This window comes from Pinus tabuliformis, chromosome 5_2 (assembly GCF_031772625.1).
Source record: "Pinus tabuliformis cultivar Carrire ecotype Pingquan chromosome 5_2, CPIR1, whole genome shotgun sequence".
Taxonomy (NCBI): Eukaryota; Viridiplantae; Streptophyta; class Pinopsida; order Pinales; family Pinaceae; genus Pinus; species Pinus tabuliformis.
Window position 1 is genome coordinate 102,393,704 of NC_142306.1, and position 144,179 is coordinate 102,537,882.

The following is a 144,179-nucleotide window of genomic DNA, read 5'->3' on the forward strand; positions in this document are numbered from 1 at the left end:
ACATCTCTGATCATATCTATGAATGGAAACATCGACCTCGCCTTATCAAGTTTGATATACCTGATGAGTTGTTAACTAAATGGTTTACTAAATCATGCGTCAATAAAATTGGCAAGGACATAGCGATGGAAGGTTGAGTAACCAAAGATCAAGCCACTGCCCGTGCCCAATATTCAGATTTGGTGTATTCCCAATAAGGCACGTTATATGATCTCTTTCCTGATTCTCCGAGACCATCTATGGATTTAGCATCTTCTAAGCCTCTGGATGTACCACCTATTGATGGTATTATTGGATCAATGACTCAAACTTCCAATAAAGCTTCTTAAAAGAAAAAATCCATTTCGAATTGTCCATCCAATCCTCCTTCAAATCCCTCTCCAAATCCTAGTATAACCTCTGAGGTTAATGTCATTCAGTCTACCACAGCAGACAAAGCCTCTAAACGTGAAAAGAAGGGTAAAGGAAAAGAAAAATTTGATATCCCAAAAATAGGAAGTCATCTATTGATGATGCATATAAATGCAAGCACAAATATCCTTGCCTCATTTGTGAGGAAGATCACTATACCAAGGATTGTCCCTGTCGTGCGGAAGTTAGTCATTTGTTAAAAGGCATTCAAGTGACACTAGTTGTACTGAAAGAACCTTTCTCATCAAAGCAAACCCAATTGGTAGAACAACTGCAATCTTCTACATCTTTGGGTTCTCAGGTTTACATGAGTGGAACAATGCCTATTTCTGTTTCCACCCGGTCAAAAGACTATCAAACTCCTCAAAAACAGACTATGGAGAAAGAAGTCACTGATACACCTTCTACTTCTACTCCGCCCAGTTCCGGTCCTCTTCATATTGAAATACCTAGTAATGACTATGTTATCCAACCTCCTCCCAAGGGTGTTCTTCGGAAATCATCTTATAATCAGAATGCGCAAGCTTCCCAACATTACAATATTGTCTTCCTCCATAGAACTCATCCTGCGTTTAAGAGGAGGCGCTGCAGGACAGTCATCCTCAGCTAAGGCTTTTTCTTACAAGGATGCTGTCCATGCTAAGATTCCAAAGAAAACAGATCCACCTGCTCAAGCTCCTAAGCCTTTCCTGGTGGACAAACTGGAGGAAACCCCCTCCATAGAAATAAAGCATCCATCGCTGGATGAGCAAACCGAACATTTTAAGGACCATGGCCTTATATGCAGGTTTAATGGGCTATGGCCCCGCACAGCAGACCTTTACCAATGGATCCACTCTAACTGGACCAATAACTGCAAAGTTCTGTTATGCTCAAAAGGATTTTTTATCGTAGTGTTTGCCTTTGATACGGATTATCAAAAAGCCTTAACTGGTGGCCCATGGTTTTGGGGTACTGCTGGCTTATTCCTCACTCCTTGGTTCCAAGAGTTCGATCCATCCACAGCAGTCATCACCAAACTTCCCATCTGGGTCAGACTTCCAAACCTCCCAGCAAATCTTTGGCATTTTGCGGTACTTCAAGGTATCGGCAACACTCTAGGCAGCCTTTTGGACACAGACGTCTATAGAGGGGAAAAGGGCTTATACACTTATGCCAGGATATGTGTAGAAATAGACATCAGCAAAGGTCTCCCGGACCAGATCAATCTCAAAATAGGAGATTTCCACTGGACTCAGACTTTGGACTACGAGAACACAGCCTTTCGATGCCGCAACTGCCATCTTACAGGCCACCTTCAGAGTTCTTGTCCCACGATGCCAGCCCAAAAGAAGAAAGCCAACACTAAGCAGAAATCCAAAAGCTGGAAGCCTCATGATCCTCCTCCCATGGATGATTTTGATTTCAGCTCAGATGAGGCAGCAGCGCCGGAACCGGATCCGTCCTTGGCAGATCCAACAGTTGCGTCTGTCACACCAGCCTCTCAGAAAAGGAACCATGAAACCTCATCCTCGGACTCGGACAAGGAGACATCTCCGTCGGCGCATCTCAGCTTGCAAATCACGCCAGCTCAGCAAAACCCCCCTGCGTGGGTCAAAGTTGGCACAAAGAAAGGGAAAAAATGCAGAATAGTGGATTCCGCACATGATGGGTAGATTCCTCTGCTCTGTTCCTGCTCCTCTGTTCCTTCTGTTTCTTCTTGTTCAGCATTGTTCTCTACTCTTTCTCTCTTAGGAGCCGAGGTGGACAACCAATCCTTTCCGGCTGCCTTTGTTCTTGTTTCTCCTGGTTGTAATCCCGCATTGTACCATATGTTTTCTTAATAGAATTAGTTTTTACCGAGAAAAAAAAAAACATTACAATATTGTCGAAGATTTAGCTCAAGCGCCTTCGCTGATGTCTACCTTGGAAGTTCTCAAGAGTTTTCCATCGAATCGGAAAGCATTACTATCCGCTATAGGAGGAATTGACACTACTGATTTGAGTTTGATCACTTTTGACCTAGAAAATCATGTTCCTTGACTTCCCCATCAACTTTCGTTCTTAATCCAAGTCATTATAAAAGGGAAGACGATTCATCGGACTATGATTGATGAGGGTGATTCCACCTGCATCATGTTTGTTTCATGCTAGAAAGTTATTGGCTCTCCACCTCTCAACTAGTCTCTGAACACCTTAGAAGCCTTTTATGGCAGAGGATCTTGTCCTTACAGTATTCTCACAAGTCTTCCCATTATGTTGGAAGGGAAAATTTTCGAATTAGAAGTAGAAGTTGTTGATGCGAATTTGAATTATAACCTTCTACTTGGATGAAGTTGGACTCATGCTATGTTTTGTGTGGTTTCTTCTTTGTTCCGCATGCTCTATTTTCCTCATGAAGGGAAAATAGTCATTTTTTATCAACTAGCCTTTTTCTCTTCCGGTTCTTCGAATGACAACGAACCATATGTGGGAAATATCGACATTCCTTATGAGAGCATTGGAGCAGGTCTTTTTAAAGACTTTTCACTTATGGGAAATTTCTCCCTTCCACCTCCTCATGTCACTTTTTTCAACATGATCTCTACTTGTTACGATCCTTGGATTGTTCCTTCTCCCAATCAAGTTGATTCTTTTGGTGATGTTATGTCGCTCAGCCTAGTGGAACAAGCTTACCAAGTTGATGTTTTGGCTTCGGTGACTACTTCTGAAAGTCATACTACTCTTAGTATGCATCTAGATGGATACGCACAGTCTCCTTGGCTTGGTTCTTTGGATTCTCCAGATCCCTTAAACGAGACATTTCCCACTAACAAGAGTATCACCGAGGTTATGTCTCTTGAGGAAACTTCCTAGAATAATGCTCATCATCATTCCTTGTTTCTCCCGAGTCTTGGAGAGATTTCATCATGTCTGGATACCTTTTTTTCTTGTACACTTACCCATCTGCTTCAAACACCCATCTTGGTGCATGAAGTTTTATCTGTGGGAAACATTGGGGATATCACTACTACCATGCCCATTGACATTTCAGTTCAACCTAAATTTGTTAAAATCTTTCAACTAGGGGCATCTTTTCTCGTGATGAGATTAATATTTTCTTGCCTTGTTTTATGAGATCTTCTCACTGAATCTTTACCGTTCACCCATTATCGCAATGGGGCATTCATCATATGACTCGTAACCCTAACTCGCTGAGGGGGCATGGGGGCATTGTCATTTATATGTGTCATTCCACTATTTGGCTGAGACAATGCTTACACATCATGCCAACAGTAAAAATTTGGTTTTATTCTCTATTTATCGATTAACCGAGTCCGCAAATGGGCTCCATCTGAAGAAAAAAAATGGTGTTTTCTATGTAAATACTTATGTACATTAGTGTATTTTCATTAGCGTGCAGTATTGTTTTGGTGTGTTAGTTTTCTTTTGCAAGCCTTTTCCTCTGCTTACCTTGTCCTCTACTTGGTTTGCATATGTCATCCAACCATTATATCGGTTTTTCTCCAATAGCCCAATCATCGACCATGATTAGCTGCTGACGCAGCCATCCGAAAAACGTTCCAGGGAATGACATTTGTTGACTGCCCCCATGTCATGACATCAACTCCCCCCATTTGAGAAATTGTGGATCTCTGGGCGCTGGTGGATCCACTTCCAACCACTGATAGCAAAACAATGGCGCAATTTCCAAGATGAATGTCACTAGAATAGATCTAAAACCAAATTGTTTCAGATTCCCCCTCTTGCACTTGGTTAGTTAGCGCTTCATGCACACCAACAAACCTTCACACTAGTTGAAAACCGTGGGATTTAGGCACTCAATCGCATACTAGAAATGAGACTTTAACGCCTCATGAAATTCTTACGCCCCAACCATTTGGGCCATAGTGTGTAGGATTGTTCATAGTGGGAGGTTGGTAATAGTCTTTAGGTCAATCTTCCCATTGTTACCCTTTTTGGCTCCCTAACAATGTCTCGCAGTGATCATATTTGTGCTCTTCCCTCCAGTACGTGATCCAGATAACTGCACCCATTGTTCCTTTTTGGACAACCCAGTAATGAGGTAGATGTCAACGACCTCTATTTCGAGCTCTTGATCCCCGAACTTGAATAGTTGGTGATCTACATCCCACCAACTGATTAAGTACTACAATAACTCAGGTTGTTCTCTGATCTTGGGAAACATGAAGAAAATGAGTAATCCACATGCTCGTAGGGAAAAAATACAGTTTTCATCCTGCATAAACTGATGGTCTTCAGCTTCATGACCCCTCTCTTTCCATTCAATCACCATTTTGGACTGGTTGTTCTGCAAATCATGAACAAACCAACATTTCATGAGCATCCATGGAGAGAAAAATCAAGATTAACTATTTTTCATGGAATATTTTACTTCAAATTTTTTATCTCGATGCCAATGCATCTGTTTAGGAAAATTTTCATGCTAAAAGCCCCAGTGCCTAAATGACCTTAGGGTGAGCAACGTGAGTACAATGGGTGAAACCCACGTAGGTCACCCACGATGTAATTTTTTTGAAAATCTTCCTTGCAACCTACCCTATGAATGAAAATTCATAAATGACTACCAAAATGAAGGGAAAGGACAAATCTATTAGTTGTAACAAGTGGCTCAACAAATGGTGTCCCATATTGCTCATGCTCCTTGCCTGAAAATCGAGGTAAACTAAGGTAAAAATGCTCTCACAATTGAAAATTGGTAAAATGGTAAAAACGACTGAATTTTTGGCATATTTATAGTTTTTAAGTAATATTTTTACCAAATTAGGGCACATTTCACTCATTTTTTAATATTTTTCCTCAAAATCGGTAATGTGCATTTTCTTGTGTAGCGACATGCCATATGTTCTTGGTGAGAGTGATTTCTCTTGACTAATTCAACGAGTTTTATTTTATCACTTTTTCAAACTCGTAAAAAATAAACAAAAATGTGACCCCCCTAGATTCATCTTTAAGCTCTTTTCTGACTCTCGAAAAATAAAAAGATCATCGAGTACTTGTCATTTTGAACTCGTGAAAGTAAAATAAATGATGTCTACTCAGTATAAGTTTAACCCTTTTTCAAACTGAGATAAACTATTGTACGAAAAAGGAATACCTTAGTCGAACATGGCTAAGAGGTTCTCTTGCATACTGTTTTCTACCTTTTCGGGTTCAAGAGATGATTTACAAAAAGGGATCTTTGGAGTTTTATTTTTCACTTCTTTTTAAAACTATCTAAACATGAAAAAGATGTCGAGTTTCACCTCCATTAGACTCGTAAAACTTAAACGATGCAGGATTTGTCACCATGACGAGACCAAGTTCCTCCTTCCTAGGGCTCATAAAACTTACTAGGATGGATTCATTTGAAGGGTGAACTTATATGGCAAGCATATGCTATCCCCTTCAAGCTTACGATAAAAAATATATGGGGTAATCAATAGAAATGGTGGGGGGAAAAGTGAAAGCATTCATCTCTTGTATCCTATAAAGGAAGCATGTCTCTCTTGAACATGACACTCATCTATTACTTGTGTCAGCTTTGGGATATCCTCACTTGGTCACTTGCCTTCCTAGGTTTGGGGAATCCATTTTTCCTCTCATCTGATCACACCATTCTGTCATCATGACTTCTAATCTTATGTTGATTCAAATGCTGCCAAATTCCGGAGTCATGTCGTTGATATGTTCAAGAGAAGTCCTATATGCTATATTTTCCTGTGCACTGTCAGACTTTCTCCCACAGTCCTGGATCACACTTATCTACTCTACTACATTCCTTTTGTTTCGTGTCGATGATGTGGGGTTCATTATGGCCCTCCTTCGATGGATCACTTCCTCTCGACTTCAGCTCATTATCTGGGAAAATGATCTAGAAACTCCCTTCCAACACCTTAGAGCTTGCATGCCTCAATGGCAAGTTCTTCACATTTGACGACAGGTTTACATCATTGACCTTTGATCGGATGATTCCACAGGTTTTCAACTTCAGTTCCCCTATTCACAATTGTGGATTGTGTTGATTGTACCTTGAGAGGCATTGTCATTATTGGTGGTTTCTCTCATGCTTGTTAATGGTTTACATCATTGAACGGTAATTAGGTGGTTTTCTACCATGTTTGACTTTGAAACATCTATTCACATGTTAGAATTCGTACATTGATTGGGTCGAGACGAAGCGCAAGACCCTGGATTTTGTATAATAGAATCTAGGTTGAGTGGAATTATAAGTCATTCATGATTGTACACGTGTTTCCTCTTGAAGGATGGTTGTGACCATACCGTGGACCCACATTCATGATCCTTTCTATTAGGATGGCTACGACCATACTGAGGATCTTTGCACATGATCACTTTCATACGGATGGTTGCGTCCATACTGCGGATTCATGTATTATTAAATGCCTATTCCTATATTGTTAGGCATGATCATCAGAGATGTCAGATATGTATAAGTATATGTATACACTTGATTTGCAGGTCTCCTAACGGTCTTGTTCTAGTCCTTGCACTGAATTGTAAAGCATCTCAGATATCACTCCCTGTTCCACCTTCATGCTTTAGGGGGCATTTGTTACACAATATTTTGCGATATCTCCTATTCACTTCCTATGCCATATCCCAGAGTGACAAAACATTGACTACTATGAAGCATATCCATCATGATATACAGACCAAAGCCTCCCTGAAGAATCAAAGGAAAACTTCCCTGAATCCATTCTAGAGAAGGTTGCCTAAAAACCTAATATTTGGCATCAGTGAGTTTTTCTCCACTGCCTGCTCGTGCTGATGGCTGGTTGCTCAGTTATACACTCGCGCTTCCAGTGCAGGCTTTCATATTAAAGCTCATGTTGAACCTCTTCTAGCAGGCTCTCCCATACTAGAGGAGAAGCTTCCCTTACTAGAACCTTCAGGAACAATGAGATGGATATTGGTTGTAGTTGATATGGTTGAGCTCTCTCATTTGGGCCTCTTGATCTTATCTTCATGGGTTTACCCTTTGAGATCTGGACCTTCCTCCCTCTTTTTTAGATCCATAACTCCCTCTCCCTTCCTATAAATTCACTCCCTTGCATCCCCAAATGGTTTGTCATTTATTGTTGCATCCCATTGCCGAGATTATGCTTACATGCTACCCATTCTAGCTTGGAGAAGGAGTGCTTGAAGAGTATTTTCCTAGACTTGGGCATCCACCAAAAGGACGGCTCCAACATCAAGGCATAGGTTGTATGCTTCCCTTTTTAGTTTCTTAATATATAGATCTGATGTTCATTTTCCATAATTGTGTAAATGCTTATGCTATTAGATTAATGTTCCTTTATTTGTTAAGTAGTTTATGTTTGATGTATGTTATATATGCGCTCGTATCTTGCATAGTACTTTGATATTCCTTGCAGGTTTCCAGACGTGAAGAAAAACTAAGGAGCGAGGCCTGGAGCGAAATATTCAAAGCCATCTCTAAGGATTGAGCGATTAACATCAGAACAAGGTAGGTTCCACCTTCTTCCTGCATTTTTCAAGCATAAGCTAGGAAAGTGGGTATTAGATTGTTTGGTTTATTGCTAGACCCACTCATTGGGCTAGAGGGATCGCCTCTTATCGTAGAGGGGATTTTCCTTCACAATAAGGTGGTTTCTACCATGTTCAACTTCGACACATTGATTCACATGATTAGATCCGTACTTTGGTTGGAATGGGACAGAGATGAAGACCCTAGATATCATCTAATAAATCTAGGTTGTGTGGATTTATTTAGTATTCATGATTGTATACATATGATCCTTTCTAGTTGGATGGTTGCATCCATGCCGTGGATCCATACATATGATCCTTTCTAGTTAGATGGTTGTGTCCATGTCGTGGTTCCATACATATGATCCTAGTCGGATGGTTGCATCCATGCCGTGGATCCATACACATGATCCTTTCTAGTCGGATGGTTGCGCCCATGCAGTGGATCTGTGTATTGTTAAATACATACTTAGAGATCTCATGTATGTTGTATTATGTTTTATTTGGAGGTCTCTTGATGGTAGTTCTCCAAAGTCCTTGCCTTGACTTGTAAAGAACTTCAACCATCACTTCCTGTTCTAACTTCATGCATTAGGGAGCATCTGTTATACAGTTATTTGTCGCACTCCCTGTCTCATACCCTGAGCTGTCAAAATTTGCCCAAAATGTCACAAAGCAACAAAATATATCAATTAATTCACCATGAAAAACATTCATCAAAGCATCCCTGAAGAAAATAAGAAGAAATGCCTTGAAGTAATTCTGGAATAACTTGTAAAAAAACCCTATTTGCAAGCCTAACGCTACTTTTAGCAGGAAAACCCATGCTGGTATGCTTTGGAATAACTAGTGAATAACATTGGTAGTGCGACTTTAGATAGGAAAAACCACATTGATCCTCTTCAGGCAGTTTCTCCAAAAATGGAGCAGAAGCTTCTCTTACTAGAAGCCTCAAGAATGATGAGCTGGTTATTGTTGAATAAGGAGATGGTCAAGTTCTCCCTTTTTGAGTCTTCGATCCTACCTTTAGGGATCTTCCCCTTAATATTTGTACCTTCTTCCCTCTTTTTTGGATCCCTAACTCCCTCTCCTTCCCTATAAATTCATTCCCTTACACCCTCAAATGGTTAGTCAGACTAGATTGGTCATGTTGCTGCTAAATTGTGCCTAACTTCTTCCAATTTGTGAAGGATAAATGAGAGCTTGAGAAGTCTTGGCTTGGACTTGGAAACCCATCCCAAAGGAGGCTTCCAACATCAAGGCAATGGTTGTATGCTTCCCTCTTGTGTTTATTATTAATACAATGCATGTTTACTTTCCATAACCATCTAAATGACTACTTTCTTAGTATGATGCTTCTTGATTTTTCATATGGTTTACATTAGAATGCATATTCTATGTTTTTCCTTATTTGTCTTTGTTTGATCTCTCTTGTAGGTATTCATTCACAACAGGATAGTGAGGAGAGAGCTTAGAAGTGAGGAGATCGAGATCGACATCGAAAAGCAACCACATGGGAGTGAGGTAGGCCATATTTCCTCTCTCATGTCATTCTGATTTAAACTAGGAGAGTTTTGCATGTATTTGTTTCGGTTGTTACTAGATCCACTCATTGGAATAAAGGGATCGTTTCTATCTGTAGAAGGGATTGCGTAGATAACATGTATGCACATAATAATATGATAAGGCCAAGAGTGGAAGTTTTCACATGGGTCTTGTAATATAATAAGTTTGTAAAGGTCATAGGATACATATAAAGCATTCTAGACCTCCATACAATAAAATTTAATAAATTTTAAGGTGAAAACATTTGTGCACCATCGTGAATATGAGGGGGACATATGGTCCTAACACTCACTCACTTAAATCCAATGTACAGTTTTACCCAAGAATAGCATCATAATAGTAAACGTTCCATTGCGATGAATACACATAGAATTATATGGAAGGAAAATTCATTAGAACCTGTAAACTTAAACATAGAAGCCTAGAAAATGGGCGTTTTAAATAAAATTTAATTAAGAAAAAAGAATTGATTTCTATACATTCAATTTCTAACTAGCTGTGGTAAAAGTGTTGTTACGAGGGAGACGTTACATGCGCCACCCCTAGTTACCAAATTCAAATTGATCCAAATAATTCAAAAAATTATCAATACTTTCAATTCAAATGAATTATTGGTAAAATTCAATTTGTTCTTTAAAAAAAGAATGAAAATTTTATAGTAAAAGCTATTGTGTAGAAAACGAGATTCAATAGAAAACAATGTGGAAATAAACTTGGGATCACAAGGGAGATAGTTATTTAGCGCTCGACCAACATAGAGTCATGATAGAAATTCCAGTTTCCCTAGATATATGGAAGAAGAGAAAGGAGATTGTAGTTTCTAGCTTGAAAAACATGTTCCTAGCTTTTCATTGTTTTATGCAATGAACTATTCTTCCAACTTTTTTAGTGAAAGATTTTAGGTGTTGGTGATATTCTTCAACAAGTTCTCTCCCTTGAGTCAACCAGATCAAGTGAGATTGAAAGTGGAGTCATCTACATGAACTAGTATTAGGAATGAGAATCCAAGCGAAGAAAGCTAGGTTTAGTTCTCTAACCTTAATAGGGGCGTGATCAAAGAATTGGGAATAAAAAACCAATCAAATAAATCTAGGTCGGGTTGTCTAACCTTAATAGGGCCCTGATCAAATTATCCTTCTCAATCTATCTTAGTCTTAATTATATTCCCATAGAGAGGAATGAGAAAGGAAACATTCTATTTAGTTTATGTAATTAATCCCAATGTCCTAGCTCGAGGTTGAGTATCCCTCTATCCCAATCTTGTAATTGAAACTCACACTGTTGATAAGAACCTAGATCTAAACCATGAATCTAGAAAATACAAATAGAATAGAAGAAAGAGGGATCATGATAGATCCAAAATTTTCACAATTTTTTGTTGGATTGAAAAAAATTTCGTCAATTTTTTTGCATATCATATCGAATTCTAAATTTTTAAACTATGATTCTAGCTTTGAATAGGAAATCAAATTCTAAATTGTTTAACTATGATTCTAAATTTGACTAGAAGACCAAATTTTCTTGGGATTAGACCACTCATATTGTTTAGGATTAGGGCTCCAAAGGTGACCGCCCCTATACTTCCAAGCCTAAGGCAACTACCCACAACCACATTAGATGGGTTAACCAAGCTTCGAACCTCGGTGGGGCTCCAATATTAATTAGCAAACACTTTCTAGTGTGGTAACAATGTAGGGCCTAATAGACTAGCAAGAACTTTCCACTGTGACAAGTCCATTTTTTAACCTAAACCAATGGGTTAAACCACTCAAATTATTTTTTCAAAGAAACCACTCTATTGATGACCAAAAACTAAAGCGGGAATCCCAAACTCCGAAAGGAAACCTATCCTTCTAGGCTTACCATGAATATCCAAAAGTAAGTGCAGTCACCCATAGAAATTTGAATGCTTATGCTAATAACATTATAACCCAACGAAGGATGTTCCAATTGCGCCATACGATCAGATTGTGCGGGGATTGGCCACACAATTTTTTGTTGTCCATACACGACCATCAACAACGAGAATAGAGAAGGTTTCCCAACATCTTTTGTCCATTTACAAATAAAACCCTAAGGAAGACATTCAATGGAAGTTAATCCACATTTTTACACAAACAAATATTAATAATCTTCAGTATATGTATAATGATATTAAATGATAGTAATTGCTACAACCATGATCAAAGAGTACATAAACATTGTGACAAGAACAATACTTGTGTGATTCATTTCCCACTCTCTGATTTCAACTTCTTTCAAATCCAAACGTCGTGAGTTTTGTTATGCCCTATGTATATACCTATATTTATAGTTACAATAGTTTTTATCATATTAAGTACTATGTGTCAACAAAAATGAAGGATATAAACTAGTTTGAGTTGGGAAATTGTAATGCAATGAAAAAAATGCCCTAGTCTAACTAGGCCACAATTTCCCCTAGAAAACAATGGAAATTCCAGTACAATTTTGATAAAATCCAACAAACATTTTTTGGAAACCCCAGTTACAGTTTTCAAGCTTCAGGATTTGGGGTGTCGAGGAGTTCCTAATAGCGTTGAATCCATTTTCACTAAGATTCAAACAATCCTAGTATGGGATTTCTTTAAAAGTTTTTTTGTCATATTCTAGCGAGAATTTTGCAGTCTGGGCAAAATTGTGGCCTCAGTAGACAACGCCATTTTTTTTTATAGAAAATGATCATGTATTGATTTGGTTTAATGGATGCAACCTGGTCAAATGGTGGTGGAAAATCTTCCATAGTTTAATTGCAATTTTTTCCATTCATATAAATTCAAATCTTTGTACTTGAAAATACAAAACAAAGGAAAGAGAAATGTGCCTCTTGACTTGACTTGGAAAGAAAAGTTTGAAACATAAAATATGGAAAAAACAAAATCAAGAAAGAGAAACAAATTATAATTATGCAACTCCTAAAACAATTATCCAGAGAAGTGGGAATACTTCCATTAAAAATTCTTAAATAACAAGAGTTTTTCCCAGCATAGTTACCAGATTTGATTGAATTGGTAAAAAAAAACTCGTTAATATGTCAATGCTTTCAATTAAATTGATTTATTGATAAAATTCAATTCATCTTTTTAAGAAAATCTCAAAATTTGTTGTACGAAGCAGTGTCAGAAGAAGGTATGGGATCACCAGTAGGAAATAATTATTTATTGCTCAACCAATAGAGAGTTGTGATATAAACCCAATTCATATACATAGATTGAAAAAGGGAAAGAATATTATTGTTTATGTTAAACACACAATTGGAAAATGAATTATGTTCATTATTCACAAAGAATGTTGTACATCGTACATATAAATACGTAATGAAATCATTGGATTCCGCTTCTAGGTTTCTTGAACTCCAATAACTAATCTCGATAACGTACACTAACCCAAACTATAATCTTGATGATTAGGTGTCTAAAATTCCCCCTTTAATCCGAAGGGATGTATGAAAGTCCAAATATGTGAGCTAAAAATGCAAAATTGCATCTCAACCAAGAGCTAAATGTCTCTTGGAAATGGATTTCAAGGATCACCACAAACCAGAGATGGTAGTTTTAGTTTTTAAGAGAAAACCACAAACGATACCAAAATATGGGAGAACTCAGAGGTCTCAACCAACCATGGTTCAAAGATGACGACCAACTCTAGAACTATCATAGAAGTTCCTCAGACAGACCAACTTTGGAACTATCAAATCAGTGCCTAGAACAATTCCTATTTTGGCATCTTCTACTAGTGGATGTGCTCCTTCACAAATCTTAGCATGCCAAAAACATGCAAACATGCACATGGAGTATAATTATCATGGAGCATAAATCAAAACAACTATGTCTACAACTCTGAATATGATTTCTAAACTCGGATTTTAGGATGTAGCAGTACAACTCTAATTATCTCTGACTCGGGCTCGCTTGATAAATATTCAAACATGTAGCAGACTATCAATTCCATCAATTCCCCCCTTGTCAAATACAGGGTGAGAAGATGAATTACTCTTCACTGCAAGACTACTCAATACTCTCGAACATATCCTGAGGTATGACTTGTAAATATTCTTGGCAATTTTAGACCAATCCCAAGAAAAATCCATCCAAAATTAATTTTCTTTCTTATAGTAGTCTTATGCTTGAAACATTTGTTTGAATGATGATTCTTCTTTCACAAGGATGAAGATCATAACAATGATCTTTCTCATGTCCGACTCAACCACAATGTTGGCATCTGAAAATTTGTTGTGGGACAACATCATCGAGAAATCCAACACTACGAAACTGTATAGGCTTGGAAAAATCAAGAACATGAAAAAATACATCTTTATCATATCCAACACCAATTCTTTTTTTGATGTGCACAATTTCTTCCCAATGTATTATGAAGGTTTTGGGAAGTGCAGGTTGAATTTTCACATATGTATGCAAATGACCCTTGCATACCCTTGCCTTCTTGGAGCACTAAACATGACTTTCAACTGCGTCCAAAAATGCTCCATTATCATTTTCTAACTACTGATCAATCTATGAGTCATGCTCAAGTAGGTTGTTCTGAACAAAAATAGGTTCAAAATTACAACTCATCTTTAGTTCTCATAATTCATTCTTTTGTAATTGTGACTCTAACTCCAAAAACTCAATTTTTATTTGAGCATTTTGTAAACAATTTCAAATATTAGAAAGTGTGTCCTTGCTGATTTGGACATTGTTATGAACAATAGACATGATTAGAGTGTTTGAAATCTGTAACAAATCATCAAGTCTAGCCATTTTTACAATGAGAAAATTAAGGGTGTCGTGTTCAACCAAAAATGTACCCACTTACAATGAAAATTTAACAAGTAAGAGATGGACTCCAAAAGTCTTCAAAATGAATGCCTTCATAATAAATTTGAATGATGCGTTAATGGAAAAGAAACTTTTAAAACAAAATTTTCATCTTTTTATAAAACGACGGTGTAAGAAAGCAACATCTCTCAAGTGCGGACAGTCTAAACAATCTTCTTCCTTCAACAGATATACCTTGTTTTTATGCAGAAAATATCCTAGAAGCATCTAATACCCACTTTCTCTTCCACTTTCACTTACACCCACTTAAACAACTCTGCAAACAAAACCCTTCACCACAACTCTTGATGCATCGAGCGAAACTTTGTAGCACGATGTTTCAATGGAAATATTAAGTTGAATTTGAGAATAAAAACTTTCATGTGGTAGAATTTATTGTAAAACAAATATAAAATAAACCCTCAATTTGGAGACTTGCCTACAACTATACTACAACAAATTGTTAATGACATCGTCATACTCACCTTGTCGCTCCAATCTTCACCAAATGTGTTCACTATGAGGGTTTATTTCTTGTGGTCAGGCAAGAGGATGTTCAAGCCTTACAAGCTTTCGAAGCTCTTCTCCATTTGGGATACATCAAAACTCTAGCAGTTTTACTACTATAACTACAAGTTCTTCATAAAAACATGCCCCCAGTTTGGAATATATAAGACAGAATCTAATCGTTTACACAAAAACAGATTCCTTATGCCTTCTAGTCTTTCTACTATGGGGCACACAAATTTCATAGACAAGCATATGGAAATGTAACACGACAGAGATTCTTCAATGCTCAGCCACCTAGATAAGCATCGTGGATGGCATGATGATATTATGTCAGATCATAGAGTTGCACAGAGCCTCTTCCAAGATTCAAACTTACAGTAATTGCTTCCATGCTCTTCACAACATAACATAGCACATAGTGTTTACAACACAGCTCTTCGTAGGCACAACACAACTTCCTCAACAATCAGTCTACCAGAAAAGACTACTATTAATAAACATTCATACCCCTATCCCAGATGCGCAGAGTTAAGAATAACGTAGGCTTTAGTGTATTAGGAATAGTGCATTTTCCATATACTAGTCTTTTATCATGACCAATTTATGGACAAAATCAATTTTACAAATCCATCACAAAATGAAGTAGGATAAGCTCTCAAATTAAAGCCAATTAAGTAAAAAATTGATCCGAGCAACTGTAGGAATTTACAGGGTAAGTTCCTCAGACAGAACACCAAAGGACACCGCTCACAAACAGATCACAGATCAATACACCAGTGCTTTTGACGTGGTTAAAACCCTCAAATAGGGAAACAGTCCACGGCCTGAGCCAACGCGGCCACTTCAGGCAATTTATTAATAAAAGAATGAAAATTTACATAAGCTTCTCTCATGGACAGTTAACCTACAAATGACCCTCCATGCTCTTTAAATAGAGATCATGGACCAATCGGGTGTTAAGCCACGGATCAAGTGTCGGTAATACCAAGGAGAGAATGAACCGTCAGATCACTACATATCATGACCGTCAGATTGTAAGTTACAAAATGTACATAGTAAAGAAACACACTTTACCTAACTCTATACTAGACCAAGTTATACTTAACTATTTCCTATGTGTCGGAATATCCTAACATCCCCCCTTAAGAACAACTTGGGATAGGATTGAAGGATTTACAAATATGACACAATAGGAGAAGGAAGGAGGCACTAGAGCCTATCCCCCCTTAGTGACAACTTCCTGAACTCCAACCATAAATCAAAGTTTAGTGAACTTCGCCTCTGTGAGAGCCTTTGTAAAGATGTCTGCAACTTGATCATCTGTTGAACAATATTGCACTTCAAGAACATGGTCATGAATGAGCTTTCTGATGAAGTGCATGTGCAGTTCAATGTGTTTGTTGCGCTGATGTTGGACTGGATATTTGCATAGTTGAATGGCACTTTGATTATCACACCAAAGTGTAGTCGGATGCTGCTGCTGAAAGCCAAACTCTGACAGGATCTGACGAAGCCACAAGGCTTCCTTACTAGCTTCTACGGCACCACGATACACTGCTTCTGCTAAAGAAAGAGAAATGGCACCTTGTTCCTTGCAAGCCCATGTAATAGGTCCTGAACCAAGAGTGAACACATAACCTGCAGTAGACTTCCGATCATCAGGGTCACCAGCCCAATCGGAATCAGTGAAACCAACCAATAGAGGAGATGCTTCAACACTGTAATGAATCCCAAACTGAACTGTACCTCGAACATAACGAAGTATTCTTTTAGCTACTTTCCAATGACTTTCACGTGGGTTTTGCATAAACCGAGCAACAAGGCCAACAACAAAGGAAAGGTCAAGACGAGTATGGGTTAGATACAAAATTTTTCCTACAAGTTGACGATATAAGGTAGCATCAACTTCAGGAGAAGTACAAGTGACTGAAAGTTTGACTCCAGACTGAAAGGGAGAAGGGGCTGGCTTACAGTCTTCCATGTGAAAATGGCGTAGAATATCACATGCATACTTGGACTGGGAAAGGGAAATACCTTCCTTGGATTGCAAGACTTGAAGACCAAGAAAATAATGTAAGTGTCCTAAGTCTGTCATTTCAAACTTCCTTTTAAGGCTAGACTTCACATGGTTTATAAGGTTGGGATCACTACCAGTTAGGATAAGATCATCAACATAAAGAACAAGAATGATAAGAGACTTGCCCACTTTCTTGGTGTAGACAGTATTGTCAAAATGACACCTAGAAAAGCCATTTTCTAAAAGAAAGTTATCCATTTTGGCATACCAAGCTCGAGGAGCTTGCTTGAGACCATAAAGGGATTTCTTAAGCCGACATACAAGGCTCGAGTCTGTTTGTATAAAGCCAATAGGTTGTTCCATATAGATTTCTTCATGCAAGTCCCCATGCAAGAAGGCAGATTTAACATCCATCTGATGGACTTCCCATTTGAAAGAGGCAGCAAGGGAAAGAACAAGGTGGATAGAGTTCATTTTGGCAACAGGGGAGAAGGTTTTAGTGTAGTCAATGCCTTCAACTTGTGAAAAACCCTTAGCAACAAGACGAGCTTTATGTTTATCAACTTTCCCATCTGGTCCATACTTGGTTTTGTAAACCCATTTGCATCTAACAAGTTTTCGTCCCTTTGGTAGAGGAACAAGATCCCATGTATCATTTGCCAATAATGAATGATATTCTTCTTTCATAGCTGCTTTCCAATCTGGATGGCCTGAAGCTTCTGCAAAGGTGTCAGGATCATAATTCACTGAAGCTTGAGCCAGTAAAGAAGAGGCTCTATCAACTGAGAACGTGTACGTCGCTGATCTGTAGGATCACCGGCAAGATCACCTGCTGCATCCCGAGTAGCACGAACCCATTTTCGAAGCTGAGGAGATGAAGGAGGATCCTGAGAAGGTGGGGGAGGATTTTCATCCTCGCTTTCATCATATGAAGAAGAAATATTTTCAAAAGTAGAAGAGATAGGGAGAGGTGGCACATCCGCCGAACTAGGCTCGTAGGCCGATATATTTTCAGCAAACTTTACGTCTCTTCTAATGATAACATTTTTGGAATTAAGTAGAATAAGTCTATATCCTTTGACATCTTCAGAATATCCAACAAAGATACATTTTTCACTCTTAGGTTCTAAAGCTTTATGTTTCTCATCTGGAATATGGGCCAATGCTTCACTTCCAAAAACATGAAAGTGACTTACATCTGGTTTAATTGAGCTCCATGCTTCTTCTGGAGTGATATTCTTTAAAACCTTAGTAGGAGTGCGATTTATTATGTAATTTGCACAGTTAATTGCTTCTGCCCAATAATTAAGACTAAGTCCTTTAGATTGAAGCATACAATTAGCCATTTCCTTTAAGTTGCGATTCTTCCTTTCAGCTACACCATTTTGTTGTGGAATATATGGAATAGTTTGTTGCATTTGAATTCCATTCTCAATGCAAAAGTTGATGAATTTGTTGTTAACAAATTCTCCGCCATTATCAGATCTTAGCTTAAGAATTTGATGTCCAGATTGTTTTTCAACAAAGGCCTTAAAGGCCAAGAACATGTTAAATACTTCACTCTTGATTTTTAAGAAGTATACCCAAGTGCGTCTGGAGAAATCATCAATGAAAGTTAAGAAATACTTGTAGCCAGAGAATGAAACAACTGGAAGTGGACCACATAAATCACTATGCACGAGCTGTAAAGTGGCTGAGGCGTGCCAAGAGGCACGTTTTTCAAAACTATCCCGATGATGTTTTCCGAGTACACATCCGGAACAAACACCATCTCTGCAAGATACCATTGGAAGACCTGTCACCATATTTTCTTTACATAGATTCTGAAGAGAGCGATAGTTTAAGTGACCAAATCGCTCATGCCAAAGTTTGCTCACTTCATCATTATGAGCAACAAATACTGAGGGAATATTTGATGACCCAAAGTTGTGAAACTTATACAACCTTGTAGAATCATCAGAAATGCCAGTAGCTAAAATCTATCTAGGATCTCTTAGGTCCTTAATTACAACATCGTGAGGTGAAAATTCAACGATTTTACCTTCACCTGAATGAGTTATCTGATATACAGATAGAAGGTTGCAGGATAAGGTTGGAACACATAATACATAATTAAACTGGCCATTGTCTATATGAACAGTTCCAGTCCCTACAACACTAAGAGATCTATCATCACCAACATATATATTTTTGGTGTTACAATCATTTAAAGAAGAAAACATGGCTTTGTTTTTTGCCATGTGATAAGAGGCTCCAGAATCAATGAGCCACTCATGAGAATGAGAAGAAGAAGATACATTTAGTGCATAGCCAGACCGAGATGCTTGACAACCACATGCAGAAAGTGCCATTCCTGAAGATGAAGTTGAAGTTGAAGAGTGCTCCAAATGGATATTATGCTTCTTCATTGCTGCTTCCAAGGCTTCCATCTTCTTAAAGCATTTGGATTCTAAGTGGCCATCTCGATTACAAAAGTTGCAATGTCTATCAGTCTTCTTCCCTTTGTTTTTATTTGTCTTATCATTTTGTTGAAATGATTTTTCATTTTGAGGCTGAAATTGCTTAGGACCCTTATTTGGTTTAGGACCATTCCTTTTAGGATACAACTTCTTAGGATTCTTTGGATTTGGTTGCTGCTGGGCGGCTAACGCTTTCTTGGAAGAGTTTCCAAGATTAAGAAGACCAAGGTGTAAGAGTTTTTCTTGTTCTCTTATTAAAGAATCACAAAAAGAATCAAAGGAAGGGGACTTGTAGTCTTGTCCTTGAGAAATAAAGGCTTCTCTTGTAGAATGGAAGGTGGAAACAAACACAGAGTAGGCTGGTCCCAACTTAGTAAGAATGGAATAGATAAGGTTACTATCTTCTTTCTTAACCTTAAGACCTTCCAAGAGAAGTCTAAGGGTCTTGAACTTGGACAAAAAATCTTCAATGCAAGAAAAATTATTGGGGTCCAATGTAAGCAACTCATTTTCAAGTTGATGGGCTCTAAGTTCATTTTTTATTCCAAAAACTTTAGTAATCTGTTTCATTGCTTCTTCAAGAGTATCAAGTTCTGCAATATGGAATCTAAGATCTGGAGAAATAGACATTCCTATCAACCCTCGTGTTTGATCTTGCATATTTTCCCATTTAGCTGCCTTATCTTCATCTTTCAGTTTGGTTTCTTGGCCTGAGGCTATTCTGTAGAGACCTTTACTTCTAAGTAAATCCACAATGTAGGACCACCATTGGAAGTAGTTGGTGCTGTCAAGAATAACTTGGCATGGACTTTCCATTTTAACAGAAAACTGAAGCTATATATGCTGAAACTAGTGTTCCAATGGAAAGATCTCGAAAAATTAAGCTGGTTAAAAAAAAATGGTTCTGAAAACGGCTTCCGGATGAAGAAGTTATGGCTTTTTGAAGAAAATTTGATGAAGATGCCGACGAAGTGCGGTGATGTGCGGAAATGAAAAATTATGCCCCCACAAAAAGGAGACTTGAACTCAAGACCTCTACTCTCATAAATTAGCTTTGGACCAAGTGAGCTATACAAAAAGTTTGAGAGAGACGGGGGGGGTTGATGCTTTGGGTTGCATGCTTGCTTTGAGAAAGCTCTTTTTCCCTACAAAACAAAAAACACAAAACCCAACACGGACATAAAAAAAAAAACAAACCTTGCGGCTCAAAGTTAGCTTTAGCAGGAAACTAAATATTTTCCTCAATGTTTCTGATTTTCCGAGATCACACTAAGGCGCGGCGGAAAAGACCATATGCATGAGAAAAATCCTTCCTTTCTGTTTCTGATTTGCCCAGATCGTGGTTAAAACCCTCAAAGAGGGAAACAGTCCACGGCCTGAGCCAATGCGGCCACTTCAGGCAATTTATTAATAAAATAATGAAATTTTGCATAATCTTCTCTCATGGACGGTTAACCTACAAATGACCCTCCATGCTCTTTAAATAGAGATCATGGACCAATCGGGTGTTAAGCCACGGATCAAGTGTCGATAATACCAAGGAGAGAATGAACCGCCAGATCACTACATATCGTGACCGTCGGATTGTAAGTTACAAAATGTACATAGTAAAGAAACACACTTTACCTAACTCTATACTAGACCAAGTTATACTTAACTATTTCCTATGTGTCGGAATATCCTAACAGCAACTAAGTGTGAGAGTTTTACGATAGATACTATGTGCGTCACAAGAGAAAATTTGGCCACAAGTTTCTTAAGTTCGAACAACGTTTTTCCTTCCTTAGGTAACTAAGTGTGAAAAATAGACCAGTGCGATAGGTGTGGAGATGGGCGACATGATTAGAAAGATAGAGGAAGGATCGTGTGCATGCAGACCATGGAATTACCAAAAGTTGGTGAACGATGATGGTATATTAATATCAATAGTGTACTTCACTATAAAAATAGAAATGGACAAAGAATTCATGGATTTCAAATCATACTCATGAGCAGAATCATGAGTTAAGAATCATACTCATGAGCCAGATGTAATCCCAATAGAGTTCGGCCCTTTGGTCTAGTTGGGATACAATAGGCTAAGTGGATACTCATGAGCACAATCATATAGTATTGGAGTTTGTACTGAGCATAAAGGTTTCTTAACAACCTTTTTATTTTTATACCAGTGCAAGATAATAGCCTTCAACCCATTCTGCCCATTTCCTTGTGAAACAAACTGAAACTGAAACTATGGATTGTCCTATGCACTACTCGACAACTCTGACACTCATGAAGGCCACACAACTAGTGCCTCATTTTGTTTGATAGATCCTACTAACATTTTTCTGATACCACCATTAAACACAATTGGAAAATGAATTTTGTTGATTATTCACAAACAATGTTGTACACCGTACATATAAATACATAATGAAACCATTGGATTTAGTTTCCAGGTTTCTTGAACTCCAATCACTAATCTCCATAAGACACACTAACCCAAACTATAACCTTGAGGATTAGGTGTCTAACGGTTTCTTTCATGAACAACCACCTTCTTGGCATCAAATGGTTTCATATAATAAACCATTCCTCTAAAAGTTTTTTAGTGAAAGCTTTTATGTGTTGGCCAATTTCTTGGATAAGTGCTCTCTCTTAAGTCAACTGGGTCAAGTGAAATTGAAAGTGAGTCATCTACAAGAACTAGGAGTAGAGAATTAAAAACCAAGCCCAATCGAATTAGCTTTCTCAATCTATGTTAGTCTTAATTAAATTCTTTTGGAGAGGAAAGAGAAAGGTAAACTTCTATTCAGATTCTGTAATTAATCCCATGTTTTAGTTGGAGGTTGAGTATCCTTCTATCTAAATCTAGTGATGGGAACTTATATTTTTGACAAGAACAATATCTAAAACATGGATCCAAAAACTACAAATAGAATCGAGGCAAGAAGGATCACCATAGATTCAAAAATTTTGCAATTTTTTTTAATCGAAAAAAATTTATATCAATTTTGTTGCATATCATATCGAATTTGAAACTATATAAATATATTTCTAACTTCACTAGATAATTGAATTCTATTGGGAATAGACCACTCAAATTATTCATTTATTTTTGTATGAGGAAAGTCTCTAGCCTTGCCACCTATCACCAAAAAAAGCCGAGGGTCAAGTCAAAAGGACTACCCCTCTTAATGCCTACCCCTATATTAATGCAAGTGCATATAAACACCTTCAGCAAATTAATGAAATTTAAACACCTTAAACAAATTAATCAAATTTTAAACCTGAATGGATCCCAAAATTAATTAACAAATACATTATGATATGCGTCCAAAGAGAAGTACCATTGTCCATAAAAGCTGGATTACTTCACTAAAATATTAATTGCAAATATGCAATTCCCCAAAAGAGAAGTACAACTGACTGTAAAATGTAGTAGAATTGTCCATAAAAGTTGAAATACTTTGTTAAAAACATAGTATAGCAAGGTATGTCGACTATTTCACCTTACCCAAGTTTATCCACTATGTTTAATCAGGGGTCATTTACTATTTCAATATTATTTTGATAATATTTAGTCCTTTTTTTTTGGAAAATTGAGTTATGGTTGTCAAGCTTAAAAATCAAGTTGTCTTTAGTACAATTTTTTGGAAGTTTTTCCTATGGGTTTTTTAGGTCTAATTTCTCTAAAATCTAGTAGGAATTTATTGAAATCACAAGTTTGATGGGTAACCCCTGCACAATCCAAGTGCCCTAGGGGTTTTTCAGGCGCTAAATCCATATACAGAGTCAAAAAACCAGTTTAAATAACACAAAACAATGTTTCACCTCAATTTTTTATGCCCGATTCAAGGACCGGAAAGTCCAAAAAATCACACTAATGACAACTCCCTTAAAAATTTGGGTGCCCCGAAATCTTTGATGGTGCTGAATCAATTTCCACCATCAACGACATGAGTCAAGCACTCCCACTATGGACACGTATACCAATAGACAATACCATTATTAATTATAAATACACAATTCTAAAAAAACTATAGACACTTCCACCAATAAAAATTGAAATACTTCCACCAATAAAAGTTAAAATACCTCCGCTAAAAGTAGTGTTACCTAAGAGAGATGTTCCAATTAAACCCATGAATTGTGTTGTCATTGGGCACGCAAATTGTTGTGGTGCAAGACGAATCCCTCCATCTTGACCAAGTGACCGATTCTCATGGATTGGACCACTCAAATTGTTGTAATTAATATACAATTCTCTCAGTGAAGTGCAGGTGCCTACAAAGAAGGAATACTGTATCCCAACTAGACCAAAGGACCGAACTCTGTTGGGATTACATCCGGCAAATTGTTGCCTCCAACCTGCAACGTTTGGAGTGAAGTGCGTGCAGTTGCCTACAGAAGAAGGAATAGTTCCACTTAGCCTATTGTATCCCAACTAGACCAGAGAACTGAACTCTGTTGGGATTACATCCGGCAAATTGTTGCCTACAACACGCAACGTTTGGTGTGAAGCACAGTTACCAATAGGGAAAGTCGATCCATTGAAGTCGTGTACAATCACACAGTTCTTTTGGAATATAACCCGGTAGATGAGTGGAGCTGAGGTCTAGGATACCCAGAGCTTTGAGCTGGCCAAACTCGGTTGGAATTCGTCTAGTCAAAAAATCCCACGAAAGACTTGATGTTTGCAATAGAAAGAGGCTAACGAAGTTGGATATTTAATTAGGTCAGGTACTTGATTGAACTGCCCAAACTCGGGTGGAATTTTTCTAGTGAAAAAATCCCACGAAAGACTTAATGTACTCAATAGAGAGGCTAAAAAAGTTGGATATTTAATTAGGTCAGGTACTTGATTAGAATCCTTACAAAATTAGAGAAAATGAAGATAACAACACAGTCATCTAGTGAGTGTAGGTCAGGTGGTGAGAAGCTCTCTCCTGCCCATCTTCGTTCCAAGTTCAGATTATGACATGTTTGTATGTAAAGCTATCAAAGATGAAGATAACAATAGTCATCTAGTGACTGTAGGTCATGTGGTGGGAAGCTCTGTACATGTTTGTATGTAAAGCTATCAATGATGAAGATAACAATACAGTCATCTAGTGACTGTAGGTCATGTGCTGGGAAGCTCTGTCCTGCCCACTTCACTTCAGTTTCAAGTTCAGATTATGACATGTTTGTATGTAAAGTTATTATTTAGCTTGATTTTTGGAAATAACCAGTAGATGTTGTTGATTTGTGGAAATAGCAAATAAATGTTGTTCATAAACTTAACTATTATTTAGCTGCTTGTTCTTGAGAATAGCAAGCAGATATTGTTCATTCTTGAGAATAGCAAGTAAATGTTGTTCATTCTTGAAAATAGCAAGTAGATGCTGTTCATGAAGGTAGCTAATAAAAAAAATCAACTGTTATACTCTTGTCAAAACCCTTAAACTAAAGCTCTGGTAATAAACGCATGTAAAAATGGCACAGAAAAACTTCACTGAACTGTATCAGATTGGTACAGTGAACCACATACAAAATAAATGAAACATTGAGTTTCAACTATTGTACTCTTATCAAAACCCTTAAACTAAAGCTCTGGTAATAAACCCATGTAAAAATCGCACAGAGGAACTATCCTGAGCTGTATCAGACTACTCCCCAAAAGACTGCTATTTCCACGAAACAGCTTAAAATATCCCATGCTTCCAACGCTGAAGCCGATTACCAAACATTGTGAAGATTCAGCTTTAATATCCAAGAAGGAAACTGTAAATGTACACACATATCATAATCTGTCTGCTAAATTCTACCAAGCCCGGTGAAGGAAATTGTGGCTATCGATGGCCAGGGTTGCTTCACTTTGAAAGCAGTATGATGTGCCCTACACTGTATTTTAAAAACTCTGCTACGCCACTCAATAATTCACCATATCCATCCAATTAATTCCGATTAATGCTCCGCCCTCGACTTGTACTGTGCTAACGAAGCCTAAAATGATGGGCCATATATACCAGAGAAGGAAATAACTGAATCATGTTACCTTCCGCTGTATATGGATCCACGGAACTGACCAGTTTTAATCACGGAGGGGTTCCTTAGATAAATCTATTCGTAAATAAATTCTTTGATCAGTTTATCTTAATTTTATTTCTGAAGGACGTTCAACATGGAAATCACAAATCGTATCCCATTTATTACATTAATTTTGTACTTACCAGCTTCGACTTTTCCATATCAGCCCTCTTGCTGTTCTAGTGGCGGATACTTTAAATTTATATTTTTCCATTTGGGAGGGGAACGTCAGGCTAGCTGCTCCCATTTGGCAGCCGGCCAAAGGTAAATATCATTTCTAATTTCTCCATCTGTGCAGTCATTGACCGAAAAGTACAAGGTTGGGGAGCTTGATAAAAGCCACCCACCGAAAATTTATTGGAAAACAAAATCTGGTCATAGTTTTATCTTAAAATTTTGATTGGTCTGTTGAGTTTCCATAGAAGTTTTAGGAGTTGAAGAGATTTAGAATTGTGAACAAAGTTCTACCAGAGGATGACCTGTAAAACTTTAATTGAAACTATTGAGTTCCTGGAAAATTTGAAATTCTGAAGAGATTTAAAATTGTGTAAAACTTCTGGTTCACAATGAGAAACACTTAAAGAAATTTGAAGTTCTGGGTAGGTTTAGAATTGTATAAAACCTCTGGAACAAAGTTCTACCATAACGAAACTATGTCCAAAGCCAAATTTTTAACTGATCTTGAAGATAAAATTTTGCTAGTAAGAAATGTTTTTCAAAGTGGTAATTTTTTAATGAGAAGTAGTGTACAATGAAATTGATTGTTTTTTTCCCAAATTTTGATCAAATTTGCCCTCTTATAAAAAAATTATTTTGCACAATTATACAATTCTTTTGGAATAGAACCCTCTAGATTAGTAGGGCTGTACAGAGCAGAGCGGAGGAGACTACAGCTAAACGGATTAGAAGTGAGGTCTAGTATTTCCAGCACTTTCAGCTGCCCAAACTCGGGTGGAATTCTTCTGTCAAAAAATTCCACGAAATATTTAATGTCCGCAACAGAGAGAGGCTACCAATAGGCGGGGAAAATATAGGATTCAATCCGCAATAAAGTAGCATCATGGCAACCATTCTTTTCGTGTTTGGTCTGCACGAAATACCTGCACACGTTCTCTGAGTTTTCAGCGGTCCAGTTGGAAAGTGAACCATATGCATCGGATATGATGCTCTCCACGTCCCTTTTATGGCAACACGCGGCCATGAACAAGGAGAACAGAGAAGGTTTAACCACCATCTCCCGTCGATTCAAAAACAAAAGCGCGAGGAAGACGTTCAACGGAAGTTAATCGATCCTTCTGCAAATACAGATATTGAATCACAGTGAGTGGTTTTAAATGTATCGACTTTCTGCAAATACAGATATTGATAATCTGATGAATCACGGTGAGTGGTTTTAAATGTATCGATTTAAAACAATATGAATCACAAAAATGTGAATCAAATTCAAAATAATATGAATCAATTCAAAATATTAATTAATATACCTTATTAATTTATATACCTTGCTACGGCCATGATCACAGAGCACAGAGAACGATACTTCTGTGATTCATTTCCCACTCTCTGATTGCAACTTCCTTCATAAGCAAGGGGCTGTGACTTCCTTCATAAGCGAGGGGCTGTGACTTTTGTTATGCCCCATGTAAACACCTATATTTATAATTACAGCAGCAGTTGTCATATAAACTCCTCTGTGTGAACAAAACTAAAAGGATCTAAAGGTGAGTTGATTGGGGAATATGAAATGGAAAATTTGTCATTCAGAGAAAGAAGAAATGGCCTTGTATTCAATAGATTCAATGGCTGCAACCTGGTCAAAAGGCGGTGGAAAAGCCTCCAAAAGTTAATTGGAATTTTGTGCCATTCATATAAATTCAAATCTCCCTACTTTAAAAAAACAAAGCTGACAAGAAAGAAATTGTCATTCAGGGTAAAAAAACAAAGCTGACAAGAAAGAAATTGTCATTCAGGGAAAGAAGAAATGGCCGTGTATTGATTAGATTCAATGGCTGCAACCTGGTCAAAAGGCGGTGGAAAATCCTCCAAAAGTTAATTGGAATTTTGTGCCATTCATATAAATTCAAATGTCTGGAAAATCCTCCAAAAGTTAATTGGAATTTCGTGCCATTCATATAAATTCAAATCTCTGGAAAAAACAAAGCTGACAAGAAATGGGCGTCTTGGCTTGATTGGGAAAGTAACGTGTTGAACCGAAAAATCATTCAGAACTTTCTACTTAGAAAAACCGACACACACAGAGAAACGGGCACGGGGAGAAAAATGGACCTTTTGATTTTGACTTGGGCAAAAAAGGGAGAGTAGAAACTGAAAAATCTTTCACATATTCATTGAAATTCAATTCTGTATACACAGGAAGAAAAGAAAACAGAGAAAATAAACCTATTGATTTGAAACGTGAAAAAGAAAGCAGCAAAGGACCATCTGATTTTGACTGGGAAAAAAATTCCAGAAATTAATTGAAATTTGATCAATCAATAGAAATTTATTCCTGGAACTCTTGGAAAAACGGAACGGAGAAAGAAAAAAGAACTTATCGAGTGGGAAAGAGAGTGGGGAACCAAAAACAAATTTATAAAAATTAAATTCTAATATTAGAAAAAACAAAATCGATAAAGAGAAATGAGCCCCCAATAGTGATCAAATTTGAAGGTCTCTTTTTAATTTCATTTAGAAGTGTATATATTTATTTAACCCTTCAAAGATAAAAGGTTATAAAAAAAATTCACTTTTATTGAAAAGTATATATTAAAATAGTGCCATTCTAAATCTTTAAAATTTAAAGAGTAGCTTCAATAAAACATTATAAAATTTCAATATAACTAGTAAAAAAACAAAAAACAATCTCAAATTCCATTAAAAAAAAGGTAAACGTATGTTTCTTCTATTCATTCGATGATCTTCAAAAGTAATTGGACTTACATAATTGAAAATATAAATATATTTTCCCAATGGAAATGGATTTCTAGTTTTCATTTATTTCCATACATCATAAGTAACATTCCAATCTACCTCATTTAGAGCATGATGTGCAGATTCGATGATCTTCAAAAGTAATTGGACTTACATAATTGAAAATATAAATATATTTTCCCAATGGAAATGGATTTCTAGTTTTCATTTATTTCCATACATCATAAGTAACATTCCAATCTACCTCATTTAGAGCATGATGTGCAGTCAGAGATAGAAACATTAACATATCTAGTGTCTCCAATGAAAGTCTTTATCTATCATCATTTTTTATCTTGTTTAATTTTCAGAAGCCTCTTTCACACACTGATGTGGTTGTTGGGATAACAAGAATAGCTTGTCATAATTGCATCAAATATGGAAAGTCTTCAAACCATTCATGTTCATATACACATAGGTCTCATGCCATACATATGTTTTTTATGGTATGATTTACATATAGCACAAATAAATTCATTCATTTCACCCAAACATCTAGCAGTTTCCACAATAGATGATTCCCCAATAAAACATTTTCCCAAAAGAATACAATCATATAGTAGCCCCGAATATTTTCATCTTTGGAAAACTTTCGAACCTCAATGGATGTAAATGTACCATACCTGTGCTATCTGCAAATTCAAGGGTTCCTCTTTATGCTTTAACTGAAAAATACGACATATGCACTGCAACTACACCTAAAATACTTTCCAAATATCATTTACAAAGCATGCTAATAGAAACATCTAAAGTAGTTTCAATATATGTAATATCAACATGATCCTCTTTGAACTTTTGATTCAACTTATTTAATTCAACGAGCATGTTTGCAAGTATATGGATGCAAATTTGCACTTGAAATATTGTTGCCAACTCATACATTTTTTTCTCCCCTAACGCCCAATCCTAACAAATAATGCATGAGTTTAACAAGTCTTTCCATGACTTATCCTCTTGAGAGCCGCCTAATTTGATGAATTTGTAAGACCACTAACTTAGTGATTTGAAATATATACATTAGCTCTCTCAATTTTTCATGTCCTTTAGTTGATTTTCCAAGCCATGAATAAACTTTGTTTCAAATTTGTTAACATATTGCAACTCTAGAAAATGAGATGAAACCTCATTGATTGTCAATGCTTCCCTATGAAATATGCAATGGAAGGATGACAAGCAGTTGCATTCAGGGTATCTAGCCACAATGTTGATTTCCTCGGGCGTGGATTCTATGGTGCCCAGGATACATTGTGTGACCACAAAGGTTGTCATTACTTCAAGGAGTGTTGCATTAAAGAATCCATAGAACCAAAAACCAAATGTTAATGAAGATATGAGGAGGATAATGAAAAATACCTTATAGTCTAGCATCGAACGATAACTTCCTTCCGTGGATGATGGGTTGCAATTCAAATGAAAATGGAAAAAATGGATGCAGGGAAAGCGCACTCAAGGATAATCACAAAGGAGCGAGAGCACGTGCATAGTTGTTGATTGGTTATTCAATGTGATCTGTCACCCTGTGCTAGGTGTAATAGTACCATGACTGTTGCATGTCTTATTTTTGCAAGTTGCATCATGTTGGCGTAAGTTGGGGGCCTCAGGGAAACATCCCCAAATCATGACATCACTATTAAATTGTATGAGGTCATTTGGACTTTGACTGGTCTCTTCTACCAAACTATCACTAGTCAGAGTGATTTATGCACTAGTACAGACTCGAAATTATCGTAAACTTAAAAAAGTATTGACAAGTTATTAAAAATATTTCCCTTCTTTTGAAATTTAAAAATTTAATCTAACCTTTGTAATTGACGAGTGATTTTGATATTTTAAATTTTTTTCGAAGTGCAATTTTTTTTTAGCCCTTCTAGGAAGGGCCAGGAGCCTAAGGAAGGGCTAGGAAGGTGATCCAGGTGGATATTGGTGGCCACCTGCCAAGTCCACCTGGACCCCCACCATTGTCTTTCTCAGCACTTTCAGTTTCCTTAATTGTAGCACAGTTTACTATTTTTAGCAGTTTTTTCGGGTCCTGAACTTCCGGAGCCGTTTTGAAGCCCTAAACGACGTTTTTTTGGGAATCTGGGGCAACATGGGTCCGTGGACCCATGTTGCCTCCCGAAGTGGTAGTACTCGGATAGATCTTTCTAACGAGCTATTGTACGCGTCAAACGGAGATCATATGCCAAAGTTACGACCCCGGGAAGTTGATGTACCAATTTACCCCCAAACGGGGCCCACAGTTTGGCGTTTCATCTCCTAGGGTTAGGTTTTGGAATGTTAAGGGTTTTCCATTGTTTCTCAACAATAAATAGGCCTTCGAGCCTCATTGTAACACAGTTCAGAGGCATGTAGCCGTCACATCTCTTCTTAGAGATAAGCTACCATCGCCCTAGCTGGTTTATTTCCATTTCTGATTGTAAGCATATTTCAGTATTTTCCATTAATGAAATGAAGTATTATTTCCGATGCATCTTTGTGTATATGGTTATCTCTGTAATTTGCTGCGTTCCTGTTTAAATCCGGATCAGTGGTATCAGAGCGGTCTGCTTTTTCTCTGTTTTTCTTTGCATGTCCCCAACAAGGTCGGGATATAAGGAGTTAGGGCTTGAACTGGTTGAACCTTTGCAAGACCAGCCTCGCAAATCCCGACGGCCTCCCATGGCGGACGAGAAGAAAGACGAGGGGGCAGGAGATCCCATCAAAATCTTGCTCGAAGAAGCCCTCGAGCGACAACGGAACGCGATGATGGACAGCTTTGCCCAGATCCTTCAGCGGCTACCCAGAAGCGGCGCATCGACTTCCAGCAGCTACTCTGGAAGCGCCACACCCTTTAAGGTACAAGTTAATTTTGAAATCCCCATATTCGAGGGTCAGATAGACGCAGATGCCGTAGATAAATGGTTAAATCTGCTAGAAGGTTATTTTTCTGTTCATGAATTTTCGAGTCGGGAAAAGATTGTTTTTGCTCTTCTCAAAGCAGCCCCCCACGTCAAGGACTGGTGGGAAACCTACTGCGAGCAGAAGGATGAAAGTACTGGCTCACTATTCTCAGCCGCACCCACCTGGGATTCGTTCCGGGATGCCATCAAGGAGCAGTACTACCCTGTCGGAAGCTATGAGGATGAATACATAAAGTGGACCACGCTGCGGCAGGGAAGGGACCAAGACGTGCCGAAGTTCACCAATCTTTTCCATACCCTTCGCACAAAGTTGGGTATCAAGGATTCGGAGCAACATTTGATACTCAAATACCGTGGTTGCCTGCACAAGTACATCCAGGAAGAAATACAATTCCTAAACATCCCCTCGCTCGGCGCAGCATACCGATATGCCGTCAAGGTCGAGCAGAAGTTTAAACAAAAGAAGCGAGACTTTGGATCTGCGAATCCAAAGCAGGGGAAAGGTGCCCCTAAACCACAGAACAAAGGACAAAGCCAAGGCGGGACAGCCCAAGACAACCAGCCGAAGCTGCAAGCAAAGAACAGCGCCGCGAAGCCGAGAAAGGACACTGGAAAATGGTGCGAGTTCCATAAGAGCTCCACTCACAACACAAGTGAGTGTCGGGCCAAGCAGTCACTGGTGGCTGAGCTAAAGGTTTCAGAATCAGATGCATGTTCCAACTCTGAGTCAGAACCCGATAAGGGGTATGAAAAAGGGAAGCAGATCATTGATGCGGATCCCAGCGCCACTGTTGCTACCGCAAAGATCCAGAAAAATGAACCCGAAGATCCAGAGGAGGAGGAGCGTCTCTTCCACTCCCAGATGTGGGTAAAGGGCTCCCCGATACAGTTCATTGTTGATAGCGGGAGTCAAAAGAACCTCATTTCGGCAGAGGTCGTGAAGCGGTTGGGCTTACCGACCACAGCACATCCACAACCATACACCATTGGGTGGCTTCACCAAGGACGAGATCTTCGCGTGAGCCAGCAGTGTCGCCTTCCATACAACATCAAGCCCTTCACGGATGAGGTATTGTGTGACATTTCTCCCCTTGAAGTTTGTGATGTATTACTAGGACAACCATACTTGTGGAAGCGACATGCTGTGTATGAATCAAGGCCCCGTGCTGTTATTATTACATTGGGAAATAAGTTGTTCAGGATACCAGAGGTAGCACCACCTGCTGCCATCTCTTTGATTACTGCGAAACAATGCAGTAAGATCATTTCCAAAACCAGGAAATTTGTTTTCCTGATGATACGCCCTCAAGGAAAGAAGAAGACAGTGGCCGCGACCTCCAAACGGGGTCCCTCTGCACGACAACTACAGATGGACAAGGTTGTGGAGGAGTACGAGGACATCTTCACCTCCCCGGCAGGGGTTCCGCTGCACTGTCAAGTCAAGCACTCCATTGATCTGACCCCAGGTGCGCCGCTACCCAATGGACCAATTTATCGGCGCTCCGTTCTGGAGAACAATGAAATCAAGAGCCAGATTCAGGAGCTCCTGCAGAAAGGTCACATCCGTCCGAGTTCATCGCCCTGTGGGAGCCCGATCGTGTTGGTACAGAAGAAGGATGGGACGTGGAGACTCTGTATTGACTATCGGGCGCTGAACAAGATCACTGTCCGTAATAGGTACCCGATCCCGCGGATTGATGACCTCCTAGACCAACTAAAGGGGGCGAAATATTTCAGCAAGATCGATCTGAAGTCAGGATATCACCAGGTACCAATCGAACCCTCTGATGTGTGGAAGATTGCCTTCAAATCCAAGGAGGGCCTCTTCGAATGGTTGGTCATGCCTTTCGGATTGACGAATGCTCCTGCAACCTTTATGAGGCTAATGGATGACATCTTGCGGCCATTCACCAACTCCTTTGTAGTAGTATACTTGGATGACATTCTGATCTTCAGCCAGAGTTGGGAAGAGCACCTCCACCACATCCGACAGGTTCTCCAAACACTGCGGCAACACAAGCTATGTGCCAATTTGGAGAAATGCACTTTTGGCATGACCCAGGTTCAGTATCTGGGATACATCATTGATGAACAGGGGGTGCATGTCGATCCAGCCAAGATCCAAGTCATTCGGGATTGGCCCTCTCCAACCACTCTAACAGAGCTCCGCAGCTTTCTAGGTCTTGCCAACTTCTACCGCAGGTTTGTGTTGGGGTTTTCTCATATTTCTTGGCCCTTGAGTCAAGTCACCAAGGGCGGGGCGAAAGCAAAATTCTTTTGGTCTGAATCTCAACAGAAGGCATTCACGGAGTTGAAGGATCGCCTCTGCACGGCACCAGTGCTCGCGTTACCAGATTTACAACAACCATTTGAGGTCGAGACAGATGCCTCTGACTATGCTATTGGGGCAGTCCTTACTCAACATGGACATCCAGTGGCATATCACAGTGAAACACTTTCAGACATAGTCCGGAAGTACCCCACTTATGATAAAGAGATGTATTCCATTGTACAGGCCTGCCGACAATGGAAGCATTACATTTTGGGGAAGGAAACGGTCATCCACACAGACCATCGACCTCTGCAGTTCATACAGACCCAAGGGAAATTGCAGAATGATCGCCATCAGAAGTGGTCTACATACCTGCAACAGTTTCACTTGAATATCAAGTATAAAAAGGGCAACACCAATAATGTTGCAGATTGCCTCAGTCGACCACCGATCATGGCGCTAACCACCGTGCTCAACTCTTGTGGGCACGAGACTTCTGATTGGCCACTTCTCTACAAAAGCGACCCAGAATTCGGCCACACATACCAGACACTCTTGGAGGGTCGGCATGTTGCAGATTTTCACCTCCAGGATGCCTTATTATGCCACCTCGGTCACCTTTGTGTTCCTTCAAGCGAGCGTGCCAAGATGATTTGGGAAGCACACTACAGTCGGGCTGCTGGGCATTTCGGGGTCGAGAAAACAGTGGCAGTACTGCAAAATTATTTCTATTGGCCGAATCTTCGACAGGATGTTGGGAAGTACATCCGATCATGCACTGCCTGTGCCATTGCCAAACCGACCATTAAGAAGCACGGCCTCTATACCCCGTTGCCTACCCCTAGTCGACCGTGGGAATCCATCTCCATGGATTACATGTCAGGCCTTCCTTCCACTAAGCATGGGAATGACTGTGTTTTTGTGGTCGTCGACAGGTTCTCGAAGATGGCCATTATGGTGGCCTGCAAGAAGAATATCATAGCAGAAGCCACTGCTAAACTCTTCTTTGAACGAGTGTGGGTGCACTTTGGGATCCCACAGTCTATCATCTCAGATCGGGACAGTCGGTTTCTCAGCACATTTTGGTCCAGTCTCTGGTCAATGCTGGACACCAAACTCACGAAGTCCACAACCTTCCATCCTCAAACTGATGGCCAGACAGAGGTTGTCAATAGGATGATTGTGCACATTCTGCGCATGTATAACTCAAAGCATCCACGCACATGGGACGAGAGCCTTCCCTATGTTCAGCACAGCTACAACCGAGCTCTTCACAGCTCCACTGGCCATAGCCCTTTTCAGGTGGGTTTGGGATTCCAGCCACTATGCCCCATTGATGTGGCCATGCCCCTTGCAGCTACTCACATGAATTCAGCTCATGTCCAGTCCGAAACAGATAAGGCCACCAGCTTCATTGAGCGCATCCAACATATTCGCCAGCAGGTCCATGACATTCTTGAGAAATCAAATGCCAAGTACAAGCAGCGACATGATCAACACCGGGTGCCACACAAGTTTCAGGTGGGCGACAAAGTCTGGTTGCATTTGCAAAAGGAACGCCTTACTGGAGCCTATCGGAAATTGAGACCACTCCGATATGGTCCTTACACCATTACTAAGGCTATGGGAGACAATGCATTTGAGCTCAGCATTCCCCCATTCCTTGGCCTGCACCCAGTGTTCAATGTGGACTGCCTTCGGCCATACTTTCCACCATTGCTAGACACATCCGACATTGCAGAACAGCTCAAACCCACAGAATTAAATCCAGATTGCATGGAACAAGCTGCAACTGATCGGATCATGGACACACAGATCAAGAACACTCGCCAACAGAATATCCAACTGTATCGAGTTGTCAAAGCAGGCCAACTCCTTCAGCAGGGCAAGTGGCTCACTAGGGAACAAGTTCAGCAGAAGTTTCCTCATCTCATGGAGGAGCTCAACGCAATGGGGACCATTGCTTCCTAAGGGGGGAGGAATGATCCAGGTGGATATTGGTGGCCACCTGCCAAGTCCACCTGGACCCCCACCATTGTCTTTCTCAGCACTTTCAGTTTCCTTAATTGTAGCACAGTTTACTATTTTTAGCAGTTTTTTCGGGTCCTGAACTTCCGGAGCCGTTTTGAGGCCCTAAACGACGTTTTTTTGGGAATCTGGGGCAACATGGGTCCATGGACCGATGTTGCCTCCCAAAGTGGTAGTACTCGGATAGATCTTTCTAATGAGCTATTGTACGCGTCAAACGGAGATCATATGCCAAAGTTACGACCCCGGGAAGTTGATGTACCAATTTACCCCCAAACGGGTCCCACAGTTTGGCGTTTCATCTCCTAGGGTTAGGTTTTGGAATGTTAAGGGTTTTCCATTGTTTCTCAACAATAAATAGGACTTCGAGCCTCATTGTAACACAGTTCAGAGGCATGTAGCCATCACATCTCTTCTCAGAGATAAGCTACCATCGCCCTAGCTGGTTTATTTCCATTTTTGATTGTAAGCATATTTCAGTATTTTCCATTAATGAAATGAAGTATTATTTCCGATGCATCTTTGTGTATATGGTTATCTCTGTAATTTGTTGCGTTCCTGTTTAAATCCGGATCAGAAGGGTTCAATTTTGAATGTTGGCCCCCAACTAAAAAGACACCAGGATGGCAAAAAAGCGTTGAGACTAACAAATATTAATCACTGTGCAAAGTAATATAATAATCCCTACATATGATTATTATAATATTGTATAATATTTAATATTATCATTATAATAAGAGGATTACCCTTATATAAATTTTGTGTATGAAGAAAAACAACAGATATAAAATGATTGGAGTTCGAAAATTTTAATATAAAGTAATTTTAGAGAAAGTGGAAATAACCGCGTATTGACTTCATCAAGAAGTAACTGGGTAAAGAAAGTGGTGAAACCTTTTCATTGAAACAAGGAAAGCTGTGAAGCAGAAATCCCTGCCATAAATTATTGCGCCATATGTTTGAAAATCGAGGCAGTCAAGTGCAAACCAACACCTCTGGCATGGACAGAGCCCGGTTTTCTGCCTTCAAGCAACTGGTGTTTGCATCATTTATTGCACCCTCGGATACAATTTACAAATGTAAGCCATGCATGCAAACTAATATCCCAATATATTGGGAAAAACAATTATCACTAACCCACCATACCGTAATCGGAATCACTTATTGTATTTTTCAGCTTACTGTATTTTTCATCTTTTTCTGTATAGCTTATTGTATTTTTCAACTTACTGTATTTTTCAGCTTTTTCTTTAGATGAAAAAAAAGTGATAATTAATGTACCAAACAAAAAGGCAGAAATATGCCTTAGCAAACCTATTAGAATTACAAATAGTGATCCCTCAAACTGCATGGAATTGGACTTCGATTGGGAGCTTTCTTCGAATAAAATCCACACTTTGAAAGAGCCAGCTCAGTTTCCTCTGAACCAACTCCTCTCATGAACTAGTAACATGAAAATGGCAGGTCTGAATGATGATAAATTGTTGGAATTGGCTTCCGGTGCAAAATTTTAATGATGAAGTTTCTGCATTTTTACGCCGATATGCATCCCTCTTATTAGAATCGGCAACTTAATCATTTTCTTAATTAATCTTTTTGATCGGATGGCCTGAATTGAAAAATGCCAGTATATTCTCGTAGTCGTCACTAAATCAATGAATAAAATTCGCAACAGTAACTTTCTTGCATGTCTAGATCACATGTTTAAAACATACTCAAATTCATTTTTACAAAACATGATTAAAAAGGTATTGTGTCTCTTGTTGATAACCACATATGTAGGATTAAGAAAAAATGAAATAAAAAAATTAGTGTCAAACACCCGTCTTTGAAAGTGCCTTTGAAAGTGGTCTCTTTGCATTCTGAAACGTATGAATGTTCAAAATTCGAGTAATAAGGACACATTTTCATCCATTACAATGACGGTTGAAGCATTTATGCCCGACAATCATCCATAACCACGACAATGAGGTATGTAGGCATAAATTCAAGTAATAAGGACACGTTTTCATCCATTACAATGACGGTTGAAGCATTTATGCCTGACAATCATCAATAACCACGACAATGAGGTATGTAGGCATCGATTGATGAAACATTTCTTTAATTCAGTTAAGTACAGTCGAAATATGAAACGTTTTGCCTATTTGTATTCTCCTCCACCAGGGGTTTTGAGCTTTTAGTTACATTACAAAGGTTCAAACCTCATAGTAGGGTGCGATAGTACTCGTAGCTTAGAGAGAGTCGGGCTTTATCCACTATGGTGTGTTGCTCATGTGTAAATGTTTTAATTTTTAATTTAATTCAGCAAATCACATTGATTTTTAATTAATTCTGGAAATCCCATAAATTAACAACTTTTCCTCAATCCGACTTGCATCCTGCTCAAGAATGGCAAGGAGGAGGAAATTGGACTTTAGTGCCTCCAGTTTGTTTCCTGAATCCCTCTTCATATCTTTAGGTTTTGTTGATCTCTTGTTTTGAATATAGACAATATTGATCCATATTGATATACGTTGTATGTTATGCAAGAGGAAAACCTTGAGATCGGGGAAGTTATCAGGGTTTTAAGTGCCGAAGAAACCCTGAAATCCTGCAATCAACCCCATGTAACCTGAGGCTGCTTTAGAGAGATAATATACCAAACTGTGGACGGCAGGGAAACAACTTCTTCAGAGGAAAGAAACCAGTGGATAGCATGGAGTCAACTTCTGCAGGTTGCGACTACAGAATTGGGAAGATTATAGTTGTAACGACCCCTTCTATATGGAAAAGGAGCATAGTGCTGAAACAGTCTTGTCTGTGGAAGGGATAGGATAACATAGATTTAAGGGTTTTACTGATTTCTCTGTTTATTCAAACCTCTTTAAGGGTTTTCAATTATTGTAGCTAAATAAGTAATAGTTGACTGTAACAGGCTTTAAAATTTTATTCCAGATCTGTAACAACTCCTTTATTATCTTTTTTCTCAAGATTTCAAAACTAGATATATTAATGTTCAATACTTTGGATTTCTATGATTATGTTTTGCCTTGATATATTTTTTTAACTTTCAAAACTAGATGGTAGGTTCAATACTTGTAAATTTCTATCATTAAGTTTTGCATTATCACATTGTAAAATGATATAGAGTGAGCAAGCAAGCAAATGTATAGTGCATACCTATAAATTTTTCCAATTCTCTAGTGTAATATACAGTGCATTCCTTTAAATTTTTACTATATATTTTATAATTTTGTTTTCTTCGATTCGCGTGTTGTTCCCAAACAAAAGGAAAATACTCTTAATCATTCAGTACCTAGTGTTCTTGAAACGAAAATTTGATGTTATGATATTCTTGATATAGTATTGAAACCACCAACGGAAGTAGATTTCGTAATGGAGTAATCAAGCCCAAAAGTAATATTGTTAATATTATTATCAATGCATTTACTTTTGTTTTATTTGAGGTGAAAGTGAATAACTAATTTAATTTAATATAAATGAATTTTATTAATCTAAAAAAAATAAGTTTAGATAATCTTTTTTTTTTTATGATTTAAGTTGATTGATGAATAAATTTGTTGTAAAAAACAAAAATAAAATTTTGAAATAAGAAAATTTCTCATTCCTTATTTTTTATATTTAAATATTTGATTTTTACAAAACATTATTTACAAACAAGTTGTCAAATTTAAGAATTCTAAGGAATTAGTGGAATCATTTTAATGCAACTAGATATATTGAGCTTAGAGGTCTTTTCTAACCCATTATGGGCAATGGTATGGTGAATTAAGTGTCAACATGGGGGCTAAGTTAGCTCATTATGAAGTAATGGTATGATTGATTAAATGTTTGTCTATAAATATTAACATGAAGGCTAAGTTAAAAATATGATAAATGGTTAAAGGTTATGACCTTGTTTACAGAGGCTAGAGTCATTAGTTGCACTAAATGTTTAGAGAGTTTGAATAGTTTTTTAGTGGGGGAAATGGATCGCTGGTGGCCTAGCTTCATTGTGTGACAAGTTTCATGTGAAGGTCATAACCTCTGGTTATGCCGATAGGCGTCCCTCCTATTGGAATTCGGCACTTTAATCATTTTGTTAATTAATCTTTTTGATCTGATGGTGTAAATTGAAAGATGCCAGTATATTCTCATCGTAGCCACTCCATCAATGAATGAAATTGAAAGTGGTAACCTCCTTGCATATCTAAATCAAGTGTTTAAACCCTACTTAAATTAATTTTTTACCAAATGATCATTAAAAAATTATTGTGCCTCTTATTTATTTCCACATATGTAGGATTAAGAAAAAATGAAATAAAAAAATTAGTGTCAAACACCCGTCTTTGAAAGTGCCTTTGAAAGTGGTCTCTTTGCATTCTGAAACGTATGAAATCACAAGTTTGATGGGTAACCGGTGCACAATAGAAGTGCACAAGGGGTTTCTCATAACACAAATCAAGATTTCACCACAAAATTTTCCGCTAGATTCTGGCACCAGAAAATCTAAAAAGTCGCACTAAAGACAACTCCTTTACAATGTAGTTCTTATATTGAATCTCGTTTATGTTTATTATTATTGTTTTGTATTATTGCATTATTTACGTTTATAATATTGATGCCATGGATTTAGGGCTTAAGGGGTTTAAAATATTTAATATGACATATATTCTCTCATTTTCAAAACCAAACACTGTGAGCCTTGTCGGGTGTTGCATTATAATTGTCTTGCTTTCCGTTGGTAAAATATTAATTGCTAGGGTTTATTAATCATTTGGGTTTTTAATATTAGTTTGTTGGGTTTATTGATTCCTTGGGTTTATTGATTGCTTGAATTTATTAATCATTTGTAGTTCATTAAACCCCAATATTAAAGGTTTAATCCGTTAGGTTTATATTTTTTATCCTTTTAGTTTATTTATTCTTGGAGTTTATTATACTAAGAATATCTAAGGTTTATTGATCACTTTGGTTTATAATATTAATAATCATGCGAGTTTATCAATCTTTTGTGTTTAGAATATTAATTCCTAGGTTTTATTAATCTCTTGGGTTTTTAATATTGATCCTTGATTCTTGATCCCTTAGGTTTTTAATATTTATTCCTTGGGTTCACTAATTCCTTAGGTTTATAATATTAAACCATTGGTTTATTAGTTCCTTGAGTTTATAATATTAATAATCCCTTGGGTTTATCAATCCCTTGAGTTTAAAATTTTAATTCTTAGGGTTAATTAATCTCTTCTGTTTTTTATATTAGTTTGTTCAGTTTATTGATTCCTCAGGTTTATTATTAACTTGGGTTTATAATATCAATCATGGTCAACCATGATCAACCATAGCCAACCATGGTCAATCATGGTGAGATCTCGCATTATGACAAAAATTGTCATCATATAAAAATAATGGACAATCATGGACAATCATGGTCAACCATGGTGAGCCATGGTTGATGATGGTCAACCATGTTTTATAGAATAAAACATGGTCGACCATGGTCAATCATTCTAAAACATGTTTCAATGTCATGTTGTGACAAAGATTGTCTCCATATGAAAATCAACTATGATCAACCATGGTCCAACGTCACATTGTGACAAAAATTGTATCGATATGAAAATCAACCATGTCAACCATGGTCCAACATGGCATTGTCATAAGTATTGTCTCAATATTAAAATCAACCATGGTCAATCATGCTTATTTTAGTGTTTATAATATTTATCTTAGGGTTTATATACGTTGGGATTATAATATTAGTCCCTTGGGTTTAAGATTATTCTCTTGGGTTCATAATCCTTTGGGGTTTTAGTATTAATCCCTTGGATTTATTATTCCCTTGGGTGTATAATATCAATCTCTTGGGTTTATAATATTAATCATGGTCAACCATGGTCAATCATAGCCAACCATGTTCAACCATGGTCAAACCATATGGATATAGAAATCAACCATGGTCCAACATCGCGTTCTGACAAAGATTGTCTGGATATGAAAATAAATCATGGTCAACCATGGTTAACCATGGTCCAACATTGTGTTGTGAAAAGGATTGTCTCTATATGGAAATCAACCATGGTGTACCATGGTCAACCATGTTTATATTAGGGTTTATATACATTGGGTTTATATTTTTTATCCCCAGGGTTTATTATTCCCTTTTGTTTATAATATCAGTGCCTTGGGGTTTTTTTATCTAAGGGTTAACGTTCCTAGGATTTAATATTATTCTGTTAGGTTTATAGTTCTTGGATTTTTAGTATTAATCCCAATGGTTTGTTATTCCTTTTGATTTTTAGTATTAATCCCAATGGTTTTGTATTATTGCATTATTTACGTTTATAATATTGATGCCATGGATTTAGGGCTTAAGGGGTTTAAAATATTTAATATGACATATATTCTCTCATTTTCAAAACCAAACACCGTGAGCCTTGTTGAGTGTTGCATTATAATTTTCTTGCCTTGCGTTGGTAAAATATTAATTGTTAGGGTTTATTAATCGTTTGGGTTTCTAATATTAGTTTGTTGGGTTTATTGATTCCTTGGGTTTATTGATTGCTTGAATTTATTAATCATTTTATTTTATAATATTAATGCCTTGGGTTTATAATATTAATAATGCATTGGGTTTATTCATCCTTGTATTTATAATATTAATACTCCCTTCAATTTATAATAATAATAATCCCTTCGGTTTATTAAACCCCAATATTAAAGGTTTAATCCATTAGGTTTATATTTTTTATCCCTTTAGTTTATTTATTCTTGGAGTTTATTATACTAAGAATCTCTAAGGTTTATTGATCACTTTGGTTTATAATATTAATAATCATGTGAGTTTATCAATCTTTTGTGTTTAGAATATTAATTCCTAGGCTTTATTAATCTATTGGGATTTTAATATTGATCCTTGATCCCTTAGGTTTTTAATATTTATTCCTTGGTTTCACTAATTCCTTGGGTTTATAATATTAAACCATTGGTTTATTAGTTCCTTGAGTTTACAATATTAATAATCCCTTGGGTTTATTAATCCCTTGAGTTTAAAATTTTAATTCTTAGAGTTTATTAATCTCTTCTTTTTTCTATATTAGTTTGTTCGGTTTATTGATTCCTCGAGTTTATTATTAACTTGGGTTTATAATATCAATCATGGTCAACCATGGTTAACCATAACCAACCATGGTCAATCATGGTGAGATCTCGCATTATGACATAAATTGTCATCATATAAAAATAATGGACAATCATGGACAATCATGATCACCCATGGTGAGCCATGGTTGATGATGGTCAACCATGTTTTATAGAATAAAACATGGTCAACTAGAGTAAATCATTCTAAAACATGTTTCAACATCGAATTGTGACAAAGATTGTCTCCATATGAAAATCAACTATGATCAACCATGGCCCAACGTCACATTGTGACAAAAATTGCATCGATATGAAAATCAACCATGTCAACATGGTCCAACATGGCATTGTGATAAGTATTGTCTCAATATTAAAATCAACCATGGTCAATCATGCTTATTTTAGTGTTTATAATATTTATCTTAGGGTTTATATATGTTGGGGTTATAATATTAATCCCTTGGCCTTAAGATTATTCTCTTAGGTTCATAATCCTTTGGGGTTTTAGTATTAATCCCTTGGATTTATTATTCCCTTGGGTGTATAATATCAATCTCTTGGGTTTATAATATAATCATGGTTAACCATGGTGAATCATAGCCAACCATGTTCAACCATGTTCAAACCATATGGATATAGAAATCAACCATGGTCCAACATCATGTTCTGACAAAGATTATCTGGATATGAAAATAAATCATGGTCAACCATGGTTAACCATGGTCCAACGTTGCATTGTGACAAGGATTGTCTCTATATGGAAATCAACCATGGTCTACCATGGTCAACCATGTTTATATTAGGGTTTATAATATTTATGTTAGGGTTTATATACATTGGGTTTATAATTTTTATCCCTAGGGTTTATTATTCCCTTTCGTTTATAATATGAGTGCCTTGGGTTTTTTTATCTAAGGGTTCACATTCCTAGGATTTAATATTATTCTGTTAGGTTTATAGTTCTTGGATTTTTAGTATTAATCCCAATGGTTTGTTATTCCTTTGGGTCTAACATGGTGAAACATAGCCAACCATGGTCAACCATGCTCAAATGTCACTTTGCGACAAATATTGTCTAAATATGAAAATCAACAATGGCCAACCATGGTCAACCATGGTCCAACGTCACATTGTGACAAACAATTAATTATTATTATGTAAAAATGAATTAATTATTATTATTATTTAATTAATAAATATTATTATTATTATGATTATTTAATAATATTTTATTTAAAAATTATTATTATTATTATTTAACAATAATTAAATAATATTATTATTATTATTATTATAAAATAAAATAAGTAATTATTTACTTACATGGTGTAAAAAATGAATAATAAATTATGATTATAATTATTATTATATATTTCTCAATAGTCTATGTGGTATACATAGAAATGAAGCATTATTATTGTTAAACAACACTAATATTAATAATATGCCCCCCATTATTAATGATATATGTATTATTAATAATAATACAATATTAATATAAGGCAAAAAACTGAGCAGCGCACAGCAGGATGGAAAAACCAGGGTTTTAGACTATTTCATAGGCGTTCTCCATGGAAGGACGCAAAGGAGGGAGCTCCACTCCCTCCTACAAGCAGGCTATGGCCAACAGGGGAAAAAAACCAATGGAAAATGACAGAGAGCCTTCAGAAGGAAGGGAAAGAAACAGTGAAGAAGAACAAGAGGGAACTAAGTCAAGGGAGCATAATGATGCAAAGGAAAATGAGGAAGAAGACAAGGAGAAAGGAACAAAAGCCAAAGCACACATGGGACCATGCAAACTCAAAGCGGCGGTAACTCCCAGGGTCATTTTAAATGAGCCAATGCTGCAGGCGCACAGGGATCACATGCAAATTTATGCAATCATTTGTAAATTCATGGGTCTATGGCCCACTAAAAGAGCCTTACAAATGTGGATTAAATATCACTGGAAACCAAAAGGCAGCATTGACCTACATCTTGGGTCTAAGGGTTTTTTCACTGTTGTATTTGCAAACATTGAAGATAAGGATAGAGTGTTTGAAGGAGGGCCCTATGTTTATGCTACAATAGGCCTCTATATGCAACCCTCGATTATGAGTTTTGTTCCAGAACGTGAAACTTTTACATTGGTTCCGATTTGGGTAAGAATCTATTCTCTACCTCTTGATTATTGGCAAACAGAATCTGTAGCCACCATAGGAAATAAGTTAGGTCGATTTGTCAAAGTTTCTGAGGCCACTAGAAGGGGGAAGTGTACTTCCTTTGCTAGAATATGTGTGGAAATGGATCTCTCTGGAGCTCTGCCAGACGAGGTTATTTTGGAGGTTTTTGATGAAGAATGGATACAAACAGTAGATTATGAACATATCCCATTCAGATGTCGCAAATTTCACGAGCATGGACACCTGTTCAGAGAATTCCCTCTCAGTAAAATAGAGAACAAAAACAAAACTGAGACAATGAAGGATTCAGAAAGCTTCATCAAGGTGGAACATAAAGGAAAAGGAGGCAAAAGAGGACCAAAACCATGTAAATTAGCAGGGCAGCAAGCTAACCAGAACATGTTTCATGTCCTTGAAGTAGATGAAGGTTCCATAGAAATAGATCAGGCAAAGGAAGGAAGTCCAGTGGAGGAGGAGAGAGTAGAATAAAGGGAACAAATACAAGATAATAACAAATAGAAAGAATTTATGATGAATGATGCAAAACAGGAGATGGATCATGAAATGACCCAAAGTGAGATGGAAATGGAGGACCATGAGCTCCAAGAAATTCTTGAGAAAGAAAACCTAGGTTTGGAAGGTTTCTTGAATGAAGGAACCAAAGAAGGGTTAGACTCGTTACCCATAGAGGAGTTCAACAGAGTTCAGCAGCTATTTTTATGGAAAACCCAGACTAAAGGGGTGGACAGACAAAAACACAAATATAGGCAGCGCAACAAAGGAGTGAAAACAATGAAAAACACAGCGGGACTAGCACTCAGAAACCCAGGGAAGAAACAGGGCAGAAAAAAGAAGAATGAGCTACTGATGGAATGTGGAAAGATAATGATAGATTCAGGTAAGATGAAAGACCTATCCAGTTGATCCTTTACTAATCTTTAATAATGAAATTCACTTCTTGGAATATCAGGGGTCTAGGTAGTAAAAGGAAACAAAGATTACTGAATAATAGAATGAAATAAGCAGCTCCTGATATGATTTTCATCCAGGAAACTAAGTGTTCCATCTAGAAGATAAGAGATATCCATAGTAAATGGCTCAAAATATTTGAGTTTCTGGAAGTCAAAGCAGAGAATACAGCAGGAGGTATTCTCACTCTTTGGAATCCACAAAAAATTGGCTTAATAGATGCGGAGGCATCTGGGGATTATTTATCTATAGTCATTCAACCTGTGGGAGACAAGGATACCTACCTAGTAACAAATGTTTACGGCCCTCAAAGAATGGATGACAAACTCAGGCTTCTAAACTCTTGGAGAAAATTAGAGATAGACATGTAGGAATACCATGGATCCTGGGAGGTGATTTCAACATGATCAAATCACTTTAAAAAAAAAAGGGGGAACTAGAGTTCTAGGCAAAGATTCTTTGGCTTTTAAAACCTTTATTGATAAGATGAAGTTGGTGGACATTGTAACGAGTAATGGAATCTTTAGTTGGAACAATAAAAGAGGAGGAGAGTCTCAGGTGGCCTCTAAATTAGACAGATTCATAATCTCAGAGGATCTTGTGTTCAATGACAACGAAATGGTAGCAAGTATGCTCCCCTTTGGATGCTCAGATCATTGGCCGATACAACTGGAGGTTCAGGGAATTGGCACCCCCAGGAATAGACCTTTCTGATTTGAGAACATCTGGCTTACCCACCTAGACTTCATCAGCAACATAACCAAATGGTGGTCAAAATATTTAAACATTCAGGGCACCAGTATGTTCCTTCTTCAGAAAAGACTAAAACACATCAAGCTCTGGCTTAAAGACTGGAACAAGAATGAATTTGGTAACATCTTTGAAGAGAAAAAAATTATTGAAGGTAAAATGTAGGAACTCAACCAAGCCCTTGTTGCGGAGGGACATGACAAAGCCAGAAGTGATCAAGCCACCAAATATCATCAAAACTGGAAGAATTTATGCAAACAAGAGGAAATATTTTGGAGACAAAAATCCAAAGTTTAGTGGCTAAAAGAAGGTGAATGTAATACCAGATTTTTCCACAAATCCACCATAGCAAACAGAGCTCATAACAGAATTTCTTTGATCAAGGATGAAAGAGGAAATCTTCTCAATTCTCATGAAGAAATAGATGCAGTTCTAGTCCAGCACTTTCGAAACGTAGCAAAGGAAACCTGTTATGATAGAGAACTCCACATCCGGGACTTCACTAAACATATACCCAGGATGGTTTCCAGAGAGGATAATGCCAATCTTTATAGGCCAATGACTGAAGAGGAAGTTAGTGGAGTACTCAAAGAAATGCAGAATGGGAAGGCGCCAAGCCCAAATGGTTTCAATGTTGACTTCTTCAAAGCCTGCTAGAATATTGTCAAACAGGACATTCTGCAAGTGGTTGAGGATTCCAGAACAAACAAAACCATTTTGAAGGCTCTAAACACAACTTTTATAGCCTTGATCCCTAAACAGGAATTGGCTCAAACCCCTGATAGGTTTAGACCTATAGCTTTATGCAACGTGGTGTACAAGATAATATCTAAAGTTGTTGCTAATAGACTCAAACCCCTCCTTCCTTCACTAGTCTCGAGGGAACAATCTGGATATGTGGAGGGAAGGCAAATTCTTAATAACATTATTCAAGAACATGAAGTGGTTCATTCTCTTACTAGCAAAAGAAAGGCTGGAATGATCATGCAACTGGACATAGCCAAAGCTTATAATAAGTTGAACTGGATCTATATCAGGAAAGTTCTTACTGCTTTCGGGTTCGACCACAATTGGGTAAGATGGATCATGGCTTTGGTCACTTCTTCCAGTTTCTCAATTCTGGTCAATGGTTCTCCTTCAGATACTTTTATTCCTTCTAGAGGTCTTAGGCAGGGTGACCCTCTCTCACCCTTCCTCTTCATCCTCATGATGGAAGGACTGGGAAGGTCTATCAAGAATGCAAAAGAAGTTGGTAAAATCAAGGGTCTTCAACTCTCAGACAATGGACATGCCTCGACTCATCAACAATTTGTGGATGATACCATGCTGCAAGTAATCCCTACAGTCAAAGAAGCACTTTCTTATAAACAAATCCTCAGTGACTTTGCCATGGCTTTAGGTATGGAAGTAAATCTTTCCAAATCCAAAATCTTTTTCTTAAATACTAACATTGCTATTCAAAGGAACATATCTAGAATTCTGGGCTTTCAAAGGGATTCTCTCCCCTCAAATTATCTGGGACTTCCTCTAATGGCTAAACCGTTACACAAGAGCATCTGGGAGCCGACAATTAATAAATTACAAGACAAAACCAGGAAATGGACTATGAGATCTCTAAACTTGGCTGGCAGGTTGGTCCTCACAAAGGTCATACTACAATCAATCCCAGTCTTTATGCTTTCAGCTATCCCTACTCCTAAAGGAATCCTGCACCAAATGAGAAACATACAAAGAGACTTTTTATGGGGTAAAGGGGAAGATAAGAAGAAATGGGCCTTAGTTGCCTGGGAAAAAATATGTAAACCCAGAAACCATGGGGGTCTTGGATTGGATGATCTTGAGATTCTGAGCAAGGTTTTAAGGGCAATGTTATGGTGGTGATGGATCAAAGAACCAGAAGCACATTAGGCTATCCTCTAGAAAGAAAAATATGCAAGCTCTTGGCTAGATAATGACCACATAAGGATGGATGGTAATATAAGAGGATCATGAAATTGGAACAAAGCCTGGGAAAACAGAAGCATAATTCAAGATCATAGCTTCTAGGAAATTAGAGAGGGAGACTTAGCCTTATTCTGGGAGGATAGATTGCAACAAGAACCTATTTTGTTAAAGGAGGATTTGGAGGACCTCAAAGTAGAGACAGACACCAAGGAGCTCAAAAAAGTTAAGGATTTTTGGGATCAAAACAACAGTTTAGGGAAATGGAGAAACTGGAGAAACTTGATCTCAGAAATGACAGTCCCCTAAAATCCAAGGCTGAGAGACTAATGAAGATGTTAGAACAAAGGAAAGTTCTAGTTTCAAGGGGGCATGACCAACTGAGATGGGGCAAAAATAATGAGGGGACTTATAATCTCAAGGAAGCCAAACTCATACTCCTTGAACTAGATTCCCAAGCTCTAGACAGGATTTGGAAAAACCTATGGGAACTTCAGGGGTGGATGAAAATTAAACTTTTTATGTGGCTGGTACTGCACAGGAAAATTCTGACCTGGGATAACATTAGGAAAAGGGGTGTCCTGGGACCTTCTAGATGCTAGCTCTGTGAAGTTCAAGAGTAGACAATGGAGCACCTTCTCAACAACTGCATTTTTACCTCCAGATTATGGGATTTTTTCGCCTCTATCTTCCAACAATCTGATAGAGACATTGGAAGTATTTTTAATACCCTCACCAATTGGAGAAAGAAATTTTCGGATAATGAAGTTTTGAGTTCAGCTTGGGCTCTAACACCAAGCTTCATTATTTGGAATGTCTGGAAAGAAAGGAACAATAGAATCTTCAAGAATGCTAAGAAATCTCCCCAGTATCTCTATGATCTGATCCTAAAATAGATTAAGGAAACTGTTGGAACTGTTGTCTGAAATCTCCCTTCGAAACCCCCTTCTGCTACATAATGAGCTAAGAAATCTCCCCAGTATCTCTATGATCTGATCCTAAAACAGATTAAGGAAACTGTTGGCACTGTTGTCTGAAATCTCCCTACGAAACCCCCTTCTGCTACAGAATGGAGGATTCTCTGTAAGCTAGAGCTGCAGGGGCTTGTTCCTCAGGGCTTAGTTAGGAAAGCTTCAATTCTGGATCCTGAGCTAGATTTCTGGCATCCCCCCCCCCCAAGGGTTTTCTGAAATTCAACATTGATGGTGCTTCTAAAGGTAATCTGGGCATGGCCGGCCATGGAGGGGTGTTAAGGGATGATAATGGAAGGATTATGTTTATCTTCCATGGTCATTTAGGCAAAGCAACCAACAACATGGCGGAGCTGATGGCCATGGAACAATGTCTAGAGTTCCTAGTTCAGGAAAACCGCCAAAATACGATCATTGAAGCTGATTCTGAGTTAATCATTAACTCGGTCAAGAGAATAAGCTGGGGAACGAAATCGGAAAAGGCCTCAAGAAACTGGAGGCTGATCCAAGTCTTTCAACAGATTCATAGTCACCTACAGAGCCTGAGAACAATCAGTTTTTCACATGTGTGTAGAAAAGCTAATAAACTGGCAAATTTGCTGGCCAATCAAGGAGTGATCTGCACAGATAATAAAGTGGCAATGGACTGGCAAGAGCTCCCTCAAAACAGATTAAAAACAGAGTGTCAAAACCAAGCAAATGAAAATAAGACATTGTTCCGTGAAAGAGCCATGGAGGCGGGTACAACTGACCAACAATTGTTTGCTTAGAGGTTTTCTCTTAATCGAGTCTTTTGAGAGCGGCTTGCAGTGGTCAACAAGCGAATCCCAAGTTGTTATGTTCACTATAGGGTCTAGTTGTAACAACGAGGATGTTTTGGTTTTGAGGTTAACTGGAAGTATGGCGGATGCTTTAATGAACATCGGCTCAAGGAGGGTTGACACAACGAACGGTCGAAAGCCAGAGACCATCGGAGGCCGCGAAACCAAAAGCTTTTCTGGTTGGTTCACTTTACGTGACCTGAGTAGTTTTCCATGGATCGTGGCCCTCAAAGGTGAGAAGTAGTTTTTCCTTTTAGGGAGCGATTCCATCCAGTGTGCTCCACGTGGCGGTGGGGACAGGAGGAATACCGTCCTCATCGCATGCTAACATGCGCAAAGGTAGGCGGGTGTGATCACTGATATTAGTCTCAACCGTTGGATCATTCATAGTAGATCAATCGTTGGGAGTGATCGTGCATGTCTGCGAGTCCCAGTGGTAAACAACGAGCTCACTTTACCTCGAAGTTTTTTCAGTTGGCACACTTTACTGCAAAGCTTTTCAGGTAGGCTCACTCTACCACGACCTGAGCGGTTTTCTGGGGATCATGGCCCTCAAAGGCGGGAAGTGGTTTTTCCTTTTCGAGAGCGATTCCATTCAACATGCTCCACGTGGCGGTGGGGATGGGAGGAATACTGCCCTCATCGCACGCTAATGTGCGCGAAGGTAGGCGGGTGTGATATCAGTCTCAACCGTTGGATCATTCATAGCAGATCAACGAATGGGATTGATCATGCATGTCTGCGGGTCCTAGAGATAAACAGTGGGTTGCTTAACACAGAGAAATGGTCCATAGTCATTGGATCGATCGGACAGGTTCAACGGTTAAGATTAAAAGGGCAAGTTAGGATTTGGCGGGAAGCGGGTGTCCTTGACATCAAAAGACTTTTCACTTTGGCCATTGTGCCACAGGTTAAGAAGTCAGACGGATGCGATACCCTTATTTTATTGACACTTTTTGTTCTTTTCGGGTCCATTTCCCAATTCTTGTTTCATTCCTTTGTGAAATGTAAGGTATGGTTGTAGGGAGGGAGGCATGGGCTTTGATCTCAGTTTCAAGTTTTGATAGGGTCTCTCCATGGTCCACGACCATGCGGGATTATTTGTATTTTATGTACTCTATTTGATGATTAATGAATTTGAAGGTCCGACTCTTGCATTAGCAAAAAAAAAAAACAATATTAATATATATATTATTATTGTTAAACAACACTAATATTAATAATATAGCCCCCAATTATAATAATAATATTATTATCTGTTATTATTATTATTAATTAATATTACTGAGTTAATATTATTTTTATAATATTAATATAATAATCATGAATATATAAATATATAAGAATATGGTTGTTATAAAAATAATGGACAATCGTGGACAATCATGGTCAACCATGGTCAATCAGGCGTATTTTAGTGTATATAATATTTATCTTAGGGTTTATATACGTTGGGGTTATAATATTAGTCCCTTGGGTTTAAGATTATTCTCTTGGGTTCATAATCCTTTGGGATTGTCTCATTATTAAAATAAACTATGTTTATTTTAGTGCTTGTAATATTTATACTAGGGTTTAGCAATGTTGCGGTTATAATATTAGTCCCTTGGGTTTAATATTATCCCCTTGGCTTCATAATCCCTTGGGATTTTAGTATTGGGTTTATTTTTCCCTTCTGTTCGTAATATCAATCCCTTCGGTTTATTATTAACTTGGTTTTATAATATCAATCATGGTCAACCATGATCAACCATAACCAACCATGGTAAACCATGGTCAATCATGGTGAGATGTCGCATTATGACAAAAATTGTCTCCATATAAAAATGAAGGATAATCTTGGACAATCATGGTTGATGATGGTCAACCATGTTTTATATAATCAAACATGGTCAACCATGGTCAATCATGCTCAAACATGTTTGAACGTCGCGTTGTGACAAATATTGTCTCGATATGAAAATCAACAATCCCTTGGGGTTTTAGTATTAACCTTGGGTTTATTTTTCCCTTGTGTTCATAATATCAATCCCTTGGGTTTATTATTAACTTGGTTTTATAATATCAATCATGGTCAACCATGATCAACCATAACCAACCATGGTCAATCATTGTCGGATGTCGCATTATGACCAAAATTGTCTCGATATAAAATCAAGGACAATCTTGGACAGTCATGGTTGATGGTGGTAAACCATGTTTTATAGAATCAAACATGGTCAACCATGGTCAATCGTGGTCAAACATGTTTGAACATTGTGTTGTGACAAATATTGTGTCAATATGCAAATCAACCATGATCCACCATGGTCCAACGTCTCATTGTGACAAAGATTGTCTCGATATGAAAATGAAGCATGGTCAAACATGGTCCAACATGGAATTGTGATATGGATTGTCTCAATATGAAAATCAACCATGTCAAATCATGTTTATTTTAGTGTTTATAATATTTATCTTAGGGTTTATATACATTGGGTTTATAATATTAGTCCCTTGGGTTTAATATTATTCTCTTAGGTTCATAATCCCTTGGGGTTTTAGTATTAATCCCTTGGATTTGTTATTCCCTTGGGTTTATAATATCAATCCATTGAGTTTATAATATTAATCATGGTCAACCATGGTCAATCATAGCTAGTCATGTTCAACCATGGTCAAACCATATGGATATGGAAATTAACCATGATCAAACCATATGGATATGGAAATTAGCCATGGTCAACCATGGTCCAATGTTTCATTCTAACAAAGATTGTCTCGATATGAAAATCAATCATGGTCAACCATGGTCAACCATGGTTAACCATGGTCCAACATTGCATTGTGACAAGGATTGTCTCTATATAGAAATCAACCATGGTCAACCATGTTTATTTTAGGGTTTATAATATTCATGTTAGGGTTTATATACCTTGGGTTTATAATATCAATCCCTTGGGTTTATTGATCTAAGGGTTCATATTCCTAGGGTTTAATATTATTCAACAATGGTTGACCATAATCAACCATGTTCAACCATGGTCCGATGTCACATTGTGACAAGGATTGTCTCAATATGAAAATCATTCATGCTCAACCATGTTTATTTTAGTATTTTTAATCTTTATATTAGGGTTTTTATACCTTGGTTATATAATATTAGTCCCTTGGGTTTAATATTATTCACTTGGGTTCATAATCCCTTGGGTTTATTGTTCCTTTGGGTTTATAATATCAATCCATTGGGTTTATTATTCCCTTAGGTTTATAATATCAATCATGGTCAACCATTGTCAACCATGGTCAATCATGGGGTTTTAGTATTAATCCCTTGGGTTTATTATTCCCTTGGGTTCATAATATCAATCCCTTGGGTTTATTATTAACTTGGGTTTATAATATCAATCATGGTCAACCATGATCAACCATAACCAACCATGGTCAATCATGGTGAGATCTCACATTATGAAAAAAATTGTCATCATATAAAAATAATGGACAATCATGGACAATCATGGTCAACCATGGACAATCATGGTCAACCATGGTGAGCCATGGTTGATGATGGTAAACCATGTTTTATAGAATAAAACATGGTCAACCATGGTCAATCATTCTAAAACACGTTTCAACGTCATGTTGTGACAAAGATTCTTTCCATATGAAAATCAACTATGATCAACCATGGTCCAATGTCACATTATGATAAAAATTGTATCAACATGAAAATCAACCATGCCAACCATGGTCCAACATGGAATTGTGATAAGTATTTTCTCAATATTAAAATCAACCATGGCCAATCATGCTTATTTTAGTGTTTATAATATTTATCTTAGGGTTTATATACGTTGAACGTTGCGTTGTGACAAATATTGTGTCAATATGCAAATCAACGGATCCACCATGGTCCAATGTCTCATTGTGACAAAGATTGTGTTGAAAATGCAACAAGATGATGGAGCTTAGTGAAAAGAAGTCGCCTTCACCAAGTGGGCCCACAGGCTATTTTTGGCGCAAAGTCTATTTTTAGACATATGGATCATGGTCTATGAGTTGCAGGATGCTATTTGTGGATGATTGGTCATGTTGGTAAAAATAGATGGACTTCTATTTTTAGACATATGGGCGGAGTCTATTTTTAGACTACCAGTCTAAAAATAGAACAGTCGAATATTATTAGCTCTTAATAATATTTGGACTATAAACATTATCTTATCCTCTTGGAGCACTTCAGTTCGAGCTACGTATGTGGCACATGCAACTGCCAGAAGGAAATACACTTTTCTTATGGGTTAGTTGAGCTATTTCATGATGGACTTCAGTTAGAACTCAAGTGATTGAGTTTGGTGGAGTTGATTGAGGAGTTGATGGAGTTGTGTTCAGTTTGAATTAGTTGAACTAGTTGTATTTAGTCTAACTGCCAAATACACTAGTGATGAGTGATGTGAATTAATTATTAATTAATTCACTAATTATTAACTCATAAATCAACTAAAGAATACATCAGTTAACTCAATGCATGGATAGTTCAATGGAGACAGGTGTTAGAGGTGGAGACTACTATCAGTTGTGACTATAGTTGTGCATGAGATTTGCACAATCATTGATTGAGATTGCCAATGAGGATTGCACAATACAAGCCAAGGAAAACGAGCTTGGATCATTCCTATTCTCAGCTTGGATTGCGCAGTAGAGGCAGGCAAACAGTGGAGGAGATTTGAATCTGTGACTTGATTCAAATCTGAGCTAGTTTGTGTGTAGCAGGTGGAGATAGTACTGAGTACTTGTGAGGAGTATTGTACTATGTATTGTTTCATGTTCTCTATCATTATAATATACAGATAGTTGGGGGTTTTCAGCTGTATGCTTTCCCCAGTACATACTATGTTGATATGTGTGATTGATGTTTCAATGTGCACATGCAATTGTTTCTTAATTCTGCAAAATTGATAATCAACGTAGAGGAGGTTATGTATTATGCATGCATTCCACAAATAGTGTATAATCGGGATAATCTCTGTGAATAAGTGTTATATTATTCAAAATTTCTACATGGTATCAGAGCGGAGTTGATCATTAGATCTATTATTCAGAAAGTGATTACATTTTATTTCTTCAGGCAGAGTCTGTAATCGGGCCAGGTAGCCTCTGGATTCATCCTTCTTTTGGAAGGTGAGATATCCGGTGAATGCCCATACAGTCAATCTTTGTATGAGAAATACCATGTTCTCACGAATTTTAGATCAGAAGCAGTTGAGTTTTGAGCTGGTGGAATTCGAATTTGCAGCAATGTTTTCTTGGTGTCGAAGTTGAAATGTCTTTCAACGGATTGTGATTGGAGTATGCTCTTGAAGGCAGCTCGAATTATATTGCATGGAAAGACAGGATGGAGGCAGTGTTAGATGACAATGGGTTGAAGGAGTTCATAGAGGCTGAGGTCCCAATGCCTACTGATGCTGCTCACGTTGAGGCTTGGCAAAAGAAGACAACAAAGTGTCGAAGGATTCTGTTGGAGGGCGTGAAGGATCAAATTGTATCCAGCCTACATGGAAAGGCTTCTCCATACTTGATGTGGAAAGCGTTGACAGATATATTCCAAAGCAAGACCGACCAGAGGAAGTTGGCGCTCAAGGATAAACTCAGAAACATTAAGTGTGAGAAAGGAGATAGTATGCCCAAGTATCTCACGAAGTTCACTCAATGCCGGGATGAGATGGGAAGTGTGGGGTTGACTGTCGATGATGAGGGCTTGGTGAGATTGGCTCTCCTTGGTCTTCCGAAGAGCTGGCATTCCTATCAGGATTCTGTTAATGGTCGGGAGAAATTGCCAAGATGGGAGAGACTTTGGTCAGATCTTGTGCAAGAGGAGATCAGTCGGAATACCAGGGACGGATCTTCATCAAAGGCATCTGATGAAGAAAATTGTGCTTTGGCTGCCAAAGAAAAGAAGGGGAAGAACAAGAAAGCTTCTCATTCCGGTGCGAAAGGCAATAAGCAGGACATGTCCAAGGTGAAGTGCTTTCACTGTCACCATCACCGACATTATGCCATAAATTGTCCGCAGAAGAAGAAAAATAAGCAAGCTGTTGGATCTGCAGTGGGAGAGGCCTTAGCCTCGCAATTTGAGATGGATTTTTTGTTTATCGCATGCTTGGTATCAAGTGTGATGGGATCGGTATGGTTCTTGGACATTGGTGTGTCTTTTCACATGACAGGAGATCGAGATTTGTTTTCTGATCTGGATGAGAAAGATCTTGGAGTGCACATCGAGATGGGCGATGATGGTAGATACAGTGTGACCGATATCGGTACCATTTCCTTTGAGAGGGAGTCTGGTAAACCCTTCGTATTGAAGGAAGTGATGCATGTTCCAGGATTGAAGAAGAATCTTATCTCTGTGGCGATGTTAGAAGACAAGGGATATGATCTTGTTTTTAGCGAGGGAAAGGCTTTCCTGCGCAGTAAGACAACTGGAGTAACCCGGAAGATAGGGGTTTGAGTCAAGAACCTTTATCAATTGCATATAGATGGTTGCGCAACAATGGCATGCAAGGCAGAAGGATTTGTGAGCCAGGATGATGGCGAGCTGTGGCACAGGAGATTGGGCCACCTTCACCATGAAGCCTTGAAGATACTGCAGCAGATTTCTACTGGGCTTCCTAAAGGCACTCTTGCGCAGTCAGATCAGTGCAAGGGGTGTACTTTGGGAAAATTTGTGAAAGCCACCTTTCACGAGAAGGATAGTCATGCCACGACGATCCTTGAGAGAATTCACACAGACGTGTGTGGACCTTTCTCAGTAGCTTCGAAAGAAGCACAAGTACTACGTGATCTTTGTTGATGATTTCTCTCGAAAGTGCTAGATCTTCTTCATGCAGAAGAAGAGCGAGACATACTCGAAGTTCTGTGAGTTCAAAGCACTGGTCGAGAAGGAATCGGGGAAGAAGGTGAAGGCTCTTAGGAGCAAAAATGGTGGTGAATTCATCTCTGGCAAGTTCAAGGACTTCTGCAGTGTGGAAGGGATTTGAAGAGAGCTCACAGCTCCCCATAACCCACATCAGAACGGGGTTGCTGAGCGGAAGAACAAAATGATCGTGGGTGCTACACGGGTGATGTTGCCTGATCAGGGCTTACCACTTCGCTTGTGGGCGGAGGCATGCAATACTGCAGTATATGTGCAGAACCATTGTCCTCACAGGATACTTGGCATGAGTACACCTGAGGAGGCTTATTCTAGTAAGAGGCCTGATATTTCCCATTTGAGGATTTTTGGTTTCCTGTTTACATGCATGTGACGAAGGATGATAGGAAGAAGCTGGAGCCGACCGCAGAAGTTGGGATATTTGTGGGGTACGCTGATACGCCCCATAACTATCATGTGTATTTGTCAGATAGTCGCAAGACTGTTGTGCGATAGGATATCAAATTTTAGGAGGAGAAAGCCATGAGGCGTTCGCTTGAGAGGGAGCCACACTTGCATGCAGATGAGGAGCTATTAGTTCCTAAGGATGAGCTTCAGGATGTGGATCAGCCACAAGATGAAGTTCATGGAGTGGAAGAGAACACTCATGCAACACCAACCATCAGAGGGCAAAAGTGCACTACAAAAGCTGAGCGACTGACTCAAGATGGAGAGAAGGTTGTAGGACCACCTACAGGACAGCGCAGACAAAGACAGTCACCTGATCAGTACACTGGATACATGGCTCTTGTGATCAAATGTTTCGTGACTGAGCCATCCTCTTTCGAGGAAGCTGTGGAGGATCCTGCATGGGTAGATGCCATGGTGGAAGAGTATGATTCGATTGTCAGAAACAGTGCATGGGAGATTGTCCCAAGACTGGAGGGGAAATCAGTGGTGGGTTCAAGATGGATCTACAAAGTGAAGCAGGCAGTTGACGGGAGTGTGGAGAAGTACAAGGCAAGATTTGTTGCCCGAGTCTTCTCACAGATAGAGGGGATTGATTATGAGGAGACGTTTGCACCTGTCGCAAGGTATTCTTCCATACGGACGATTCTTTCTCTCTCAGTGTAGATGGGGTGGCACATTCATCAGATGGATGTGAAGACTGTGTTCCTAAACAGAGTCATTGAGGAGGAGGTGTACATAGAGCAGCCCAAAGGTTTCGAGATCTTCAGCAGCGAGTCGCATGTGTGCAGGCTCAAGAGAGCGATGTATGGGTTGAAACAAGCACCTCGTGCTTGGTACACACGGATAGACAGTTATTTCACCAGACTTGGGTTCTCCAAGAGTGAGGCGGATCCTAACCTATACCAGATTGTGGTGGAGGGTAAGTTTCTTATCATTGTACTTTATGTAGATGATTTTATTTTGACGGGAGATGAGCTGTTGATACTTTCATGCAAGGAGGATCTTGCTAGAGAGTTTGAGATGAAGGACTTGGGCCTCCTTCATTATTTCCTGGTATTGGAAATTTCGCAGCGCAGTGATGGACTATTTGTTTCTCAGGGTAAGTATGCTCGAGAGATACTGGAGAAGTTCAACATGCATGGCTACAAGCTTGTTGATACTCCTCTTCCTAGAGGTTGGAGGAAGGAGGATGCTACTTCAGCAGAGGTAGTGGATGCCACTGTTTATCGACAGTTGGTGGGGTCGCTTATGTATCTGGTCAATACATGACTCGATATATGCTATGCTGTTAACCAGCTTTCACAAGCTATGGTTAAGCCAACCAAGCTCTTCTGAAAGGTAGGCAAGCATGTATTGTGTTATCTCAGAGGCACATCGGGATATGGATTGTGGTACAGACAGGAGGATGGGGTGAAGCTATGTGGCTTCACGGATGCAGATTGGGCAGGGAGCCCAATGGACAGAAAGAGCACATCTGGAGGGATCTTCAGTATCGGGTCGATAGCAGTTTCTTGGTACAGCAGGAAACAGAGATCCGTGGCACTCATTTCAGCAGAGGCCGAGTATATGGCAACAAGTTTGGCTGCATGTGAGGCTATATGGATGAGGAAAATCCTGGTTGGGTTGTTCGAGTCACACTTGGAGCCTACTATGATATATTGTGATAACCAGAGTTGCATTAAACTCTTAGCTAATCCAATATTTCATGATAGATCCAAGCACATCGAGATCAGGTACCATCATATCAGAGATTGTGTGCAGCGGAGAATCATGTTACTTTCATACATTCCCACGGAGGATCAGGATGCTGATATCTTGATGAAAGCGCTCACCAGGATAAAATTCAAATACCACAGAGGCAGGATAGGGGTTGCAGATAATCCATATATTGTTGAGAGGGAGTGTTGAAAATGCAACAAGATGATGGAGCTTAGTGAAAAGAAGTCACCTTCACTAAGTGGGCCCGCAGGCTATTTTTGGCGCAAAGTCTATTTTTAGACATGTGGATCATGGTCTATGAGTTGCAGGATGCTATTTGTGGAGATTGGTCATGTTGGTAAAAATAGATGGACTTTTATTTTTAGACATATGGGCGGAATCTATTTTTAGACTGCCAATCTAAAAATAGAACAGTCGAATATTATTAGCTCTTAATAATATTTGGACTATAAACATTATCTTATCCTCTTGGAACACTTCAGTTCGAGCTACGGATGTGGCACATGCAACTGCCAGAAGGAAATACACTTTTCTTGAAGGTTAGCTGAGCTATTGCATGATGGACTTCAGTTAGAACTCAAGTGATTGAGTTTGGTGGAGTTGATTGAGGAGTTGATGGAATTGTGTTCAGTTTGACTTAGTTGAACTAGTTGTATTGAGTCCAACTGCCAAATACACTAGTGATGAGTGATTTGAATTAATTATTAATTAATTCACTAATTATTAACTCATAAATCAACTAAAGAATACATCAGTTAACTCAGTGCATGGACAGTTCAGTGGAGACAGGTGTTACAGGTGGAGACTACTATCAGTTGTGACTATAGCTGTGCAAGAGATTTGCACAATCATTGATTGAGATTTCCAATGAGGATTGCACAATACAAGCCAAGGAAAACGAGCTTGGATCATTCCTATTATCAACTTGGATTGCGCAGTAGAGGCAGGCAAACAGTGGAGGAGATTTGAACCTGTGACTTGATTCAGATCTGAGCTAGTTTGTGTGTAGCAGGTGGAGATAGTACTGAGTACTTGTGAGGAGTATTGTACTATGTATTGTTACATGTTCTCTATCATTATAATATACAGATAGTTGGGGGTTTTTAGCTGTATGTTTTCCCCAGTACATACTGTGTTGATATGTGTGATTGATGTTTCAATGTGCACATGCGGTTGTTTCTTAATTCCGCAAAATTGATGATCAACGTAGAGGAGGTTATGCATTATGCATGCATTCCGCAAATAGTGTATAATCAGGATAATCTCTGTGAATAAGTGTTATATTATTCAAAATTTCTACAGATTTTCTCGATATGAAAATGAAGCATGGTCAAACATGGTCCAATATGGAATTGTGATATGGATTGTCTCAATATGAAAATCAACCATGTCAAATCATGTTTATTTTAGTGTTTATAATATTTATCTTAGGGTTTATATACATTGGGTTTATAATATTAGTCCCTTGGCTTTAATATTATTCTCTTAGGTTCATAATCCCTTGGGGTTTTAGTATTAATCCCTTGGATTTGTTATTCCCTTGGGTTTATAATATCAATCCATTGAGTTTATAATATTAATCATGGTCAACCATGGTCAATCATAGCTAGTCATGTTCAACCATGGTCAAACCATATGGATATGGAAATTAGCCATGGTCAACCATGGTCCAATGTTTCATTCTAACAAAGATTGTCTCGATATGAAAATCAATCATGGTCAACCATGGTTAACCATGGTCCAACATTGCATTGTGACAAGGATTGTCTCTATATAGAAATCAACCATGGTCAACCATGTTTATTTTAGGGTTTATAATATTCATGTTAGGGTTTATATACCTTGGGTTTATAATTTTTATCCTTTAGGTTTATTATTCCCTTGGGTTTATAATATCAATCCCTTGGGTTTATTGATCTAAGGGTTCATATTCCTAGGGTTTAATATTATTCAACAATGGTCGACCATAATCAACCATGTTCAACCATGGTCTGATGTCACATTGTGACAAGGATTGTCTCAATATGAAAATCATTCATGCTCAACCATGTTTATTTTAGTATTTTTAATCTTTATATTAGGGTTTTTATACCTTGGTTATATAATGATGATGATGGTTAATGTCCGCTGAGACCAAACATTGGTCTATCGGACCTAAAGAAACAAATTATTTATTTTGATTTAAGATTTTATTCCTATGCTCAAAAAGCTTGGAGAGAAACCTCTCGAGCTCACTATAATTTTGACATTGTAAAAGGCTATGAAGGACGATATTGTAACAAAGATTGTGAAACTGAGATCTAATGTGGTTGTGCGTAGGGCACTCTAAGAGGAATTGGTTTTCATCCTCAATGTTCCTATTCTCACATATATGGCAGATCCTTTCCATCCATGGCGTTTTAGGAACTGCCCAACAACCTGTTTCACTATGGAGCTCATGAGAATTCATTCTAATCTTTGCTATATTAATTTTCTTCTTTAAGCTAGTTAAAATAGAGAGCTAGTTATAATATTAGCCCCTTGGATTTAATATTATTCGCTTGGTTTCATAATCCCTTGGGTTTATTGTTCCTTTGGGTTTATAATATCAATCCATTGGGTTTATTATTCCCTTAGGTTTATAATATCAATCATGGTCAACCATTGTCAACCATGGTCAATCATGGGGTTTTAGTATTAATCCCTTGGGTTTATTATTCCCTTGGGTTCATAATATCAATCCCTTGGGTTTATTATTAACTTGGGTTTATAATATCAATCATGGTCAACCATGATCAACCATAACCAACCATGGTCAATCATGGTGAGATCTCGCATTATGACAAAAATTGTCATCATATAAAAATAATGGACAATCATGGACAATCATGGTCAACCATGGTGAGCCATGGTTGATGATGGTAAACCATGTTTTATAGAATAAAACATGGTCAACCATGGTCAATCATTCTAAAACACGTTTCAACATCGCATTGTGACAAAGATTCTCTCCATATGAAAATCAACTATGATCAACCATGGTCCAACGTCACATTGTGACAAAAATTGTATCAACATGAAAATCAACCATGTCAACCATGGTCCAACATGGCATTGTGATAAGTATTGTCTCAATATTAAAATCAACCATGGTCAATCATGCTTATTTTAGTGTTTATAATATTTATCTTAGGGTTTATATATGTTGGGGGTTATAATATTAGTCCCTTGGGTTTAAGATTATTCTCTTGGGTTCATAATCCTTTGGAGTTTTAGTATTAATCCCTTGGATTTATTATTCCCTTGGGTTTATAATATTAATCATGGTCAACCATGGTCAATCATAGCCAACCATGCTCAACCATGGTCATACCATATGGATATAAGAATATGGTTGTTATAAAAATAATGGACAATCATGGACAATCATGGTCAACCATGGTCAATCATTCTAAAACATGTTTCAATGTCGCGTTGTGACAAAGATTGTCTCCATATGAAAATCAACTATGATCAACCATGGCCCAACGTCACATTGTGACAAAGATTGTCTTGATATGAAAATCAACTGTGTCAACCATGGTCCAACATGGAATTGTGATAAAGATTGTCTCAATATGAAAATCAACCATGGTCAATCATGCTTATTTTAGTGTTTATAATATTTATCTTAGGGTTTATATACATTGGGGTTATAATATTAGTCCCTTGGGTTTAAGATTATTCTCTTGGGTTCATAATCCTTTGGGATTGTCTCACTATGAAAATAAACTATGTTTATTTTAGTGCTTGTAATATTTATATTAGGGTTTAACAATGTTGCGGTTATAATATTAGTCCCTTGGGTTTAATATTATCCCCTTGGCTTCATAATCCCTTGGGGTTTTAGTATTAACCTTGGGTTTATTTTTCCCTTGTGTTTGTAATATCAATCCCTTAAGTTTATTATTAACTTGGTTTTATAATATCAATCATGGTCAACCATGATCAACCATAAGCAACCATGGAAAACCATGGTTGGTTAAAATATTTATATTTTATCAATAGTATGTGCCATAGATAGAAATGAAGCATTATTATTGTTAAACAACACTAATATTAATAATATAGCCTCCAATTATAATAATATAATATTATTATCTGTTATTATTATTAATTAATTAATATTACTAATATTATTATGAGTTAATATTATTATTATAATATTAATATAATAATCATGAATATATAAATATATAAGAATATGGTTGTTATTATTTATATAGTTATTAATAATCATAAATAATTGATCTTTCAAAAAATACAAATAATAAACCTTTTATCACAATTCTAATTACTATTGGATCATGATTGTTATTATGAGTTAATATTATTATAAGGATATAATAATAAATATATTATATTATTATAATAATAATACAATATAATTGTTATTATTATTATTATTATTATAATTTGATATTATTATTATAATAATATAATAATAATTATATTATTATATTATTATAATAATGTAATAATAATATAATATTATTATGGGTTATTATTATTATTATTAATTATTATTAACTATAATATATTATAGTTAATATATTATATTATTATTCTTATTCTTATTCTTATTATTAATATAATAACTATTACATTATTATAATAATTATTATTATATTATTATAATAATAATCTAATACTATTAACAATTATAATATAATAATCACTTTTGATTCAACAACATTAACAATACAATAGGAGTGGACGAGGGTTTCAGCAGACATGGCGAGCCTTGGATTGAATGTACAGAAAATTAATGGAGCAGCTGCGACAGGTACCAAGTCTCCTTTGTTAAGAGCACCGGGCCAAAAATAAGAGAGTTTCTTTCAAGATAAGAGCCAGCTAAGGCGGAGATCAAAACGGGGCCGGTCCTGATTTGAGCATGACCGTCAACGGCTTGCACAGGCCGAATCCCTTCGTGATTGGTTCAGGTCCTCCCGGAACGAATTATACCATCATGAAATGGGCCTTCGATGAAGGATGGGGGGCTGTCATTGTCAAAACGTGGGCCGTCTGCTACCTGTTGCCCGATCAGAGGGCCCGTAATGCCGTTGAAGAATCCAACGGAATGACCAAAATCTTGTTGTTAATGCAAAGTAATTGCTCGTCGGAGGTCAGGCAAAAGGCAGGGGATCTGCAGTCACTGAAAACCCCAGATCTGCCATGGATCATTCAGATTGGGCTCTCAATAGACAGATTGGCCAAGATCTTGTAGGTCTGACGCCCCGGATGGAAAATCGCCATGGAAGATCTGCTCTAGGAAGCACAAGAAGCCCTGGCACTGGGTCTAGGTACTTCTTTGACTCCTTTCAGATCCAAATTTCTCAGCCTACAGGCAGAACCATCCTGCAATGGGTCAGTTCTTCAGATCTGGTGCTGGATCTCAAACTGGATCTAGAACGGCGGATTGGGATCCCTTCAGGCCTTTAGAGACTTCTCTTTCAAGGTAAACAACTTGAAGACCTTCTTCCCCTCTCTTCTTACAACATTACCAGGAATAGCTCTTTGGTGATAACCCTTCGTCTGAGAGGAGGTGCAGCGGGACAATCATCCTCTGCTCGTCCCTTCTCATACAAAGATGCAATACACTCTGAGAACCCCAAACCCCCAGAGGCCCTTAAACCTAAACCCTTTTTGGTGGATAAGATAGAAGAAGTTCCCTTTGTTGAACTCACCCATGAAGATCTTGCAACCCAACTTCAAGAATTTGCAGAAAGAGCCATCATTTGCAGATTTAACGGACTATGGCCGTGATCTCAGGATCTCTATGCATGGATCCATGCAAACTGGACTCATCATTGTAAGGTTAGTTTCTGTTCAAAAGGTTACTTCATTGTCCTATTTGATAATAGTAAGCATTATGAAAAGGCCTTAGAAGAAGGCCCTTGGTTCATGGGAACTGCGGGGCTCTTCTTGACTCCTTAGTTACCAGATTTTGATCCAGCAACTGTAGTCATTACCAGAACACATGTATGGATCAGACTTCCAAACTTACCTGCCCACTTATGGCATACTCGTGTCTATAGAGCTATAGGAAACACCTTGGGCAGTTTCATAATGGGAGACTACTAGCGGGAATCCAAAGGTCCCTACTCATATGCCAGAATATGTGTGGAGTTAGATTTGAGCAAAGGACTTCCAGACCAAATCAATCTCAAGATAAACGACTTTGTCTAGTCCCAGACACTGGATTACGAAAATACTGCATTCCATTGCCGCCATTGCCACCAATTAGGGCATTTGCAAAACACCTGCCCATCTCGCCCGACAAAAAACAATAAGGATAACCTCTCCAAGCCCAAGTCCAAATGATGGGCTCCTTGCTCTCCACCTCCAGTCGTGGATTCTGATTCCTCCAGCTCTGAAGATGAAAGCAGCGATGCGGAAATGGATCCAGCCCCTCATCCTGTGGTCCCTTCCACCGATGGTCCGGCGCAGTCCTCCAACACAGCCACTGCTCAGAAACGCATACATTTGACCTCCTCCTCTGATTCAGAAAAGGAGGGCTCCCTTGTGGAGAACCCCAATCTTCAAGTGGTTATTGCTCATTCACCCCACGACGGTTGGGTCGAAGTCAAAAAAAGGAAAGGGAAAAAGCTTCGTGTTGAGGCTTCCACCCATTCTGGGTAGAAGTTAGTCTTCTTTTGCATCCAGCCATATGTTGTAGCTTCCTACTTGTTTCACTTCTTCTCCGGAACTGAGGTTGATAGTCCTATCATTTCCGATTGCCGGTTTTCTGTCTCTCTTGAATGTATCTTCTTGTACCATATTTTTGATTAATAGAATTAGTCCAATTCAGAAAAATTATAATATAATAATCACTATATTATAATATATTAATCATATAATAATATATATAAATATAGAAGAATATGGTTGCTATTATTTATATAATTATTAATAATGATAAATAGTTGGTGTCTAAAAAAATACACATAATAACTATTAATTCAGTTGATATAATCCTATCGGCGTATATCAACCATATTGGAAAATGTGGTTGCATTAGTATATATATTTCATATACACCTATCGGTGTATATCAACCACATTGGTAAATGTGGTTGTGCTAGTTTTATCTCTGGTCTATGTCATTATGCTATCACTACAGTTTGTGATTATTGATTACAAAAATCTTCACCAACAAGAAATCTAATGCTTAATACCGTGTAATCAGGACTTACACTTGGACATTTTCACTATATCATCCACTATCCGATGAAACATAAGCAAACATAATGCAGGTTTACCAATTTGAATTTTGACACTATAACCCACATATATAATAAAACCAAACCAAATCAAAAAATTTGAAAAAGATAAATACAATCCAATACAAAAATTAACAATAATCAGCGTATTTTAAATCAATGCTCTAGAAGGAATGTCCATATCCTAACAAAAATTCAATACCAAAAAACCATCTTGAACCATAAACGTAATACATAGATCCAAAATTCAATATACCACCAGAAATGTCAACATCTAAGCATAAATTCAATACCAATAAGAAGAGTAATGTTAAATTCCCAGCATCAAATCATTATCAAGAAATTCTAGCCAACCAGAAAATTAGCCAAATGTACAACATGCACATAACTTATTGTATTAATTGTATAACTTATTGTATTAATTGTATAGATTCAATACCAAAATGAAGAGTAATGTTAATTTCCGTACATCAAATCATTATCAAGAAATTCTAGCCCACCAGAAAATTAGCGAAATGTACAACATGCACATAACTTATTGTATTTTTTTTTTTTTTTGTAAACTGAGGCAGTACTCTATTAATAAAAGTAGAAGAAATTACATATTGCGGCAAGTCTCAACCCGCCCAAAAGGGAAACCGGGTGACCATCGAAGGTTTTTAACAGCCATCCAAAAAAAGTAGATAACCAGTCTATCTAACCAAGCAAAAATCCCATCTATTCTTACTACTGACAAACTGATTTTTCCTTGTAACATTAACATCTAATATAACATAGTCCAAAAAGAAATTGATAAACACCTCTTTGCAGCATTTCCATATCCTACTGGTTCACTGTCTTTGGCTGGGGCTCGCTCTCTGCCTTGACCTCCATTCCACATGCTTTAAACAGCTGCAGAATTTTGTCCAACTTCCTGTCTTGCATCATAAGAGTAATCTGTATATTCTTCAACTCCCTTTTGAGGGTGGGGATCCCTTGAGCCAATTCCACCATTTCCAGGGCCACTTGTTCCATAGCTTTGGCCATTAATCTCTTCATGCCCCAATATACATGTAGTGACTGCTTATATAAAGACATCCTACCTCTTGTGTGGCCCGGGTCAGGGATAAAGCACTCCCAATCATCCATTTCAGGCTCAGAGATTTCCTGGATGGCCTCTTCCTCTAATTGATCTATGATGCTTCTGATTTTCGGGTTGGTATCATGAAGATATGCTTCCTCTGCCTCCTGCAGTTTCTTCCTCATATCCCTCTTCCCTCTTTTCCTGCCACTGACCTCACTAGCTGATCCCTCCTCAAATCCAGATCTTTGAGTCCGACGTCCTCGACCCCGGCATCCTACAGGCCTCCCTCTACCTCTCTGTAAACCACTACCACGCAATCCCCTGCTCCTTCCACATCTTCCACCCGCTTCCTCTGCGTCAGCTTCCGAATCCTCATTCCTATCGCCACCCATTTCGTTGCTATGCTGCTTCCCCTTACCCACTTTACCTCCCGTAGACCGACATTGATCCTCCTCTAAAATATAGTCCCGTATATCAAACTCCTCCTCAGACTCGTCCGGGATGTCCAAGTAAATCCACTGAAAGGTATCCCCAACCGGGCTTTTTCCTTTCTTTTCGGCACTAATCCCCTTGCTGCGCATCCACCTACCTTCGCCCCTTTCTTGACTTGCTGCCATATTGCTTGCCTGCAACTGTATCACCTTCGTAGCTTTCCTCCTCCCTTTACTGCAATGAACTCCTGAGTTATTCCTTCTCTCCGCTCGACTATATGCAAGCACAAATGAATCCCTGCGCGGCCACCTTTCCTTCTTGAATTTGCATTGCTGCCCACCCTCTTCATTAATACACGTCGCACTTGCTTTATTATGATGTGAGACGTACACTACCTGTCTGACATTTCCATCACTCCTCCTCGGTTCTTTGTCCATTATCGTCCTTGGGAAGGTCATCTGTTCCATGATATAATCAAATTCACCTTCGATAACTATAAGTTTATATGCGCTCTTCTTCATACACCCTATTCCAGCATTAATTGTACTGTCTTTTCCCCTCCTATCCTTAATCAGGAGGCGGCTAATCTTCCCTTGCTTGCGCAGTAGCCTCATCATTATCTTGACTTAATATATTTTTTAACTCATTCCACCTTAACTCAGCCTGAAATGATGTCCAGCTACCGTCCATTATCCTGTTCGGCGCTCCACTTCCCCAATTGGCCAAGAGATTGGCTGCTTTATTCCCATTCCTCATAACATGCGTTATTATTATATATTCTATCATCCCTAGCAGCCCTTCTATATCCTGTATAATCCCTGTTGTCCGCCAGCTCTTCGCCACGTGATCCCATCTTTTGCCATCCCTTAATTTCTTGAGCATATCTATTGTAATCTGGGAATCACCTTCAATTTCGAGATTCCTATAACCGTTTCGGACTGCAATTCGGAGTCCATTATATACTGCCCATAATTCCGCTTCATTGTTTGTCATTTCCCCTCCCCATTCAGCATACGCCCACCGTGTAATACCTCTGCTGTCTCTGAATATACCTCCCCATCCTGCCTGTCCAGGGTTACCCTTCGATGCCCCATCGAAGTTCAATTTGATCCGATCATCACCTGGAAATCTAAAATGATTTGGACTTTGACTGCGAGATCTATTTTTCCTATCTGTATTGGGATATATCATCGTAAAATCAATATTCAATTTTGAAACTATTCGCTGTTCCTCCGGATTTAGCTTCCAATCGTCCTCGTCCCAAACTTCAGACAAAACCGTTTCTTTTATCGATCTACATATTGTATCCAAAATTCTTGATTCATGGCATCTCTTGTCTCAGAAGAGTCTTCGATTTCGTTCTTTCCACACTTCCCATATTACAAATCCAACCGCTAAATTCCATAGCCTCCTTACAACTTTACTTTGAAAATTCCCCTTTCCCCAGTGAATTATAGTATTCCGAAGACTATCTGGATCCCTGTTTGACTTACCAAAGAGTACCCTAAGTTCTTCCCAGAGACTCCGAGAATATATACATCGATTCAGTAGATGCTCCTGATTCTCTATCTCTTTATTACATAGGTAACATCTTGATGGTCCATTCATACCTCTTTTCTGAATATTTTCCCAAGTCAGAATTCTTCCTCAACACACCAACCATGCAAAATATGTTACTTTTGGCCACCATTTTGCTTCCCAAATCTTCTTCCAGTCTATTGGTTCTTTGTTCCTTTCCTCTTTGGTTTCCCAATAATAAGCTTCTTTAACTGTAAACATCCCCCGCATCGCTTTACCCCATCGTAGGATATCTTGACCCTCTCTTATCTTAATTTTCCTCGATTCAATTTCTCTAATATACATTTGCCCAGTCTCCAGATTTATCCTATCATCCCATTCCTGCGGCCTTTTCCACACTCTCCATGTATCATTTAATGCTTCTCTTCTCCAATAATCCCTCACATATTCCATTCCTGCTGTTTGCGCTATAAGTTGAATTTCATGGAGATATTGGTTCCTATTCAGCCTATCAAACTGTTGCCATCTTTCCTCCCAAAATCTTGCTGAACTTCCTTCGCGAATTTCCCAGAAGGCCAGGTTCCTAACGATATCCCTATTATTTCTTGCTAAATCCCATATTTGTGATCCTCGTGGATTCCCTTCTGTTCTTAGCCGCCCTTCAATGGTACCTGGCATATCATATTTTTGATTCCATATTCTTTTCCACACGTCAGTTCCCCCCTGTACCCATCTCCACCATAATTTCGCTCCCAGAACCTTGTTAACTATTTCCAGATCTCTAATCCCAAGGCCTCCTTCCTCTTTCCTCTTGATGATATTCTTCTAGGAAACCAGAGTCCATTTTTTCTGTTGCTGAGGTCCCCCCCAAAGAAATCTACCCATCATTTCTCGCAATCTAGAAAAGACGCCTTTTGGAGCAGCCATAAGGGATAACTGGTATATGGGAATAGATAATAATACCGATTTTAAAAGGATAACTCGACTTGCCATATTCAACATTCTGAATGACCAGCTAGCTAATCTTTTCCTGATCCTGTCTACCAAACTTTGCCAATTCTTAATGCGATTTGAGTTTATATCCAGTTGGATGCCCAAATACTTTGTAGGTAACTCTCCCTGCCTAAAGCCTAAAACTCGTGTTAAATGGGATTTGACCGCTTCAGGTGAATTAAAGATAAAGGTACAAGATTTATCATTATTGATCATCATACCTGAAGCGTTCATGAAAACTTCTAAGATATGCTTGAATCTCCTTACCTCTCTAAGCGACGCTTCTCCAAACAAAATCAGATCATCAACAAACTGTTGATGTGTAATGACTAGATTATTCCCCCACAATCGAAGGCCTTTGAGTCTTCTTTCACTTACTTCAGTTTTCAGTTTTCTACTTAATCCTTCCATAGCCAAGATGAATAAGAATGGCGAAATTGGGTCCCCCTGCCTAATGCCCCTGGTGGCATTAAATGTATCTGTAGGAATACCATTGACCAAAATTGAGAAATTCAGAGTAGAGATCATACTGATTATCCATGCTATCCACCTATGTTCAAATCCAAAAGCTCCCAAAACCTCACTGAGATACCTCCAGTTCAATCGATCATAGGCCTTAGACAAATACAACTTCATAAGCATCCCTTTCTTCTTCCTCACTTTTAAAGAATGTATAACTTCCTGAGAAACCACTATACCATCTAAGATTTGTCGACCTTCCACAAAACCAGTCTGTTCAGGCGCAATTAAAGTAGGTAGGAGAGGTTTCAACCTTTTTGCAATCAGGGTGGATATAATCTTGTAGATAACATTACACAAGGCTATGGGTTGAAAGCCCTGTGGTTCGTCCGAATTATTACTTTTAGGAATCAAGGTCAGGAAGGTTGAGTTAATACCTGGCCATATACGTTGTCTGATTCGTGATTCTTCCACCGCCTCTAATATCTCTGTTCCTATAAAGTGCCAGCTTGCCTGAAAAAATTCCACTGTATACCCATCTGGACCAGGAGCCTTGTTCCTACTCATATTCATAACTATTTCTTCTAATTCTTCCAAGGTTACAATCCGCATGAGTGCCCTGTTTTGATCCTCTGTTACTAGTCTTGGTATCTCCCTGCAGATATTAGTAATGGCTTCCTCTCTATCTCTTAGCTCTTCCGTTAAAATCCCTTTAAAGTAATCCACTAGAGTCTTTTCGATATCTGCCTGTTCTATCACTCTGTCTCCTGCTGCATTCTTAATTGAAAAAATTATATTCCTCTGTCTATGTTGGATCATAGCTTGATGGAAGAATTTGGTATTTCTTTCACCTTCCCTTAACCACCGTACCCTTGACTTTTGTCTCCACAAAATCTCCTCTTGTTTTCTTCTCTCCTCTAACTGACTGATAATTCTCCCTTCCTCCCTACTCTTCTCTTCGTCCCTGCCATCCAAAATTATTTGTTGCTGGATTACCTCCATTTCTCCTTCTAATTTCTGCTTAGCCTCCATAATGTTCCCAAATTCTTTCCTATTCCATTCTTTAATTCTTTGTTTGATTGCCTTCAGCTTCAATTGTATAGTATGCATTTTCCCTTTGCCCCTGATAGTGCATTGCTTCCACCAATCTTCTACTTTCCTTATAAATTGTGGATCTCTGAGCCAAAAGGATTCAAATCTAAAAGGTCTCTTCCCTTTGACCTGCTTAATATCAATATCTAACTGAATAGGCCAATGGTCAGATCCCAGAGTAGGGAGAATTTTAGCTTCAATGAACACATCCCGATTTAAAATTTGCTCCGAGAGCAGAAATCGATCCAGTCTAGACGCAATCTGATTCTGGCCTCCTCGTCTATTGTTCCAGGTATGTACTCCATTCGTTGTTTGAATATCTACTAGCCTCAGATCCCTAATCATATCGCTGAACTCCTCCATATTCGGATCATCTCTCCTTATTCCTCCTCTCTTTTCTCCTAGATTCCTAATCATATTAAAATCCCCTCCTATTATCCACGGGGTGTGCGGGATTAAACCTCTCAAAGTATGGAAATTCTTCAAAAAATCTTTCCTCTCTCTATAATTATGAGGCCCATATACCCCAGTAAACAAAATTCTTTCCCCCATCCCCACTAATCTAAACAGACCAGCAAGGATTCTAGGTAAAGTAAACCAGTGTTCAAAAATTACCTCTTCCGGGTTCCATAAAATAGCCAAGCCCCCTGCTGTCGCTATTGCATCTAGTGCCATAACCTCGTATCCTAACTTCAATTTCCTTACAATTTCTATCATCTGTTGGCTATCCACTTTCGTTTCCTGAATGACCATAATGCTTGGTTTTTCTTTCTTCACTCGTTCCTTCAAATATCTTTGTTTCCCTTGACTGTTAAGTCCTCTGATATTCCAGCTTAGAACAATCATTTAAAACTTTTTGGGGGTTTGTAGAAATACCTCTGAAAGAGGTATCACCCTTCCTGAATTTACTAAAGTCTCTCCCACAGCTTGGATTGATTCACTTAACGTTCTTCTCCCTTTTTTCCTTCCATTCTTACCTTGACTATCCCCTTTTGGACTTTGGGAGTCCTGATGGCCTTGATCTGACCTGTTTGCTAGAAGTTCTGCCTTCTTCTCCTTATATCTTTGAAAGGTTTCCTTATACAATTGTTTTTCTTTTTCTGGGATGAACCTTTCATCCAATTTTTTCCAGTCATTTAATAATCTCTTCATTATTTTTTCTTCCTCGTTACCCTCTTCTTTGACAATCTCTTTACCCTTCATGATTTGTTCTGTGATATCAGGTCGTACTCCTTCCTCCTCCTCCTTCTCTCTGCTTGGGCTCCTACTTTTCCTTTTTCCATCTTTTATAATTTCCATTGGAGCTGGCTCATTGATATCCCTTTCCTGTTCCATTGTAATTTGCTCATTAATCTCCTTATCCTGTTTTTCTGCTTCAACCTCTTCTTCTTGCGTTTGGAGAATGTTGAACTTGTTTTTATTCTCGAGTGATGCATTCCTTTCCTTGGGTTGCAGTTTTGAAGATCCCAGATTTGGTTTCCTTCTCCTCTGTACCTCTATGAATTCATTTACTTCACCTTCCACCCCTTCTCCTGCTCTGCTTTCCTCCTGCTTATCTTTCTCTACTTCCATTGTTCGAATTTGTGGACAATCCTTTACCAGATGTCCATATACATGACAACGTCTGCACCGAAACGGTATATGTTCATAATCAATGGGTTGCTGCCAAAGTTCATCATGATATTCAAGCTCAATAGATTCCGGTAAAGGGGCTGAGATATTCATGTATACACAGATCCTGGCATAGGAATTATATTTTCCCCTTTTCGTTGATTCTGCCACCTTCACAAAAGTACCAATCAAATTTCCAATTCCTTCCAATATTTCAGGGTCCCAAAATTCATCCGGAAGCCCAAATAAACGGACCCAAATCGGAGCTGCCATGATTTTCTCGTCATCAGGATTGTATCTATCTTCCCAATATCGTATAAACAAGCCTGCATTATTCATAAAGTGTGGTCCCTCCTCAAAAACCCTTTCCTTATCCTGTAAGTTTGCAAAGATGACTGTAAAGAATCCCTTTGCCCCCAATTTAAGATAGATATGTCCTCTTGGTTTCCATCGCTGTTGAATCCATCACGTAAGATCCCTTTCAGATGGCCAGTACCCTATGAATTTACAGATTAACGCGTGATCTCTCATATAACAACGGTAATCTTCCAGCTTATTATTTGGTATTACATACCTGGGCTTTTTCTGTGCCCTAGGAAGGCATTTATTCACCAATCTTGCTTGCCATTGGTTCCCCGGTACTGGCATTGCCTTACTTATCTCCGTCACCCTTCCGTTCCCACCTTCACTTCCAGAACTTCCGGCCATTACATCCCTATAGGAGGGGATCTCTCCCCTCCCCTGCCTTTCGCCCATTCCTTCGCTCAGTTCGTTAAACCCTCTATCTTTTGTCAATCTTATCTTAAAACTAGCAATTGTCTGAACAGAACCACGTGAATCTCCACAATAAAGAACGTGCCTCTCTCTGCTCCAGCACACTTGCTGGCTATTACGACACTACTCCTCTGCAATCATTCACTAAACCCCTGTGCAAAATTTTCGCTAACCCTAATTTTCTATACCTTATTGTATTAATAGTATGGATTATTGTACTAATAATTGATAAAAGGTTATAATAATTGTCAATAGACGTTCTTCTAATAGTATGGATTATTGTATTAATAAATAATAAAAGGTTATGATAATTGTTAATAGACGTTCTTCGTACGGTAGCAAGCGTTATATAATAGGTATTTTGTATTGTATTGTTTAGTTTAAATATAATAATTGATAAAAGGTTATAATAATTGTCAATAGATATACAAAATTAAGAAATGCTACATAGTAATTATTCAATGTTGTTTGGTTTAAATATAGCTAAATTAAAATATATGTTATTATTAAATATACTATTTTAAATATAATAATTGATAAAAAGTTATAATAATCATCAATAGATTGATGTTCTTGGTACGGTAGAATTAACAAGTGTTACATAGTAGTTACTCCATATTGTTTAGTTTAAATATAATAATTGATAAAAAGTTATAATAATCGTCAATAGACATATGGTAAAATTAAGAAGTGCTACATAGTACTTACTCCATATTGTTTAGTTTAAATATAGCTAAATTAAAATATATGTGATTGTTAAATATATTATTTTTATTATTAATTTGTACAATCCATTTAAACATTCATTAACTTTATAATAAGTATAAAATAAAAAAATCTAAAATGTATACTACTATAGCTACTATGTAGTATTAAAGATATTAAATTATATTAATTAATTTTCTTTTTATTATTATTTTAATTATTTGAAAATATATAGATTATAAATATATATAATTGATAGACCAGAGTTTGGTCTCAGTGGACGTTAACCATCATCATCATCATCAATATTTTATTAATTTTATAAATTAATATTTTTTAAACAGTAAAATATAAATAAAATTAACATATAGTGACATGGGTTCCCTGTTGGCCACATTTCTTCTATTAATTTGTGTCATTGCTTCAAATAGAACTACAACCTCCATTGTGGGTGGAGTCACGGTCATTGCTTCAAGCCAAAAATAAATAGAACTACAACCTCCACTATGGGTGGAGTCACAAACTCAAGATGCATCAGTAGTGCAACCTCCATAATTATTTTTCTCATGGTTGGAAGATGTTGCCGAATGGAACTGCAACTTTATCATGTTAGTGATTATATATATCATGATGATTATATATATCGCTAAATTATATTTATAATATTAAATTCATCCTTTAGTAGAATAAAAAATATTAATATTAAATTCATCCTTTAGTAGAGTAAAAAGTGTAGAATAAGAAGTATGAGTATACTACATAATAAGCCTTAGCTATATTAGTATATTACTTTATTATAAAATATTAATTTTATATTATAATTGCTAAGAAATATTAATATATATTTAATATATTAAAATTTAATTATTAAAAACCTCTCATATAAATGTGTTAAAATTTAATTATAATTTTAAACGAATAAAATAATTCTATTTAACATATTATTTCAAAAAAATAATTGAAGTTTCCATTTTTGGTTATGATGAATTGGTCTGCCTTTTCTTTTCATCATTGCTAACGCACCACCCTTGGCGAAATGTCACTATCATAACCTCCCTATTTACGCACTATTTCTTAATATATATAAAATAGGTGCTCGGATGTGAACGCCATGTGCTATTTTCATCACTAAAAATCAACTCCATTGTCGAAACGTGCCAACTTGAGAGATCTTGAAGTGCCTCTGCAGTCTGTGTAACATAACATAAATTTGAGGAACAATATGACGTGGACAAGTTAAAATCCGAGAAAAAGCATTTCTCATGGAATGGAATCCGAGGGTGCTGCAATTTTTTTTTATCCCAACCATTGCTCCATTGTACATATAAAATGATTTTAATAGAGTAATATAAGAATACAATTAATGATAAAAATTTTGTAACTTTAGTGTAAGTGTGTTGAAAAACCTACACAGATGAATCTAGTTAGTAAACGTTGAACACATAGCTTTGCGTAGCAAAAACATTAAAAAAATCCAAAGAACAAAAAAAATTATTGATTAACAAAAAATAGGTTACAATACTTATGATATACTACATGAAAATCAACTAATACACATCACTGGGTGAAGATCCCAAGATAATGTGCCATAGTGGTGATCAATGAGAGGACTCAACACCTACAGCAAGTTCCAGAGAGAACTAGCTAATTGCGGAGTGAAAGGAGGAGCAAATCAGGGATTAAATCATGCAGAAAGGATCTTGCATGTAGTCCCATGCATGCATGGACAGTGAAAGGCGCCAATCTGGTGAAGATTCCAATGTTGAAGCTTTGCATGTTAGTGAATGCTTTAACTAAGTGTCTGCATGTGCCAGTAATGAAGGTCTTAGGTGTTTAGTACCTCCAACATTTAGCTGGTTTATTGGTAAGATTTTTGTATTTCTGATTCATGAATTTGTGAGTAGAGCAATAACATGTTGGCTCTGATAGCCAATCAAATTGTAGAAAATTAAATTAAAATATTGTCAAAAAATATTAATTTCCAATGTGCAAAATAAAACCATGGAAAATTTACAAATATTTGTATTCAAACCTAAACTAATATAGATTTGACCACAAACTGAATGCAATATCCATGCCTACGACAATGATAATAAGGTGAGATGGTGATATTTATAGAAATCGAAAAATCAACAAATTGAACCTTTAAGGGATTCATCACAACTTAATTTGTTAAAGCTCAAGCGATAATGAAATCAGCACCAACCACATTAGTTACGTCCACAATGTTGAATCTGATAGCCAAAAATTAAATTAAAATATTGTTAAAAAATACAAATTATAGAAAATTAAATTAAAATATTGTCAAAAAAATATTAATTTACAATGTGCAAAATAAAACTATAGAAGATTTACAAATATTTTTACTCACACCTAAATTTATAGATTTGACTACAAATTGAATATAATATCCCATACCTACGACACTGAATGTAATATCCCATACATACTTACAATTTGACCACAAACTGAATGTAATATCCCACACCACAAACTAAATATAATATCCCACACCTACGACACTGAATGTAATATCCCATACCTACGACACAGAGATGTGATATTTATAATGCAATATCACATACCTACGACACGGATAATAAGGTGAGATGGTGATATTTATAGAAATAAAAAATCAACAAATTGAACCTTGAAGGCATTCATCACAACTTAATTGGTTAAAGCTCAAGCGATAATGAAATCCCAACTTAATTTGTTAAAGCTCACACATAATAAGGTGAGACGGTGTAAAGCTCAAGCGATAATGAAATCACAACTTAATTTGTTAAAGGTCACGGATAATAAGGTGAGATGGTGTAAAGCTCAAGCGATAATGAAATCACAACTTAATTTGTTAAAGCTCACGGATAATAAGGTGAGATGGTGATATCTTAGGAATAATAAGGTGAGATGGTGATATTTATAGAAATAAAAATTCAACAAATTGAACCTTAAAGGCATTCATCACAACTTAATTTGTTAAAGCTCAAGCGATAATAAAATTAGCACCGAGCTATATTGTGGATATTGCTGAAGCATTTATTAAAAACAATTTGTTTAATTTATTCTTAAGTCGCAAACAAAATTAGCACCGAGCTATATTGTGGATATTGCTGAAGCATTTATTAAAAACAATTTGTTTAATTTATTCTTAAGTCGCAAACAATGAAGGTAATTTTCCACGTAGATATAGTTGGAAGCTTTTATTAAAAACAATTTGTTTAATTTATTCTTTAAGTTGCAAAGAACGAAAATAATGAAATTACGTCCACATGAATATTGCTGAAGCTTTTACTAAAAACAATTTGTTTAATATGGAAAACATGTTTACTTAGCTTTTAATTTATGAAATCGAGAAACATGTTTACAAATAACAATGTTGACACCTAATCCGAAACGGATGGGTGAACTGGACAGTCATCAGGAAGATGAACTGATCCGTTGTATTTATGTATATAAATATGAGTTAGCTAATGAATAATAAGATCAGGTTTTCTCTCCCGCTCATTCTGGAGTTACCCTGGCCTGACATGGTATCAGAGCGCAGGTCCCAGATGGGATTCCTTGTAACTCCTCTGCCTGAAACGTCTGCCTGGCTATAACGCCTTTGTCATAAACGTTAATTTCTCTGCGCATATAGCGCTGCCACTGCTGAAGACTGCGCCCTCTGTCCTCAACGCCTCTGGCCTGACATGGTTCTCTGCCCTGACATTATCTGCCCTGACATTATCTGTCCTGACATGGTATCATTATCTGCGCATCAGTTTTGATTTCCCTGAGCGTTCTCCTTCTGTCCTGGGCCTGCACGGAAAGCCGACTTGTTGCAGAAACTTGTTTGGTATTATCGTTTGTATCTCAGACTATCAGAGAGCTCATTTTCCTTCTTTGGTGCTCCCTTATTCTGTATCTATGGCGGAAGCATTGTATGGAGTTGGCAAAATGAATGGGCGTAATCGATGCTGGGTATTACGCAGTTTTATGTGATAGTATTCGTATATTGAAATTTTGAAACAATCCATCATCGTTTATACGAGCCTCGTTATGGTATTGCGCAGTTTTATGCTGCCTGAGCGTTTGAATATACGTGTGTATCTGCTCCACATTTATTTCTCTTGTAAAATATACCTCTCCGCTCCTCCGCCTACTGCCACCATAATACTCTTTTCGCTGACACCAACCCGTAACTGCCACCATACTCTTCCTATCGAAGCAATCGTAGGCGCATTTAAAGAGCTGCTGTTAAATGGCCTGAAGGTTCACTCGACAATTCCCGGAGCTTAATATCGTTACCGAGTTCCTAATTTGCAGAAATCAATTTCTGAAGGTGAATCTTGTATTGGCTGGAAAGGTGCACCAGTTAAATAAGAATACGCACTTCAGAACTGGAAGGGAATTCGACTGTGCCGAGAGCTGTAACTATTCTCTGTAGCTGGGAAATCTTGTTTTGACCTTTGTGGCCATGTAGCTATCCTTTTCACCGCCACGAGATATATGCTTTGCTTCTTTCCATCCATTGTATGCTTTGGGTTTCAGCCCACAGTGTGGAATCAGACTTTTATTTTGTCTTTGTATTAAAAGCGAAGGGGCCACACTCGAGTCGATTGATTTAGTTATTGAGCTATCTTTCGAGGTTCAATTTTCTCTACGAATATTCACTTATTGACTCTGTAAGCATGCACATGTGCAGCTTCTTGGTTGACTATATTGTTAAATAGTTTGAATCAGTCAGAGTGTTTTAAATATCAAAGCATCTGTAGTATTACATGATACATTGAAGTGATGCCTTGCGCATTTTTTTTCAAAACAGTAGTATTGCAGTGATATGTACAATGAAATGCTGATGTTTTTTTAGAGGGATTTGAAGGCTGTAACGTAAGGATTTTTTATCAGCATAAGTATTTTTACAGAATGCATTCAATCATCTCTATGGTCGGAATAGTTCTCACTGGCAAGGAGAACTATTTTGAATGGTCTCGGATGGTAAAACACACCCTCATCTACAATGAGTTGTGGAAGGGAGTGTGTGTCGGAGAAGAAGACAAAGACCCTGTGCAGCCTACATCAGACAAAGAACTCGCCATTTGGGAAAACAAGAACAACAAAGCCTATGCATTGATCGCAGCATCTGTAAATGAAGAAGTAAGTCGTCATATTTCATCCTATTCCACTGCCTTTGAAGCTCTACAAAAGTTGAAAGAACTCTATGATACACATTCTGCACTTGAAGTTGTTCAGCTCATGATTAAACTCTTCACTCTTGAATTGAAAAATAATGATCCTCTTGCTCTTGCATCTGAAATAAAGTCTATAATGCATGATATTAAATCCACTAAGATTGAGCTGGATATCTCTCTTATTGCCTTTCTCAAAGCACTCTATCCTACCTACTCCAATTATCTTGAGTCTTTACAAGCAAATGGAAACCTTAAAGATATAACCTTTGACTCTCTTGTGAAAAGGTTTGCTGAAAGAGAGAAAGCCTTTGGAAAGAAAACAGTCCCTGAATCTTCTGAAGAGACTGTTTGCCTTGCTCATAAAGAAAAGCATCTTGCTCAAGATTCTACAAGAGGAAGAGGTGGACGAAGAGGAAGAGGAAGATACTTCAGAGGCAGGGGGGGCAAACATTCTCAAGCAGAAAAGGCAGATCTGCATTGCATTCGCTGCAAACGAAATGGATCACATGATGCTTCTACATGCAAGCTACCATGGGACAAGGTTGAGCAGAGAAGAAATCAGCAGAAAGGTAAAACTGATGACACAGACAAAGGTAAAGCACCTGAATCCGCTCACTATATTGAGGCACAATGTAACATTGGAGTAAATGAAGATTTGTTTAATGCTTCACTTGCTTCTTCGAAAAATGACTGGTTGCTTGATTTAGGAGCAACCTGTCATATGACTCATAGGAAAGAATTTTTTGAAGATTTCACTGACAATGTTGATGGAGCAGTATACTTTGCAGACCAGTCAAAAATCAAGCCATCAGGGCTTGGCACAATCAGGCTTAAACTGCCTGGTCTTCCAGATTTTCTTCTGGATCATGTTCTATATCTCCCACAGCTCAAGAGAAACTTGCTGTCTCTGGTCCACATCCGCCAGCAAGGTCACTCCATTCATATGTTTGATGGAAAGCTTGAGGTAAGAAAGGCATCTGACCATTCACTTGTCATGAGGGGTATAGAAGAAGAAAGACTTCTTAAACTGCAAGGAACCTCTGCTCATGCACAACATTTTTCATATATTTCTCATCATGAAGAAGGTACACTTCCATCAAGTTTATTATGGCATGCTAGATTTGGACATTTAAACTATGATAGTCTCCGCTTGTTGAAGAAAAATGGTGTTGCTGGTTTGCCTACAATTCCTAGAAAACATAAGCAACGTGATGCTTGCATTCTAGGAAAGCATAGCAAACAGTCTTTTCATGATTCACATTCAAAAGCACATAGGAAGCTTGAACTCATTCATTCAGATTTATGTGGTCCAATGCTTGTTTCTTCTGCAAATGGAAATAAATATATCATGACATTTATTGATGATTACACCAGAATGTGTTGGGTTTATTTATTGAAGAACAAATCTGATGCTTTTCAAACATTCAAGAATTTTCATAAATGGATTGAAAATGATGCACAATCTCATATTGGGTCTATTCGCACTGATAATGGAAAAGAATATACATCAAATGAATTTGAACACTATCTTCGCCAACATGGGATTAAACATCAAACAACTGTGCCTTATAATCCTCAACAGAATGGTGTAGCTGAAAGAATGAACAGAACAATTTTGAATATGGTACGATCCATGCTTTTCTTCAAAAATGTAAAGACAATGTTTTGGGCTGATGCTGTTCTATGTGCTGCATATATAAAGAATAGATGTCCATCTAGTGCTATAAGAAACAAGACTCCTTATGAATTGTGGTATGGACATGTTCCTTCGGTAAAACATCTCAGGATTTTTGGTTCCACCTGTTATGATTTAATACCAAAGGTACATAGAAACAAACTTGGTGCTAGAAGTCGTAAGTGTATCTTCCTGGGGTATTCAAACACATCTAAAGCATACCGCCTCTATGATGAAGTAAATAAAAAGTTTGTTTTATCTAGAGATGTCATTTTTCTTGAATCATCCAAATCTGACAGTGTTGTTGAGCGGCAACTTGATCGCTTGGATATATTCACAAAACCGAAATCATTTCAAGAGTTTGATAATCAGATTCCACATCTTGAAGGGGGGATTCCTATACTAGATCAACATGTGGAATCTTCTTCTGAAGAACAATCTCCCCTGCATGACACTCCAACAACGGATGATGCTTTAAGTGATGTAATTGATAGAATTGGGAGACTCAATCTTGATTCAGACCCAACTCAATCAACAGAGCAGCCTGGACCATTTCAGAAAGGTCCCCCAAAGTGGCTGACAAAGACACTTGAAAGTGTTCATCCTGATGAAATTGGAAAAACAGGAACCAGAAATACAAACCGACAAGATGGAGGTGATGTAGATAACTCTAATTCACCTGTTGATATGGATGTTACTTATGATTTTGAATTGAACTTGTCTACAGATTTTGAACCAACTTCCTTCAAAGAAGTTGCTTCTCATGATGAATGGAAAGAAGCGATGCAGAAGGAGTATGATGCCCTCATAAAGAATGACACTTGGAAGCTGGTTGATCCTCCACTTGGAACCAAACCAATTGGCTGCAAGTGGGTCTACAAGAACAAATACAAAGCTGATGGCTCACTTGACAAGCACAAAGCTAGGCTTGTGGCAAAAGGTTTTGCACAGAAGGAAGGGGTCAATTATGAGGAAACTTTTGCCCCCACAGCAAAATGGGCCACCATCCGGACACTCTTTGCACTAGCTGCTCAAAACGGTTGGAAAGTCCATCAAATGGATGTAAAAACTGCATTCTTGAATGGAGATCTAAAAGAGAATGTGTTTATGTCCCAGCCTGAAGGATTTGCTATGAAAGGACATGAACACAAAGTATGCAAACTTGTGAAGTCCTTGTATGGCCTCAAACAAGCACCACGAGCCTGGTATGAAAAACTAACTCAGCATCTTCTGAAACTCAACTTCAATCATTTTGATCTTGATGATGCAACTTTATTTGTCAAGAAATTTGGCAAAACAGTTGTATATCTTGTGGTATATGTAGATGATCTTTTAATGACAGGGAACAATGAAAGCTATATTGCATCCATAAAGAAAGAATTAGGAAAAAATTTTGAAATGACTGATTTGGGCTATGTTCATTACTATCTTGGCATTGAAGTAACCCAACATCCAAAGTCCATATTTCTTTCTCAAAAAATATACATTGGAGATTTTTTAAACAGATTTGGCATGACAGAGTGCAATCCCCTTTGTACTCCAATGGAACAAAACTTGAAGCTCACATCTATTGAAGGAAAGGAATTTGAGGATGCAACAAAGTATAGAGAGCTTGTAGGAAGTCTCATCTACCTCACTACTACCAGACCAGACATTTCATTTTTTGTTGGAATCCTCTCCAGGTTTATGCAAAAGCCTTGTGAGGGACATTGGTCTGCTGCAAAAAGAGTTCCAAGGTACTTGAAGGGAACTCAAGACCTTGGAATCAAGTATACACAGGTGGACGACTTCAACTTGATTGGATACTCTGATTCAGACTTCGATGGAGACAAAGAAACTGGGGTATCTACTTCAGGATATGCTATGAGTCTTGGATCAGGAGCTGTCTCCTGGAGATCACGCAAACAATCAGTACCAGCAGATTCCACAACAGAAGCAGAATATGTCGCAGCAGCTGAAGCAACAAAAGAAATTGTTTGGCTCAGGAAAATTCTTGAAGATTTGCAGGTAAAACAAATACAATCAACTCCACTCATGATTGATAACACATCTGCAATAAAGTTGGCCAAGAACCCAAAGTTCCATGATCGTACTAAGCACATCAATACTAAATATCATCTGATCCGACATCATGTTGAGGCCAAAACAATCCATCTCCGTCATTGTTCCACAAACGAGCAAATTGCAGACATCTTCACCAAAGCGCTTGGAAGAGAAAAGCTTGAAAGATTCAGAACGATGCTTGGACTCACCAACATCCCTTCAGATTAAGGGGGGGAATGTTGACACCTAATCCGAAACGGATGGGTGAACTGGACATTCATCAGGAAGATGAACTGATCCGTTGTATTTATGTATATAAATATGAGTTAGCTAATGAATAATAAGATCAGGTTTTCTCTCCCGCTCATTCTGGAGTTACCCTGGCCTGACAAACAATTTGTTTAATATGGAAAATATGTTTACTTAGCTTTTAATTTATGAAATCGATAAACATGTTTACAAATCATCTGTAATACAGCGACACGTGGTAGTTGCTACTTGTGAGTAGATAAAAAAGGCAGTTTCAAGTCCCCGCTCTGTCGTCTATCCTAGATTTAGCAACTCCCACCCCCCGCTATCTGCATTCATCACAATTTAATTTGTTAACGTCCCTAGAAGTTCTCATCTTTAATTAAGATTAGACGATCGTGGCTCCTGCTTTAATACCCTGATTATGTGAAGAGTTAAAAAAACGAATCCATGTACTAAACACAGATTCGTATGGGATGGCATTTGTCCTGGAGAAGGCATGCATGTATTTCACCAAGTAAATAACCGATGGCATGTGTTCGGAAGCGGAAAAGACAATCTGTGGATCATTGTGTAGCTTAAGAAAAATTGTGTAAGGTTATACTAACTGCTAGGTAGACGCTGCTGTGAGGGTTAATTAATAAGGTAGAGGGCCATGTTTATAAAAGTGTCAACATAATATTGAGTTTTTATTTTTGCAATTGTCCACTCTAGTTTCTATTTAGGTGATCAAGCTCAATAACTTAAGGCTTTAACTACGAATTAGCATTAAATATAAAATAATATCTTTTATATTTAAGATAGTGGAAATGGGACAAACCATGCATGTTGACACACTTCAATTTCAGGTGGAGCCAAATAATGTGATTACTGCGAGGGGATCTGGCACAAATTTTCCTTTAGTCTTTTCTTCCATTGGCTTTGCCTTTTCTTCCATTGGCTTTGCTGCTTTTTTAGACCAGAAACACGTTCGATAAAGCAGGCTCCGTACTAGCAACAACAAAGGCCTCTACCGAAGTTATCTGTTTCTCGGATATCATTCAATTCTTCTACATGTTTTAGAGGCTTGCCCAAACCTTCGGCCTCAGTATTTCATCCGCCTCATGGATATCATTCAATTTTTCTACCTGCTCCAAAGGCTTGGCCAAAGATCGGGCCTCAATATTTCATTTGATGTTGCAGATCTACTATGGGTCACCTTCATTGTTGAAAGAGTTGTGTGTAGTACGACACCAAATTGTATTCTGGCAGACCGTCTAGGGGATTCTTTTGCAGGCCACCCAGGGGATTATTTTGCCTCTTAAATGTGTTGGGGCTTGTCGACAGCTATAGAGAATTATAGGCCTGGAGGCGATTAGTCGATTTAGGATGACAGAGAAGGTTTCCAGGCTTTAGAAATTCGCGGCTGCAGGGGTTTGCCTAGATAAATTTTATCAACAGCGATTCTATATGCGGAAAAATTTAAAGAATCGTAAAACTGGAATGAAGGTTAAATGTCCAGAAAATAAGTTACCTCCAGCCATTGATAACGTTCTTGTTGCAAACCACAGTCCACTTGCTTCTTTACTGAAAAGAACGCTCCAGCGTCAATCCAAGCAAAAGAAAAGAATACAATACAGAAAGTCTGAAGGCACTTCCAAGCTCTGCTCTCTCAGCTAGATGGTGTAAAAAACTGAAGGGGATTGAGATACAAACTTGGGGACCAAACAGATAAATTTATAGCCAAGCTTCCATCAAGCTTCTGATGGCTATGTGTCAGGTGTTCCACATATCAAGGTAGAGAACATATCAAGGTAGAGAACTCCAGATGGAGTAATGGACCACTTCAGAAGCTCCCAACAAGAAAATTAATTAACTGCAGTTGATTTCCTTGATTTAAGGAAATTAAGGCAGTTGGTTTCCAGAAATTAAGAAAAGACAGATCAAGGTAGAGAACTCCAGATGGAGTAATGGACCACTTCAGAAGCTCCCAACAAGAAAATTAATTAGCTGCAGTTGATTTCCTTTCCTTAATTTAAGGAAATTACCTAGAAATTAAGAAAAGACTGCAGTTGGTAAAGAACTTAATGGAGCTTAACATGCCTAACGTTTTCTATGGTGAACTCTGTATAAAACTTTTAAATCCATTCTGCCCTTGACCAAACCTGTCATCCCCAGGCATCTGCAAGTGACAAGAACAAGCTGAAACTTCCAAAATCACTCCATGGATGAACAGTGAGTTTTCCATGGTTTTATTAGACTTTTTTCTTTTTCGAAATTGTTGTATTGAATTTTTTAAGTGGCTGTATTGATATTTTTCTTGGATGTGTTGTTAGAGATTTACGGTTTTGAACTCGGAAAACCTGTTAGGTCATTATTCACTGTGTGGTTCTCAACCCTATTTATTTGTTGCGGTTTTGTATTGTTTTATTTTATGGTCCATCGTTCAATTCCAGTAGAGTTTTGGTTGTCAAAGTCATGTATCTCTTTCTGAAACAGAGCCAAAGCTTAAATGCTTTCAAGCTTTATTCAATTAAAACCCACTCTCTGTTGGGTTACTCTGGAATCTTTCGGCTAACGACCAACACATGAATTGGCCGAACCCTACCTTCTAGTATGCATGCTTCAGTTATCTACCGGATGCATGGCGTGGATGAGAAACTAGTAGGAGCAAGCATGCTATTGGTGAGGCATTCTCCAGTTGTTATTCGTCCATGCTCTTTCTTGCAGGAAATTGCAACCCCAGAACTTTTAATGCCTAATTTTGACTTTGTTCTTATTATCAACATTTCATTTGATTCTATTTCTCTGCAATATCCTCCAAAATTCTTCAGAGTTATCGTCACAGATATCGTCAAATGGTAGTGTAAACACTTTCATAGCAACAAACTTATCTGCGGAGAGGAAATTACTCTAGAACAAAGTAGAACAAAGCAGAGACGAAATTACTCTAGAACAAAGTAGAACAAAGCAAAATAAGAAGGGAATTGTTGTAACAAGACCTTTATAGCCCTGGCCCATTTACTTTAACCAGAAATACATGAAAATGTAATAATTTAGAACTAGCCCATTTACTTTAACCAGAAAAACGTGGAAGTATGATAATCAATTTCCATTTTATTCGGAAAACTTCATTAATTTTTCGCATTAAAATAGGTTTTACAACCACAGAATGACAACATGATGGTAGATGGTAAGTGAATGGAAGAAAACCTGGAGCTGAAGCTCTTCAAAAATCTCAGAAATAGGGTAGGTTTTTTTTTAAATATGTTATAAAAGCTTTGCAATATTTTTTTAAAATATGGATTGAATCAATAACAAATGGCTTTTGATTTTCTAAGATTATTGTTACCTGTGTGCTCCCTGCCGGATGCCCAAAATGAAATCCAACGCTATTGTTACCACCTGTGCGCAATTTCATATGTGCTCCGTGCTACCACCTGTGCACAATTTTGTATGTGCTCCGTGCAAGGGATGCCCAAAGCCTAAAATGAAATCCACGGGAAAGGGATGCCTAGATTGCCTAGAACGAGCGCAAGGGAGGCCAAAATCCCTTGCCCGGCAAATGAAATCCAGGGAAAAGGATCCCTAGAACAAGGCCAGGGGATGCCCAGAATGAAATGCAGGGGATGAGGATTCTTAATAAGAATATTAATAATAGAATAGATTTCTACGGAGGGGAAAACACACTCGGGAGCGTGCAAAGTGTTTATACACTGGTGAGATATGTGTACATTGGTGAGCCATGTGTAAACATGTCACCCTTCTATCTACACAAAAGATATCCTCCTGAAAGATATCTTCCGGTAACTTTAGCATACAATGTTATTAACTAACGCTAGCATTAGTTAATCGACACTGAAACTTTTTAAATTAATTGAAATTTATCTTAAGTTTTCTCGTATTTTGCTTGCTTCGACATGAGGGAAAATAAGACCTCTAAATTCTTTATTGGTTAAAATAGCTGCAGGAGGAAGCTCGTAGATTGACAACAAAGCTCTTTATAAGGTTAAAACATTAGGTTAAATAACTTAGTTTGTGTTGGTTTTCATGCGAAATAATGTAAAAGAGGCTCAATCGATTACAATAGTCCCTACGGCCTCGAAGGCGGAGGGACTAATAAGGAAGATGCTGCAATTTTATGTCATTTGTTTAGCTTCAATTCTACAGACTTGGATACAACAAATTAGAAGGAGAAATAACACTGCACTTCACTTAGTAAAAGAGAGTGGAAAAGAGAGTGTGTACAGGAATATTTTCATTTGAAATTTTTTAAAGATGGAATGAAAATGAGTGGCAAAAGAACGAGTTTTGCTTAATAATTCACATGAAAAAAATTATTTAGTCATAATTGTTTTAGAGGATTAAACTATTTATTCTATAGTCATAAATTTTTTTAAATATTTCATAAGAAATTTTAAATATTTCATATGAGTAATTATTAATTATAAATTAGGTATTGGCATCATTATAATATTATATATTAGCTATTCATATTATGCAACTAATAAAACTTATATATATATATCTATCTATCTATATATATATATATATATATATATATATTGATTGGAAATTTGAATTTTGTTGTTTGTGTGGTATAGAGTAAGAGCTTATTTTTGAGCTCAAGGGTTTTTGATATCATTTAGGGTTCAAGGCTGAAGGGTCAAAAGCCTTGCACCTTTTTGCTATTCTCTAAAAGGTTGTATACTCAGATATCTAAACTCTATTTCCCATCGTTAATTTTTTTTAGGGCTATATTTTTCTTTACTTTGATAATTGCATTTCATTATTTCCATATTTAAATTCACCCCATGGCATCACATCATTATTCAGTGACATATGCAACTATGTACAAAGAACAATATCATCATCAATGTAGTGGAACATAAAGGAACAATAGAAAAAAAACATTCACACATAGAGACACTAGGATTGGTTAGAGACCAAGGCAAAACCCATCATGGGGAAAACCCTTTCAAATTCTTCTTCTTATTAGATTGTCATTAAATGATTTAGCAAAGAGAGAGTAAAATGATCCATATCTTTAACCATAAACCTATCCGAAAAAATCAACTAAATAATATCCATGAGATGAACCCAACCATGCCAATAATCAAAACCCTGATTTAGGAGTCTATAATCAATTGTCATTATGTCCGGTCAATTGTCAAACTATGCGGTCAACTAGCGAAAACTTTGGTCGAATGAAAAATCAAACTTTAGATTCCAGTCGCATTGAGGAAGAGACATGCATGTGACTAAGAGCTTCCAATCACTACCCCGAGCCAGCAAACCTGCAACTACAACAAAAAATTTCCTTTCACAAGCCTGTCACTATGACCCAAAACCCTAGAATCATGTGTGAGATTTGGACCCTATAATCTCAGAGTTATGCCAACCAATTTCCACAAAGTTGCCTCAGACCTGTGCAAGCCAAAACAAGGAATAGAATAGAAGAATGTATTATGATGATGTTCAGATGACCTTGATGTCATATGTATATATAGCCTTCCAAGTGTGCCTAATTTTCTTTAGGACCAACCTGATCAAATGTGCACGTGGGATTTAATTAAAAAATACACTTTCCCTTATCCAAATTGAGTGCTTCAATAGTCAAAATTCAAAATTGGTCATCTTGAAAAGAGGAATCATTTCCTATGATTGAAATTTGTCACTGAGATGCCAAATTAACACTCCCTCTCACCTAGGGAGAAATTCCAATTGCATCATATAATCATAAAAAATATCTTATCATCAAATCATATATGATCTCAAGCATCTCATCATCAAATTTCGTCATTACTCATCTCTTTCTTATTCTTGTTAGGAAATTATATATTACAGAGCAATAGAACACATAAAATATTGCAGAAATATAAACATAGAAAAGGCATAAAACAAGAGAGACACAGATATACGTGGTTCACCCAGTTTGGGCTACATCCACGAAGAAACAACCAATCCTTCTTTTATTATATTATCCAGCAAACTGAAGAGATACAACCTACAGTAGATCCGTTGTAACACCCTCTTCACTCTCAATCTCCTCTCTCTTCCTCACTCAGAATACAAATATAGATAGACGCAATACAATTCCCTCATATATAGTGAGGGGTTGCCTTTTAGGGAAAAAAACCCTAAATTAAACATAACTTCTACCGTCAGATCATCCGCCTAATGAACGGCCCAAATTGACTAGAAATTACTAGACTTTTACAAGGCAATTTTACATCTATTTTTAGCTTCGGGGGCGCTTCCCCCGCGGGGAGGACAAGTCCCCCACCCCCCCCCCCCCCCCCCGCGTGAAGGGGTGTACAATCTTCCTAGGGTACACATCTGGCTGAAACCTTTGAATACAGAAGATAATCAGGCTCCACACCCAACAATTCCCACTTATCTCTTGATTGTCCCTGCTCATACACTGAATATTCTTGAATATGAAAGAAGAATAGTTTGATATCAGAGAGGAGCTCATTCTACAACTCTTTATTCATCGGGGATTCACTCCTACCACATGGAATCTCTATCAGTGGGGATCCCAATGCTACTACATGGGAAACATTAGCAGGGAGTCAATTCTATGACCCGCATCAATATTGGAGAGCCTAGCTCAATCTAGACAACATTAGGGAGTACATCTCAACTTGAAATCACGTCGAGGAGCTTAGTCTCAACCCGAAACTGAATATGTGAGCATATCTCAACCCAAAAATCACATCGAGGAGCACATCTAAACCCGGAATATCATGGGGGAGATAAACATCTACAACCCCATATCGAGCAATATGTGATATAGGGGAGCATATCTCAAACCATCCTATCTCCCACTGATCTTCCCAAAAATTACCCTCAAGAGTCACATTGTAGAACACATGCATCAAAATTAGCTTGGGTTGTACACCCCCAAGTACACTCTCAACCCGTTGGCCAGACGGGTAGCAGTATTCCCAACAAGCCCAGCTTGTAGGTATGATTCCAACTGGGGCATACTCTGCATAGACCAAGATAAGGGAGCTAACATTTCCAACCTTATGGGTGAAAAATAGGGGAGAAACATCTATGACCCTATTATCCAAAAATACCTCAACCTAGGAGCCCTCCATCTCAATTCCTCAACCTGGGAGCTCAAATACGGGGGAAGATTTGTCTCAATGTTCTGGATCTGCCTTGCTCTTTGTAGATTAGAAACATAATTTATTGTGCTCATATATGGTAATCATCATGTCTCAATAGCAGTCTCATTTTCATGCAGGACATCAAATCAAATATCGTATTAGAACAAAAATATATATATCACAAAAATTATACCATATTCATCCTTCCTCTCATGGAGGCAACAACCACAAGCCTAAGCTTGTCTTATACAACAACACCATTTGAATATATCTCAGGATTCTCTGCCAATCAGATCCCACTCAGTATTGCCTCAATGTATCCCCTTCTTCAACCTAACTCATAGCTAGCCATGCAAGTCATAATCGTACTCAACCTCGGTCTTGCTTGATGCTATGGAATTTTCATCAAAATATCATGGAAGATATCATACTAAACCAACACCTAGATGTTCTCATCTTATCGACAACGATCCCAAGCAAAATCAGTACATGCATGTAGTTCCATATCATAGGAAGGATACCTCAAACCAAAACTTGATTGTCCCATGCAAATATCTTGAAGATTGTTTAACGAAAACTCAATGTATATGAAGTGACTTATTCATGGATTAACTCAGGTTGTTCTATGCAAAACATATGCATATGTATTGGTGTTCACACGAAACATCAATGATTCAATCAATTGTTCATTTCCAAGTCAGGTTCAGTAAAATCTCTTCATAACTTCTTGAAATTCAATCGGAGTGTCCACAGATTTGCATTTCCATTTTCCAGCAACCCTTCAGTAGCTTCACAATATATATTTTTATTTTCCCAACTTCAAAAGATAATTCATCATTCCACGATTCTTAATTTTTAACTTCAGAGGCCATCTCTCTCTTACTTTGATCATTAGAGGCTCATTACCTCTCAAGAATAAAACCAAAATCAAAGTCATACCTTGGACCACTTTTGAAGTAGATGTTTGGATGGGCACATCTTCCTCACTTCACTAGATGACTGTCAATACAGACATACTAAGCTCGGGAAGCTTGCTTCATATAATTGTTTTTGCGAACACAACACTTGACCAAACCAATATGTTAAGAATTACACAAATCAATATTGTGCAATCAAATCAACTAAGTCAGCTTCTGAAGCTTTAGATTCCAAATCAAAGTTAATATCAAAGTCATAAAAATTTATGCTAGTATCATCATGACAAATTCTTTGGACAAGTTACAACATACTTTTATCTACCTAGTACTATCTAATCAAAATTTATCAAGCCATCCTTATGATCATAACATCAATCATTTTTGTCACTAAATAAGTTTCATCCATTTATCATACTAAATCACAACTGTATATACTTTAACTAGTGAGCTAATGCTAATGAAGCCAATACAAATCATTATTGAATACCAATATTAGTCCCTAAAAATCACTATGCCCACATAGCAATGTAATGAACCACATACAAAATAAACGAAACATAGAGTTTCAACTATCGCACAGAGGAAGTATCCTGAGTTGTATCCTACTACTACCCAAAAGAGTGTTATTTCCATGAAACAACCTAAAACATCCCATGATTCCAACACTGGTGTCGATTACCAAACATTGTGAATATTTAGCTCTAATATCAAAGAAGGAAACTGTAAATGTACACACACATCATAATCTGTCTGCTAAATTCTACCAAGCCCAATGAAGGAAATTGTGGCTATTGATGGCCAGGGTTGCTTCACTTTGAAAGTAGTATGATGTGCCCTACACTGTATTTTAAAAACTCTGCCACGCCACTCAATAATTCACAATATCCATCCAGTTAATTCTGATTAATACTCGGACCTCAATTTGTACTATGCTAACGAAGCCTAAACTGATGGGCCATATATACCAAAGAAAGAAATAACTGAATCATGTTATATGGATCCACAGAACTGACCAGTTTTAGTCATGGAGGGGTTCCTAAGATAAATCTATTCGTAAATAAATAATTTGAACAATTTATCTTAATTTTATTTGTGAAGGACATTCAACATAGAAATGACAAATTGTATCCCAATTATTACATTAATTTTGTACTTAAAAGCTTTGACTTTTCCATCTCAGCCCTCTTGTTGTTCTAGTGCCGAATACTTTAAATTTATATTTTTCCATTTGGTAGGTGGGGTAACGTCAGCCTAGCTGCTCCCATTTGGCAATCAGCCAAAGGTAAATATCATTTCTAGTTTCTCCATCTGTGTAATCATTAACCGAAAAAATATAAGGTTGGGGAGCTTGATAACATCCACCCACCCAAAATTTATTGGAAAACAAAGTCTAGTCATAGTTTTACCTTAAAATTTTGATTGATCTATTGAGTTTCCATAGAAGTTTGAGGATTTGACTAGATTTAGAATTGTGAGCAAAGTTCTACCAGAGGAAGACCTGTAAAACTTTAATTGAAACTATTTAGTTCCAGGAAAATTTGAAATTCTGAAGAGATTTAAAATTGTATAAAACTTCTGGTTTACAATGAGAAACACTTAAAGAAATTTGAAGTTCTGGGTAGATTTAGAATTGTATAAAACCTCTGGAACAAAGTTCTACCATAACGAAACTATGTCCAAAGCCAATTTTTTAACTGATGTTGAAGATAAATTTTTGTTAGTAAGAAATTTTTTTCAAAGTAGTAATTTTTTTAATGAGAAGTAGTGTATAATGAAATTGATTGTTTTTCCCCAAATTTTGATCAAATTTTCCCTCTTAAAAACAAAATATTATGCACAATTATACAATTCTTAAAAACAAAATATTTTGCACAATTATACAATTCTTTTGGAATAGAACCCTCTAGATGAGTAGGGCTGTATAGAGAAAAGCGGTGTAGTATTTCCAGCGCTTTCAATTGTCCAAACTCGGGTGGAATTCTTCTTGTCAAAAAATTCCAGGAAATCTTTAATGTCCACAACAGAGAGAGGCTACCAATAGGCGGGGAAAATATAAGATTCAATCCGTAATAAAGTAGCATCATGGCAACCTTGATAGAACATAGAGTAGCTCAAAAAAACATTAACAGAGGCATCATAATGTAAAACAGTGTGAGAGACAACACAATTTCAATAGACAGAGAGAAAACAAACAAATAATTCTGGAGAACAGAAATCACTTCATATTACTCAACACCTGGGCCTTGGCTTTGGCTTTGCTTGCACTCCTTGGCCAAAGAAATTACAAATTTATAGAGGCTGAAGGAGGATCTAGAATCTAGCATGTGTTTTAGATGAATATCTAGAAACTAATGGCGGTGTAGTAGGTTCGACGCGAGTGTGGTGATGACGGCTGGGATGTTAAACTATGAAGGAGTTGGTGTTGGCATTAGCACAGTGTGTGTCGGTTTGGCTTCACACTTAACATTCTCCCACTTGAAGCCAAATAAGAGTCATGATTCAAGCCACACCAGGTCCTATCATGCCTATACATAACTCATGTTTATTTCTTGGTAGAAGCTTAGTGAGCATATTAATAAGGTTCCTATCTGTATGGATTTTTTCCAAGGATAATTGTTCTTCCTCCAACACATGCTGGATCCAATGGTACCTGAAGTCAATGTGCTTGGTTTTTGAGTGAAATGTTGGGTTTTTCTCCAAGTGAATGACACCCTGACTATCACAATATAGCACATACTTGTCCTACTTTATTCCTATCTCTTCTAAGAATTGTTGCATCCACAACATCTCTTTACAAGCTTTTGTTGCGACTATGTACTCTACTTCTGTTGTGGAGAGAGATACTATTATTTATAGCCTTGACACCCAAGATACTACTGCACCTGCAAATGTATACAAATAACCTGTAGTGAACTTTCTGGTGTCCATATCTCCAGCCATATCTGCATCTGTAAATCCTTCAAGCACAATTTCATTATGACCAAAACATAAACAATAATGACTAGTACCCTTGAGATGCCTCAAAATCTATTTTACTGCTTGCCAATGTTGTTTCACTAGATTGGCAAGGAACCTACTCACTACTCCCACTGAATATGTAATGTCTGGTCGTGTGAATACCATGGCACACATCAAGCTGCCAACTGATGAAGCATAAGGAATCATGCTCATCTCTTCCTTCTCCTTGTCATCACTAGGACATAATTCAGTACTCAGCTTGAAGTGGACTGCAAGGGGTGTACCAACTCGCTTGGCATCCTTCATATTAAGACTGTCAAGCACCTTCTTGATATATTTTTCTTGTGACAACCACAACATTTTTTTTTTCCTGTCACGCATAATCTGCATGCCCAATATTTGTTGTGCTAGTCCCAAATCCTTCATTGCAAATTTTCTACCCAAATATTTCTTCAACCTATTGATCTTATTCTTATTGTTGGGTTGTGTTATATTCTTTCCACAACTAACCCACGTAGTGAACCGGGGGGTTAGAGGGGGGGTGGGTAGCCCCCCTCTACAGGGTCCGGGGCAGTGCCCGGGGAAATTTTTTTTTGGACCCTATATTAGGTTGAGTGAACCTACCTATGGTTTTTCGGGTCTATGGTTTTGGACACGATGGTTTTCGGTCCATGGTATTGGATGCTTCGGCATGTATAAATATGTATTGTAATATTGAAAGGAATAAAATGAAAAATCAAGCTGGTAGTCCCGGTTTTGGGATCCAGGGGAAATCTCTGTGTATATGTGTTTTATGTGTTCTGCTCTCGCATTATTTATTTTCTATGTTTTTAGAATTCGTATGCAGGTAATTTCTGTATAGGGTTAAAACCTACATTTGGTATCAAAGTTGTTTTGGCTTCAAGGAGACACCTTTGTTGCTGAGGGGTTTCGCTTGGGCTTGTGGTAGACCCTGTTCAGTGGGAGATCTGCGAGATCGATTCTGGTGGTGAAAGAAGATGGCGAGCAGTGGAAAGATAGAGATCAAGAAGTTCAATGGTCAGAGTTTTGAGTTGTGGAAACTCAAGATGGAGGATCTGTTGGTGGATAAAGATCAGTGGATCGCAGTAGATCCAGGTACTAAACCAACGGGAGTGACTGATGAAGAATGGAAGAAGTTGGATCGAAAGGCAAAGAGCACAATACGATTGTGTGTCTCAGATTTAGTATTGCTGAATGTATCAGGGGAGGCTACGGCGAAGGCTTTATGGGATAAGTTAGGGACTTTGTACCAATCTAAGTCTCTGGTGAATAAATTGTTCCTGTGGAAAACGTTGTATAACCTGAGGATAAAAGATGGAGACTCGGTGACAGAGCACATGAATGCGTTTAATACTGTGGTAAGTCAGTTATCATCTATTGATATTAAAATTTTAGATGAAGATAAGTGCATCAGTTTGTTGTGTTCTCTACCAGATTCGTGGGATAGTCTGGTTATTGCAATAGGTAGCAATGCAACTGCTTTGCAGTTTGATGAAATAGTCTCAGCCTTGCTGACGGAGGAGATGAGACGGAAAAATATGGAGAGCCAGAATCGTGATGCCTTGTCTATACGAGGACGGTCCTAGAATAGAAACAAAAATAAGTCATCGAGTGGGAGATCTAAATCTAGAGGGAGATCTAAATCTCCAGGAAAACCTATAAAGGTGGTGTGCTAGAAATGCGGAAAGGAAGGGCACTTCAAAAGGGACTGTAAATCTAAAGCTCCTGATAAAGGAAAAGGATCTGATGATGCTCCTTCTGCAGAGGCGAAAACCACCTCAGATGAAGGTGGGGATGTGTACTTGGCTTCTTCAAGTACACATGTAGATCATGAGGCATGGTTGATTGACTCAGGTGCATCCTTTCACTTCACTCCCCACAGAGAGTGGTTCTACGAGTATGAGAAATACGATGGTGGTGATGTCTTCTTAGGAGATGATAGGAAGGCTAGAATCATTGGTCGTGGAAAAGTAAAGTTGAAGTTGCAAGGTGGAAGGGTTAGAACACTTCCAGATGTTCTGCATATTCCTGCATTGGCCAGAAATCTGATTTCTGTAAGAAAGTTGGATGATGCAGGTGTAAAAACAGTGTTCGAGAAGGATACCTGCAAGATGGTTCAGGGAGCACTGGTATTGATGCGGGGAGTTCGGACTGGAACTCTGTGCAAGCTGCAAGGTAGCACTGTTGTTGATGGGTGCAACAGTTCTGTGGTTCCTGAAAGTGGAGCTGAAAATCTAGTGCTCTCTGGAGAGAATACAATGTTATGGCATCAAAGGCTTGGACATATTGGAGAGAAGGGCCTTCGAATACTTCACGGTAAAGGTATGGTAGAAGGTATGAGTAATAGCTCTCTGGATTTTGATTTCTATGAAAATTGTGTATATGGGAAGCAGAATCGGTTGAGTTTCCCCTCTGGTGCTAAGAGGGTGAAACAGATATTAGAGCTTGTGCACAGTGATGTGTTTGGACCTGTGAAGGTTCCATCACTGGGTAAGTCTGTGTACTATGTATCATTTATAGATGACTTCTCAAGGAATACATGGATATATTTCCTTAAGAAGAAATCTGAAGTCTTTGACAGGTTTAAAGAATTTAAGGCTCTCGTGGAAAATCAGACAGAGAAGAAGATAAAGGTTCTGAGGACAGATAATGGTGGAGAGTTTTGCAGCAAGGAATTTGAAGAATTCTATAAGAAGTGTGGTATAGCACGACAGAAGACTACTCCATATACACCTTAGCAAAATGGAGTCGCAGAAAGAATGAACAAGACGTTGATGGAAAGGGCAAGAAGCATGCTCAGTGGTGCCGGGTTAGGACAGGAATTCTGCCCAGAGGCGGTGGAGACTGCATGTTACTTGGTCAACAGGTCACCTTCATCAGTGTTGGAGGATAAGACTCCACAAGAAGTATGGACTGGTAAGAAACCCTCTCTTTCACATCTGAGGGTATTTGGATGTGATGCTTATGTACATGTTCCAAAGGAGAAACGAACCAAGTTGGATAGTAAATCTGAAAAGTGCATCTTTATTGGGTATAAGGATGGTTTAAAGGGTTATAAGCTTTGGGACCCAGTCACACGGAATGTTGTGTACAACCAAGATGTGGTGTTCAGAGAGGTAAAAGATGTTATTAAACACGAAGTCCAACCAAAGGAACCTGAGAAGATAGAGTTTGAGCTAAAGGAGGAAGAATCAAACTCTGCAGCAGAGGAGGAATCACAAGATGAAGAGCCACAAACTCCGGCTGTGAGAAGATCAGTTCGAGAAAGAAGGAAGCCAGAAAGGTATAGTCCTTCTACTTTCTGTTCAAATTTTGCTTTGTCTATTACTGATGATGATCCCAGAACTGTGAAGGAAGCAGTAGATTCAGAGGATGGAAAACTCTGGAAAGAGGCCATGGTTGATGAAATGGCATCTTTGCACAAAAATGAGGCTTGGGATCTGGTGGAGTTGCCGACTGGAAGGAAACCCATTGGCAGCAAATGGGTGTTCAAAAAGAAGACAAATGCAGAAGGGAAGGTGGAGAAATACAAAGCTCGGTTGGTAGCAAAAGGTTATTCCCAGGTGCGGGAATTGATTTTGGTGATATTTTTTCTCCTGTTACCAAGGTAACTTCTATTAGGTTACTTTTATCTGTTGTTGCTACTTTTGATTTTGAGGTAGAATAGATGGATGTGAAAACATCATTTCTTCACAGGGATTTGGAAGAGGAAATCTACATGAAGCAACCTGAAGGCTTTGTGGTGAAGGGTAAGAAAGAACTGGTATGCAAGTTAAAGAAGTCTCTGTATGGGTTAAAACAATCACCAAGGATGTGGTATCAGAAATTTGATACATTTATACGGGGACTTGGCTTCACCAGAAGCAAAGCAGATCATTGTGTGTATTTTAAATTAATTGGTGACTGTGTTATTTATCTGGTCTTGTATGTGGATGATATGTTGCTGGTTGGAAATGACAAAGAAATTATCTAGGATTTGAAAACCCAATTGTCCTCCAAAGTTGACATGAAAGATCTTGGTGCTGCTAACTATATTTTGGGCATGGAAATTAAAAGAGATAGGGCAAAGAGGAAGCTCTGGTTAAACCAGAGGAAGTATGTCGAGACAATACTGCAGAGGTTTAATATGCAGGATAGTAAACCAGTGAAGGTTCCTATTCTTGTAGGTGTGAGGCTATCTGTTGAACAGTGTCCCAAGACACAAGAAGAGGAAGAGGACATGCCCCGTGTTCCATATGCGAGTGCAGTCGGTAGCCTGATGTATGTAATGGTCTGTACTAGACCAGACATTGCACATGCAATGGGAGTATTGAGCAGGTTTATGTCAAAACCAGGGAAGGAGCACTGGACAGCAGTGAAGCAGGTTTTCAGGTATTTGCGTGGCACTAGTGATTATGGTTTGTGCTACCAAGGAAGACCAGGATTGGACAGAGTGTTGGATATTCATGGCTTTGTTGATGCAGACTGGGCTGGAGATCTAGATCAGAGAAGATCTACAAGTGGGTATGTGTTTAAACTATTTGGAGGTGCAGTCAGTTGGATGAGTAAGAAACAATCTGTAGTGGCACTATCAACTACAGAGGCAGAATACATGGCAGCCACTCATGCAAGCAAGGAAGCAGTTTGGTTGCAGAGATTGTGTTCAAGTATGGGGTTAGTACAGGGAGCTATAAGAATAGACTGTGATAGCCAAAGTGCAATTTTCTTGGCAAAGAACCCTGCTTATCATTCAAAGACAAAGCAAATTGATGTTCAGTATCACTTTGTGAGGGATATGATAGAAGACAAAAAGGTGTTGCTAGTAAAGGTGGACACTTTGAAGAATACTGCAGATGCATTGACAAAATCTGTGAGCTCTGAGAAGTTCTCTTGGTGTAGAGAAACAATGGGCATTTCAGGGCTGGAAAAATGACTAAGCTCTCCTGTGGCCCCGTGTGGAAAGAAAACAACAAGTGGGAGATTGTTGGGTTGTGTTATATTCTTTCCACAACTAACCCACGTAGTGAACCGGGGGGTTAGAGGGGGGGCAGAGCCCCCCCTTTGTTGCGCCAATTGCACAGTGGGGAGGTCACAGGGGGGGCGACAGCCCCCCCTGTCCGGGGGGTTTGAGGGGGGCGGGTAGCCCCCCTCTACGGGGTCTGGGGTAGCGCCCCGAGAAAATTTTTTTGGGACCCTATATTAGGTTGGGCGAACCTACCTATGGTTTTTTGGTCCATGGTTTTGGACGCGATGGTTTTCGGTCCATGGTATTGGATGCTTCAGCATGTATAAATATGTATTGTAACATTGAAAGGAATATAATGAAAAATCAAGCTGGTAGTCCCAGTTTTGGGATCCAGGGGAAAATCTCTATGTATATGTGTTTTATGTGTTCTGCTCTCGCATTATTTATTTTCTATGTTTTTAGAATTCGTATGCAGGTAATTTCTATACGGGGTTAAAATCTACGCTTATCATGCCCAACAATCAACATGTCATCCATATATAACAATAATATGATATACTTTCCTTGATCATACCTCTTGATATAAACACAATGGTCGGCTTCTAACCTGTGAAAACCATGTTCCAACATGAATGAATCAAATTTCTTGTACCATTGTCGAGGTGCCTATTTCAACCCATAGAGACTCTTCTTCAACCTGCGAAGAAGATCTTCTTTGCTTTTTCTATGAAGCCTTCTGCTACTCCATATAAAATTCTTCCTCAAATTCACCATGAAGGAAAGTCATTTTTACATCTAACTGTTCACATTCTAAGTATAGAGCAGCAACAAGACCAAGAATGACTCTAATGGATGACATTTTAACAATAGGTGAGAAACTTTCAATGAAGTCAATACCTTCTTTTTGGGCAAATCCTTTCACCACCAACCTTGCTTTATACCTGTCCTTCTTTTTTTCACCTTCATGCTTAATCCTGTACACCCATTTGTTTTGTAGAGCCTTTCTACCTTTTGGGAGGTTTACTAATTCCCAAGCTTTATTTTCCAACAAAGAGTTCATTTCTTCTTCCATTGCTTTCCTCCATTCTTTACTGTGCTCAACTTTACAAGCTTCTTGAAAACAATTAGGCTCACCTTCATTAGTCAACAAAATATAGTTTGAAGGAGGATACATTTGTGAAGGATTATGAGGCCTAGAAGATCTGTGAACCAACTGTGGTGGTGCATTATCAAGTTGAATCTCCTGTAAAGGTTCCTGCAAGATTCCTTCTTCTTGTTGTTCATCACTTTCCACTTGTTGTTCTTCCTGCTCCTGAATTTGTTGTTCATTTTCTTACATTGGTGGGATGTTTTCCTGCTGCTCTTCAAACTTGTCAATAACTTTCTTGACCTCCAACTCACCTATAGTCCTCTTGAACATTTTGAACTCATTAAATATAATATCCCTTCTTCTAATAATTTTATGTTTGACTGGATCCCATAGATGATAACCAAATTCTTCATCCGCATATCCCAAAAAAATGCATTTCATAGATTTATCATCTAACTTAGTTCTATTTTCTTTGGGAATATGTACAAATGCTTCACATCCAAATATTTTCAAGTTAGCATAATTCAACTTCTTACCAGTCCAAACTTCCTCGGGGATACCGCCATCCAAGGTTGTAGTTGGAGATCTATTTATGAGGTAGCAAGCGGTCCTGACTGCTTCAACCCAAAAAAATTTCTCCAAACCATAATTGGACAACATACTTCACACCTTTTGCATAATGGCACCATTCATCCTTTAGGCGATACCATTTTGTTGAGGAGTACTATGCACAGTCTTCTCATTCTTTATGCCAAACCTATTACAATATTCCTTGAATGAATTCGAGAAATATTCTCCACCATTATCCGTTCTTAAACACTTGAGAAATTTGTTAGTTTCTCTTTCAACAACAACATGAAATTTTTGAAATATTCCAAACACTTCACTTTTACTTTTCATAGGATATGCCCAAACCTTCATGGATGCATCATCTATAAATGTTACAAAATATGATGCTCCTCCTAATGATTTGATGTTAACAAGCCCAAACACATCTGAGGTACCAATTCTAACACATTTTTCTTTCTACCATTGGCACCTCTAAGGAATGAAACCCTTCTTTGTCTACCATATATACAATGCTCACAAAGATCAATATTGTAGTATTTCAAACCTGGAAATAAATTTTTACCAACAAGGATTTTTAAGCCCTTCTCGCTCATGTGACCTAAGCGCTTATGCCACAGATCTGCTGAATTTCCTTCTTTTATGAAAACAACCAAATCTAATTTTCCTATCAGTGCCTTCAATGTGTATAATGTTCCTGTCTTGGGTCCTTTGGCCACGACCAATGCTCCTTTGCTAATTTTCTGGCCTCCTTTTCCAAAGCTTGTGGAATAGCCTTCATAATCCAGTTTTCCCATAGAGATCAAACTCATGTGTATTCATGGTACATGCCTGACCTATTTCAACAATATATCTTGTCCATCCTTCGTCTTGATCTAAACATCTCCCACTCCAACAATACTGCAAAAATGATTATTCCCCAAATGCACTCTACCATAATCACCAGGATTATATGCAACAAAACTATCTTTGCATGGGGTTACATGGTGAGATGCCCCAGAGTCAAGGATCCAATCAAAACTACTGCTAGATGTATATACACATGCATCCTCTATTGAAATAGTAAACAACACATCACCCTATATGGCTATGTTGGGTCCCTATAATACTAGTGATTACCCCATTACTATTGTAGTTATACCCCTTATTTATATTTTTGTGCCCCTATTACCCCCATGTTGTTATTTCTGTGCCCCATAGAATCCCTCTATTGTTATTTTTGTGGCTTTATATTATTATTGTTAGGTCAACTGGATTATATTGTGACTCCTTAGACTCCTATATATAGAAAGGAGGTTTTGTCATTTGTATCATCCAAGAATTGTTCATTTATGTAATGTAAAGGAGGTAGCCCCCTCGAAGAGGTTGAATTCTAAGGCGTTGATCTATCTTTTCTATCTTTTCTTGAGCTAGTTTCATAACATTTGGTATCAGAGCTTTGGATTCTAGGGTTTCGCTGCTCCAAACAGGTCATCGTGGCATTTTCGCTATAACTTTTTTTCTGTGATGTTTCGTAAGTCGCAAAAAAACCCATTTGAGAAGAAATCGCGCTGAACCTTGGGTCTGAATTTCAGAGCTTTTTGCGCGATATTTGCGGAGATATGATCTGAGGAAGTTGGTCTTTTTGCAGACTCCTGAATTACATTCAAAACAGGTGACCTGGGGAAAATCATCATAAAGTTCTCTCTGGGGATCGGATTGAAATTTCGTAAGAAGGTACAGAAAGAGGACGGACTGTAGTTTCTTGTATGTGTGTTTCAGATCCAAAGGTTGAAACAGTGACTCCGACACGTCGTACAAGTTCGCTCTGCTGAACTAGTCTAAAAGCAAGTCACTGTGGGAGATTTCACATAACGCTTCATTGGAGAATCCAATTTGGGTCAGACTTGTGGCATTGGAAAGAGGACGCAGAAGGCTACTACAAGTCTCAATTTCAGAACTAGATGATCCAAAATTACATGGATACATCAGAGGCAATATCGAGCTCCTACAAAGTGAAAAAAGGTGTGTAGATTTTCTTAAATTTTTACTTAAGCTTGGTTTGAAAATTTATTTTGAAGGAATTCAAAGGGCATAGTAGAGCATTATTATCGGTAACTGATTCCCCGAGGAAAGAAAATGCAAACACCTAGTAAGGAACCTGAAAGCTCTAGCATGACTCATGAAGAAGAGGAAGAAATGCAACATGATATATCAAAATTACAAGACCAAGTGCAACAACTATCCCTTGCACAAAAAGGAACAGAATCTAAGATGGATGGTTTAAAGAAAGATGTAGAAGCTAATATGGATGGTTTAAAGAAAGGTGTAGAAGCTAAGATGGACTGTTTAAATAAAGGTGTAGAAGCTAAGATGATTGACGTGGAAGCTAAGATGGATGATTTGAAGATAGATTTGAAGACAGACATGGACGAATTGAAGATAAATATGAATAAGTTGCAACAAGAAATGGTCCCTAAGGGTGAAAGGGTACTAAAGGAAACTCATGATGAGAACAAAAGAAATGTTAATCATGATTCCATAGATGCTAATGTTGGATCGAAGACTCACCATATTCCAAAAATCGATATGAGGAAGTTTGATGGCAAGGATCCCGCCACATGGGTATTACAGATGGAGCAATTCTTCGATCTCAATAATGTGCAAAACACACAAAAGGTAAGTATGGCAACTTTATATTTGGAACCAAATCAGTTTGTATGGTATCAATGGCTTTGCTCTCGTAAACCATTTATCACTTGGAAAATTTTTACGGAAGAATTGATAGCACATTATGAGGATACAAAAAGCAACACTTTTCTTAGCCAAATGATAAGTCTCAAACAAAAGGGTTCAATAATGGAGCACATTGAGGAGTTCCAAAAATTGAACATAAGGGTAAAAGATATTCCAGAGGATCATAGGATTGATGTGTTCATAGGGTCTTTAAAGGATAATATCCAACATGATGTTCGCATTTGGGAACCTGATTCATTAGAGAAGGCATTTAGGTTAGCAAGAAAAATGGAAAGCAAAATTATGGCAACCAGGAAGCATACCACTCACAACTATAAAGACGAAAGTATTGTTTCCCCTAGTCTTCCACAACCTATAAGGTTGACACCACAACAATTGGAAGAAAAAAGAGCAAAAGGCCTTTGTTACAATTATGATAGAAAATACACTAAAGGTCATAAGTGTGCTGAGAAGAAATTATTCTACATAGATTGTGAAGAGGAAGAAGAAAAGGAGCAAGAAAGGTCAAAAGAAGAGGATATACTCCAGGAACAAAGCCTAGATGAAGAACAAATAAATCCGACCATATCTTGTAATGCATTGGTGGGAATTACCACTCCTCAAACCATCAAGATAGAAGGACAAATCAAGAAGAAAAATGTAATAGTGTTGATTGATTCAGGAAGCACCCACAATTTTATTCATTGTAGGGTAGGAAAAGAATTGAATTGCTTCCTATATCCAGCACTAGAGTGTCAAGTGATGATTGCAAATGGAGTAACAATAAATTGCTCTGGAAGGTGCCATAATATCAAGCTATCCATGGGAGAATATGTATTGACTAGCCCAATGCTTTCCATTCCAATGGGAGGTGCTGATGTTGTACTAGGAGTCCAATGGCTACAATCCTTGGGTACAATAGCTTTTAATTTTCAAGAACTTTTCATCAAATTTTCTACAGAAGGAAAGGAAGTTGAATTAAGGGGTGTTGCAGGGAAACCAGGAAAGATAATCAGCTCTAATGGTATGACAAAGCTTCTAAAAAAGGAGAAAAGAGGTGTAATTCCACAATTATGTTCGCTAGATGTTTCCACATCGGAATCATCTATTTCTCCAGATCTCCAAAAAGTCCTGGACAATCATTCCAAGGTATTTGAGACTCCCAAAGGTCTCCCACCTATGCGTGATTGGTGGGCTCCAGTATTGTAGCAATAATGCTACAACTCTTGGAGCTTCCTATCTCTAATTTTATCAACCCGGTAGTTCGTACAAACTTGGAAGTGACGGTGCTGTATGCACAAGTACTAGCTCTTGTCGCAGCTGTCACTTGGTCAGCTGGCACAAGTCCGCTAGGGCTCAAGCCAACTTCTATATGCTCACAGAAGAAGCTTTATGAATGATGGATGAAAGCTAACTCAAAGGAGACTAATCTATTTGCAGAAAGAAACTGAAAGCCAACAAAGCATGAAAACCCTAGTAAACCCTAATTTGACTAGCTAGGCCCTTACAATGCAAAACTGTGAATGAAACTACTACCAATAATGCCATTACTTGCAGTGAGCTGAAATACATGCATCTAAGCTACTTGCATCTGAAAAGACATGTTTTTGTATTTTTTCATTAAGTGGTTGGGTTTATTGTGATGATGCTTTTGATTAGGGTTTGGTTGTGCAGGAGCGGTTTGAATGGAAGGAAAGCATGGGCAAGGTCAGGATGGCTAGGGGAGGTCCCAGAGGGTCTCTAGCATCAGTCCACAGAAGTCTACCACATTCGGATGCTCAGCAACCGAGTTTGCAAGCTTCTACAGGAAGTCTGCAGGGGATCCTACAGGAAACTCAGGGATTCTACAGGAAGTCTGTGCGATTCTACAGGATGTTCGATCGTGGGAGTTTTGGGAGATGGTGAAGTGATGGAGTGGTGTGGGAGGATAGGTGAGATGGATATGGAACTGGTGATGGCTCAGGAGCAGAGAATTCAGATGGAGAACGAGTGCATGCAGTGGGTTGATGGCTGGAAGGATGGGATCAACGAAAGGTTAAGTAAATGGAGCTATGTGAGTAGTGGAAGAGTTGGAAGGTAAACGAGCTGAACAGAGGTCGGTTGAGTGGCTTCAGGTGTGGTTGAAGAGAAGAGGAAGGTAATGGAATGGTGTGGAGCAGTGTAGATGAAACAAATTGTCTATGAATGTCACCAAAAACGAGAACTCTTTAACCTATGTTAACTGTGCTATTTTGAACGAATGAACAACAGTGCAATTTGTGAGAGAAACTCGTGCATGGAAGTAGAATGAAGAAGTAATGATCAAGACCAAAGTGCATGGATGGATCTATGACTAAAGTAACTGTTGCAGCTTGCATGGACGTGAGAAGAACTGCGTTTCTTTTTGGTGGTTGATATGGACTGCACCCCAATCCCTAAGCAGAGATGGCAGTGATCTCTAACAACCTTTTTCTGGAGCTCCAATGAATTATAACTATCCTCTTCTAACCCAAACAACTGGAAGCAAATTCACCATAAACTAATCCTATTCAATCTCATAAAAAAACTAAATCAGCAGACTGTAAATTCGAATTGCATGTCACAGTAAAGAAACGAAGTGCTAGAACGAAAGGCAACTAACATTACAACACCGAGGAGATCTATTGCTCTCAGGTTGGGCCCTAACCTGAGAGCTATAGCTCCCTTAGAAACTCAGAATGAGATCAAAATCTGCCTGCCTTTATTCATAACCAAAAATCTGATGTCATGCCAAAACTGGCTTACAAAAAGAACCAACACCGAGCTGTAGCTCGTACTTCCAAATTACCAGAGTAATGCAAAAGTTCAAAAAGCTTCTATCAAAGGCTACGGCCTCAGTATTTATGAAAAATGATGATCCAACAGGTTTCCTTGATTTGTGGAGCTCGGCTGTCCAACTGAAGGTTAAACTGCTGATCCTGTAGAACAGTTGTAACTGATGTTTCTGTAGAACGGTTGGCTGCCTCTAAGCTCGGTGGGGAGATTGGTTGGAGCTCGGAGCTATGGTGGGAATCACGAGGAAGGTCCCCAAGACTGTGGACATCCTCTCCTAAAAACCAGCAGTGCCACCATATTGTCTCCTTGTCTCCTTTCTCGTGGTCTTTGCTCCCTTTTAATGCCAAAAACCTGAAATCATCATGTATTAGTCATGTAGATAGAATGCCTACCCTTCTTCCTACAAACAACACGAATAAACCAAGAAATGAATGCATAAGCAATAAAAAATGAATGGTTTGAGCAAAGCAAGTAGGCCAAATGAGCCCAAATTGTACCAAAAATTGGGGCTCATCATCACCCCCCAGCTAAACTATTTGCTCATCCTTGAGCAACTTTGCTCTGGCTCCTCGTCTTTGGCCGAGAACTAGAGCCCGGAGCATGCTTTTCCTTTCCTGTTTTTGGCGGCCCTGCCTTTTCTGCCGAGGGTGGCGCTTCTTCCTTTCCTGTTTTTGGCGGCCCTACCTTTGCTGCACCTGGTGGTGACGAAGGTGGCGCTTCTTCCCCCTTTTCCATTTCCTTGAGCCGGGCTTCGGAAGGCGATTGGCCTATTTTTCGTGTCCAGGAAGTTGTTTTTGGGCTTCCCCTCTCGGGGGTGGCTGATGTTTTAGAGGGGGTTCTTGCACTGGGTGAAGTAGGGACATCCCCCAAGATGTTTTGGCTGCTGGGCGGAGGCTGTGGTTTGCCCGTGTTTATCCTCTTACTTCTCCTGGCTTCAGATGGTAGAGGGGTTTCCCTCTCTTTCTTCTCCTTCGGCTTTGGAGGTGTACTGAGGGCGGCCAGCGCCGCTGCTGCCTCCTTTTCGAGAATACCAGCCTTCTCCTTCTTGCGTTTTGCTCTCTCAGAGCTCCTTGTAGAGGGCCCCTCCTTTTCAGATTTCGGGCTTCCTGTAGAAGACCCTGCTTTGCCCACTTCCGGGCCTCATGTAGAAGATCCTTTCTTTCCCGATTTTGGGTTTCCTGTAGAAGACCCGGTTTTAGCCACTCTCGGGCTTCCTGTAGAAGACCCTTTCTCTGTCTTCAGGCTTCCTGTAGGAGCTTGTTTTTCAATGATTTTCGGGCTTCCTGTAGAAGCCTTTGTCTTTGTTTTCGGGCTTCCTGTAGAAGCCTGTTTCTGCTTTCCTGTAGACACAGGTGTCCCCACCTTTGCTTGCTTGTCTGCCTGAGTTTTGCTTTTTGCTTTGGTTGCAGGTGCTGTTGAGGTACTTGGGCTGACGTGGACCACCTCAGCTTTGTCCATTCTGCTCTTCATCCTCTTTTCTCTTGCTGACAAGATAGGTGTGCCACCTTTTTCTTTGTCCTCCTTTTCCTCATGCTTCTTCCTTTGTTCTTTCTTCTGTACTGTGGTCGGGGTCTTCTGGCCTTCTTCTCTCTGTCCCTCGGCCACTGCTTCTTGTTCCTCACTGCTGGAGGAACCCATTTCTTCGATCAACATTTTAATGTCTCCATCTTTTGTCGAATTCCAGAAGGATTCCCATGAGAAGGGAACCTTATATGAATGCAGCGCATCCTCCACAAGAAGCTTGATCAACCCATGGTGGGCTATCTGATCTGGTATGCCCTCTTTTAGCTTTGTGGCACACTCCATTAGAGACTGCAATAGAAAATAGGGGATGCTCAGTTTTTGTTCTACAGGAAGATCAATCCGGTGCCTCAATTCAGTGAGCAGCCGAAAGTGATATGCATACACGATGCTAAAACGACCTTCACAAGTGATATATTTCATGATTTGCAAACTGACTTCATTCCATGGTGGCAACAGACTCGTTCTTCGCACCCCATTTTTGTCCTCCGAGAATTCTTCCTCAGGTGGAAAGAATTCTTTCTTTGCCTGCTGGCTCAGCTTCCTTTCTTCCTTATCCCACGGCAAACCCATAGGAAGTTCTGTGATCCGACTGATATGTTGCGGGGTGAGCTTGAGGCTTAGACCTCTGAAGTTCACTGTGGCCAGTGTCTGGGATTTCGGCCTCAGAGCCTGCAAGAATTCTTCGGCCACTTCATCATCGTAACCTTGCAGCTTATCACAAAAAGACATCCATTGTGCTCGTGTGAAGAGCTCTACCACTGCCTGGTTTTCCCTTAATTTGGTTGAATCAGTGGGCTCCTGTCTTATAAACCCACCCGGCATGATGAACACGGTTGTCTTAACTAAAGGTGGCAATTGCGAAAGAGATTTGGTCTATTGAGACAGAGCATGCACATAATCCACAAAATTCAACACAGTCTAATTATACTGACATCCTGTAGAATGACAGTATAGGCACAGCAAACAACAATTTCACCGATATCTTTATGACCAGACTGTGGACGATGATCTTGCCACTCTTACTAACCAGTTGCATGAAGAGTTCAGGGTTACCTCTTTAATTGGCCACCTTTTTTTCGTGAGGCACCCGCTTCCCTGTAGAAGACTGCGTTCCTGTAGAGACTGCGTTCCTGTAGAAACTGTGTTCCTGTAGGAGCAGTGCGCAAATTTCGGGGAGGACTATAGTTGGCCTGCGCTTGAGGTGTGCTTCACCGGCGTTCTGGTAGCCAAAAGCTCGGCGTATCAAAGTGCAGAGGAGATCAGAATAGCCACTCGAGTTTGAAGTGGTGGTTGATAAATGCATGCGCATAATCTGGCCGATTAGATTTTGAATCGGTGCAATCCGTGGCGTGGGGGGTGAGCTGTCCCCGCCGGACCGTTGGGCGACGTCATCCATCATTCGCCTGCGTATTCACTTGCTGCCGCATCCATTCCCATAGATCTGCCGCCGCCTTTTTCTGTTAAACTTATGCTTCCGACGGGAGTGTTCTCACGTGCGTGCTGCTCATTCTCTTTGTCGTGGCCGCCACCCAAACATCCAATTATACCATAACTAGCCGACGTGGCCAGTCGACTGGCCATACGGCCGCTCAACCATTCACTTTGACACTGTGCAAACAATTCAAAGTAAAATTCATGCGATTTGATGGAAGGAAGGGTCGAGACACTTACCTGCGTGGCTGCACACGATTTTTCCAGTTTTTGGACGATGGTGAGTGGATCTACCTGCTGCATGCGAACTTACACAGACCCGGAGGCTCGTGGTTATAGGCTGCCGATGATGGAGTGGATGCTTTGGTTGCATGCGCCCGCGTTTCATTGCAGATGGCGGTGCTGTGAATGGTATCCACTCTAGCAGGTTGAACTGTTACAGGATTCCCGCGGGGTGTCTCGTAACAGTTCTTCCTCCTTGGGTGCATGCTGCACGACGGGGGATGTGGCCTTTCGATCACGCTCCCGGAGCTTCTGATGCCTGTGGTATGAGATCTCAGCACTTGTTTATCCTTGAAAATGGCTTTTCCCGCGAAAACTCATCGATCTGCTTTGTTGGTGCAGGGAACTTGGTTGCATGTCGACAAGGATGGTGGAGCAAGGTAACAGCAATGTGAAAGGGTGCCAACAGAGGCTTGCATGCGTCCAAACCGATCCGTAGTCGCTAGATCTCCTTTTAAGATGAATTCTGGGCCATCCCAAACTTCTACAGGAAGTTTCCTGTAGAACACAGAGCTTCCTGTAGAAAGTTCGGGCTTCCTATAGAAAGTCTGCACTTTCCTGTAGAAAATCTGCGTCTTCCTGTAGAAAGACTGCATCTTCCTGTAGAAAGACTGCATCTTCCTGTAGAGGACTCAAACCATGATAAAATTGCACATACCTTGAAAAAACATGGGTACCCTTGGAGGAGGTGCTGGTGAGGTCTCTTGACAGCATGATAAGGACCCTTGGCTTTGAGTTGAAGGCTTCCTCTCCTCCATAGAACATCTGCAACCTGCATGCAATTTTACCATATTTTGCTTATTGTTTTTTCTTTTTTTTTCTCTTTTTTTTTGAAAGATAACAGGGGCGCCTCAAAGAGGTTTTCACCCGTGCCATCTGCCCTGAGCGCCTCAGAGAGGTTTTCACTCAAGGATCTTTTTCAAACCTTTTTTTTTTTTTTTGAAAGACAATAGGGGCGCCTCAATGAGGTTTTCACCCCTACCACCTGCCTTGGGCGCCTCAGAGAGGTTTTCACCCAAGGATCTTTATTATTTCATTTTTTTTTTTTTTTTTCTTCAGGGTATGCCAAAAGCAGAGACAAAACCCTTCTCTATGAACAATACAGATTTCTCCATAGTTTTGATGAACTCTTGTCTTGAGAGAGGTCTCCTGTAGATCTTCAATCGATGCCCATTGACAAGCATGGGAATGGCTTCCTCATCAATGGTTCGAATAAGGACAGATCCATTGTCATGGCATTTTTCCACTGCATATGGTCCTAGCCATCTGGTTCTCAGCTTCCCTTTGAAATCTTTGTATCTCGAGTCATACAACAAAGCCCAATCTCCCGGCTAAAATTGCTTGTCATGGAGATGTTGGTCATGCCACACCTTTCTCTGAAGTTGAACCACTTCTGAGTGAAGGAGGGCCTGCATTCGGTGCTCATCCAAGCCATTCAGCTGCAATAGCCTTTCTTGTTGTGCATGGTTGAGATCTAGGTCCAGCTGAGCTGCCATCCTCAAAGTGTTGTATTCAAACTCAATGGACAGCAAAGCTTTCTTCCCATAGACCAGCTCATACGGTGTGAAGCCGGTGGTGGTCTTCCAAGTGGTGTTGTAAGCCCAGGTGGCTTCAACCAGGCGATCTGCCCAGTCCTTTCTGTTGCTGCTCACCACCTTAGTCAAGATCCCTTCTAATGCTCTATTGGTGACTTCCACCTGCCCATTTGCTTGAGGGTGATAAGGGGTGGAAGTCCTATGCTTGATCTTGTGATGAGCTAGTAGATCTTCAACCAGGTTGGAGGTGAACTGGCTCCCTTGATCGGTGACCAGCTCTCTTGGATAGCCAAACTTATAGAAGATGTTTTCTCTTAGGAACTCGGCCACCTTTTCTTCTGTTGCTACTTTGATTGCTTTGGTCTCTGCCCACTTTGTCAAATAGTCAGTACACACAATGATGTAAGACCTTTGCCTCGAAGAGGGGTTGATTGGGCCCACAAAGTCCATGCCCCATTTCTCAAATGGCTCAAGAGTCACTTGAGGTTGGAGAGGCATCTCATCCCTTTGGGTCGGTTTCCCCATTCTTTGTCATTGGTCACACTGACTGACATATCTTCTGACATCTTAATGAAGTGTGGGCCAATAGTAGCCTGCCTGCAGGATTTTGAAGGCAGTTCTCTTTGCTGCAAAATGTCCTCCACAAGGCCCATCATGACAAGTGAGGAGGATATCAAAGACTTCCTCCTCCCTTACACAACGCCTTAAGATCTGATCGGGGCTAAGCTTGAACAGATTGCCCCCGATCCAAGTAAATGAGGCACTTTTTCTGATGATTCTGCTCTTCTCTCTGGAAGATAGGTGCGGAGGGAACTGTGCTGAAACAAGATAGTTTGCTATATCAGCAAACCATGGAGAGAGTACTGAAATAGCAAACAGATGTTCATCGGGCATCTGGTCATCCACTGTTCCATCCTCATCTGCAGACAAATCCAATCTAGATAAAAAGTCAGCAACAACATTTTCTCTACCTGGTTTGTCAACAATGGTCAAATCAAACTGCTGCAATAAAAGTAACCATCTAATAATACGAGCATTCACATCTGGTTTATTCATTAAATATCTAATTGCAGCATGGTCAGTATGTACAAAGGTCTGGTAACCAGTAATATAATGTCGGAACTTGTTCAGTGCATGGACCACAGCCAAGAATTCTTTCTCGGTTACAATGTAATTCAGCTCAGCTTTGGACAAGTTTTTGCTAACAAAGTAAATGGCATATGGAAGTTTTTGCTCAACTTGTCCTAAAGCTGCACCTATGGCTTTGTTCGAGGCATCAGTGTGGATGTGGAAAGGTAGGGCCCAGTTTGGACCTCTCAGGATTGGGGCTGACACCAACTTGTCCTTCAATTCATTTAAAGCCCTCTGACAATCGTCAATCCAGTTAAACTCCACATCTTTTGCCAACAGGCCAAACAATGGCAAGGCTAGCTTGCTGAAATCTTTAATGAATCTCCGGTAGTATCCTGCTAATCCCAAGAAACTCCGGACATCCCTTACCTTTTGAGGAGGTGGAACCCTCTTGATGAGAGCAATTTTGTTAGGATCCACCTGCAACCCTTAGCAAGAAATGGTATGGCCTAGCACGGTCCCTTCAGTCATTAGGAATTCACATTTTTCAGGACTAAGGGACAAGTTCATCTTGGTGCATTTGGTTAGGACTTTTCCCAGGTTGGACAATGCTTCCTGGAAGTTGGCCCCATAAGGAGTAAAGTCATCCATATAGATTTCTACCGCATCATGGACCAGCTCCGAGAAGATGCTCAAGACAGCTCTCTGGAAGGTAGCAGGAGCACTGCATAGCCCAAAGGGAAGGACTCGGTAGGCAAAGGTACCCCAAGGACAAGTGAAGGTGGTCTTATCTTGGTCTTCCGGGCTGATTTGGATTTGGTTGTACCCGCTAAACCCATCCAGGAAAGAGAAGAACTTCTTTCCTGCCAGTCCATCCAACACTTGATCTATGAAAGGTAGAGGGAAATGGTCTTTCTTGGTAGCTTTGTTCAGTTCTCGGTAGTCCACACAGATTCTCCATTTCCCATTTTTCTTGGGAACCAACACTAGAGGGGACACCCATTCACTATCTGAGATGGGGTAGATGAACCCGGCATCCAACAGTTTTTGCAATTCTTCCTTGACAATGTCCTTAAGGGCTGGATTCATTCTCCTCTGGGGTTGCCTAACCGGTTTACAATCCTCTTTGATGTATATATGATGGGTACAGACCGAAGGATGGACTCCTCTCATTTCCTTATAGCTCCAAGCAAAAGCATCTAGGTGGTTGGCCAACAGACTACACAGCTCCTTTTCCTGGGAAGGAGATAGGGAGGAGCTGATCTTCAATGCTTTCTCAGGGCCAAACTCCACATTCTTGACTCTGGGAGTAACAGGGTTGGTTGTACAAAGGTCCACTAAGGTGCTAGCTTGGGCATCCTCCACCAATTCCTCTAAGGGTAGTGCACTGGAAGGTGGATTCTGGATCAAGGTCTCGATCAAGTCATCCTCGGTTGGGGGGTCTCTTCTAGTGGTATCTAAGGTGCACAGAGGTGCTGAGTACACCTCGTCTTCCTCTCCTTCTTCCAACCAGAGTGGTAAGTCATGCTCTAAGGAGGGTTGGGCAGGAGGGTATAGGACTAGCTGCTTGGACATGGGACCATTTTTGATGGTCATGTTCCCTTCACGACAACTTATGTAAGCATCTGCAGTAGCTAACCAAGGCCTTCCCAAAATGAGAGGATATCCAGTAAGCTTTGCCTTTGGTTGCAGAACCAGGAAGTCTGCAGGGTATTCCCAAGAGTCAATAGAGACCAAGACATCCTCCACAATCCCTTCGGGAGTCACGGTGGAGTGATCTGCTAATTGCAGTACTGTCAAGGTCTTCCTCAAGGAACCCTGAAGATTAAGTTTAAGCATGGTATCCCTGGTCATCACATTAATGGCAGCCCCCAGATCAATCAAGGTGTGAGGTATAATGGTGCCATTGATGTGAACATCTACTACAGGACTTCCAGGATCTAGGTATTTTGGGCAGATGACTTGTCCTAACATAAGGTCAGACAGTTGTCCTATGACATTGATAGTTGAAGCATCTTTCTTCCGTCTGCCTAGGTGTTTGAAACACTTCTCCTTAACCAGTTTGTTGTATATTGGCACATCCTTGATGGCTTGGAGAAGTGGTATTTTTACACACAACTGCTTGAGCTCACCCAGAAGCTCATCTTCCTCTGGGTTGGGTTGTGTGGTAGCCGTTAGTCTCTCAGGAAAGGGTGGAATAGCCTTTGGTTCACTTTCCTGTTTATCTTCCTCATCCTCTGGGGGAGGAGGTTGGCGATCTGGTAGAGTCTTTCCAGATCGAAGATTGATCTCCTGGATCTCCACAGCATAGGTAGGGCATGAGGTTTCCCCAGTGTATACCTGCTGGGCCTGTCTATTGTTGGGGTTCGGGTTCGGTTGAGCAGGCATTTGAGGTTGCCTTGGAGGAGCAGGAGGTAATGGCTGAGGTTGAACTGGTGGTGGAGGCAAGATGGCAGGAGGAGTGTTGTATTGGGGCCTCCACCCCGATTGAGGTGCATTCCATTGAGGCTGTGGCTGGGCATGCGAGTGATATGAATGAGAAGTAGGTTGAGTGGGGTACTGAGGTGGATAAGACCATGGAGGAGGCATGGACCATGAAGGATGGGCAGGGGGACCCCAGGAAGGCATAGGGGTCGATTGGTTGGGGCTGTAATAAGCTTGAGATGCCCCTTGCATCCCCTGCTGATAAGGTCTAGATCCTTGTGGCCTCCTTTGGTTGAGGTAATAGAGAGGTTCTGTGGGAGCTTCTGTCCCTTGGTACATGGCTTTAAACCCAGGTAAGGTTGGACACTGTTTTGTGGGATGGTCCTCCTCACAAACGAAACACACTTCAACCGAATGCAATGGACATTCGTTCTTAGGGTGTCTCCTTGTGCACCTAGGGCAGAAGACAGCCAAGGCTCTCTCAGCTTCTTCTTTCTTTTGCTGAATCCTAAATGTGTCAAGCTGCATGGCAATGGTCTGTCTCACCTCACTCTTAAGATCTTCTAGTTGATTTGCAAGCTCATGTTTGGAGAAAGGGACACTAGTTGAGAGGAGGTTTCCTCTACCTCATTTCCGAGCTGCCCTGGAGTGGTTTCTAAACACAGTCTTGATGTCCTCGTAAGGCAGTTGGTAAATGTCCCCCCCAGCTAACATGTGAAGGGTATCTAAGAGGTCTTCAGGGACTCCTCGGAGCAGGACCAACTTGAGGGATTCAGGGTCAAGTGTGCACCTGGCCCGCTTATAGCTTAGTTGGAACCTCTCCTCATAATCCTCTAAGGACTCATAATTTCCCATGGTCATCCGAAAGATTTCCCCCTTTGTTTCCTTGGACCTACAGTAATCCCGGTACTTAGTATTGAAAGCTTGCTGCATCTGAGCCCAAGTGGTGATACTATTCCCAGGTAAGCCCATGAACCAGCGTAATGCTGCATCCTTAAGAGTGGAAGGGAAAAGTTTCAGCTTTTGCTCATCTTCAGTATAGTCATAGGTTCTACAAAGGACAGCAAACTCAAACAGGAAGGTATCTGGATCTTCAGTAGTCAGCCCATGGAAGTGAGGTAAGGCGGAGGGGCTAATGTTCTTCATTTTCATCTCTCCATTGGTCTCTCGGATGGGGAAGGCACCTTCTATTCTCTCATCTTCTCTTCTATTGTCAGCCATAGCTCCAGATGGAGTGGTCTCTAACTCTTCTTCTACTATAGGATCTTTGGATATCTCAGGATGTTCACCTATAGGTTCTTCTGGGTCACTGTCACCAAAGAAGAGAGAAGGGTGACTCAGTGATGTGGTGGGGGTGTTTGGTAGGAATTTGCCTGATCTATCTCGGTTCCTACGAGGCATGAAATGGAAAAGACTTTATTTTTCTATTGATTGTTTTTTCTTTTTTTTTCTTTTGGTACCTGCAAAACCAAAACAGATTGATCTACAACTAACTATGAAATATGCAGAATTAAACTGAAAGCAGGAAAGAACTAATCTACTTTGCTCAAATGAAATTGCAAGAATGGAAATGCTAGTCTACGCTTGCAGAAAGGAAATGCTAATCTATGAAAGCGAGAAATGCTAATCTATGAAAGCAGGAAATGCTAATCTATGAAAGCAGGAAATGTCTATGCTACTTTTGCAGAATGGAAATGAAATAAACTACTTAGCAGAAGGCAAGAATAAGAAAGTAGAAGAAAAGCAACAATTACTAATACTCTGATGCTTCCCCGGCAACGGCGCCAAAAAGATGGTGGGCTCCAGTATTGTAGCAATAATGCTACAACTCCTGGAGCTTCCTATCTCTAATTTTATCAACCCGGTAGTTCGTACAAACTTGGAAGCGACGGTGTTGTATGCACAAGTACTAGCTCTTGTCGCAGCTGTCACTTGGTCAGCTGGCACAAGTCCGCTAGGGCTCAAGCCAACTTCTATATGCTCATAGAAGAAGCTTTATGAATGATGGATGAAAGCTAACTCAAAGGAGACTAATCTATTTGCAGAAAGAAACTGAAAGCCAACAAAGCATGAAAACCCTAGTAAACCCTAATTTGACTAGCTAGGCCCTTACAATGCAAAACTGTGAATGAAACTACTACCAATAATGCCATTACTTGCAGTGAGCTGAAATACATGCATCTAAGCTACTTGCATCTGAAAAGACATGTTTTTGTATTTTTTCATTAAGTGGTTGGGTTTATTGTGATGATGCTTTTGATTAGGGTTTGGTTGTGCAGGAGCGGTTTGAATGGAAGGAAAGCATGGGCAAGGTCAGGATGGCTAGGGGAGGTCCCAGAGGGTCTCTAGCATCAGTCCACAAAAGTCTACCACATTCGGATGCTCAGCAACCGAGTTTGCAGGCTTCTACAGGAAGTCTGCAGGGGATCCTACAGGAAACTCAGGGATTCTACAGGAAGTCTGTGCGATTCTACAGGATGTTCAATCGTGGGAGTTTTGGGAGATGGTGAAGTGATGGAGTGGTGTGGGAGGATAGGTGAGATGGAGATGGAACTGGTGATGGCTCAGGAGCAGAGAAGTCAGATGGAGAACGAGTGCATGCAGTGGGTTGATGGCTGGACGGATGGGATCAACGAAAGGTTAAGTAAATGGAGCTATGTGAGTAGTGGAAGAGTTGGAAGGTAAATGAGCTGAACAGAGGTCGGTTGAGTGGCTTCAGGTGTGGTTGAAGAGAAGAGGAAGGTAATGGAATGGTGTGGAGCAGTGTAGATGAAACAAATTGTCTATGAATGTCACCAAAAACGAGAACTCTTTAACCTATGTTAACTGTGTTATTTTGAACCAATGAACAGCAGTGCAATTTGTGAGAGAAACTCGTGCATGGAAGTAGAATGAAGAAGTAATGATCAAGACCAAAGTGCATGGATGGATCTACGACTAAAGTAACTGTTGCAGCTTGCATGGATGTGAGAAGAACTGCGTTTCTTTTTGATGGTTGATATGGACTGCACCCCAATCCCTAAGCAGAGATGGCAGTGATCTCTAACAACCTTTTTCTGGAGCTCCAATGAATTATAACTATCCTCTTCTAACCCAAACAACTGGAAGCAAATTCACCATAAACTAATCCTATTCAATCTCATAAAAAAACTAAATCAGCAGACTGTAAATTCGAATTGCATGTCACAGTAAAGAAACGAAGTGCTAGAACGAAAGGCAACTAACATTAAAACACCGAGGAGATATATTGCTCTCAGGTTGGGCCCTAACCTGAGAGCTATAGCTCCCTTAGAAACTCAGAATGAGATCAAAATCTGCCTGCCTTTATTCATAACCAAAAATCTGATGTCATGCCAAAATTGGCTTATAAAAAGAACCAACACCGAGCTGTAGCTCGTACTTCCAAATTACCAGAGTAATGCAAAAGTTCAAAAAGCTTCTATCAAAGGCTACGGCCTCAGTATTTATGCAAAATGATGATCCAACAGGTTTCCTTGATTTGTGGAGCTCGGCTGTCCAACTGAAGGTTAAACTGCTGATCCTGTAGAACAGTTGTAACTTCTGTTCCTGTAGAACGGTTGGCTGCCTCTAAGCTCGGTGGGGAGATTGGTTGGAGCTCGGAGCTATGGTGGGAATCACGAGGAAGGTCCCCAAGACTGTGGACATCCTCTCCTAAAAACTAGCAGTGCCACCTTATTGTCTCCTTGTCTCCTTTCTCGTGGTCTTTGCTCCCTTTTAATGCCAAAAACCTGAAATCATCATGTATTAGTCACGTAGATAGAATGCCTACCCTTCTTCCTACAAACAACACGAATAAACCAAGAAATGAATGCATAAGCAATAAAAAATGAATGGTTTGAGCAAAGCAAGTAGGCCAAATGAGCCCAAATTGTACCAAAAATTGGGGCTCATCAGTGATCATGATCATGCTATTCATCTAATTCCAGGAAGTGTTCCTCCAAACATCAGGCCGTACAGATATCCCTATGTCCAAAAAAGTGAAATTGAACGTATGGTTGCAGAAATGCTAGAGGCTGGTATAATTCAACCAAGTCAAAGTTCTTTCTCTGCTCCAGTAGTATTGGTGCATAAGAAGGATGGATCATGGCGCATGTGTCCGGATTATAGGGAGCTCAACAAGCTCACTATTAAAGATAAGTTCCCCATTCCTGTCATTGATGAATTACTGGATGAATTGCATGGATCAATTTACTTCACCAAGTTGGATCTTCATTCGGGATATCATCAAATCAGAATGAAGATTGAAGACATTCCGAAAACGGCATTTAGAACTCATGAGGGTCATTATGAATTTTTGGTCATGCCTTTTGGCCTTACTAATGCACCTTCAACATTTCAAGGTTTGATGAATTCAATTTTCAAACCATTCCTTAGAAAAGTTGTGTTAGTATTTTTTGATGATATACTAATCTACAGCAAGTCTTGGAAGGATCATGTTGAACATGTTGACAGGGTGCTACAACAATTGGAGGAGAAACAATTATATGCAAAAAGATCCAAATGTTTCTTTGGAGTCAAGGAGGTGGAATATTTGGGTCATATTGTATCTCATGAAGGAGTTAAGGTAGACCCTAGCAAAATTAAATCCATTAAGGAATGGAAAATCCCCACATCCATAAAGCATCTGCGAGGATTTCTTGGGTTGACAGGGTATTATCGCAAATTTGTTAAGAATTATGGGAGAATAACAGCACCTCTAACAACATTATTGAAGAAATATGCATTTTCATGGACTCCGGAAGCAACAAAGGCCTTTGAACATCTTAAAGAGGCAATGTGCCAAGCACCGGTCTTAGCTACACCGGACTTCAAAAAAACCTTTATTGTGGAATGTGATGCTTCAAGAAATGGAATTGGTGTTGTTCTAATACAAGATGAAAGACCCATTGCTTTTGAAAGTCGTCCAATCAAGGGAAAGTTTTTAAGCAAAGCTATTTATGAGAAGGAAATGTTGGAAATACTCCATGCACTTAAGAAATGGCGACCCTACCTAATGGGAAGACACTTCAAGGTAAAAACGGATCATGATAGCCTTAAATACTTTTTAGAACAAAGATTATCTTCTGAAGAGCAACAAAAGTGGGCCACAAAGATGTTGGGTTATGACTTTGAAATCATCTACAAAAAAGGGAAGCAAAATGTGGTGGCAGATGCACTCTCAAGAAAGGATGAGGATGTGGAAGCATTGTTGTGCGCCATTTCTATTATCCAACCAGATTGGATAAACAAAGCAAGGGAGGAATGGAAGAATGATGAAGAAGTGTGGGCACTTATTCGAAAGCTACAACAAGATTCCAGTACGTCTGATACATTTAGCTGGCAAAATGATTCATTATGGTACAAAGATCGCTTATACCTCTGTAAGAATTCCCAGCTAAAACAAAAGATTCTTATGGAATTGCACACTTGTCCCTTAGGAGGGCACTCAGGATTTTTAAAAACTTACCACAAGGTTAAGAAGGAATTTTTTTGGGATGGCCTTAAATCAGATATTCAAAAGTTTGTGGCGAAATGTTTGGTTTGCCAACAAAATAAAGTTGAAAAAATTAAGACACCGGGTCTATTACAACCTTTATCCATTCCAAGCCAACGTTGGGAGGAGGTTTCAATGGATTTTATCACAGGTTTACCCAAGTCGGAGGGAAAGAGTGTCATCATGGTGGTAGTTGACAGACTTACCAAGTATGCGCACTTTTGTGCATTATCACATCCATTTAAAGCCAGTACAGTTTCTACTGCATTTATGGAAACAATTCAAAAGCTACATGGAAACCCAAAGATTATTGTAAGTGACAGAGATCCCATTTTCACTGGAAATTTTTGGACAGAATTATTTTCTTGTCTTGGTACTTAGTTAGCTCATAGCTCATGTTAACATCCTCAATCTGATGGGAAAATTGAGATAGTAAACAAATGTTTGGAAGGATATCTTCGTTGCTTTGTATCTGATAAAAAGACACAATGGGTCAAATGGTTGCCTCTGGCTGAATGGTGGTATAACACTTCGTTCCATACAGCAACAAAAATGACCCCATTTATGGCACTTTATGGGTATCAACCACCATCCATCACATCATATTTAAGAGAAAATTCTAAGGTTCAGGTAGTGGAACATCACATCGAACATCAACAACAAGTCCTCCAACTCTTAAAGGATAACCTCGTATTGGCACAAAATAGAATGAAACAACAGGCAGATCAACATCGCAGTGAAAGAAGTTTTGATGTAGGTGATTGGGTATTCCTACGGCTACAACCATATAAGAAAATGTACTTAAAGCAAGCCAAGAAGGATAATAAATTATCACCAAAGTATTATGGTCCGTACAGGGTGTTGCAAAAGATTGGTACTATGGCATACAAATTGGAGCTTCCTGCAGCTTCTCGATTGCACCCAGTTTTCCATGTTTCATGTTTAAAGAAGGTTATAGGTGACAAGCTCCCAATTCAAAAAATATTGCCAGAACTTGACGAGGAAGGAAAAATTATACTGGAACCGGAAGCAGTCACAGAAACAAGAACTCGACAACTACGAAATCGATCAATTTCAGAGTATCTTATCAAGTGGAAGAACTTATCCGCTGAAGATTCCACATGGGAGGATGAGAATTTTATGCAGAAGTATCCAAAACTACTCAAGCGTTGAGGACAACACTTTTTTGAAGGAGAGGGGCATGTTGGGTCCCTAAAATACTAGTGATTACCCCATTACTATTGTAGTTATACCCCTTATTTATATTGTTGTGCCCCTATTACCCCCATGTTGTTATTTTTGTGCCCCATAGAATCCCTCTATTGTTATTTTTGTGGCTTTATATTATTATTGTTAGGTCGGCTGGATTATATTGTGACTCCTTAGACTCCTATATATAGAAAGGAGGTTTTGTCATTTGTATCATCCAAGAATTGTTCATTTATGTAATGTAAAGGAGGTAGCCCCCTCGAAGAGGCTGAATTCTAAGGCGTTGATCTATCTTTTCTATCTTTTCTTGAGCTGGTTTCATAACAGGCTACATCAGTAGTCTCCCCTTCATTTGTGTTGGATGACTTGTGATTTTTATTGGACGGTCTCTGATCCTTTTGTCCTTTCTTCCAGAACCGAAATTATTTCTTCATGTGCCAAAGTTTACCACAATGAAAGCAAATGATCCTACCTCTCCTTGATTTTGAACGGCCTCTCGGTCTTGATCACCCTTGCCGGCCTCGATACATTCTGCTACCACGATCAGCCAAAGCTAGAGCTTCTCCTCCCTGGTTTTATGAAATTGACTTGTGTCGCAACTCCTCATTCATTAAATTGTCACTGACATCATCAAAAATCAAGGTCCCTGCAGTTGCTGAAGTGCTCATAGCTACAATTAAATTTTCCCAGTTGTCTGGCATAGAACACATTAGAAAAATGGCTCTAATTTCATCATCTAAAATTATTTTAATAGAGGGAAGTTGATTAGTAATAATATTAAATGCATTTAAGTGCTCAGCAACTAAAGCACCCTCCTTCATCTTGAGATTATAAATCGTCTTCATCAAGAACACTTTGTTTGATGTCGTGTTCTTCTCATATAGATCATGGAGCTTCTTCCATAATCCTTCTTCTGTCTTTTCTCCGGACACATTGAAATACACATTCTTTGCTAGATATTGGCAGATTATCGCCTTTCTATCTAGCTTGTTCCACTCTTCATCTGTCATCGATGAGGGTTTCTTTGTTGTGCCCTCAATCGGCAAATACTGATCTCTTAAAATTAGTATATCCTCCATCTATGATTTCCATAGGGTAAAATTAGCCCCGCTCAACTTCTCCATATCTATAACTGTTGTCTCCATTTTCAATAATATTGATGCCCTAAATGTTAGAAATAATACTGAGAGGGGGGGTGAATCAGTATTATTAAATCAATTATTTTTCATTTCACAATCAGATTTGTATACGCTACTTCAGCTATGGGAAACTGCATATATACGCTACTGTGTCTAAAGAAACCAGCGTATATCAGAAAACTTAAGATTCATTAATTTTTGATCTTTAATCAGTGCATCAGGACTTCATTAATCATAAGAACAGTAAACAGGAACAGTAAAATAGAACAGATCATCACACACATGGACACACACATATAAGGTGGAAACCCAATGTGGGTGAAAACCACCTGCTGCAATTCGTCCCTATCTTCCTTTAATTAGAAACTTCTTTTTACAATGATTTTGTATTGGTGCAGTCTTATACCAGTACGCAGGCTGCTACCTACAGAAGGCTACAACCTTCTCTCGTTCTCCAACTACTCTTGGAAGGGAGCTACAACCCCCTTAGCTCTTGTACTAGTTGAGGTACTAGTACGTAGGTGATAACCTACAAAAGGCTACAACCTTCTCTTTTCCTCCAGGGACCACGTTTCATAATTTTTCAGACTGGATCCATGAATAACATCAATCAAACATCAAATATATCTGCATCAACCAATCTCCTTTGCACCAAACAAACTGAATCAAATAGTCACTTCTCTGAATGTTGTACCTAGAAAACAATAACAGTAACCAGACACCAATTATGAACCCAGAACACTGCAGCAATAAAGAAAAGTAGCTAAAACATATTTCAAGAGACGTACGCTACTTCAATATGCAGAAACCTGCGTGCATACGCTTCTGTATTAAGGCCAACCAGCGTATACGCTATTTTGATTTACTGAACCAGCGTGTATACGTGCCTCTAATGTGTCGAACCTGCGTATAGATCTATAAAAGATAATTCACTCTTTCAAATATTCAGACATCAGTTATACCCAGATTATCAGATTTATAGATCAAGACATGCACCAATTATAACAGATCAAAATCACACAAAGATACTACTATTCAAGACTTGAGTTTTGACCCATCAATAGAACTTATCCATCTTCTTGCACTCAGGTTCCTCCTTGATTCAGATTCAGCTATGCACCATAAACCAATCACCAGTATTTCATATCTTCCTCTTCATAAGATATTCAATGCTTGAGTCAATTGTTTTGCCAAATGATCTCCTCCTTTTTATAGTCTTAGGCCTTACTCAAACCATGGTCCAAAACCATAGAGAACCGATACTAGGGACCCAATACTTGGGTTTAATACTTCGGATGCAATACCAAGGTCCAAAACCATAGGTCAAAATACCATGGACCTAAAAATAAGCTTTCCCACATGTATGCGCTTTTTTGTGCATGAAAGTGCGTGCATACGCATATGCGACTTTTGATTGGCAATACCGCGTGTATACGCGACTTCTTCAAAGGAAACCTACATATACCTCACTTTCTTTCATTCTAAGAGCCTGAACAGTGATCTACCATCTAAGTGAGTTGCCATCAAGGACAACACTTGTGTCATAGTGCCAAACCTGTGTCATAATGCCAACAATCTCCCCCGTTGGACTTGATAGCAACCCCAAGTCACTCAAAGTAATTCTCCCCCTTTGACATCAAGGGCAAAGGGTTATGCTCCCCCTGAGTTCATGCTGAAATCTCTGCTCTGTTGTGTTGTTCATGCTCCCCCTGCAAGAAGATGTTCTACAAGAAGATACATAACTTTATACATCATAAGTGACCTTCCTACCACCAAAGACTCATACATACATCCATCTCCCAACCAAGTGGGAATTGACTCATCTGCCCAACCAAGTGGGGATACACCAAAAGTTTACACAAGATAAAACAAGAACATTACATTATCCATCCCAGGCATAGTGGGGAAATCAAAGAAGGTCGTTACATGACCTTGATAAGAAAAGAAATACATGACATAGAGATGAAATATCTACAACCAGACTATGATAGTTATCAACAACTATCATTAGCAGCATCTGTCAATCATCATTCAGACCAGCAACCATGTTCTCCTTCTGTACCTGTTCCCCCTGAAACCAAAACAATCTGATCTTGAACCAAGATCTTCTTGGATAGTGCCAACAATGCATTATTAGAAGAATATATATGCTCCCCCTGAACCTATGCTAGATGGTCTCTGTCAGACCCATATCAGACTCCTTTCATCCTGAGCCTGGCCCACTGTTTGTCTTCAAACCAACATATACGCGACTATACCCACATAAAATGGAGTATGTACGCAGATCCTCCTCATGAAACTGGCGTACACCCACTTTTCTCTAAAACAGACAAGTTTCAAGAGCAAGATGATGCATCGACTACTCCCAGCTTCTGTCTGAGGTATTCAAATGTTTCCCTAGGCAGTGGTTTCGTGAGTATATCAGTAACTTGTTCCTTGGAGGGAACATACTCTAATTTAACATTTTCTTCAAGCACTTGTTCCTGGAGAAAAGGATATTTGATAGGTATGTTCTTGGTCTTTGAATGCATGACAAGATTCTTTGAAATACTGATTGCACTTGTATTATCACAAAAAATGGAGATCGGTGGAGTACAAGTGATTTGTATGTCTTGCAATGTTTACATCATCCAAAGGAGTTGTGTGCAGCAAGATGAAACAGCTACATATTTTGCTTCAGATGTAGATAATGCAATTGAACTCTGTTTCTTGCTGAACCAAGATACTAATCTAGGACCCATGAAGAATGCACCACCACTAGTGCTTTTTCTGTCCTCCATGCTTCCTGCCCAATCTGCATCTGTATATGCATGAAGTGTGAGATTTGTACTTCTAGGATACCATAAGCCATAGTTTTGAGTTCCTTGAAGATACTTGAAAATTCTCTTAACTGCTTGAAGATGAGTTTCCTTTGGATTTGCCTGAAACCTTCCAACTATTCCCACTACATGCATAATGTCTGGTCGGGTACCTGTTAGATAGAGCAGACTACCTGATCCAGGTGGATATTGGTGGCCACCTGCCAAGTCCACCTGGACCCCCACCATTGTCTTTCTCAGCATTTTCAGTTTCCTTAATTGTAGCACAACTTACTATTTTTAGCAGTTTTTCGGGTCCTGAACTTCCGGAGCCGTTTTGAGGCCCTAAATGACGTTTTTTGGGAATCCGGGGGAAACATCGGTCCATAAAATGGACCGATGTTGCCCGTTCCAACAATGGTAGTACTCGGATAGATCTTTCTAACGAGCTATTGTATGCGTCAAACGGAGATCATATGCCAAAGTTATGACCCCGGGAAGTTGGTGTACCAATTTACCCCAAACGGGGCCCACAGTTTGGCTTTTCATCTCCTAGGGTTAGGTTTTGGAATGTTAAGGGTTTTCCATTGTTTCTCAACATTAAATAGGCCTTCGAGCCTCATTGTAACACAGTTCAGAGGCATGTAGCCATCACATCTCTTCTTAGAGATAAGCTACCATCGCCCTAGCTGGTTTATTTCCATTTCTGGTTGTAAGCATATTTCAGTATTTTCCATTAATGAAATGAAGTACTATTTCCGCTGCATCTTTGTGTATATGGTTATCTCTATAATTTGTTGCGTTCCTATTTAAATCCGGATCAGTGGTATCAGAGCGGTCTGCTTTTTCTCTGTTTTTCTTTGCATGTCCCCAACAAGGTCGGGATATAAGGAGTTAGGGCTTGAAATGGTTAAACCTTTGCAAGACCAGCCTCGCAAATCCCGACGGCCTCCCATGGCGGACGAGAAGAAAGACGAGGGGGCAGGAGATCCCATCAAAGTCTTGCTCGAAGAAGCCCTCGAGCGATAACGGAACGCGATGATGGACAGCTTTGCCCAAATCCTTCAGCGGCTACCCAGAAGCGACGCATCGGCTTCCAGCAGCTACTCTGGAAACGCCACACCCTTTAAGGTACAAGTTAATTTTGAAATCCCCATATTCGAGGGTCAGATAGACGCAGATGCCGTAGATAAATGGTTAAATCTGCTAGAGGGTTATTTTTCTGTTCATGAATTTTCGAGTCGGGAAAAGATTGTTTTTGCTCTCCTCAAAGCAGCCCCCCACGTCAAGGACTGGTGGGAAACCTACTGCGAGCAGAAGGATGAAAGTACTGGCTCACTATTTTCAGCCGCACCCACCTGGGATTCGTTCCGGGATGCCGTCAAAGAGCAGTACTACCCTGTTGGAAGCTATGAGGATGAATACATAAAGTGGACCACGATGTGGCAGGGAAGGGACCAAGACGTGCTGGAGTTCACCAATCTTTTCCATACCCTTCGCACAAAGTTGGGTATCAAGGATTCAGAGCAACATTTGATACTCAAATACCATGGCTGCCTGCACAAGTACATCCAGGAAGAAATACAATTCCTCAACATCCCCTCGCTTGGCGCAGCATACCGATATGCCGTCAAGGTCGAGCAGAAGTTTAAACAAAAGAAGCGAGACTTTGGATCTGCGAATCCAAAGCAGGGGAAAGGTGCCCCGAAACCACAAAACAAAGGACAAAGCCAAGGCGGGACAGCCCAAGACAACCAGCCGAAGCTGCAAGCAAAGAACAGCGCCGCGAAGCCGAGAAAGGACACTGGAAAATGGTGCGAGCTCCATAAGAGCTCCACTCACAACACAAGTGAGTGTCGGGCCAAGCAGTCACTGGTGGCTGAGCTAAAGGTTTCAGAATCAGATGCATGTTCCGACTCTGAGTCAGAACCCGATAAGGGGTATGAAAAAGGGAAGCAGATCATTGATGCGGATCCCAGCGCCACTGTTGCTACCGCAAAGATCCAGAAAAATGAACCCGAAGATCCAGAGGAGGAGGAGCGTCTCTTCCACTCTCAGATGTGGGTAAAGGGCTCCCCGATACAGTTCATTGTTGATAGCGGGAGTCAAAAGAACCTCATTTCGGCAGAGGTCGTGAAGCAGTTGGGCTTACCGACCACAGCACATCCACAACCATACACCATTGGGTGGCTTCACCAAGGACGAGATCTTCGCGTGAGCCAGCAGTGTCGCCTTCCATACAACATCAAGCCCTTCACGGATGAGGTATTGTGTGACATTGCTCCCCATGAAGTTTGTGATATATTACTAGGACAACCATACTTGTGGAAGCGACATGCTGTGTATGAATCAAGGCCCCGTGCTGTTATTATTACATTGGGAAATAAGTTGTTCAGGATACCAGAGGTAGCACCACCTGCCGCCATCTCTTTGATTACTGCAAAACAATGCAGTAAGATCATTTCCAAAACCAGGAAATTTGTTTTCCTGATGATACGCCCTCAAGGAAAGAAGAAGACAGTGGCCGCGGCCTCCAGACGGGGTCCCTCTGCACGACAACTACAGATGGACAAGATTGTGGAGGAGTACGAGGACATCTTCACCTCCCTGGCAGGGGTTCCTCTGCACTGTCAAGTCAAGCACTCCATCGATCTGACCCCAGGTGCGCCGCTACCCAATGGACCAATTTATCGCGCTCTGTTCTGGAGAACAATGAAATCAAGAGGCAGATTCAGGAGCTCCTGCAGAAAGGTCACATCCGTCCGAGTTCATCGCCCTGTGGGAGCCCGATCGTGTTGGTACAGAAGAAGGATGGGACGTGGAGACTCTATATTGACTATCGGGCGCTAAACAAGATCACTGTCTGTAATAGGTACCCGATCCCGCAGATTGATCACCTCCTAGACCAACTAAAGGGGGCGAAATATTTCAGCAAGATCGATCTGAAGTCAGGATATCACCAGGTACCAATCGAACCCTCTGATGTGTGGAAGACTGCCTTCAAATCCAAGGAGGGCCTCTTCGAATGGTTGGTCATGCCTTTCGGATTGACGAATGCTCCTGCAACCTTTATGAGGCTAATGGATGACATCTTGCGGCCATTCACCAACTCCTTTGTAGTAGTATACTTGGATGACATTCTGATCTTCAGCCAGAGTTGGGAAGAGCACCTCCACTACATCCGACAGGTTCTCCAAACACTGCGGCAACACAAGCTATGTGCCAATTTGGAGAAATGCACTTTTGGCATGACCCAGGTTCAGTATCTGGGATACATCATTGATGAACAGGGGGTGCATGTCGATCCAGCCAAGATCCAATTCATTCGGGATTGGCCCTCTCCAACCACTCTAACAGAGCTCCGCAGCTTTCTAGGTCTTGCCAACTTCTACCGCAGGTTTGTGTTGGGGTTTTCTCATATTTCTTGGCCCTTGAGTCAGGTCACCAAGGGAGGGGCGAAAGCAAAATTCTTTTGGTCTGAATCTCAACAGAAGGCATTCATGGAGTTGAAGGATCGCCTCTGCACGGCACCAGTGCTCGCGTTACCAGATTTACAACAACCATTTGAGGTCGAGACAGATGCCTCTGACTATGCTATTGGGGCAGTCCTTACTCAACATGGACATCCAGTGGCATATCACAGTGAAACACTTTCAGACACAGTCCGGAAGTACCCCACTTATGATAAAGAGATGTATTCCATTGTACAGGCCTGCCGACAATGGAAGAATTACATTTTGGGGAAGGAAACGGTCATCCACACAGACCACCGACCCCTGTAGTTCATACAGACCCAAGGGAAATTGCAGAATGATCGCCATCAAAAGTGGTCTACATACCTGCAACAGTTCCACTTGAATATCAAGTATAAGAAGGGCAGCACCAATAATGTTGCAGATTGCCTCAGTCGACCACCGATCATGGCGTTAACCACCGTGCTCAACTCTTGTGGGCACGAGACTTCTGATTGGCCACTTCTCTACAAAAGCGACCCAGAATTCAGCCACACATACCAGACACTCTTGGAGGGTCGGCGTGTTGCAGATTTTCACCTCCAGGATGCCCTATTATGCCACCTCGGTCACCTTTGTGTTCCTTCAAGCGAGCGTGCCAAGATGATTTGGGAAGCACACTACAGTCGGGCTGTTGGGCATTTCGGGGTCGAGAAAACAGTGGCAGTACTGCAAAATTATTTCTATTGGCCGAATCTTCGACAGGATGTTGGGAAGTACATCAGATCATGTACTGCCTGTGCCATTGCCAAACCGACCATTAAGAAGCACGGCCTCTATACCCCGTTGCCTACCCCTAGTCGACCTTGGGAATCCATCTCCATGGATTACATGTCAGGCCTTCCTTCCACTAAGCATGGAAATGACTGTGTTTTTGTGGTCGTCGACAGGTTCTCAAAGATGGCCATTATGGTGGCCTGCAAGAAGAATATCACAGCAGAAGCCACTGCTAAACTCTTCTTTGAACGAGTGTGGGTGCACTTTGGGATCCCACAGTCTATCATCTCAGATCGGGACAGTCGGTTTCTCAGCACATTTTGGTCCAGTCTCTGGTCAATGCTGGACACCAAACTCACGAAGTCCACAGCCTTCCATCCTCAAACTGATGGCCAGACAGAGGTTGTCAATAGGATGATTGTGCACATTCTACGCATGTATAACTCAAAGCATCCACGCACATGGGACAAGATCCTCCCCTATGTTCAACACAGCAACAACTGAGCTCTTCACAGCTCCACTGGCCATAGCCCTTTTCAAGTGGGTTTGGGATTCCAGCCACTATGCCCCATTGATGTGGCCATGCCACTTGCAGCTACTCACATGAATTCAGCTCATGTCCAGTCCAAAACAGATAAGGCCACCAGCTTCATTGAGCTCATCCAACATATTCTCCAGCAGGTCCATGACATTCTTGAGAAATCAAATGCCAAGTACAAGCAGCGACATGATCAACATCGGGTGCCACACAAGTTTCAGGTGGGCGACAAAGTCTAGTTGCATTTGCAAAAGGAACGCCTTACTGGAGCCTATCGGAAATTGAGACCACTCCGATATGGTCCTTACACCATTACTAAGGCTATGGGAGACAATGCATTTGAGCTCAGCATTCCCCCATTCCTTGGCCTACACCCAGTGTTCAATGTGGACCGCCTTCGGCCATACTTTCCACCATTGCTAGACACATCCGACATTGCAGAACAGCTCAAACCCACAGAATTAAATCCAGATTGCATGGAACAAGCTGCAACTGACCGGATCATGGACACACAGATCAAGAACACTCGCCAACAGAATATCCAACTGTATCGAGTTGTCAAAGCAGGCCAACTCCTTTAGCAGGGCAAGTGGCTCACCAGGGAACAGGTTCAGCAAAAGTTTCCTCATCTCATGGAGGAGCTCAACGCAATGGGGACCATTGCTTCCTAAGGGGGGAGGAATGATCCAGGTGGATATTGGTGGCCACCTGCCAAGTCCACCTGGACCCCCACCATTGTCTTTCTCAGCATTTTCAGTTTCCTTAATTGTAGCACAACTTATTATTTTTAGCATTTTTTCGGGTCCTGAACTTCCGGAGCCGTTTTGAGGCCCTAAACAACGTTTTTTGGGGAATCCGAGGGCAGCATGGGTCCATAGAATGGAACGATGTTGCCCATTCCAACAATGGTAGTACTCGGATAGATCTTTCTAACGAGCTATTGTATGCGTCAAACGGAGATCATATGCCAAAGTTACGACCCCGGGAAGCTGGTGTACCAATTTACCCCAAACGGGGCCCACAGTTTGGTGTTTCATCTCCTAGGGTTAGGTTTTGGAATGTTAAGGGTTTTCCATTGTTTCTCAACAATAAATAGGCCTTCGAGCCTCATTGTAACACAGTTCAGAGGCATGTAGCCATCACATCTCTTCTCAGAGATAAGCTACCATCGCCCTAGCTGGTTTATTTCCATTTCTGGTTGTAAGCATATTTCAGTATTTTCCATTAATGAAATGAAGTATTATTTCCGCTGCATCTTTGTGTATATGGTTATCTCTGTAATTTGTTGCATTCCTGTTTAAATCCGGATCACTACCAATCATGGATCTATAGGTTGGTTGATGCATTGCTGCTGATTCATCATTTGCGCTGAGGCTGCATCCTGTTACCATAGGGGTACATACTGGTTTCGAATCCTCCATCCCATATTTCTTCAAGATCTGCTTGAGATACTTGGTTTGTGATAGAAAAATACCGTCTTTGTTTTGTTGGACTTGTAAACCAAGAAAATATGTGAGCTCACCAAGCAGGGACATTTCAAATTCTTTTTGCATCACCAAGGCAAAGTTTTGACTCATGTCTTCTTCATTGCTACCAAAGATGATATCATCAACATATACAAAAAGTATTAGCAACTTATCATTGTCAATTTTTATATATAGATTGTTGTCTGTTGATCCTTTTGTAAAACCTTGTTGATGGAGATACTTATCCAAACGATAATACCAAGCCCTTGGAGCCTGTTTAAGGCCATAGAGAGCCTTTTTGAGTCTACATACAAGTTTTGGATCATTTCCAAGGATAAACCCATCTGGTTGCTCAATATACACTTCTTCATCCAAGTCTCCATTTAGAAAAGCAGACTTCACGTCCATTTGAAATACTTTGAATTTCTAAAAGCTAGAAAGAGTAAGGAACATTCTTATGGCCTCAAGTCTAGCAACTGGTGCAAAAGTTTCTTCAAATTCTGTGCCTTCTTGTTGAGCATACCCTTTACAAACAAGTCTTGCATTGTTTCTAATAACATCTCCATTTTCATTCAGTTTGTTTTTGAATATCCATTTTGTGCATATTACATTTTTATCGTTTGGTCTAGGAACCAACTCCCAAGTGTTATTATTTTCAGTCTGCTTCAGTTTTTCATTCATGGCCTTGACCCAGCATTCATCTTTGCATGTTTCGCTTACATTTTGTGGTTCAGTGGAGGAGAGAAATGCTAGGTAGCCTGAAGCTTCTAAAATAGTTCTTCTTGTTTGTACACCTGCCTCTTTCTGCCCCAAAATTTGAGTTTCTGGATGATTCTTCTGAACGTACCTGGATGGAGTCTTTTCTTCTATCCTTATTTGTTCTTCTGGTGCCTCATGGGTTTCTTCTTCATCATGAGTCTGATTTGTTGTTGAAGGATAGTCCTCATCATCTTCGAAATCTTCAGATTTTACTTGCCTAGGAATGTTTCCTTCTTCATCAACCACTACATCAATACTTTCAACAATTTTTCCAAGTCTTTTATTGTAACACTTATATACTTTGTTGTGGGGAGAGTAACCAAGAAGAATGCCTTCATCTGCTCTAGGTTCAAACTTACCAAGGTTTTCATCAGTCTTTTTGATGTAACATTTTCTTCCAAAAATTTTGAAGTATTTTACTGTGGGAGTCTTACCATACCAAAGTTCATGAGGAGTTTGACTGCTGTTTACCCGAACGTTTGTCTTGTTGAGAATAGTAACTGCAGCAAATGCGGCTTCTCCCCAAAAGGTTGCGGGACTTCTAGACACATCAAGCATGGCACGAGCCATTTGTTGAACCATTCTATTCATCCTTTCCACTACTCCATTTTGCTGAGGAGTCCTTGCAGTAGAGAATTCCCTTCTAATTCCGTGTTCTTCACAAAAATCGAAAAATTCATCCGAGGTAAATTCCCCACCTCTATCAGACCTGAGGCATTTGATTCTGTGATCTGATTCGTTTTCAACCAAGGCTTTGAATGCTTTGAACTTTTCGAAAGCTTCGTCTTTATGCTTCATAAGTCCTATCCAACACATCCTGGAAAAGTCGTCAATGAACAATATAAAGTATTCTTCTCCTCGAGGTTACTTTTTCCTAGATGGACCACATACATCAGTATGGACAAGTTCAAGTGGCCTACTAGCTGATCCTTCCTTCTCAGGGAAATTAGTTCTGTTTGCTTCACAAACTGACATGATTTGCATATTGTATTGTCTGGAATTCTAATGTCAGGGAGATCATGAACCGCCTGATATTCGCATGCTTTCCTTATTTGGGAGAAGCTTAGATGCCCCAATCTTTTGTGCCATAGCCAATGTTCATCATTCTTGCTTAGATATCATTGTCGTTGTCCTCCCTTGAGTATGTATAAATTATTTGGTGTTCTTATGCCTTTGATCATTGTTTCTCCTGTATCAAGCTCACGAACAATACATCCATTTGATCAAAAGATTACCTCATTTCCTTGATCACACATTTGATTGACACTTAATAGATTATGCTTTAAGCCATCAACATACATAACATTCCCAGCTTTGACCTTTTCTTTCAAAAGAATAGAACCTTTACCTTTTATGAATGCAGGAGTGTCATTTCCAAATGAGACCTTCTTTTCCTTTTCTAAAGCACTATATGATTGAAGTTTTTCTTTATCACTTGTCCTATGTTTCGAGCATCCACTGTCGATGTACCACTAGTTTTCCTGCCCCTCCACATGTAAGGCTATACCACATCTTTCTGGTTGCGGTTCTTTCTTCCTCCATGTTTTTGGGCTCAATGAAGCTTGCTCCTTCTGAGTTGTTTACCGAAACCTACTCCTGCATTCAGAATCTTTATGAACAAAGTTGTTACAAATAGAACATTCTATTTCATTTTCAAGAGCAGAAAAGTTATTGTAGGTTCTTTTCATGATTCCAGTCACACTCCTTTGATTTCGTGCTTCTCTGGTCATGATGGTCTTGTAGGCAACACATTGAGTTGCTTTATGCCCAAAGTTATGACCAGAGAAACATTGGGCATTGAAGAAATTCCTACGATAGCCATTCATTCTTGAGGCAAATTTAGAATGATTTACCTGCGGTTGGTTGTAGCTTTTGTTCATCCTTGAAGTAGATTGCCCTCGATTTACTTGGTGATCTCTGTTCATTCTTGAAGTAAATTGTCCCTGATTTACCTGATGATCTTCATTGTGCCTTTGTTGTCGATTGTCAAACTGTTTACTTCTCCTTGTTGCTTCAAGATAACTTTTGGAGGTAGATGGCTTCTGTGCTTGAGATGTTTCTTCAGTATACCCAAGACCAGTCTTGATTAGAGGAGAATGTTGCACTTTGATAATCTCATCTAAAGTTTTAGATCCTTTAGCAAATCTAAGATTAAGAGATTTTTTTTTCTCAATGTCCTTTCTAAGACCCACAATTTCACATTCTAACTTTTCATTGTGTTTTTCCATTTCAGCAAGTTGGAATGTCAGAGTATCTATAATCATATTCTTTTCTTCTAAACAAATTTTGAGTTTAGAAATTTCTTCATAAAGACCTTCTTCATCTATAGCATCCAAGAAATCATCATCTTCAAAAGCCATCAAAAGTCTATAATCATTACCTTGTTCATCTTCATCACTATTTGAAAATCCATCACTGTCTTCATGTGTGTAATAGCTCTTCTTACTTACATTCTGTTTTCTGTTCCATCTAACTGGTTCCTTACCTTTGTCAAGCTTATCTTTATGAGGACACTTGGCAGCATAGTGACCGACTCTTCCACAAGAAAAACATTTGAAAGGTAGCTTACCTCTGAATCTTCCAGAACCCCATTGAAGGTTCTTGACAAAATTTGATTCTTCCTCTTCTTCCGACATATGTCCTAAGTCATTGTAATCTCCTTTTCCTGAGGCTTTGAATGCGGCTTCTCTCTTGTCTGATGGTCCCCCTTTTCTCATTTCGTAAGCGGTTAGGATTCCGTGTAGCTATGACATGGTAATGCTCTGTAGATTCTGTTTTTCTTCTATGGTAGAAACTTTTGATTCAAACTTAGAAGACAAAGATCTTAGAACCTTTTCAACCAAAACAACTTCTTTTATTTCTTCACCCAAATTTTTCATACAATTAATGATCTCATCTATACGTAGGAAATAGTTAGCCACACTTTCATCATTGTGCATTCTGAGATTTTCATATTGAATTTCGAGAGTTTGTATTTTTGCTCATTTTACCTGATCATCTCCTTCATAGCTCAGAACGATCTTGTCCCATATTTCTTTTGTGGTTTTGAGCTGCATAATCTTGACGAATTCTGATTGAGATAGACTCCTTAATAGAGTATTGACAGCCTTTGCATTTGTTTCATACTGCTTCTTACCAGCTGTATCTGTAGGAGTTGTTGATGGAAATGTGTATCCTATTTCCACGATATCCCAGACTTATGTACCAAGAGATTGAAGATATGATGTGATTCTTACCTTCCAATAGACAAAGTTGCTCCCATCAAAAATTGGTGGCCTGATCGATGCTTCTTTCTCGTATTTTCTCATGATGATAGATCTTCCTTCAAGCGATCAATCTTCTTCTGAAGGAACCGCTCTGATACCAATTGTTGGAAATAATACTGAGAGGGGTGTTGAATTAGTATTATTAAATCAATTATTTTTCATTTCACAATCATATTTTTATACGCTACTTCAGCTATGGGAAACTGTGTATATACGCTACTGTGTCTAAAGAAACTAGCGTATATCAGAAAACTTAAGATTCATTAATTGTTGATCTTTAATCAGTGCATCAGGACTTCATTAATCATAAGAACAATAAACAAGAGCAGTAAAACAGAATAGATCATCACACACATGGACACAAAGATATAAGGTGGAAACCCAATGTGGGTGAAAACCACCTGCTGCAATTTGTCTCTATCTTCTTTTAATTAGAAACTTCTTTTTACAATGATTTTGTACTGGTGCAGTCTTATACCAGTACGTAGGCTGCTACCTGCAAAAGGCTACAACCTTCTCTCGTTCTCCAGCTTCTCCTAGAAGGGAGCTACAACCCCCTTAGCTCTTGTACTAGCTGAGGTACTAGTACGTAGGTGCTGACCTACAAAAGGCTACAACCTTCTCTTTTCTTCCAGGGACCACGTTTCATAATTTTTCAGACTGGATCCATGAATAACATCAATCAAACATCAAATATATCTGCATCAACCAATCTCCTTTACACCCAACAAACTGAATCAAATAATCACTTCTCTTAATGTTGTAACCAGAAAACAATAACAGTAACCAGACACCAATTCTGAACCCAGAACGCTGCAGCAATAAATAAAAGTAGCTAAAACATATTTCAAGAGACGTACGCTACTTCAATATGCAGAAACCTGCGTGCATACGCTTCTGTATTAAGGCCAACCAGCATATACGTTGTTTTGATTTACTAAACCAGCGTGTATACGCACCTCTGATGTGTCGAACCTGCGTATAGATCTATAAAAGATAATTCACTCTTTCAAATATTTAGACATCAGTTATACCCAGATTATCAGATTTATAGATCAAGACATGCGCCAATTATAACAGATCAAAATCACACAAAGATACTACTATTCAAGACTTGAGTTTTGACCCATCAATAGAACTTATCCATCGTCTTGCACTCAGGTTCCTCCTTGATTTAGATTCAGCTACACGCCATAAACCAATCACCAATATTTTAGATCTTCCTCTTCATAAGATATTCAATGCTTGATTCAATCGTTTTGCCAAATGATCTCCTCCTTTTTATAGTCTTAGGCCTTACTCAAACCATGGTCCAAAACCATAGAGAACCAATACTAGGGACCCAATACCTGGGTTTAATACTTCGGACGCAATACCAAGGTCCAAAACCATAGGTCCAAATACCATGGACCTAAAAATAAGCTTTCCCACATGTATGCGCTTTTCTGTGCATGAAAGTGCGTGCATATGCATACACGACTTTTGATCGGCAATACCGTGTGTATACGCGACTTCGTCAAAGGAAACCTACGTATACCTTGCTTTCTTTCATTCTGAGAGCCTGAACAGTGATTTGCCATCTGAGTGAGTTTCCATCAAGGACAACACTTGTGTCATGGCACCAAACCTGTGTCATAATGCCAACACTAAAAACAAAAACTCCACTTAAAAGTAAAACTTTAATTATTACTCTTTAAACTTTAATAATAATGACTTGTTCCCCCTTTTAAAATATCCTTTTTCAAAATTTCTTTTCCCTTTTGAATATCCTTTCAAAATTTCTTTTCCCCTTTTAAAATATCGTTTTCAAAATTTCCACATATAATTATATATGTTTTATAATAAATATAAAAACATATATAATATTTGAACATTTATTATAAGGACAAACATTTCACACTTCACATGTACTTATACGTGGATATGTTGATTTTGAAAAAAACTTATGAATTCCATGTTTCAACTCCAACGACATGTTTCAACATAGCTCCACAGCCTTTTTATTTCTTGCAACAACTGCCGAAGTGAAATGACCGGACTTAGCTTTGGGTGTGAGATTGCACCATTGGATATGGAGCCATGGCTGAAGGGGCTTCCACAGGAGGACTAGCAGATCAATTTATTTCTCCTCTTATCGCTGCAGGTGCAATTTATTTTCCACATTCCTAGATGTGGATCTCTGCTTTCTTCTTTTCAGCAATCAATCTTTCTAATGCTTTCTGCAGTATTTGTTGCCACGGTCTCCTGCATCAGGGCCTTCCACTACTTTGCTACTCTTTCTCAACAGAATTTAAAAGGCACACGCTTCATAAAACAACGTTTTTTCCATAGAGCTCACGCCTCATACAACAACGTTTCTCCACAAAGTTACATGACTAGGAATTTCTTCAAGTCACAAATAAGACGCATATTCTGGGATACGGATAACCATAGGGAGCAACCAAAGAGTTGTCTTCTTACTAGCTTTGATACCAATTGATAGAGCATAGAGCAGTGCATAAAAACATTAACAGAGGCAACGGAATGTAAAACAGTGAGAGAGACAACACAATTTCAACAGACATAGAGAAAACAAACAAATAATTCTGGAGAATAGAAATCACTTCATATTACACAACACCTAGGCCTTGGCTTTGGCTTTTCTTGCACTCCTTGGCCAGAGAAATTACAAATTTATAGAAGATGAAGATGGATCTAGAATCTTTCATGTGTTTTAGATGAATATCTAGAAACTAATGGCAGTGTGGTAGGTTTGGCGTGAGTGTGGCAGTGACAGTTGGGACGGTGGACTATCGGGGAGTTGGTGCTGACATTAGCACAGTGTGCACTGGTTTGGCTTCACACTTAATAAACCACTGTTTTCATGTTTGGTCTGCACGAAATACCTGCACATGCTCTCTGAGTTTTCAGCAGTCCAGTTGGAAAGTGAACCATATGTATCGGATATGATGCTTTTTCTGAAGCTCAGAAGAGCCTCCATGTCCCTTTTATTGCAACACACGGCCATGAACAATGAGAACAAAGAAGGTTCAACCACCATCTCTGGTAGATTAAAAAAAAAAGCACGAGGAAGACGTTCAATGGAAGTTAATCGATGCTTCTGCAAATATAAATATTAATAATCTCCAGTCTTAATGATGAATCACAGTGAGTGGTTTTAAATGTATCGATTTTTTTATAGTGATTTCAAATATATATATATATATATATATATATATATATATATATATATATATATATATATATATATATATATATATATATATATATATATATATATATATATATATATATATATATATATATATATATATATATATATATGAACCATGAAAATGTGAATCACAAAAAATTGAATCAAAACAATATAAATCACAAAAACTTGAATTCAAAATATTAATATACCTTATTAATTAATATACCTTGCTACAACCATGATCATAGATCACAGAAACATTGTCAAAAGAACGATACTTCTGTGATTCATTTCCCACTCTATGATTGCAACTTCCTTCAAAAGTGAGGGGTTGTGAATTTTGTTTTGCGCCATGTACATACCTATATTTATAATTACAATAGAAATTGTCATATAAACTCTGTGTGTGAACAAAACTGAAAGGATATAAAGGTGATTTGATTTGGGAATATGAAATGCAAAATGAAAAACTTGTCATTCAGAGAAAGAAGAAATGGTCGTCTATTGATTATATTCAATGGTTGCAACCTGGTCAAAAGGCGGTGGAAAATCATCCAAAAGTTAATTGGAATTTTGTGCCATTCATATAAATTCAAATCTTCGTACTTGGAAAAATCAAAGCTGACAAGAAATGGGCCTCTAGGCTTGATTGGGAAAGTAACGTGTTGAATCGAAAAATCATTTAGAACTTTCTACTTGGAAAAAATGACACATGAAGAGAAATGGCCCTCTTGACTTGACTGGGAAAAGAGTGTTAACTCGAAAATTATTCATAATTTCAATGAAATTTCTTAGCTAGGCTTGAAAAAGTGGGCACAGGGAGAAATATGGACTTTTTTATTTTGATTTGGGTAAAAGGAAGAGTAGAAACTAAAAAATCTTTCGGATATTCATTGAAATTCAATTCTGCATACTTGAGAAAGAAAAGAAAACAGAGAAAATAAAACTTATTAATTTTACACGTGAAAAAAAAGCGCAATGGACCATCTGACTATGACTGCGAAAAAATAAATTCCTGATATTAATTGAAATTTGATCCATTAATAGAAATTTATCCTTGCAACTCTTGGAAAAATAGAACAAACAAAGGAAAAAGAACATGATGAGTGGAAAAAAGCGTGGAGAACCCAATTTTTTCTATAAAAAATCAATTCTAATCTTAGAGAAAACAAAATTGATAAAGAGAAATGAGCCCCTAACTGAAAAGACACCATGATGGAAAAAAAGTGGGGAGACTAGACAAATATTAATCACTATGAAAAATAATATAATATTCCCTCCATAAGCTTATGCAATTAAAATATTACTTTGCCAACTTCAAAAAAAATAAATATATAATTTTACAAAAAAAAAATATTTTTTTAATATGAAAAACATAGCTCTCTCCACGTAGATCATGCTCATATATATATATATATATATATATATATGTATATTAATTACACATTTTAGGCTATGTTGTGCTACGTGAACACACACACATACCTCTTAAGATGTGAAATTTGCAAGGACAAGCATTTCGTCTAATGGAAAATTGACATATTATATGATATCAATTTTTTTTTGCACATGAGGACAACATAATTCCCCACAATTTTTTTGTTTATTTTGAATCAAAATTCACAATGTTTATATGAACTTTAAGGGCTTCAATTCAACAAAATAGTAAAATTTTAAAATTTCATGACCACATTTGGCCAAAAAGTGTAACCCATTTTCATGCTTTTACCCATGTGTGAAACATATTAGAAGATGTTCCAAGGGCTAGGAAACACCAGGGATAATGTTTGTTTTGAGAGGGTGAGATGTAACATCCCTTTAGTAAAGCCATATATATTTCTTTTATTGCCTTCCAGACTCATTTTACAAACTATGGGACCCATGTTGAGGGTCGAAAATGAATACCTGGTGTGCATAATTAATTTCTATTTTAAATATTAAAAAAAGGATCCATGTGATATTACAATGGGAAAAAGATGTTATATAGGGTTTCACATTCCAGACAGTTACGGGCAGTCAAGAAGGGCTTGAGGTAGTTTTTTGCCTGAATCTCCTGTCCTGAGAGATAATTTATCTTAAACAATGAAAAGAGGTTTAGAAGAAGGTGAGAGGGGAAAAGTTGGAAGCAATATTATTCGGGAGATTTTTGGAGGAAGCCCCCAAGAGCTAGTTGTTCAGCTAAGTTCTCCTCTCTAAGACGCTACTAAAGGAAGGCAAGATGCCACCATATAGGATATCATGTTCTGGACCATGTTGGTCATTGCCTTAGCGTTTATCTGGAATGTCAAACAGGCTCGAGGGGAGTTATGGTTACAGGAAAAGAATAAGTTTAGTTCTCTTGGTTGGGTGGAGCATCGATTTCTCCATTGTGGTTTCCCTCTTGGCAATTTTGGTTTTGTTATACAGATAAGTGTGATTGTCGAAAACATTTATTTACTGTGTAGCCCTAGTTCTTCTACTTTACTGCATAAATATTTATTTTGGAATGGTAGGTATTACTGTATATATGTGTGCATGAAAAAACGAATCTAGTATGGCGTTGAGTTGTTGTTCTTATTTAACTACTACAAATAAACATAGTAACCACTGAAAGCAATAATGTGAAAGTTTCTATAAAAAATTGTAATAAATATATATGCATCGAATAAACATGAGTCATTCTATTCAAATGTACGACATATAAAGAAAGGATGATAAGAACTTTAATTTTAAATTACAAGTTGGCACCAACATATAATTTTGTCAAAGAAATAACAATTCTTTAAAAAAAAACAAAAGAGAAGAACCTCAAATTATTTCCCCTCTAGTTTAGAACATTTCCATATCATTATAAGAATTCGACTATCATTTCTAGCCTAAGAGAAGGAAATTTAAAAAAAAAACATAATAAAATATTGTAATTTTGTTGATATGAGTATTCTCTTATTGTCTAAGTCTATTTACACAAAGGTTGCAGGGGTTAAAAACCCTAATAGGGTTTCAAACCCTAAAAACTGCCAATTCGTGGCCAATATTCAAGAAAGACAAGTATGCAAATGGATGGAAACCTAATTCTAAATTGACTAACTAATGTCACTCTAATTATGTTCAGTCTTGTTGAAAAGAAACCCTAAGTTAGAGTTTTTCCTGAATATATCAACCACTAAATGTTGTGTATACAAGCCAACCTAAAGAGTAACACGTTAATGAGTTAGCCAACATAGGGTTTGAAGCCCTCACACAACTTAAATAATCTAAGAATGGTATTGATCTCACCATACCTGCAAACAAAAGAGGAAAGGATGAGTCCACTCCCTATGTTTAGAATCATACTAGATGAGGAGTTTAATAGCAGAATTAAGAGTCCAAACCCTTACCTGGGAAAAAGATAAAATGATGGACGATCCCTTAAGACATGAAAGAACACACACAAAAAAAAGGAGAGGTAAAAATACATAGTTAGACTGAGGGAGAGATTTCCATAATGTCCTTTTTAAAAAAGATGAAAATTTCATCTAATACCAAAAACCCTAAACCCCAAATGATTAGCTATTTTGTCGACATTCAACATATTTCAAGACCGTAGGATTTCTTGAGTTGGAATCTCTCTACTCCTAGACAACACTAAGACAACACCTTGAATCATGCCCAAGATTCTTTCCATAAACTAGAGAAAATTAATCCATATTTTTATAGGCTGAACAAGTAATAAAACACTGCTCTAGAATTAAGGTAGGAATACTTATGAACAATAGAGAAACAAAATGAAAAAATGACAATATTACATGGAAAATAGTTAGATAAGTTTGTTGAAGATAAACAACCATATTATTAGTAGTGAAAACCCAAACTCACAACCAAAAGCAAGTCATGTTGTAGAACCAATGGGTGGAACAACTGGTGATTAGGGCTTGAGTTACAAGTGGTGGAGCTGCTCTTTCCTCAGCAACGAAAGTGAGAATGAGCGACTCACTGGCTAGAAGGGGTAGGTTATTACCCTAACCATCCTAGGACACATCTCCATCATCCATACCCTTATAATAGATCCTTCACGTCAGTTAATTGTGCAGAATACAACTCGATAGCTGAAGGAGGGTCAAATCATTGTTGAGAGTAATCCAAATCAAACATTATCATAAAATTTCCCAACAATACCGCAATATAGAAACTTCTCGATGGTGTATTATTATACAGTAATTTGTCTCACTCCCTGTCTCATACCTTGAGCTCTCAAACTTTACCCAAAATGTCCCAAAGTGACAAAAGTTAATGAATTCACCATGAAAAACATTGACTAGAACATCCCTAAAGAAAAGAAGAAGAAACGCCTTGAAGTAATTATGGAAGAACTTGTCAAAAAACCCTATTTGGAAGTCGAG

The 144,179-nt window shown here is 38.9% G+C and overlaps 1 long non-coding RNA gene across 2 annotated transcripts; it reads right to left on the minus strand.

The window, feature by feature from the left end:
- Positions 1-26,052: 26,052 nt before the first annotated feature.
- Positions 26,053-88,035, minus strand: LOC149157713 (uncharacterized). 2 transcript variants are annotated; one of them, XR_016261635.1, is made up of 3 exons: positions 87,689-88,035; positions 26,828-26,993; positions 26,053-26,638 (listed from the first exon to the last, which is right to left on the minus strand). It is a non-coding gene; the product is annotated as an uncharacterized LOC149157713 (long non-coding RNA). The 2 variants fall into 2 exon arrangements; XR_016261636.1 differs by having other exon boundaries at positions 26,845-26,993; positions 87,689-88,031.
- Between the last annotated feature and the right edge of the window lie 56,144 nt (positions 88,036-144,179).